The sequence below is a fragment of the Candoia aspera genome, chromosome 15, assembly GCF_035149785.1.
Source record: "Candoia aspera isolate rCanAsp1 chromosome 15, rCanAsp1.hap2, whole genome shotgun sequence".
Lineage (NCBI taxonomy): Eukaryota > Metazoa > Chordata > Lepidosauria > Squamata > Boidae > Candoia > Candoia aspera.
The window spans coordinates 16,523,151-16,656,997 of record NC_086167.1 but is presented as its reverse complement, the minus strand read 5'-3'; the positions used below and the strand labels follow the sequence as shown (position 1 = coordinate 16,656,997).

Below are 133,847 nucleotides of genomic sequence, written 5' to 3'. Positions count from 1 at the left end.
CATGGAGGTCCCCAAAGGGACGGCCACGGAGCCAAGATGGCGGGAGAGATGCCTGAAACCTTCTGACGCCCCATGTCCTCCGAGGGCTTCGCTTTGCTTCGCTGCCCCCGTCCACGAGGCCTTCCCAGAAACAGAAGCTTCACCAATAGGACCACGGTGGGTTTTCTTGCCTATTTCCGCTCCTCCCCAAAATACTCGGAAACGTTCGTTTCAAGTTGGAGAGTATTTTAAACTAAGTGCCGTAACGATACAGCCAGACATCTGCAACCATCTCCTACGTAAGTGGATGCTGTTTTGGCCGGGGGGCAGGGAGCCACTCAAGGCTTCCCCTTGGAAGAGCAAGCCTCACTTTGGTGGGAAAACCAAAGAACACCCCTTAACTATCTTTAAACTATGATGGTATGACTCTAAAGTGGAAGCCTGGATAGTGCCAGCATTCCAGCTGGCCAGGAGGAAATCAGGACCAACTTCCGCTCTGGATGCTGAAAGCAGAAGCTCCAAGGTCTTCCTGTGGGCCCAGAGAACGCGAACCCTCGGGCTTGCCTCCATCCCTAGTACCAGGTGAGCCAGCCAGGCCGCTATGGTTAATCCCCTCGGCACAGGAAGCTGGGCACAGCTCATCTTCTCCTCACGTAAGAGAACTCCCCACCCTCTCCCTGGGTGGCTGAACGCTCCTCTCACTGGCTGCTGCGGCACCCGCGTTGCTATGGATCCTGCGGCGGCTCAGAGGCTCCTGGTGAGGCATTTCAGAGCATCCTGCCAGGGCTCGGAGCACCAAGGATCAATAGGCAGGTTGCCATTTTTGAAAAAGAACCAGCAGATGAATCTGAGGGAGGAACAGTTTCTTCCTGCCACACAGGCCTGCTTCGGCAGAGTGGCATCCTAGGCATAAAAGGAGAACTGGTGCACCCAGAAGCAAAATATACCGACATCCCAAAACGCTAGCGTCTCATAATGCCAAGGCAGGACGGCCTGGCTCAAGCATCGGGATGATTTCAGCATCCACAGAAGTGCTGCTGAAGCAGCCGGGGAGAAGTCGCTAGTGAGGAGGAGGGTCGGGGTAGAGGCCCCTGGGATCTGCCCACAACCGCTGAGGTCCTGGAGCAGGAGCAAAGGAGGGGTGAGCGGAGAAAGCAGGAGGCCAGCGGGCCTAGGAAATGACCACAAGGAGGCCAGGGAGAGGCTTCATTCGGCTGCTCAACAGCAGCCAAGCAAGGTGTTCAGAAATCCCGGCAAAACGTGCCTCCAAAAGTGGCTTTCCTGAGAAGGCTGCAGCTCCATATTCCGGCTTGAAAAAAGGCCACGTCACCCACAGGGTGATGCAACTGCCAAGAGGAATGTTTTCTTTTGGATCGGGAGATGTCATCAGAGGTACTAAGCCAAGAGGGGGCAGAGCAGCACACCTAAAATAAGGTGGCCTTCTTCATGTGCTCTCCATGGGCACTGCACAGGTGGGGCTCAAACTAACCTCAGCTGGGCGCCGTTCAGAAATAAATAATTCAATTGCTCCAACGCGACGTCTGCAGGAAAACCCTGTTTATCACCAGGCACCGTCTGCAACCATTTTCTGGAGACGGGCTTCAAATTGCTGGCGTCTCCTGGACCTGCGAGGAGCATCCGCCATTTGGGATAAAGATGCACTGCCTTCAAGCCACTAAATCCAGGGTGCGCTGATGGGCGAGTGGTCACGTCCTCCCTGCCCAAGCCTCTTCCGAAGCAATCTGCCACATTTCTAGTGCCAGGCAGTTTCCCTCAGGGAACCATTTGGTCCCTCCAGGCTGTCTGCTGGGGCACAGCAACCCACCCACCATCCCGCCCCGCCTCCTGCTCTCTGGATAGTTCAGGAGAAAGGGCCGGCAGGTGGGGAGAGGTGCCCGTCACCAGCCTCAGCTATAATGTGTTAGACATCATGGGCCTTGATTCCCATCACTCCCAGCCAGCCTCTCCAGGCGCGAGAGAGAAGGGCGAAAGCAACAGCCAACTTGCTGGGCCCAGCCAGGCCCCGAGTCCCGCATTCACAGGACTACGTAAAGCACTGACTCTCCCTCGGACAGAGGGGAGAAAGGGGGTACGTGCACCGCCTATCCCAGCAATAAAAGCAGAGCCTTGGGGCCCAAATCCCCTCCCCCAGAGGCTGAAAAGAGCTGCTGGGAGACCAGCTGAGACCCAGAGCCACTTCCACCACCTCCCCCGGCAGCCAAAGGGAACTGTTGTTCAACGGATCTGGACCACACCAGGCTAGAGGTGGTGGCCCTGAATCCTGCAATGTCCCACCACGGTCAACCAACCTAGCTCTGGAGGGGTCATCCTGGCTTTAAGACCACAATGAAAGAATGGTTTGGCCTGGACTGAAAGGAAGAGAGGAGCCACGCCCGGAGCCAGATGAAGCAGGAGTCAGGGTCACGGAAGAAGACAAGGGCAACACGAGCCCAAGGTAAGGCTCAAATCCCGCCATCAGGTCCACTCCCTGTGGCCACAGCCCAGCTTCCGGTGGCCCACAGGAGCAACTTCACATCCCACTGCCCGTACAGTCTGCCTCAGCCTTTGGGAAGGGCGAGACCCCACAGTTATCCCTACACAGGCTTGGAAAAGAGTTCTGGGGAGACAGAGCTACCCTATAGCAAGGTGACCAACAGTATGATTTTGGGAAGGCAGTCCCAGCATCTCTTCATACCTTAATGTAATTTTGTAAACCACCGTTCTGGGGTAAACTTCCATGCCTCCCCAAGCAACCCAACACAAGAGGTGCAAAGTTCCCACCCGCTGAGGCATGGTATCGCCGAAGGACTGCACTTGTGAGTAGTGTCCATTTATTTCAGGGGCCTGGCAGAGTGGCCTGACAGCCCTGAGAACTTTGGCCTAAAACTGACCTAGGGCCAACTGAGAGCATCAACCATGCCAGGCTTGTCTGGCAGGTCATGTGTTCGCAGTATCGCCTGGTTAAAGTCCTCCGTGTGGACTGATATTTGCAGAAGTGAATCAAAACAAGGCTTGAATTGCTGGTGCCAGGGCAAGAAGCCACCTGGTTTGCACAGCTGGGGGCGAGAAGTTTCTCCTTCTTTGACTGATTTCCACCCAGGGGAAGCATGCACAAAACTGACCCCCCCCCACCAGCGCCCAGGTTACCAACCGCAGGCAACTCTTCCGACCAGGGACCTTTTGGGGTCCAGTTTCGGCCTCTGGTCCAAGGCGCACCATGGCCCATTCCCTTGGGAGCTGCTCTGATCTCTGCCTTTGCCTGCTTGTCACACAAAGACACCTTTCAGGCGGGGCCACGCAAGGAGCAAGTTTTCACCTGCCTGAAAGCACCACATGCGAAGGCACAAGGAAGCTCCTGGGTGAAAAAACACCAGGCACAACGGGTGCATGAAACCCTGAGGCGAGACTGTCGGGCCCCTGGACGGGTAGGGCTAGAAGGGTAGACGCCGGGGACACATTTCAGTCCAGGCAGAGCAGAAGGCAGCTCTCCGGCCCCAAAGGGAACCTGAAAAAAGCAGGCTCTCGTCCTGTCGGGGACCCTAAAAGGTCAAGACGCCGAACTGTCAGCTCCTGCCCTGCCCAAACACTGGGCACCATGTTTAATTTCAAAAGTGTCCGTTGCTCCAAGGCTGGGGCTATTTCCTGGATGGTGCTGATCTGTTCTTTGAGAAGCAACAGCTTTCACAAGTTTTCAAGCATGCAGTAAGTTTTTACATTTCCAAGAAAAAAAGAACCAACAACTTCGAAATCTAGAACAGAGCATCAAGAGCAGTGTTTCCCAACCTCAGCCACTTTAAGACGTGTGGACTTCAACTCCCAGAATGCCCCAACCAGCACGGTCACTGCTAAGAATTCTAGGAGTTGAAGTCCGCAGGTCCTAAAGCAGCCAAGGTTGGGAAAGATGGATTTAGAGGAAGAAGAACAGAGCGACCACCACCTTCCTTCTCCAGCAAATTCTCCTTCAGTTTGGCCGAGGATGGCGAGAGGCCTTTCGGTTGGCTAGAGTTCCTCTGTTGACACCAGATAAGCTAACTTTTGCCTGGTCCCTTCTCTGGAAAACGCAAGGCCAGAGGACAAGTTCCTGCTGTGACCTCATAGGCCAAAGATAAACTGCCACAAAAGGCAAACCCATCCAAACATCCTCAACTGCTTATAAACTGCTTCATTACAGGACATCTGCTCTGCCCAAAGAAGAAAAGTCCCCCCCACCCGAATGAACGAAGCCTCGCACCGTCCTGCCATCCAGTCCAAGCCAGCTTTCTCCAGGGAAGACCCGGCTCAGCTTCCGAGGGGCCGGCTGGAGAGGGATTCCGCTCTCTGGACAGGCTTGGCCTTAGAGCCCAAAGGGGCTTCTGTGCCCTTCTGACCGCCCTGCTCCCCCCCCCACTCCCCTGCCCCACGTGCCTCCAAGCAGCAGGTGACTCTCAATGCCTGACCCACCAGCTCTGCTTGGTACACAGGGTCAGCACGATGCCTTTGGTCTCCTGCCAGCCAGATCATGGGCAGGACTACCAGCCTTCCCTCCGAGGGAGACTGCAGGGGTTGCCCATCCTGGAGCCCTGCTGGACCCCTCCCCTCCGGACCCTACTTACGCTTGGTCTGGACTGAGCCAGGGCCCAAGGTTCACAGCCCTCGCGCTCCGGGCTGGTCAACGCAGGGCCGCCCTCGCCTATGGGGAAGGACGCTGAGCCCGGCAGGGTTGGGCAGGGGCTCCCCTCGCCCAGGGACAGGGCCGGGGCGCTGGCCTGGGAGCCAAGGGATTCTGAGGCTGACCATCTGCCCCGTCCCGCCTGCTCGCCCCCCCCCGCCTCTTTAGGGCAGGAGCTCCCTGTCTCTCACTCCGCTCTGACTGAGGCCTAGTCCAAGCCCGGCAGGCCAGGCACCTGGGCAGAGGCCAGCGGGGGGGGGGGGTCTTCCAGGGGGCTTTCGTCCGGCCCTCCCGCCCCTCCTTACGAGGTCAGGCGGCGGCTGCTCTGCACCGGCGGGCCGCTTCCGGAGAGAGGAGAGCCCGCGCTGGCTGCGCAGGGAGAACTGCCGGAGGGACTCCCTGCTCCGCGAGGCGAGGTGCCTGAAGGAGGCCGTGCGCTTGAAGGGGGCCCGGCCCGGCCCCTCGCCCGCCGGCCGCTCGGGGGCCACGGCCGCGGTGACCAGGTTCAGGGCCTCGTGGAGGGAGCGGCGCATCGAGCCCACCCAGTGGCTCACGTGGCTCTGGGCCCCCGCCAGCTTGTCCCCCAGGTAGTCCATGGCTGCGCGGCGGCTCCGCAGCCCGGTGGCGCCGCCGGGACGCACGACGGACGACGCAGCCGCCCTCCTTCCCCGAGCGCAGGTACCGCCGGCCCCGCTCCGGGCGGGAGAGGGAGGGGCTGGGGATCGGAGGGGGCGCTCAAGACGTCCCTCTCCTCAGCTGCCGCCGCCGGTTAACCCCTTCGGGCGAGAAAGCTCTGGAGGGGCCAGAGCAGCCTCCTCGTGCCCGGCGGGCTCCCACGCAGGAAGGTCCTTTTCTGGCCAGGAGCATCCCGGAAGAGCCGCGGGGCCGCCCCCCACAGCCCCATTTGCTGTCGAGGGGCTGGTGGCTGGAGTCCCGCTGAAAGCCTCTTTTAGCCTCTCCCCTCAGCGGTCACTGACCCCAGGAGAGCGGGCGGGGGGAGGCAGCGCACACCCGGCTGGGCTGGCACTGAGCTGGCTGGCAACTCTTGAGCTTGCGGGGGAGGGGGGGGCAGGCAGGCGGGCCGCCCTCCTCCTCCTCCTCCTCCGAGTCTGCACCATGCAACGCCTCTCTGCCAGTGCAGCGGCGCCAGCCTTTGAGGGCACGGGCAGCTCCCTCCCGGGGACGAGGCCTTGCTCCTGCTCGGCCGGGTCGGGCGCGCGGGTGAGGTCGCCATGGCAACCAGCGAGGAACAGCATCCGCCGGGCGACTCAGGCGCATCCATCCATCCGCACGATGCGGCTTGCACGCCGCCACCGCGTCACAAGCGGCCCAGCCACCCTGCATTAACCCTCTCCTGCAAGCCGCCCTCTGTCCTCCCTTTCGCTCAAGAGGTGCATGCCACGCCCACGCCCCAGCCCTGCCCACGAATGCCCCTGCCCTCTGCCAAGGATGGCTTCCCCCGTCCTGTCCCCCCACCCTGGTAAGCTGACCATTGGTTTTCCCCCACAACCAGGATGGTAAATGCGGACAGTCTCTGGATTTCTGAACAGCCCCCGGGGCCCAGGAACGCTGCAGAAGGGGAGGCATCCTCTAACGGGGGAGGGGGCTCTCTCCCCTGCAACTGCCAGGTACCTACAGTCAGGCCCCTGGGCACTTCACTGCTCCAGAGGGAGGGATGAAATTTTGCCTGGAAAGTCATGGATGCCACCACGTGATAGCCAGCTAGATGGGTAAATGGGTAGAACAACAATCCAGTGGTAGCCAGTTCCAATGGCCAATCCCCCAAACATGGGGAAGAACAAACCCTGGGCGGGGGCTGAGCTCTCCACACGACAACAGATGTAAGGAAAAGGGAGAGACAGCCACACAATCTGCTCCCTCTTCAGCCACTTCTCTTCCTAGAAGAACGAGGGAGGGAAAACCACTGCTTGGTTCTTCTTTCAGGAGAAGCCAGCCCCAAAGCTGGTGTGCCTGCTGCCTCGCGAGAGCTGGTTCTGTTCATGTGTGGCTGGACTGGGAGAGGCGCACTCAGAAGAGCGCCTGAAGGTGGACTGCGAGGATGGATGGGCTGGGGGGTTTCTGGTGCCGAGGGCCAGATCAGCACCCTGGAATCCTCCTTGTGGCCAGTGGGCACAGAAGCGAGGGCCAGGCGGGACTTTTGTGGGAACAACCAGGGTGGGGGGCGAAGTAACCGAGGCCCCCCGAGCAGCCCGTCTCCTGCCCAGCTGGGCCACTGTCAGCAGACCCCATCCAGGGCCTGCATTTCCCAGGTCCCTCCTCCCATCCGCCTCCCTTCATCGCGTGCCTCTTTTTACGGCGGCTCCGGGACAAGGGCTGCCCCCCTTCTGTTATTCGGGGAGCCATTCAGATGAAGGGGCAATAGCTTAAGCAGACACCCCACTTCTCATTGCTGAGGGGAATCCAAAATGCTGCCTTCACAGCGGCAAAGCTGGATGTGACTGATAAGAGGGAATTTGGAAAAGGGGAGAGGTGAAGGGGCTTCCGGCCTGGGGGGATCGAGACTCAGAGTTGTGGGGCCACGGCCGAAGGGGCCTCCCTGGGGTCTCCTCCAGCTGCTTCCTGGCCTCCGTCCCTCTAGGCGCGCTTCCCTTTCCTCTCCTAAGGGGACAATGACCCTGCCTTCCCCGCTACGGTGGCTGCTGCCCTTTGGCCAGATGACTTCACTTAAGCCGGCTGGTCTTGCCCAGGCCCTCCAAAAATAGCAGGCCGGGGAGGGAGAACAGGTGCTTGGAAGCACCCACCTCTTCCTGCATCAACAGGAGTCACACGCCGCCTTCCATACTTTCCTGCTTCTGCCACTGCCCTAAAGGCAGGCTGAAAATATTATTAAAAATAACTGGCAACTCCACTGATCTGAAATCCAATGGCAGAAGGTATTTGGAACGGCTCTTCCTTTTGCCCGCTCGTTCCGCAGCCACTCCACCCCAATAACGTTTCTTAGGAGAGGAAGAGCTGGCCAAATGCAGGGATTTAATAGTCAAGCAGCATCAGCCTTTGGGCAGAATCACATCAAAGGCCTACCCCTGTGAAGGCAACTACGTTTTTAATTTACAACACCCCAAAATCCTTCACTCCTGACTGAGCTGGCTGGGGCTAATGGGAGTCGAAACCCTCTTTTGCCCAGCAGTGGCCAACCTGAAATTAAAAGGCAGAAAAAATATTTTTTTCCTGGTAGTTCCACAGCATCTGGACTGGCCAGGGATCCCCTGGTTAACTTGTCATATTACCATCCTTTTTGCCCATCCCGCACGGAGCACCGTTCATTCTGGGTCCTGCCACCAGCACTGCACAAAGCAGAGCGGGAATCACTCCGCCCACCCACTTTCTCCATGGCCATCCAGTGCTTTGGCTGGGTTCGCACTGCTTGGTGGGATAGGAAAAAGTGGGGTTAGGCAGCCCATGATTCAGCATGATGTAGGAACCCAACCATTTCCCAGCAGGCCTGACCTTAAGCCAGAATAGGCTTCTTCCCTGCCACAGCAACGGTACTTTGCTCGGGTCAGGTCCAGCCTGTCGGGGGAACCCAGGCCGCATCTGCCCACACCGTGTCTCCCGCTTGGTCCCATTTACCCGTTTTGGCAAGCGACTGGGAGCCCTCAGTCTCTCGAGCCCTACGCACCAGGAGGCATCTAAGCAGTCGGGCAAGAAAACAGTCATTTGCCCATCTTGCAAAGTCTCCAAAAACCACTGGCTCAGACACTCCTTGGTTGGACCTCCTCCAAGCAGCAGAGCAGAAAGGGTGCAAGAAGGCCTGTGTGGGCTCTGAGGATTTTGAGGCCTCAGCCAATATTTCAGTCAGGGGGTGCCTGGGAAAAGGCCAGGTTCCCATGCCCACCGCAGAGGCAGTCCCTCGTGTTCAGAGGGGCCTGCCTGCCTGCCAATCCCATGCTTGGCCTGGCCGAATGCCTTAATGCTACCTGCTAACATCCATTTGCAAGAGGGCTTTATTTCAGTCTGTCAAAAAGGCTCCCTCACGGGGGTGAGCTGTTGAGAAAATGATACACGGCCCCCAGGAAATGCCTCTTAGCACCATGCCCTGATCTCTCACAATCTTGGATCGTTAGAAGCAGGCCACCCAAAGGGAAACGAAGGAAACCAGACAACGACATTGTTCTCTCTGTGACTGAGAACAGCTTAGGAAGTCTTCTGTTTTGCAGCTGTCTCCCTTATCCAGCAGTTTTTGACAGCAACCATCGCACCGTACAGTCAGGGAGGGAACGGTACCAAAAGGCAACCTTTGCACAATGTAAAGTGACTGTGTCTGAAGAAGTGTAGAAGATGCTGTCTCAGAAAACCAAAGCTTTGGCGACTGCCGTCACGCAGAACTGTTGCTCGATGAGAATCCCCTTTAAAACGGTGTACTTTAAGTGGTGCATCTGGCAGGACAGCTTCCGGCTGTGCCTCTGGGCCATTTGCAGAATTGCAAGGAGGGGCAAATCAAGCTCCCTTCTGCTTCCCAGGCCACACCCACTTGCTGCTAGTCAGGGGGGGGGGCGCATGGCCAGCAGGGGAAACACTTAACTGGGGCCAGAGGAGCACAGTGCATCTCCGGAGATGCAGCACGCGAGTCCCAGGTGGCTGCTGGGACTGTATTTCTCGTCCTTATTTAGAAGCACACAGACGTGTGCGGAGTGACTCACTGGAAGGGAACATGCCAAGGGACTCATGAAGTTATAAATATCTTACGTGCAATTCTACATCATCATCATCATACAGGAGAAGACGACGCCTCACCCGAAGTCTGGCATTCCAGCTGGGTGCGCGCATAACGTTGGGCCACACTGGGGTCTGCTCCGCCACAGCTTGTTCCAGGCAGCAAGGCTTAAAACCCCTGGCTTACCACTGTCTGTGAATCAAGCCTTGCAGGGCAGAAACACAGAGCGGGCTGCAGAAGAGCCTTGTTTTAGAAAGGGGCAAAGCAAAATGCCGAGAAAGGGTGCCCTCCACCCGCCAGGCGGGAAGGACGGAGGCGGCGGGGTTTACACCCCAGGCACAGCCTTGGGATTACAAGCCTTGGGCTCTCACCATCCAAGAGGCCAGAGTGCAAGCAGTCAGGTGTGGGGCTGGAGTCAAGGGCTTGGCGTCACCTCGTTCCAGAAGGAAGCATATCTGCTGGGAGGGAGGGAGGGAGGGAGGACCCTGCCATCCAAAAAGGGTTGTCCCTGGGAAGCTGGCAGGATGGGCAGGCCTTCCCTCTGCCACCCTCCCTTCTCAGGCCAGAAGACAGCCCTGAGCATGGGCTGCTGCTTCCCGGCTCCTTCCACAAATCCAGGGCTATCCAGGGGTCTCCTGGAAGGCTCTCCTCTCCTTCCGCCCAGCTGGAACATGCAAGAGGGGCAGCCAGCCAGGCAGAGAGCCAGGTACAACCTGGGGAAGGCACGGAGGCCCCCTCCTCTGCGAAATTTGGACTCCCCCCTCCTCCCCCCCAACAGACAGCCACCTTGGCGGGCAGCGCTCATCCTCCACCTTCACTCCGTGCATCTTCAAAGGCACTTTGGAAAGACAAGCAACCCGCCTTCTTGTCCCTCTATTAAGAGGGCCCTAGCCGCCAGGCCAAGGGCTGGACTGTGTGGGTCTCTCCAGAAGAGCAGCGCCTAAGAAGGGGAAGGGTCCCCTGCAAACAGAAGGAGAGCCGGGCTCCAAGCACCCCCCCAACGTACACCCACTTCCAATCTGGGGGCTGCTCTGAACAAGCCCCCTCTTGTGGCCAGGCCATGGGATTGCTCTAGGAAAGAGCTGCTGGGATTTGATGAAAAATCCAGAGTCACTGGAACCCTGTCCACACACTCCCCAGTTCCCGAGAGGGAGAGGCAACCCATGGGTGCCTCATGAGCTAGACGTGGGCTTCCTGCCGCAAGCGGTCCCATCACCTCAGTCCCACAACACGCCCTCTGAGCCTCAAGGCGAACGCCCCCCACCCCCAACTGGCCGCCTGAACGGCCAGGTCCCTGTCCCTGCTGGGGCTGAGCCCTCACCCGCCTCGAGGGCACAGGCGGCAGAGACAGGCCCACCGGGAGAAGCTGGTCCAGCAGCATCCGCTCCGCCAGAGTTCTCCGAGCTTCAGAACTACCAATTATTTTTCTCAAAGGGCCGTTACCGGGACTGACAGATACCTCTGCCATTAAGCGCTCTGTTTTGTGCTGCGGTTTCATCTGCTTATCGCAGTTTTATGATACGCAGTGAGCAGAAACACAGGGGAGGGGTCACAAACGCATCCACCTTCCACTTGTCCCTGAAAGGAGCAGCTTCCCACTCCCCCCCCCAAAAGCCAGAGCCAAACACGTTGGGGTGCCTGGAATACGGACACCCGCAGCCCCACTGCCACCTCCCACCCATGGGCCGCTTTGCTCTGACTGCAACCGAAAGGTAAGGCCAGTTCCCGGCCAGGCCTTTTCCTTTGCTTTCCTTACACTTCGCTCTTGGGACACAAAATGACTCGTTCCCACCACGCGTTTACCCAGCTCCAAAGGCAGTCCTGTCTGGAAATGCCAGCAGCCCCTCCAAAGCACCCTGTACCCCTCCCCTGGGAAGAGAGGCCCTTCGCCACATTCTTGCTCAAACGCCCCTCGTAGCTGGGCAACCAGTGCACTCCGGGCAGCTCAGAATCAGTACAGCTGGAGGGTTTGCAAACCACGCACCTTGGAAACCAGCTGTATCCAGAACTACCATGCGGGGCGGGGGGGAGGGCGCTTTTTTTGGCAGGGCTGCCACCACCCTCGTGTCGCATGCCCTGCAAGTGCCGCCAGAGGCAAGCAAGGAGAGGCGCGGAAGGCACTTCAGAAAGCTCTCCAGCAGGCCCATAAAGGCATGAAAGGAAAAGGCGAGGAGGAAGGAAGAGGAAAAGCACAGCCAGCAGCCTGGCCTCAGCTTTACCCAGCATAGCAAAGTAACGAAAGCAGGAAACTCTGCTGAGCAAGGGGTCACTGTGCAGATCTGGTCTCCTCCTAGATGCCGGGGGAACAAGAAGGGCTCTACAGCATGACAGTCCATTTGCTCCTCACTGTGCAGTCTGGAGTTACCTTTGCCCTGACCCCACCCCTGCTAAGAAACTGAGCACCACCACCCCCTTCCATGTGCCAGAGAGCCCTCGGAGCACAAGGCAAGGCAGGAGAAAGGCTTTTACTCACCCAGAGGCTGCACAGGGACCTCCAGCAATTGGGGCAGTAATAAAACTCCATATCCCGAGTCAGACCGCTCCCCACCCTGTTTCTCTCAGCTCTCACAGGAAGTTCGAGCAGGCCGAGCCAATTCAAGGGAGCGTGAATAATTCAGAGCCCGGCTCCCCAGGACGGAAGCAGCAGAGGCGCGGGGCAGGGGGGGGGCTCCAGGTGGGAGCAGCCCCAGAGGAGCTGCGAGGACCAGGCAACTCTCTGCCTGCCACAAGGCCAAGGGGTGCCCATTTCCGTAAACCGTGGGGCCGGCAGCTTATTTCCCACCTCCCCGGGGACCAAACTGCACCAAAACCTGTGTTAAGGGGAGAGAGGCTGCAGCACAGGGTCACCACACTGGCTTTGTGGCCAGTGACCTCATTTCCCCCTTCAGCTGCTACAGGAGAGGAAAAAGAAGCTTAATGTTTTTGTTAAAGCTGCTTTTTAAAAATTAAATGGGAGGATAAAGTCCTTCCACGGCAAGCAATTGTTCAGAGCTCTCCCATCTCCGGAGCGTCTGAAATGCAGAACCAGCAGAGAACCTGCAAATTATTTATCAGCATCTCCCTCAGATCCTCACCACGTGGCTTATCGAACAGTGAAAGGCTGGTGGGGAGAGAGATGTTCTCTGAATTGGCAGGCTGCACACCTGAACATTTACCCATGAGTAAGATGTATCTCTCTGCATGTTATGCATTTATAGAGGCGTGTATGCCACTCCACTCAAGAACAATTCTGAGTGCCTTACAACTCCAGAGGAGAACCGATCATAGCAAGCCAGCCAGCCAGGCTTTTCAGCACAACCCCGAGACAAGGCTGCAGGTTCTCCTGGCCTCACCGCCTGCACCAGGAAAAGGAACTCAGAGGCCTGCATCCGCCACACTCTGAACCCCTTAAGTCAAGGCCTTAAAGATGGTGCCCACCAGATGCCCGAAAGCGTGGCACTTCCCACGCCAGCTTAGGGAAGGGCAAGTTAACATCACCTGGAGAGGAGGGTGCCACAGCAGCTGATGGTTAGGAGCCACCTAACCATGGACATTTGCAAGTCTTCTCATGTCCTCCTCTTTGAAATCAGAGGAGTGGCTGCAAAGGAAATTCAAGGTAGAGCTGTGGGGGAGGTCATGCTCAGACTATGTTTCCATAAGGAAATCTAAAATCCTCATCTCCTGTAGCACCCCCAGCATTGCTCGTGATGCACCCTGGATAAATGAAGTGCCTTCTCTCCCTCCCTCCCTCCCTCGCTCAGTGCCTTAGGTGCCTATTAGGGAGGCTGAAAATATACGTAAGTGAGACGTACCCTTGCTTGTTCCTCTCAGTCCTAAAGAAACATGTGGCATGTGGTAATTAAGCAGATCTGAAGAGCCTGGGAACTGGCTAGTGTTTGCAGGGATGGGCTCAGGCGATTGTTTCAAGGCCGGGACCTTTCCTTCCCCCAAGACTGCTGCACACACCTGATAAGCTTCCAGGGAGGAAGCAGGGAAAAATCTCTCCTCAACACAGCACAGCTACTGTTTAGGGTCAGCCCAAAGGGTTCCCACACACAGAGCATGGCGTGACACCCCTGCCATTATGCTGCAATCGGGCCACTGTGGCTTTCTCACACCTCAGGGACAAGCACACGCTGGGTGAACCCGGCCTCTCCTGGCTGATTCGTCCAACTGGGGTCCTGGAGCTGTTCTGAGGGTCGCAGAGGTGTGGAGGAGACCACCTGCCAGCCAGCTGCAATTTACTCGATTGATTAATTGATTAGACATATATGGCCGCCCAGCTCACTCATGCTGACTCCAGGTGGCTTACAAAAATAAAAGCCCAAATACAAAGCCCACTACGCCCCCACCCTGCTCGGCACAGGAGCCCTGCTGGATCACGAGGCAGCATCAGAGAAGGCGAAGGCTCCCCAATACCAGGAGGCCTCCCGTGCCAACCGAGGCCCCACCTGTCTTCAGGCAGGCAGGGAAAGGGGCTCAGCGGACCTGCTGTGGAAGCAGTTCTTCTGAAGTCAGGGAGTGTGACCCTGGGGAGGCTGGACGCTGCTGGAGAAGCCCCCAAGCCTTCCCAGGCCAGTGGGGGCGGGGGGGCTGTTAGATATCCAGAGGGTCAGTAGGCCGGGATTCAGGCCCCCTTCTGGAGTTGCCACCTGGATGCCAGAGCCACACCCAGGACCTGGCAATCAATAACTCCCTCTCCAGGAGCTTCCGGGAAAGAGCCAAGGACAAGGCAAGCCAGTGGTTTTTATTGCAGATACGCAAAGAGCTAATCAGGCAGAAGAAGAAAGGCCGTAGCATCCTGTAATCTCTGTTTACCATGCCCGGAAGGGCTTAACCCTTGTGGTCCCCCACCCTCTGCCTTCTCTGGCAACGGACTCCTTGCTGCTCGTTCCTTGGCTCTGGCAGGGGTGGCACCAGCACCAGGTTTGGATGGCAGCCTTGCCTGCTCTCGGCCCTTTGTCTCGGTCCTGCTGCATCGGCCCTCACCGGAAGCAACGGTCTCCCAGCAATAAATTAAAATGCCAGGTGCGACCTTTAGTCAAGGCTGGGAAGGGTAAGTTGCGCCCAACTCCACCCCGGTGGCGCCTGTTCACCTTGCAAGGTGAACCCAACATAAAATTCGGAGGCCAACAGAAGCAAATGCCGCCCCACCCAGGAAGGTTCAGGACAACATAAACCAGGTCCTTCCATTATGCTAAGGCGACAAGGTTTCTTGAACAATCCACAACCCACTGAGTTCAACCAAAACGCTAAGCCGTAAACCACGATAGCCGGGCTCACCCCCTGCTAAGCCGCAGATGAGCAGACCAGCCAGTTGAGAGCAACACTGCAACCACCACCACCAAAGATCAAGACACTCAATGCCACAGACTACAATCCCTTCCCGTTACAAGGCCTCGGGAGAGCTGTGAGGACGTCTCGCCCCCAGACCCGTTCCAGGCCACACGCTCGGGGGGGGGGGCTGCTGCCGGAAGGGGCCGACTGGACTCCCCTCTCAGAAGGAATTCTGCAGGAAAATCAGCTGCAAGAAGGAGAAGGGCCACGGCAGCAATATTTCAGGAACCATCTTGAAAGGCTGGCCTGTCAATTCCACTTTGAGAGCCCCTTACAAGTCAGAGACTATAAAGCTCTTTGTGCTAAAATAAACCAGAGAGGACGATCGAGAGCCAGGAGCCCTGCCTGGATTCTGGTTTTCCCCCACGGACAGAGCCTGGCGTGGACCTTTCCGCTGTTTCAGCTCTCCAGAGTTTCCTAAACATTCCAAGTGCAAACCAGCCAGTTGCACAATTCGGACGCCCCCCTGCCCCTTTCAATCAGCTCCTTGGAGGTTGATCGGGAAGAGAGGCGGGAAAGTGAGTCAGCCGGGATGGTGTGACTGACCACAGCACTCTTTCATCACGATCAGGAAGAACACAGTTCCAAGCGGATCTCTCCAGCAGACGGCAGGCGATTAAGGCATTGTTTTATGAGAGGCCGAAGGCCCTCTCCTTCCACCTCCCCTGGAGGACCCCTCTGCTGAGCAGTAAACGGGCTGGATCCCCTCCTAATCTTGTTCTGCATTCCACTGGCTTCCCCATCACTCAGGGGTCCCCAGCAAGCCTCGGGGTCTTTTTGCACAGTGGCATGCAAGCAGCCAGCCATAACGCAACACGAAGCCTTGGAGTTCTCCCAAACCAAAACAGGGTCCCAAGTGGAGGCTAACCGTGGCCCACTCCTTGGGACAATCAGCCACTGACCCACGGAAGCCCAGGGAGACCTTCCACAGGCCAAAGACAGCAGGCAGCCCCTCACAAAAAGGCTGCTGTGTGCATAGCCAACTCCAAGGGATGCTCAGGAGCGGTCTGGCAGACCGGACAAGAGTAGAGAGGAGGCTGCAGGCACTCACCCCCAGCCAGTGATCAGTCCTCCTTTCTCTGTAGAAACTGTGGCTCCGCCGCTGTGTTAGGAGGTAGGGAGAATGCCTGGCTTCATCGCGGTCCTCTTGGAGGCTCTCTTTTTCGAGGTCCTGTTAGAAGGAGAAAGAGCCCCCCTTGTGTTCATCCCCACATCGGTGGGCCAGATCACAACTCCCAAGGCAGCCAGACCCCCGCCTGCCCCGCCCCTCTCCCTGCCTCCTCCTTTCCACCTACCCTTTCCCCTTCATGGGAGCAGCAGTCCCTCAGAGATGGGCCTCCCCTGCTCAGCAAGGCCCCGGGCCTTTCGGGAGGGAAGCTCCGGCAGATACGGTGCTGGTCCAGCCTTGCTCTCAAAGGTATGCCGGGCCTTGCGTGGGCCTGATGAGCCTTTTCCGAGGAACACTTGAAGTCCGGCGCGGCGCTGCTCCGTTCCATCCCCATCTGCGCTGCAGGAGAGTCGTCCTCCCAGATTCCAGCCTGGCTGTCAGCTTTCCTCCCAATGTTGCCACCTGAGTCACCGCTGGGGCACCATCCCCCAGCTGGGGCCAGGACTGCCCACTGCTTCGGGCTCGCTTCCTTCCACAACGCTCCCAAGTCCATGCGGACAGGGCGGGGACCGGGACTGGCATCCTTGGCACTCGGGGGGCCTGGCCTGGTGCCCTCTCCTTGCTCCTTGCCATCAAAAAAGGACATCTCTGTCCTTGGGCCCACAGGCTCCACAGACCGCTTAGTTTTTTCTAGGTCCAGCCTGCCCCAGTGGGGAGGGTTGCATTTCCCATCTCTGGCCCTGAAAGGACTGGACTCCTGGGTGCGGACATCCAGTGGATCGCTCCCACACACCCGGCCGTTCTCACAACTGCTGGCATCCATGCCTGTCCTCCTGCTGCCTGAGGAGAGCTCCACCCTTGCCATCTCTCTCTGCTCAGAGCTGCAAGGAAGGTTCCCTGTAAAACTCCTTCTGGACGGCAATTTCTCCCAAGGAAATAAGCTGCTGTCTTTCTGGTCCTCCACCCCACAAACCTTCGGAGACTCCCCCCCATATTCCGCCATCAGCTCATCAATATCAACCACTCTCGATCTGTAGTGATCAGCTGCCTTCTCCTCAGCTCCACCAAGACCAGCTGCGCCGTATCTCTTTTGCAGGACCGGCCGGCTGTCCCGCTGGAGAGGCCCCAAGCAGGAAGGAGACCGTGCCACAGGGCAGAGGGACAGACTGGCTCCAGCCAGATGCCTTTCAGCCTCCTCCAGCTGCCTCTGGAGCTGCTCCCGGGCCTGCTCACTTGCCTCGGCCAGTGGACACTCAGAAACCCCTTTCTCCAGAAGGTCCGAGGCCCCCCCCTCTCCCCTGCGCTTGCTAAGAGGCCTGTCCGGGGGGCTCGCTGTCTCTAAGAGGCACTCCCCGTGCTGGTAATTGGAGGGATCAGCTCTTCTGGAGCTGCTCCAACGAGGAGCCACAGCCGCATCTCTTCCGGGCTTGTTATTGATTTCCTCCAAAATCTGGCAAGTAACTGCAAAATACGTGGCCTTGGGCGCTGACGTGGAGAGCTGCTTCTGAAGGCGGCTGGGAGAGGTGACCTCCGCCTGCCTCGGATCCGTTCTGTATTGGGTCTGGGGGCTTCTCTCTGCAATTGAGCAATCCAGAAGATGCAAGGCATCCCTTCTACTTGCTAATTCCATCGTGCTGTGAGAGGGCTCCTTGATGTCCTCAAACCCGGCAGTGCTGTGGGGCAGAGTTTTCCTTCGCCACCGGTCTGAAACTTTCGGGGCAGAAACGTTACGGAAGCTGCTCTGCCACCTCACTTCTGTGTCAGGCTGCTGCAAGCGGTCTCCTTCTGTTACGCCGTCCAACCTTCCTGAGGCTCCCCAGGGGGCCAAGCGCATCTTTTGTCCTTTGGGCTCCTCCGGCTCATAAGGTGGCTTCAGGTCCAGGCTTGAGAGGAGCCCTGGGCAGCTGACCCTCTGCCACCGGCTGGTCCCGGGCGGAGAAACCGGGCTGTTGTGCCCACCAGCAAGGGAGGGAGGGGTCTTCTGGCGGAGCACGCCAGCCCTGCTTTCGCAGCCATCTGCCTCGCGCGCCCCAGTTCCAGCCCCCTCAGGGAAGCGGGCCAGCGCTGCAGATCCCTCCACCGCACCAGCAGGAGCGAGCTTCTTCTCTTTTGCGGTTTCTAATGACGGCGCAAAGACACCGTCATCCTTCGTCCTGCTGGTGAACAGCGCTGCCTTCTCAGAGGCCAGCTGCTGTCCAGCCTGATATCTGTCCAGCCCAGTCCCTCCTCTGTGGAAAGGACGCTGGGTCCAGGAGGCAGGAAGGTCTTTCCACAGCTTGGTTCCCAGGGCAGGGCCTTCTGGTTGCGGATCCCCTGTCCAGCCATCGCTCTTACCCTCGGCATCCCCGCTGGCTCGCCAGCTCTCCTTCAGAGACCTCTCACGGTGGAGAGCAAGGGCCTTCCCTTTGGGGATAGCCGTAACAGCCTTGCTTTGTACCCTTTCCCCCACCTTCTGCAGAATTTCATACCTGGGCTCGATCCTTTGGTACAGCAGAGGATCCTCCACTTTGCCCTTTGAAGCAGGTTTCTCGCACTGCTCCTTCACGGAGCCTTCTGCCCATGCTACGGCCAGAGAGCCGCGATCCTTGGTTAAAGGTCTGGGATCTTTGGGTGTTCCAGCATCCCCTGATGCTTCAGCCTCCTGGGTGGGGCCTTTCGTAGACTGCCCAACGCCCAACACTCTCTCCTTCCAGAGTTCCTGACCATGGGAGAGCGACTCTCCAAAGGACTCCGTCAGTGACAGCAATGAGGGTTCAGCTCTCAGGTGGTTGGCAACCACACTGTGTCTTTGCACATGATGTTCAAACATGGTGGCTCTGACTGTTTTAAGGCAGGCATCTTCGGCGGGAGAGTCGAGGACTGTTTTTGTCTTCGGACTGAAGACCAGGCCAGGACATTCTCCTGGCAAAGAGACATTCTGCCCGCCTTTGGCAAAGCTGCCCTCTCCCCCTGGGGGTCCTTCCATGGACAGTGTTTTGGCCAGCAGTGAGGGCCTCCATGGACTGCCAACCACAGTGGCTTCACTAGAATCTGTTCCACGCACAGGCAGTGTCTCGTCCTGAAACAAGCAGAAATACACAACCATTAAGAAGGTGTTGTGGGCCCCTCTAAATTGACATCGGCCATATCAAGTCTTTCTTTGCAATAAGAGCCAAAAAATTCAGGAACACAGTGTTGCAGCATCTCTCTTTTATTTAAATAGTTCAAAGAAGTATATTAATTTAAAACAAAGCAGAAAACAATACAAAGTACGTTGTACTCCACTATCCATCCAATAGTGTGCATGGGTGTTTGCCTGTTAGTTTTAAACCACATCTTTAAATTTCAAGCACTGGTTTGGTCAAAAGCATGTTCCACCTCATCAAAACCAGCTTTTTCTCATGTTAAGGGGACTGCACTAGATTTCACAGCAAATATATGTATTTGAGAGCTTTGGAAAAATGTATAAAATCATGGCAAACACTTATTAAACTGGTTACTCCTACCAGCAAAACTATCACATTCATCTTACGCATATCTACAGACCTACACCCTCACTTGCATGGATGTCAGCTGGGAACCTCATGGAATACAGCCAGTTAACCAGCACAACTCTTTGACAGATCAACGAATCACAATGAGGAAATGTTCTAGAAAGGGCTGGGAAGAACACGAAGGTATCGTGTGGCCATCATGCTGCTCAGAGAGAGCTGAACAAGGGCATCATACTTTCCTTAATCTTGGTCCTACAGCTAGGCTGGGACTTCAACTCCCATAATCCTCAAGCTGGCTGGGGGATTATGGGAGTTGAACTCTATCAAAGTTTGGGAACATGGCATAACAATTAGAACACAATATAATTTACTGGGAAAAGGAGAATGGTAAGGGACAAACCCACAGCATATGATGAACCTGGAGAGGTGCTTAAAGCATTCCTATGCACATGTTGCTAGAAAAAATGTGATTTTCTGTGCTATCCGAAAAGGCAGAGAAGGCATCAGCAGATGAAGCTTTTAAGGATCATGCCATGCTTAAAGTGCCCATTCCCTCAAGAGTTGTACAGGCCATGTCTTATTTTGGTTTCCCTCTGAGAGAAATGGATTTTGGGTTTTTTTCCTTACCTCCTGAGTGTCTTGTATTTCGCCAACAGACTTCCTGTTCCATTCATGCTGCCTCTTGGGCTTCATATCACTCACTGTCACAGGGCCAGAAAACCTGTTTGCAAAGATTCCATACCATTAAAGAGGAAAAACTCAAGAAGGGCATGCAAATATGCTCCAACTTTTATATCTGAAATGCAAGTAATCAGCATATTATTTTCACACACTACCAAAAACTTAGCATTGGAAAAGATTTCTACCTCTCCCCTAGAATCAGTCTGCCCACATGTAACAATGCATCCTTGGATTCAACCCAGCCTCATGTTCGTCCTAGATCCAAGCTTATTGAAGACCAGACCCTGCTGAAGATTTTTTCACCATTCAGATCCAGACAGAACTAGTAAAGTTATCCATATCCTTCCTGGACCTCAATTTGTGCTTGTTCAAAATTAAAATGGAGTTTTATTCTTTCTTGCATTCTTCCTTATCAGGACAATTACCAGCTTCAAAGCCCAGAGGATGCTTCCCTGATACCTTTCCCAGCTTGATATCATCCAGATGTGCTGGATTTCCACTCCCATAACCCCTCAGGAAGCCCAGGGTTGTGGGAGCAAAACCCAATACATCTGCATAGGGTACCCCACTTCACGCAAATTTTTCCCATCACTTACACCTTTGTCAAATCCGTGGAAAGAGGCCGTGACCGGAAGGAGCGGCGCAAATTTTCTGGCTTGAAATCGGTATTCTCTGCTGTCAGTTCTTTAATTCTCTGTTGGATATTCAATATCCGGTTCTCTTTTCCATGGCAGTCTAGGAGAGAGTCGGTCTCAACAGGAGTCCAACCGTTTGCCGATGTGTCTAGAAGCGCGAAAGTCTTTTTAACGCAGCCTCTGTTAAAGGTATCAGGAGGGCGGGCATTCCTTAAGCCAGTCTCCTTGGCAGTGGGCTCCACCCTCTCCGCCAAAGCCTGGCCTTGGCTAGCATCACACTGCCCCACACTGGGTTTCCCCTGGCTTTCGAGCCCCCACGGATCCTTCCTGTCCTGGGCAGAGATCTCCCACGAGTCTTCCAGAGTGGTCTGGCCGAGGGGAGCTGCTCTGCCCGCAGTGGGCAAATGGCTTTGGGTAGAGACTTTGCCTCTCGCACACAGAGACTCCGCCGGCTGACCGGCACCCTCCACTCTGGGTCGAGGGTCAGCTATGCTTAAGCCTGCTGCTTCTCTCTGTGCTCCCATGGGCCCCAGGGGCCGGCCGCTGGCTGCAACAAAGCTCTTCTCTCCACTTTCGGCCAGATAAAGTTTCTTCTGCAAGGAAAGCTCTCGGTTTTCAAATCTGCCCGTGAGATCTGTGGAGAGCGTCCTTGGTTTTTGGACCCATAACCTGGAAGCAGCCTCAGGAGGAGCCGGCTGCATGTGTTCCTGGTACAATTCCAGAAAGATAGACGACGATGCTGGCCTCCCGTATGCCCGAGAGTGCATCTCAGCGGCCAGACGAGGGCGCTGCTGCTGCAGTCCAACGCTGCCAGCTGAACCCTTAGGGGCACCCAAAAAGGTCTCCTGCCTCTCCAGAGATCTGTGAGGGCTCCAGGAGACTGGCCTGGGATTCGAGGGGAGCAAGGGCTGCCTTCTGAACCCCCTCTCTGCTGGGGAGGATAGAAGCTGCCCCTCCTGGGCCTTCAAAGGACTTTCTTCGTCTTCAGGCCTCTCCCTCTCAGGGCTCCTGCCTTCAAAGAGGATGACGGTGTTGGCCTGGGGACTCAAGTAAAAGGGCACGCTGGCAACGAGCTCCCCACGGCTTTTGCTCTCCAGCGATTTCTGATCGAGCAGCAGTGGGATGTTTCCAGCTAATCCCTTAGTGGCACCTTCGGAGGTCTGGGCAAAGGTGGGGGGCTCTGGAGTGACGCCGCCGCTGGGCTCGAGTCCCAGGACAGGTGGCTTCACCGCAGCGAAAGTGTCGGAAGACGTCTCCCGGGAGAAGGGCTTGGGGGTCAAGCGCAGCCTTGACGGGACGGAGGGCATGGTAGCGGGCCTTGTGGGACCCCCCAGCTTGTTCCCGCCCTCCAGAATCGGCAGGGCCAGGGAACCGGGGTCCTCCCTGGGCTTCTGGCTTGTGTTGCACAGCGAGCTGAGAAAGGGGTGCCGGAGCGTCACTTCATTCCTCGGCTCGCTTATCCCGGCCAGGGAGGTCAGGGCGGAGCTGACCTCAACCTGCATGGCCATTTCTCTTCTTACAGGCCTGGTGGAAGTGGGATGATGAGGGTACTGCGAGGAGGAACGCCCTGTGGAAAATGGAAATATGGGCATTAATATGTGAGCAGAAGCAACGGCCTGACGCTGAAGGGCTGTTCCGGCTCCCGTATTCCTACAGAAATATTGCAGATAGGGCAATAGCAGCAGCTGCTTTCATGCCCACAGAAATGATTTCCACCTGGGCTCCTGAATCTCTGCTTTCCCCAAAAGGCGTTTTATGCACCTGCACAAGTGATCTTGCCCCGTGCTGCTCATTTTCTCTTCAGCCCTAATACACGTACACATGCGTGCAAGCATGCACACTCACTCCTCATTGCCCCACTCCCAAGGAGTACATTTTGCGTAACAACTAGTTAGCCTCCCAACACTGATCCAGCCCCAAGTTCCATTCCCAAGAAGACCCTTCACACAACCTGAGTTTCCTGGGCCATTTCATAACGATGCCGCTGGAGGAGGGAGCTGACTCTGGCAAGGATAACTTTGGAGCAGACCTTCTCAAGGCTTCTCACAAGAACAGCTGAAGAGAAAACAAGCCTCGAGGGTTCGGTGGGGTGCAGCTCCTGTGAATTAAAAAAAGAAAAGATGCTCGGTGGCCAAGGAAGGTCCAGGCTGCCTACAGACGCCTGCTCCACTACCTCCGGGCTGCTCAAGCTGGCTGAGACGCAACCCCCCCCCCACCGCTGCCAATACAACCAGATGCAGGACAGGTCCTTTTTCCGTCTTAAGAGGTCCTATGGAATTCTTGCCTCCTACCCCAGGACTGACAACTTGGGCCCACAACCAGTTCCCTCCCCGCTTTTGCTCTTCCCTTGTCCCCTCTGATTTCTGGAATTCTCCTTGGCTGAGTCCAAGTCCAGGACAGTTGGCTGTTGGGTATCCTCTCAGCTCCGCTCCTCCAAGGGAAGAGACAGACAGGAGCCAGTTCTCTGTCTGGCAAGCACAGAGCCTCCTCCCTGGGAAGAGGACAGACTTTAATTGGCCTTTTTACAAAAACTCCGCCTCCAATTAAAAACAGCTAATTGACATTTGCACGCTAAGTGTTTCATTCCAAAACAAACAGCTGATTCACACCTAGCTATCAACCCCGATTTATGGAGATGCAAATAGCTGGAGTGGCACTTGAGGGCAGCTGAAGGGAATCCTTAAGGCCGGCTCTTAGCTGGGGGAAAGAGGAGGTCAAATATTTTGCCCAAACAACTTCCCAAGCAATTACATTCCCAGAGCAGGAACAGGATGTGGCTCTGCTTTAGCATTTCTTCCAGCATTTGTTTTTCACTACAAAAAAAACCCAAATACCCCTGAGCTGTGAGTCCAAACAAAGGCAAAGCAGTTCTCACATGCAGGTTATCTTCCCTTCTCCTGGATTCTCTCCGCACATCTGAATAATCCAAAGGAAAGCAGTTGCCTTTTAACTGAACTGAGTTGCAACTCCAAGGAAACTCTCACAAATAGCCAGAGAAGAGTGAACGAAGGTGGGGGGGAGGCACTTTACAGGATTCAGGGCTGTACCGGACAGCCCAGGAAGCCCCCCCTCTTGGCGCCTGCTGCATCCAGAAATGGGGCAGGGGGGGGAACCTAGCAGCCTTTTCTGGAACATTTCCTGGTAATGATTCATTGATCTGTCAAGGGCTCACTTCATTTTCAGCCATGCCCGTTTCGCCCACAGAGGGATTTAGAGTCGCCTTGGTCCCTGCCCGTGAGCCAGCAGACTGGGTCAGCCCAGCAGGGCTCAGCAACTCGCCGCCTTGCTCTGGGCGTGCTCAGAATCTGCTATTCTGGGTTCTGCATCTCAGACAGCTCCCGTGCGTGCCCAGCCTGAGACAGAAGCAGGCCTGCTGGTCTGAGACTTCACACGGCAAACACACACCACAACTGAGTCACTCTCAGCCACAACTCGGCAGAGGAGGAAGTGAGATGTGCATTTGTTTAAAGGGGAGGGAAATCTGGGGCACAGGTGCTGCCATGGAAGTCGGCTGGCTTGTTCGTGGCTGGCTGGTCGTGGAGAGAAGGGAACCCATTCCCTCGGGCAGGTTTCAGGAGAAGCGCACAGGACGGATCCAAATCAAACTCTCTCCAGGAAGGAAAACCTAATCCTGACAGAGGTGGAGGACTCCGACCAACGATCCAAAGCTCTTGGGGGAGGGGGCTAGGTTGGGGGCACAAGCACTGCCTGCAGGGTGACACACTAAGAGGGAGTGGCCTTGCTGCTCTCTCCAGACCGCTGCAAAGGCCCTCGGCCGCTAAAGCGAGGGACTGATTTGGCTTCGCCTCTGTGGGCCCAGGTGAGATCAGCAGTACATCATACCCAGCACCTGCTCTGCTGTGCTGGGCAACTGAAGGCCCCTCTGTGCCACAGGCCACACACGCAGCCAGCAACTGTGGAGAAAGCCGATCCTGCCTTGCCAGCGATGAGGGCGCATCCAATGGGGCGCGCCCTCCACCGTATCTTCGCCTGAGTTTGGGGCAAGTGCTAGGCACTGCCTGTGCACGATGCTGGCATCAGAGAGGCTTCTCTGGTGGGGAAGAGGGCCCTGGGCTAGAAGGCACCCACAACAGAAGCAGGGCTGGTCCTGCCCCCCCCCCCCTTGCACAAGGGGAGAGAGAGCTCCTTGCAAAATACCGCTTTGGGTAGGTCAGCAGAGGAAGAGACCTGTTCTTTGGCCCCATGGGAACAGAAATGCCGGGCCTGGAGCTTGTTTGTTGGCTTAGACAGGAAACACACATTTTTCAAATCTTTAACAGAAACGCAGCAGTGGCTTGTGGAGTTTATTACAAGGCGACGCGTCTCTATAATCAGGGAGACTTGTGGCCTGGGCCCTGAAATTACGGCAGGGCCTGGGCAATTAGCGAGCTCCCTTGGCTCCAGCCATCCCAAGCTCTGCAGGAGGCCGGACGGCAGACCTTAACAGCCCGCGGGGGCACGCTGAAACCACACAGCGGAGAATGAAGGCCAGGGCCATTCACTTGGAAGCAGGAAAGCAGGACTTGACAGAACCTACCACAAAATATGGGGGGGGGAGAAGAAAGGGCTGCCGTGGACCTAGCTGGACACCCTGCTCTCCAGTGCCTGTACCAAAGGAACTGGGGCCTGTCTTTTCCCCTCAGCAGAAAAGAAAGCCGTCTGCACCTAGAAAGCCGAAAAGGAGCAGTGGGGGCTGTTTGGGCAGAATTGATTTGGAAAAAATTGTTCTTCCAGATCCCTGGCCTCCTGCAGCCTGGCCAAAGCCATCCAACCCTGCAGCCACCTTCAGTTCCACCAACTCTGTCCTGCTCACACCATCAAAGGAGGAATCATGGTTAGTTGAGAGAGCCAACCTTGGGGGCAAGGCTCTTGGACCCACTGTTCAGTCAGGGATAAATAAGCCCATGGTCCACAGCAGGGCTGAAGCCTCACCTGGAAACTTCCTCATTGCACCTTGCAGGCCCTGGTGGTCCTCAAAGGCCTCTGGGTGGCCAAATGCCTATTGACCCCCAACCCCCCCCCTGCACTGCTGCATCGTGGCAATGGGAACTCCCAGGGATAACCCACCATGCCACAGGGCACCCCTCCAGCCAAGGGCTCCTTCCACCCTTCCCTGTGCACTGGAAGCATCTGCGTGTGCACATGTGAGTGCCTTATACATGCGTTGTGTGATCTCTAAATCCGTTAGGCCCCTGATTCACTCAAACCCTCCTGCTTCCCAAGACCCCGTCAAGCTCGACTTTAAAGCCAGTGCCTCACCATTAAGCAGCGATGCCCTGGCTCTCCTCAGCTGGCAGCAGGGGCCGTTTCCCGTGGCAGCACCCGCGGGCGGCTCTTCCCTGCTCCCCCAAAAGTCTTCTTTGTGCAGACCCGGCCCAAGGAAATGCCAAACCCTCGCTTCTGGCTGCTCTTCCCGAAGGGCACAATGGTCTCAGGGGAAGGCACCCCGGGCCAAGGCACAGAGCAGGAGCAGAGGGCGTTGAGAGCTCTTTTCGTCAGGAAACAAAGGGCAAAGTCTTTGTCAAGCCTTGCACTAGTAGATGGGCAGGGAGCATGGGAACAGCCTTCCCAATGCAGTGGTTTGTGGTTAATTTGCCCCACCAAAGCAGCCTCTGAAGGGGAACAACGTTCACTCCGGAGCGCCTTTTGACCTTCTGAGGCTAAAAGCCCCTTCAAAAAGGGGCCCTGGAGAGCTCTCTCTGCACTGGAACTAACTCTGCTGAAGACCAACTGTGGAGGACACAGGGCTGGGAGGTCCAGCTGCCTGGTTTCAGCTCTTTCCTTGCATGGGTCTGAGGGCGTTTGCTGCCCGCTTCAAATTTCCAAGCCCCAGCAATCGTTCCAAGAGCCAGAGCTAAACAGAAACTCCTAACGCAAATGCACAAACAGCACGGGAAGAATTGTTGTGATGAAGCTGCAACCTCACAAGCAGAAGCGTGATGAAGGGGCGACGGCATCTTGTTCACCCCAGAAAGATCCCTCTGACAAAGCAGCTGCTTTGCGCCAATTCCACGGAGACCAAAGAGCAGCCACCGGACAGCAGGGCCCCAACGAGACGGGCCTGTTTCTGGGTTCGGCCGGGGGTCTTCTCTCAGGGGCAAGGCCGGCCCTCCTGCCAAGGCCCGTCCCTGGAGACCTGCTGCTCCTCTCCGCCCACGCTGGAGATGCTCCGGGGCAGAACTGCACCCCTTTTGGCTTACTAACAAAGCGACGAACACAAAGGGCAACGTTTGCAGCTTGCACACGCATGCCCGCGCAACGAGGAGACAAGACGGGGCACTCTGTGCTTTGCAATGGAACACCCTCCCAAATTCATGGTAAAGAGCCCTGTAAAAGCAATTCCACGGTGGCACAACTGCACTTCACGCTCCCTCAGAAGAGGGGGGCTGGCAACCAGCAGAGCCAGGAAGCAGGGCCGTCCCGCCTTCAGCGTCAGGGCCAGCCAGCAGGGCAGGGCAGGGAAGGGGCGCTCGGGTCTTTTAAGCACACTGCCCAAGAGGACTTGCAGCACCAGCCACTTCCCAGGCTGCTTGTTCCAACGTGGAGCCGCAAGCAGGGAGGGGAAAGCAAGCTGGCACAGGATGGGCTGCACCTCTGGGCAGCCGAACAAAGGGCTCTGGCACGCAGCCCACAATCCCTGGCACCCAGCACATGGGAGAGCTGGGAGAGCTGCAGGCAGCTGCCACTGGCCTGGTGAGCCCCAGGTTCCTTGAGGCCCCACACCCAGGAAAGCCGGGCTCTTTCCCCAGGGAGTCCTGAATGGCCAAAACTAGTGGCTCACTTGTCAACCTTCCCCCACCTGGTGCCCACCAATGCAGGCAGCAACTCAGCAAAAGTGGTCAAGACAAATGGGTCAACCTCCTGTCCTGCTTAGAGGTCTGACCACTAGAACCAAGGGGCAGCCACAACCACTGAGCAGCAAGGGTTCATCCTCCCCCGCCCCCAGCCAGTTATCAGCGGTGTTAATGGAGCAGCTGGTTAGTTTCCCGATCGAGCCCTAATCCGTTTACTGCCCTCAGAGTCCACCGTATGCACACGATCCCAGGTTCCAATTCCTTCCACCAAAAATGCAAGCACTTTCTTATATCCACAGGCACTGGCTCACTTCTAGCTGCAGTTCATCTGCTTCACCGGCACTCCTCAAAGGAATCTGCACAGTAAAAGCCCTCCTTCTGCACAAGCAGCCCGCAGCCCCCACGGTCACACCTGCGGAAACCTTTGCACGCTGCCCATCTAAGGACAGGATGCTCCCCCTGAGTTGCCCATCAGCCTTCCTTGGAAGCAGCCAGCCCCGCTTCAGGCAAGCTACCCCATTGCCAGGGGCTGCCAAACTCCCGTGCCCCATTCATGAGACTGGCGGCCCCTTTGAAATTCAGTGCGAGGTGGGGTACAGCCACCTTCAAAATGTTGACAGAGGGAAAAAAGAAAGGAACTGCCAAATACAGTAAGGTAGAGGAGATGGATGGCAGAAAGGCTTTCCCGTTGCTTTAGAGCCATCAGCCAAGAATGAGAGGTGAATCTCAAAGAGGCATCACCTGGTGGGATCCCTGAGAAAGAGGAACACAAAATTCCTATCAAAAGCACAAAACCTGTTGAAACCGCTGAAGCATCTTTTTTTGAAGCTGCAACAGCAGCAACTGCTTCTAAAGCTGCCTATAAGATGAACTGGCTGCCGAGTATTGAGGGCACCTCTCAGAGTTGGGGGGATGGTCTCCTTGCAGATAAACAACCAGCAGTAGCATGTTGAAGTTACCTTCAAAAAGATTATCTCAGAAACAGAGAGGAGCCAAATGCCACGTTGCACTACAGAGGTCTTTGCTGGCAACAAGGACTGGGAAATGCAGTGAAAATGAACAAAGAGTTTTCTTTCTTAAGTACACCTTGCATGATGGCACATACAGAAGAAGAGAGGCAGGTAGGCCTCTGCCCTGACTGCAGATGGGGCTGTCTGTCTGCCTCTGAATCCCAGGTGCTGGGAAGCGGGGTGGGAGGGGTCCTGGGCCCTGCTCCTTCCCTCAGCATCTTCCCAGGCCTTCCCCCGTTGCCACTCAATCCCACTGCTCTCCCCCCACCCCCCTCTGCTCAATTCTAGCTCAACCGTTCTGCAGGGCAAGGACCTGACTTCTATGGTGACCAATATAGACTCTGCACAAGGACGTTATCCTCCTCATTTAGTAACCGTGCCCAGAGGACATGCTCCAACAAAGACGGTAAGCAGTGCCACCACTGCAAAGGACTGGCAGCGGCCTGCCCAGACCTGTTCCACTGCTCCTTGCCTGGCATGCTATTATGACCTTCGGCCCGAGATTCTGCCAAGGGCTGGTTTTCCTCAGAGCCTTCTGAAGCCTGGCACCGGCCCCTTCATATGGCAACGGGACCAAACCCCTACAGCAGCCTCCCCACCCACTAAAATGGACCGCGGGACCAGGCAGGACGAGGATGAGGACCTCCTGCTCCAGCCACCAGCTTCACTGGTCACACGTTTTGCTAGTTATGCTTCTCTCCCCAGGTTTCAGTCCCCACAGCAGAGAAACCTAATCTCTCCTGGCTGTCTGTATAAAATGGAACCCTTTCTCCTGAAAAGCAGGGGTGGCTTCCACGCCTATTAACTTACAGCTCGTACTAATAAGCTAATAAATCTGCATTGAGAATGCCTGGCCCCCAGCCACTAAGGCGGGCTTTCATCAACTTCAATTAACTTAAATCGACCCCCCCACCATTGTGGGGTTCACGTTTCTATGAAAAGACTAATTCAAGAAAGAAGCAGGAGACATTGTATTGAAGCCCCAAAAGCTTGGGGGGAAAGAGGAGAGCAGGAACTGTCAAGTTCATCTAGCTGCAAATGCTTCAGAACAGATGCAGTAAAACAAATTATAAAATAAATTAGTGTGTCTCCCACACTGAGAGATGCTCCTGTCTGAATGGACAGGCACAGAGGCAATAAGCAAAGTAGGCATTAATTTATAAGCTACACTTTGTAACTATTACGTTAATGTTCTATTATTATGAACATCATAACCACTTCCCATTTAAATACTGCAAATGTTTTTACTGAAAGAGTTACTTCGTGTTAAATAAAGTAAGGATAACCTGTTAGCCACACAGCTTAGGAACTGGCTCCATCAAATACAGCGGAGGAAGCTGCTTGGTATTTCAAGGGTCAACATGCTTCATTCTCCCCTGCCTTCTCCCCCATTTCCCTCTGCCTTAAAGGTTCTATAAACCACAATCAAACGCTCTTCTAGTAAATCTTAAGCTGTGGTGTTGCCATTTCATTTTTATTTTGCCAAACACAATGCTGCCCATGGCTGCCGTTGCGCTCCGGGATCCGTAAGATGTAGCTGGCTGGTCATTTTCTCCACCAAAATCAACAGAACTTTCCCCTTCTAAGTTTCAGCCACGGTCTGAGAAGATGCACAGAACGGATGAGAGGTGTTCCATGCCTATGCCTGGATGCCTGCAAACTCACTCACTGGTTGGACAGGTTGGCCCGGCCTGTGCATTCCTTCTGAGCTCAGTCCACGAGGCTTACTGGGCGATTTAACTCCTGCTCTGATGAGTGAGCAACTATTTACGCAGCACCATCCAGGTACACGGTGCTTGGCAGGAAGACCTAGGCTCAAGTTTAAGGCAATTAGGTGACGGGCATGGCTTGAAGACTTGCATGGATGGGCCAAGCAATCAGAACAAGGCCGGGGGGACTCTGCTCTTCCTGCATCGCAGGATGTGGTGTCATGTTCCAAAAGTCTTCCACCAGAGCAAGTCACCCAGCCTTGGAAGAGCTAAGCACAATTTCTTTAATCAGTACAGCCCAGGGGAACCCATGTGCACAAGTATTTAAGCTATTAAAGCATTCTTTCTCAAGAAGCATTAATCATTTGCCAGCAAAACCTAACAGAAATTGAAATAAACAGGGATGCAGAGATCTTTCTGATCAGCTGCTCTATTTCCTGCCATGAATGAGAAGAATTTCAGGATTTCTCTTCCTGAAACAAACTACAGAAATATACTCACAAGAATTAAAGAAAAACAGCTTCCCTACAAAGCAAAGGCAACGTAGATTACCCTTTTTTCCACATATGAGTTCTTGGAGTGTTTTCAACAACCCAATGTTTGGTGTGGTTTTAGTAGACGTTGTTCCTTTTCCACCCAATAAACCAGCCTCCCACAACTTGGGGTCTGCCTGAAAATCCTACAGTAGGTAAGGGATGTTCCTGCTAGGCAATCCAGCCAGGAAAGGTTGCTTGGCCAAAGACAAGAGGAGCCACGCTCACCATCTTCCACAGCAAAGCTATTTCCACAAGGCCCTCTGGGCCCTGCATGAGGAACAAATATTCCCAGGATTGCCCACAAAGTTGAGAATTCAGCAACCCTTTCCCAGGACTTCTCCTAACTAAGTCAGGGTTTAACCAGGACTACAATCTCACCTTGCAGATCACCTGACTGGCTGGCCTGTTCATTTTGTGTCTGGGATGCCAAGGGAGGGCCTGGAAGCAGTGCATCTCCACTGGGGCCCCAACTCTATGGAATGAGCCCCCCCCAATCCCAAGGACACTTATCAGCTTTAGGAAGATAGCCAAGTTTGGCTCTTCTGGCCAGCTTCCCAGAGGAAAGGCATTTTCACCATCACCTTTGTTTACACTCGTTGTTTAAAGCCGCTTAAGAAACTCTATTCATAAGTATTATTATGTGGGCACACCTCTCAGCTTGCAGACATCCCATGGAAAGAACTCCTGGGCACACAATTCAAATTGCAGCACAATTCCTTGGAGCAGAAAAACTTTCTCAATCAGATTGTATTTGTCCACGTGTGTTAATATACACATCTTTTTGATTAACATTGCCAGCAGCAGCTAAAATATTTTACAGTTACCTGGAAACATTCCCCCCTTTTATATATTTTTTTCTTGTCATGAGACTTCCTTATAATTGTCCCTGAAAAAAAAAATTATGACCCATCAAACAACCATATGCTGCAATCCCATAATGGCAATTCCAGTTTAACTTAATTATTATGTTCCACAGACAATCTTGAACAGATTTGAAATGTTTAAAATGCCTGGGGGGGGAGCACCCAAGAACCCCTACAGCCATTTTTCATATTCAAAGACGTAGCAGTGGAAAATTAAATCTGAAGGAATTAGACTTGGATGCAACCGTCTGGTTACCTTGAGTACTGCCATCTGCCAAGGACTAGCTAATCCTACTTTAAAAGCTGAAAATACAACTCTTTTGACATACCAAGTGTTGAGAGAGCACCCACCCTTTTAGAATAAACTGCTCTAGCTCTGTTTATTACACAATGGACAGGTGTTCTCCACCGTGATTTGCCAAAGCGGTTTGTGGCTACAACGGAACGCAGCAAGCAAACACAGGAGGAGAGATGCCACTGAGGGAGCCAAAGTGAAATATTTAACTTGCAAATCAAAGATACTTTACTGTAGCACCTTCCAGCCAGCACAAAACACTCTCTTGTTGTTTCGAACTGGACGAACCACAAAGGTTCCTGCAAGGGGTGCTCAAAACCAGCCCACAAAGATCAGGCGACCTTGGCTGGCCTCAGCTGGATAGGAGGCTAAGAGGAAATCCCAGAAGAAGACAAAGGGAAATCACCTCCCCTTCCACGACCAACAGCGGCATAAATCAGCTCAGGGACCTGACTGTCTTTTTTCCCACAGGAGCAGCTCGCTGTGCAGAGCCCCACCTGTAAAACGCGCGAGGAACCCCACAACTTTAACAGCTGGGGAGCGGGGCTGACTCGCCCCTCTCTTCTCAAGGGCACACGCGCCTTTTCGGAGCCCGCAAGGAGGATGAGCGGGGCATCCGCCGACCGGGCAGCCCGAGGAGGGCGACAGGGCGCCCCCCGGCTTCCACCCCGACTCGCCCACCGGCGGGGGACCGCCCGCCCGCCCGGAGACACGCCCTGCCCGCGGAAGGGAAGCCGGGGCCCGCGCTGCCGTCGACCGCCGGGCAGAGCGAGCGGGAGGTCGGGCGCGCTGGGCCACCCCGCGCCTTCCGGGTCCGCTGCGTGCCGAGGCCGGGGGGCACGAGGGCCACCCGAGCCCACCCCGCCCGCCCCCCCCTTCCCCGCGCCGGGCCGGGCGCCCCGATCGCGCGGAACGCCAACCCCCATCGTCGCCCGCCAGCACCTGCGAGGCCCGCGGGGAGCGGCCCGGGGCTGGGGGGCGGGGACCCCGCAAGGCTCTCGATGCCCTCCCGGGGGCGGGGCGGGGGCTCGCGGGTGGGGAGGGGCCCTCCAGGCGGGGCTCAACAGGGACGCCTCCCCCCGCCCCGCTCCGGCCGCAGTCCTCACCTGCGTCCAGCGGCAGCCGCCCCCCCCCCGACGCCCAAACGCGCCCTCTCCTCCGCTGTGCAGCCGAGCCCGCCGCCGCGAGGGGGCGTGGCCTCAGCCGCGCGGGCGGGCGGGGCCGCGCAGCCTAACCTGCTCGTGGCCCCAAGCGTTGCGCGAGGGAAGCACCTCCGTCGCCAGGGCGACGCCACGTGCTCAGCGGGCGGGGCGAGGACCCCGGGGGCGGAGCTTCGGCCGCGGGGGAGGGAGGCCTCCCGGCCGCCGGTTCGATACGCGGCCGCGGGTGCCCGCCCCGGCCGGCCCTCTCTTCGCCCGGCTGGCCCTGCGGCCTCGCCCGCTGGGCGGCCCGGGGACGAAGTCCTGCAAGGCGGCCTTTAAAGACCATTCAAACTGCAGCAGCCTGGTGTCAGGCAGTGTCCGCTGGTGCAGTACTCCAGCGCTGCGGGTCCCGCCCAGCCGGGGTGCCGCGTTCAGACGACCCCGGGGCAGCGGCGCTGGAATGCGCGCCCGAGGACCCGGGTGAGACGCGGCCTCCTTTGGCCGCGGCTGCCGCAGCCCCAAGAAGGCCCCTCCCCGCCGGATTCGACCCGGGTCGCCTGCCTTCTGCAGCTCCGGGCCGGGGCGGGTTCCGACGAGCCCGAGCCCGGCCGCGCCTCGAGGAGCGTCGCTGCAGGGACGGCCCCGCTCTCCCCCAAGCCTGACTGTGGGCATCGGTCATCCTGGGTCCCCAGGAGAGGCAGGCTCCCCCCCGCCCTCCTGCGGATAGCCAAGGGGCCGCCACCCAGGATTTCGGTGGCGCCCACAACGGCTGCAGCGCGGTGATCCAGGCAGGCCGCGATTCACAACCCCGGCTCATAAAAGGGTTAGGTTCCGACCGTGCAGGCTGCTTGCTAGACGGGGACCCACGGGCCACACAGCCTGTCCCTCGGCACGAGTCACTGCACCCCAACCCAAAGCAAGCCGAAAACTCCCATGCAGAAGTCGTTCAGGGCAGCGTCGGCGGGCCAGTTCCACAGGGTCCATCTTGCTGGGCAGGTGGGGGTGCCTGAGCTCCACGGAGGAGGAACTGGAGTCGGGCCCGTCTGGAGGCCAAGCCGGAAAGGCTGGTGGGGCAGAGTTACCCCACCGCGCCTGCTCAGCGCCCTCTTTCTGGTCTCATCCTGGCTCCCATGGCCCGGGCAGAGTTCTCTTCAAAGGCCTGCAGAACGCAACTGCCGCACCAAACAACCACTTCTTTGCTTTTTGTTTTTTACTATTGATTTGAAAATACATAGAACCATAAAGAATATATAACTTTCCCCTTTTTTTTTTCTTTCTGGCCCCACAGACACAAATCACAGTCAGCATTAACAAAATTTCAAAGCATGATTCAGTTAAGGACAACCAAGGAACAAGGGCAAAATTTAAACAAGTTTTTAAAAAAATCTTCAGCAGCATTTTTTTTAAACCGACAAACATGAACCATAAAAGCTATGATGCCAGGAGGCACTTCTAGATGAAATAAGCCCACACGCACACCATACACACACAAGTAGCAGCCACTTTGTGTTGGGCAGCAGTCACTACACATTCACAGCTCTTCCTCTTGCTTCCAGAAAATTTCCTGGCATTGCTGGGTGCTCTGGGTGCTGGAGAAGTCAAAAGCCCCCCCAACCTGCATATCAACTTCCAGAATGGGGGGGTCCAGCTGCAATTGAGCCCCCTGCCCCACAATTTCAGGACATAACCCCTGATTTAATCTTTAGAAACCCCCTGCCAAAGAAGTCAATGCTAGTCAGCAGGGCAAGATCCAGAATGCAAACAGGCTCCTCACCCCCATTCCTCCCAAGGACACACAGCAATTACGCAGGGTGGCCTTTTCTGCCCACGCGGAAAGAAGTGGGGCAGGTCCAATACAGGGGAGATCTGTGTGTGTGCTAATGCAGTTCTCTGTGAGGTGAAAATCCAGGATCCGAGCCTTGTCCGCTTTAAACCTTGGATCTCTAAACCCCCATAGTGGGAAGTTGTTTTTGCACACCCAGGTCCACAGTCACAAGAAATCCATGTTGCTGAAAGAGCAGTTTTCAGATGCTCCAACTGGCTAATCCACATCACCCAAAAGTGTGCTCAATACAAGGATACAACAGCAAGCAAGGATGAAACTGAAATTGCTTGCTCAAGACTTACCGGCCTCGCTGTTAAAAAGGTGCGGGTGCCCACCACTGTCTTGCCTCCCTGCTTTTTTCCCCTAGGAATTTCCAGTCCTGCCCATCAACCCTACAGGTTGTAAATTGGATTAGTTTTATTTTAAGGCAAATGTAGAAAAAGGGGTCAGGGATCACAAGGCTGAGCCAAGGCAATCCCTATCCGAGAGAGAGCAGCACCTCTCCCTGCCCTGCAAGTCAAGCATGCAGCCCCCAAGGCCTAATTATTTGGATGCCCGAGGTACAAGAAGCCAGCACACGCTTCTCCCCGGGAGTAAAAATACAAGAGCACATTAAATAAATCTGTGCCCCTTTCAGGCCAGCAAAGGAAAGGGAGTGGCTGCCTCCCTCTCCTGAACAGCCAGGCTGACCTGACAGGTGGTTATTTATCGTGGGGCAAAAGGCTGCTCAGAACATGGAAACCACCTCCCGGTGACACTGATGCTGCACAACTTGTAAATTGTTCCAGGATATTTTGCGGGGAGTAGTGTATCACCTCGTATAAAAACAAACAGTAATGTTATAAGCTGGGGAAGCTTTCCTCAAATCACTTTCTTCTGCAGACCCTGAAGCAAGCCAGGAAAATACCAATTTCGCTCACCCCCCCAACACACACATGAGGGAGGGATGTCCCCAAGATCACCCAAAGGTCTTAGAGGCAAAGCTCTCACAGTGCCCTGCTTAATCAGAGGCATCTTTTTTATGCATGCATCTATGCGTGTGTGTATGCCTAGGCGTGTACACCCTGCTGACACAGGCACACACGTATATAGGCATGAGCTAGTCATCTGTTTAATATAAAGCTATATACAAGACAATTTCCTGCTAAAATGTTTACAATATACATTTTGAAACAGTGACAAAAAATACGCCTGTTTGCGTAAGGCTCCATGCACACAGACTTCAGGATGCAGAATTAATGAACACATACAAGTAAGGTCTCCCTTGCATGTATAACTGTGTCCCTTAAATGCACGCACACACGGGTCCCACTCTCAAAGGGCCGCAGTACACTCTCTGGCCATGTGGGCAGCGAGGACCAGGCACGTCTCCTCAGCTGGCTTTTGAAACGAAAGAAACCATTAGGGAGAGACTGTAGTTCTATAAAAGAGTCATTCCAAAGGCCAGGAGCTTCTCAACTGACCTCATTCTGTGAACACACCCAGGCACCCACAAGTGAAGCATGGGAAATAACCCGGTGCTAATCCCACACCAGGAACCGTGCTGAGGGCCCTTTATAAACAGCTCACCTGCCGCCTTACCGACTGAGGGGGGCAGGCACCCAAGATTCACAGCTGGCCTCTACTTTGGCATCACGTCCAGCCTAAAAAAACCTCATCCCCATTGGCCAGAGGGCACCATCCTCAAGCAGCCTCATTTACGAAAGGGACCTCACTCCCGGCTGAATTCTCTTGTTCGAGAGCGACAAGATTTACCTTTCAGGAACAGATTGCTCACTCAGGATTGTGCTTTTAAGAAAGAAGGATCACTACAGCAATATCCCAAGCCCAGCACAATTAAAATGCACATTTACACACATGCACATTCACACGTGTATCTTTTGGGTCTCCAAATGATTATTTAAAATCTGTTTGCCCACCCATATCCCAGAAAAAAGGCACAGGGAAAGTTTTTTAAAAGATGAACTGGTTTCAGATCTGGGAATCTTGGTTTCTAAATGCTCCCTTTTCTGTACAAGTGGGGTGGGGAGAATCAAAGGGCAAAAGGTCACCCAGAATGGACCGTGTAGCCTGGACAGGATTTTCTTGTGTTTTCGCCCAGGCTGCGCCTCCACCTCCTACTGAGATGGTCTCGCTGCTCTAAGGACCACAAGAAACATCAAGTGTTTTACTGAGGAAGTTTATGGAAGTCCAAACGGAGGCTAATTTGGCAAGAGACGCTGCCTCCTGCCCCCATCATTAGCCCAAAGACGTTTACCTGGGAGAACATTTCTGCAACTTAATGAGTAATTTCCTCCCTGGGCTATTCAGTTTGGAGGTCATCAGGAAGAGCCACTTCCATTCTCTGAACTAAAATTCCCTGGGATTGGCAGAAGGAAGCCAGTTAAATGTTTGCAGCAGTTCCAGAAATGGCAACGAGAGGTGGACCTACCCTCACTCCCTTCGAAGTCCAGCAAACATTTTGCCAGGACGTCGCCAACGCCAGAATGTTCTGCCTAGGTTTGACAGACAATGCCAAACACGCACCCAGAAGCACACAAACACACACACAAGCCAAGAGAGACGGGGAGCAGCTCTTGAGAGTTCCTTTTTTCGTTATTTGTCCCTCCCCAAAATGGAGTGGGGAGATAAGAAGCCAACGCAGAACTGCAGCACTGTTAAGGGAGTGGTCCTTCGGAAGGAAGGGAGGGAGGGAGTCGGGGAATAGCTATGGCTGAGCATTTTCTGGCTTGCAGGAAGCCTTTTCACAGCAAAAATGAAGGTCCTTGCTTAACCCAAATGGATGCTTTTTCTGGCAGATTCTGATCCAGCCGCCTCGCTTGGGGCGGAGAGGGGAGTAGTTCCACACAGGGATAGCTGGTATCTTAGACCGCTCCTCCCACATACGGGCTGTATCGGATTCTTCTGCCACTTGGACTTCATTCTTATTTTCACTCTTATTTTTATATTTATTTATTAAGAGTAATGATATATTTATATGTCATATTTATACTGTATGTTCGTTGTTTTATTATTTTATTGTAAACAGCCCAGAGTCCCCCAATGGGAGGAGATGGGCAGGGACAAATTAAATTAATAAAAATTAAAAATTAAAAAAAACCCAAAAGCAAAAGCTTCTCACGCCTCCCTTTAAAAACACCTGAGTTTAAAACAAAAACAAGCCATCCACGATTCATCCCTCCCCCCACCGAAAGGAAGCCAACTGGCGACTCTGGAGCCGGCCAGGAAGACAAGGCCGAGGCAGGGCTCCGGCAGGACCCAGGGGGCTGCTCTCCCCACCATGGAATAAGCAAGGGCTTCAAAGGGCAACAGAGAGGCTGGACTCTGCTCAGAAAGTGACGTTGAAGCGGAATTGGGGCGGATTCTGATGGACGCGGCCCCACGGCCACCACAGACAGAGAAGATGAAGTTCCTCTGGCTGGAGAAATGGTTCTCGCGCGCTCTTCCTCAGAAAGACGGGGAGGGGACCAGGGCAGAAGGTCTCGGCTAAGAGCAGGAGACCCCGAGAGGCCCCCAGTCCCCAAGCAGCCTTCCTGCGGAAGGAAAAGGCCCGGGAATCTGCCAGAGCAGCACCGGAGGAGCCAAGTCCACAAGCAGAGCAAGCCCATTGGTCCGTACGGTAGCAGGAGTTTGGCACACGCCCCCCCTAAAAGGTGCAGGGAAGCAGCAGACTCTGAGAGAAGCTCTCAGGCCGAGACAGCCCCAGACAGCGGCCCAGTCCCAAAGGCGGAGAAGTCCCCCCGCCCCAAAGGGCTGCCTTGGCCCAAGGTCTCCCCCGAGCGCTGCAAGAGCCCGCAGTCAACCGGGCATTCTCCGCTGGGGTGGGGCAGGATCGGCGGGGGGGGAAGTCCTTTGCTTGGCAAAAAGTGGCCCCAACCCACGCGCGCAGTAGGGAGATCTGAAAGGGGAGGAAGACAAGGACCAGTCAGTTCCTGTCACCATTCCAAAGCCCCCGTCCCCTCCTCCGAAAGAAGGTTTGCACCAGGTCAAAGCCCTCCCCACCTGGCCACGGAGGGACAGAAGGGCCAAGTTCTTTGGTTAAGTGCCAGGATTGGCTCCCAGGCAGATGGGTGAGGCCAGGCGGTCTGCTGCCTTTCCGGAGGGCAGGGGGACCCTGAGGAAGACTCTTCCAGGACCCAGGGCATCCTATCCCCGCGGCCCCCCCTTCAGCCTCCATGTGCCAGTGAGTGAAGGTGGTCTTCCTCCTCGGAGGACAGGGCAGGGCAGGGCAGGGCCTCCCGAATCACTTGTTCTCAATGAGCGTCTGGACTTTGGACACGAGTTCCCGTGCCAGCTGCAGGATCTGCTTGGTGTGGTGCCGCTCAGCCATTTCTGAAAGGAGGGGGAAGCGGGAGGAAAAGGTGGGAGAAGGTCCTGAGGAGAAGGCAACCGGGCTTCTCTCCTGCCCGCGGGCCCGTCATGCCAGCCTCAGCAAAGCCCCACTCTCTCCCTTTCCAGGTCAGGTCTGGAAGCCCCTCAGCACCCACCTCTGGAAAGCCCCTCCCCTCAAGACTCCCGGTTTTCCACCAGCACCGCTACTGGTGCCGATGGCCTGGGGCTTGGCAGGGAGCTATGGATCGCGCCCTGCGACGCAACCCAGCACCCCTTCTTTGAGGCCAGGGCTGCCCTTCACCCAGCCCGCAAACGTGATGCAAGCCCACTCTGGGTCCACAGCCAAGGGCGTGTGTTGAGCTCCCAACCGGGCCCCGCTTGCTGGCTCGCTCTGGGGCCTCTTACGCTGCACCAGATCCCAGCCTGGCTAAGCCGAAATGGGGCCGCCCCTCTCTCTGCCGACAGGCAGAGGGTCTCCTGGTGAGCAGGGGCCCTCAGCCCAGAGCAGACCCAAGCCAAGAAGCCCCTGAGGCGGCAGCATGCCTGGGGGCCCCTGGGGATGCTGGAGGGCGGCATCCTCCGCAGGCTCTGCAGACCCCCGGGTCCGTACCGTTGAAGAACTTGATGATGTCCGTGAAGTCCATGTTGTTCTCCAGGATGATGTCCCGATACACCTCCACCAAGGCGAGCGCAACGAAGAGGACGTAGCAGGAGGAGGAGACCTGCGCTGCGGCCCAGATCGTCTCCCAGACCGCGAAGACGTCCTCGTATGCCAGCTCTGGGGGGGAGCGGCAGCCGTGGGGGTCGGCGGGCCCTGTGCCTGTCCCAGGAGCCGCCCCCCCGACCCCCAACCCCAGGCTTGGCTGCCGAGCGCACAGGACACAACACCCCCCTCAGGGGGACACGGGGCAGCTGCTGTGCCCACGGGATAAGCCATGCCGAGCCGAGCCAGCGGCCTCGCAGCTTCAGGTGGCAGCCCAGGCTCTGCCGCTGCAGCCACGCCGGGTCCCCAACCTGCCCACCCCTGGCCCGCTTCCAGCGCCCTCCCCTGAGCTGGCCCCGAACGGACCTCTGCCCCAATTCCTGGCATGCCGTCTGCCCTGGTGCCCCTCACCTCGCTTGAAGTCCAAGAGGAACCAGCGATAGCAGAAGTAGAAGTGGGTGTAATCCCCGTTTTGGTGCATCAGCTCAAAGAGCTCCGAGTCCAAAATCTGCCAGAAAAGCACGTTCCTCTTTCAGGGTCTGGGGGGAGAGGGCAGCAAGGCCCGCAGCCCCCCCCAAGACGCAACCACAAGCCCTCTTCCCCCCAGACTCTCCCGCTGGGATGCCCAGCAGGGACCGAAGCCCCTCCTCTCTCCCGCCTGGGGCAGCTCACAGGGCGCCCTTCCCACCAGAAGCTTCTCCTGTTGAACAGCTGCCTGTTTCAGACACACAGGCGCCCTGCCCCTTAAAGCCAGGCCAGGCCAGGCCAGGCCAGGCAGGGCCTCTGGTGAGAAACAGCCCCCTCTCCGCCCGCACCTGGATGAGGGACCGCATGTTGGCGAAGTGGGTGTCCATGGCTCCTCCGTGGGGGAAATTCTGACTCATCCTCTTCATGAGCTCCGTGAAGCAGCTGAAGGCCAAGGCCTCTGTGAAAGCAGCCGAAAGGAGGATAGTCCAGGGTCTCCTCCCACCACCCCATTTCCCTGCTGCTGGCACAGAGCCCCGGCCCCAGCCCACCACCCCGGATGCCAGAGGGGTCTTGCTTTCCCCGGACACCAGAGCCTGCTGAACCGCACAGAGGCTCTCCTCTCCTCACGCCTGTCCCAGGTCCAAGGACCCCAAAGTCATTCCTTTTTGGTCATTTCTCCTACTCATTCTACAGGTACTCCTCGCTTAACGACAGTTCGTTTAAGGACAGTCCAAAGTTACGATGGCCTCGGAAAAAGTGCTTTACGACCTGTATTCACACTTACAATTCTCACAAAATGTCACACCACCCCCAGAGTCACGTGATCGCAATTTGGGCACTTGGCAGCCGGCTTGCATTTACAACCAGTTTCAGCATCCTGAAGTCACGTGATCGCGATTTGCAACCTTTTTTGCCATTTTATGGCAAAAAACATCCACTGGGGAAGCTGGATTCACTTAACGACTGTCATAAAAATTGTCATAAAAGCAAGTGTGGTCACGTGGTGACTCACTTAATGACTGCACCACTTAACCAGTTTTCCAGTCCCTACTGTGGTCATTAAGTGAGGACTTCCTGTACTGCTGTCTAAGGAAGCCTCCTGACTGTTTACTGGAGCCCTTCTGATCCCAAATGGATAACTGTTCACCGCGGGTGGACCTCTCCAGCCCCCAGGCCACCGAGGGAACCCAGCCGAAAGACGCAAACCAACTCACCCTCATCCAGGATGACAAGCAGCGGAGCCAGCAAGTCGCACATCCCCTGGACATAGCCCACATCGATATGGTGCCAGATGTAACTGCAGGAAGGAAGGAGACGCTGTGAGGGACCTGCCACAAGATCAGGCAGGGCGAGTATTGGAGTCTCATCAGGGGGGAGGGAGGGAGGGAGGGTTAGGTTCTGTGCTGGAGACCCCCAATTCTGCACCTCCACTTCCCTCTCAAAGCATGCTCCTTTGGACTCTAGCATTTTGGGCTCCAGTTCCTAGCGCCCCTGAATCAGGGTGCTGCAGAGCTGTGTCGTTTGCTTAGAAAACTGACACCCCCCTTAAAAAAAGGAATTCGAGACAGCTCCCAAGTTAAAACTTCCCAAAGGAAAACAGCATAATATCAAGTAACAATCCAACACAAGCAGTTTCCTGAAGAACCGACCATATTACTAGACCAATCCAGAGGAAAACAAAACAATACAATGAATTTTAAAAAGAAAAAAAAACCCAAGATGGAGGCTAGTACAGAAAAGATGCTGCTTCTGATATCTCCAGACCAGGGGAGCCTGCAAGAGGGAATCTATCAGAACAGGAGCCTCAGGTAGCTAACCATGCTTTCTTTAAAACAAAACAAAAAAAAGGATTAAATCAAAACATGTCTCTGACCCACTTGGCAGATGTTGAAATAATAATAGCTATTATCATTATTGATCGTCAACTTCTAACTATTTCAGGCACCAATTTAGAAAAGGTGTCCCCCTCTTCTGCTGGAGAGAGTGAAGCGTCTAAAAACCTCTGCATTTCTCCGCTTTTAGGATCGCTTTATGTGCTCATGCCTTCCTCTGATCAAGCCCCTGCCGGCGGCCAGCTTTGCAGAGAGTACCAGAACCCCTCGAGAGGAGCCTGGGGCAGCCCCAGGTGAGCCTCACCTGCACATCACGTTCCGCAGCTTCTCCAGGTTGGCCTGGGAGAAGTACCAGTAGTTCCGGTCGCACCTCTGCACGTCCTTCTCGATACGGTGCAGGTTGACGGTGTACAGGTCCAGCAGCTCTGGCTACGGAGTCACAGGGGGGGAGATGCACTGACAGGGGGCACGGTGGCACCCGGTGAGCGTCGCTGGTGTGGACTGTGCAAAGACCAACCCTGGGCGCTACCGAGGTGACCTGGCTTCCAGTATCGCTCCCTCTCCGGGAACTCTGGCAGGCGGGGAGGGCAACGGTCCTCTCAAGGACCATTCATGGTGCTAAAATAACTTTTTTCCAGAGCACCAGGGTCATCACCAAAGCTGCAGCCTGAACACGCTGCGTTGGCACTACTTAAATCACAGTGTCGTGGTTTCCAGGGGACAAGGAAGGCCCACGGGAAGGCCCTGTGGCTGGAAAGACCAGAAGCATATAAAGCAACCACAGAATATCCAATACCTCCCCAAAGAAATGCAACACAGCCCTAAGGTGCTCAACTCACAGAGTAAGTAACCCCAGACGAGGAGACGGGGGAAACTTCGCTCAAGGTGAGGTCGGTGATGGCCAGCGAGTGGGAATCCAGTGGCGGGTAGAGGCTTTCCATCTCAGGCTCTTCTGAGAGGTCGTCTTCGCTGCCCATTGAGCTTGGCTGCTCTGCGCTGTGGTTGACCCAGCGGTCAGCCATGGGGAGGGAGCCCCCCTCCTTCCCCGGCAGTGCCTCACCCATCCGGATGAATGCGTCCAAGTTCCGGGAAGCAGAGAAGTCCCCCTCGAGACGGCCCTGCAGGCCCTCCCCTGCCCCCTTGCCCTCCAGGAGGGTGCTCTCCACGGCAGGGGGGCCACCTTCCCCACTTGTCTGGGCTGCCCCCCCTTTCGCCCCCTCCAGCCCGCCATCCTCGGCACTGAAGCTCCGCTCCGAATAGGCCGAGGTGACTGAGAAATTCTGGGAGGAAGGATGGCCGGAGTCGGGGGAGGAGGACCCAGCCTCAGGGACCCCTCCGTTGGAAAGGGTCACTCGTTGGCCGGCATCCAGCTTGACATCTGCTTCCGTGTGCTCCGACTCGTCCACAGATTCGAATACCTGGCAAAACAGGAGCGAAGCCAGAACACGGCCAGCTTGGTGCTTCCTTTCCAAAGAGAGAACGGGCTTGCAAACAGGGACGCTGCTCTTCAGTTCCCAGCTCTGCTCTGGGGTGGAACAGGAGGCTGCCCCGGCCTGTCAAGAGCCTCAGGCCAGTGGGATGATTAATTCCCTCTTAAAGAGCCCGTCCCCCTCAGTAAGGGAAGCCGGGGCTGGAACTGTTTGGCCGGCGGTGCTCCGCAGCTCCCACAAGAGGCACTGCCGCCCCCCCAGCTCACCCTAGGAAGGAGGGGTCCCTCCCTCACCTGGGTGCTGCTGCTGGAGTCACTCTGCAGCCGGCTGAGGTTCTGCGGGCCAGAACTGAAGCTCTGAGAGGACTGCAAGGGAGGAGGGAGCAGCGGACATTAGCCTGGACACGCCCAAGGGCTACCCCACGATGGGCGGAGGGGACCAGGGCGGGGGAGGAGGCTCCAGCAGGACATCTGGCCCCAGCTGGCACATTTTCAGACATGGGCAAGATAAGGAAATGGGCAGCACCACAGCCAAAACCCGATTGTTGCGTTCAGTTAACTACGCAAAGCCTCTCTTGGTGGAAACATCTGGAGATGCTCACCCCGTTGCTGATGGTGGAACTGCGGTGCCTCGGGGACTCCCCGTGAGAGTCCAGGCTGGCCCCCGAGGAGCACTTGGCCAGGGCTGCTGCGTGCGACTCCTTCTCCCGCTGCCGGACGATGGCCTCGCAGCCCAGCCATTCAGCCATGGTTTGCTCATAGTAGGCCCGAGTCTGGAGGTCCACCTGCCGGCAACAGGGACGGGCGAATAGCACGCCAAGACCCCCAAGCAACCCCAGAAGGAGAACCAAGAAGAAGAACGGTTCTTGGAGCTGAGGAGGAGGATTCGAGTCCGAGCCCTTTCCTCTGGATCTTAGGTAAGGGTTACTAGGGTGGGGAGAGCGGTCACTTATTTCACTTTTAGAAACAACTTGGAGCCGTCAACATTTTGGGCTGGGCTCACCTCTTTCCTCTCTGCTTCCGGCATCCCAAACCGATAGTGGCCCAGGAGGAAAGGCCAGACGGATCTCCGAATCTCATGCTGGACTCCTCCGAAGTAGACCAACCGTAGAAGTTCCTTCTCCTCGTAGCTCTGCACAGAAAGTTCAACTTAAACATGCTGGAAGGGGAAGCAGAATTTAATTTCCGTGCTGTCTGTAACACAGCGTATCTGAGCAGGGGACTAGAATACGGAACATTTTAAAAAACATGGAGAATAAAAGACAATAATAACATGCATAACATGACAGCCCTCAAAGTCTGCCTGGGGCATCAAGGACGAAAGCCCAGGATGGTGACTGCAACTGCCAAGAGATCCCGTGGGCCCACGGGGACGTCCATGCACAGACGACCACCCAAACATTAAAGCCAGTCAGCCGGCTTAACAGACACCACCTTCAGCAACACGGAGGAGAGGAGATCCCAGTGTGGGGTGACATTTCCACACCCCAAACAAGACCTGCGTTGAGAGTCAACCTGGGAGGGAGGAGGGACCACAAAGGAGACAGGGCTGTACCGTGCTGTCCTGGAGAAATTTCTCCCAGATCTCCGCTGTCAGCCCCAAGCTGGCATTGCAGGGCACGTCGGGAGACACGATGTCATGGTTCACCAGCGCCGAGAGGTGTGTCCGGACGGTAGAAAGGTGTCGGCAGTAGGCGAGCCCTGGAACACAGGAAGCCGGGAGGAGGAAGAGAGGGCTCCCCAAAACATAAACAGCTCCCCCCAGAGACTCTCGTTAGTGGCCACAAAGGACAGGAAGAAGAAGAGGACATCGGATGCCGCAAATTATACCCACAGATGGATTTTCATCCCTGAGGGATCAGGAGGGAAAACAGCAGCTTGGCCTTGGACGGTTTTGCCCTGGGGAATACTCACAGCCATAAAATGCTCGAGAGACGATTTGGTACTTCATGTTGTCACACAGCAGCTTCAGTGGGGCTCTGCGGAGAGAGAGGGGAAGGCTGGCAGGGAAATCTGACTTGATGCCCCTTTCTTTTAACCAGCTTCTTAGCACTGAAGAGTGAGTAAAGTTGGAGCAAAGTGTGGTTTATTCTTTCTCCCCACCACATCCCTTTTTTAAAAAAAAGAGGCGCTCAATAGTGGTTCCATAAAAACTTATATTCTCATGGTGTGCACATGCTCCTCACCCAGGGCTACTGTAAGCCTCAACAGGCCTACACTGTCTACGGTTTACAGTTGTGTCTGGCTTCCTCAAAAGCAAAAGACCAGCATGCTGCCCCACAGGGGTGGAAAAGTTGCATCTTCCTTGTTGCAGGGAAAGGGGACGCTCGCTATGCCCCATCATGCCGGGCAGACCCTTGGTCTTTGTGGCCCATTTTTGGCTTCCTTCAGTCACAGAACCTCCCTGCTGTCATCCTTGAGGCACCTTCACGCTCCTGTACCTTTCGTGGTTGCAGCCATTGGACAGGCCGCTCTCCATGGACCCACCCTGGGTGCAAGAGGAGCAGGAGGACTTGCGGGTGCTTGGCTGCCACATGGAAGGCAGGGCATTCCCCGGGGTGTCCATCAGATCCTGGGCAGCTGGAAGAGCCAGAAACGGGCCGTTAGTATCGCACGAGGGGGAACAAGCAGCTCAATTGCAAGAGCAGAGAGAGGAAACCAGGAAAAAGCATCATTGGAAAGATTGGGACGTTCATTTCATGGACAGCGTCACGTCAATTATTTGATCATCGCCCAATCATCTCTGCAAGGCTTTGGAGGTAACATCAGGAAGGGAGGACCGATAGGAAACACATCCACCAAGCTCGGAGACACCGTTAGAAATACCACACAGGAGGCAGAGCACAAGATTCTCTTTTACAGGGGAGCCAGAAACGTCCCGTGAGCCTTCTCAGCTGGAACCAGGAACAGGGTAAGAGTGTGCCTCTTTGAGCCCTACTGCGTCGGAAGGGGCTGCCGAGACAGCCAACTCGGAGCCCCTGGCCCTTGGATTCCCTGGAGCTGGCCAGCCATTCCGGTTCCCTTCAGCGGGTGCTTCACCTCTTGCAATGTGTGCAAACCAATCAGGAGCCAGAGATAAACTGAGTTGGGGATGACACTATCCAAGATTAAACCATACCATCCTTTTGGTGTAAGGAAAGACACCACTGTTGTTTGCTTTCCTTCGTTTGTCCTCTCAAGCCTGTTTTGAGAATGTTGTTTCCCTGATGCATTCTTATTGGTCTGTTATACTGCACAGCTGAACTTTTAAACACAGGTAGTCCTCAACTTATGACTACAATGGGGACCAGAACTTCCATCGCTAAGCATGGCGGTCATTAAGTGAGTCACACCCGATTTTATGAACTCTTTTGCTGGGGTTGTTAAGTGAATCTGGCTTCCCCCATTGACTATGCCTTTTGGAAGCCAGTTGGGAAGGTTGCAGATGGCGATCACATGACCCCAGGACACTGCAACCATCGTAAATACATGCTGGTTGCCAAGCGCCCAAATTTTGATCATGTGACTGCAGGATGCTGCAGTGGTCATAAGTGCAAGGACCAGTCATAAGTCACATTTTTCAGTGCTGTTCTAACCTTGAATAGTCACTAAACAAATGGTCATTAAGTCGAGGACTACCTGCCCTTGGTAAACCACTATGGATACCTATGGGGAAAAATACCTTCAACAATAATATAACTGATATAAACAGTTGCTGGATTTCTAGACTTCATGGTAAAGCTCCTTGGGAGCCAACTGAGCACTCAGGGTGAGCTAAGGGGGGCTAACTTGTGCTGATTTCCAGGACTGTGAAATGAAGCTGAGCCCTTTTGTTACATAGCAATGGTTCCAGACATCAAGGCCTCAACCAGGCTCATGATCAGATGGCAATCACCCAACCAGGGCCAGAGAATTCAGCCCAGCATCGCTTCACCATGCCGAAATATGGTGTCCTGAATCACCCAGCAGTATCTCTTCCCAAGGGAGCTAACTGCAAAAGCAGCAGCCATATTTTTGACAGCACGGGAATGGCAGCAGGTTTGTCTTACCAGCCAGAGTTGAGGGCCCAAGAAAACAGAACCATTGTGTTTGAGGAACAAGGAAGGGGAATGCGAAAGTCAGGAAAAGACTGACAGGGATCAAAGAAGGAAAGTTTGCAAAGTCAAGAGCTTGGCCCATGGTGGCATCTGAAATGGACGAGGGAGGCACTCCGAAGGTCTTCTTTCCCTGAGCCCAGTGCTTTCCCCTCCTCCATCCATCCTCCACCTTCGTGCCTCAATTTGCAAATGAGAATATATAAGGATAGCGTGGTATTCATTCCATCTGATGGGCTGATCAAACGAATCCATTTAGGTGTGCAACAAGTATAATCTTTTTATTTTTCTTAATTCTGTTTAAGGTATCTGTATCTGAGAAACGTTTTTGTTTGGGGTTGTTTTAGTCAAATGCAAATCAAGTCAGTCAACTGAATTAGACCCCATACAATTAATTCAATCAATTTCTTCCATGGTGGGATCACTCTAATTGCAATATTGCCAGGAGTGGAAGGCCCAGCTCTGCCTCTTCTTCCCTCACTAGGCTTTTGTGCCTCTAAGCAGGAAGGGTGGGCCAGGGATGACCCCAAGGGGATGGAGAGATGGGTCCCTGCGTGACCAAGTCACGGATGCCAACACGGAAGCCAAGCCGCCAAGCTAAGTGCCCCCAGTGGGCGAACAGCAGCATTACAGTAGTGCTGTCTGGACTCCAAGGTGATGGGAGAAGGGAGAGTCACCCCGGGAAGGCTCGGGGGCCATTTGGGGATCACGACGACTTTGCCAGGCATCCGCGTCATCCAAACCGTCTCTTCCCCAGAAGCACCAGCGTTGGGGGGAAGACAAGGGCCATTAACAAAAGCTGAAGAAGCAGAAAAGGGGACACATAAAGATGGACCCCAACCCACTCGGTAAAAAAAAAGCCACCCACAAAGGATTTGAACATTTCTGTAAGTAAAAATTCCTTCTTCTCTTCAGCAGGCTGATGTGGGGGGGAAGAGACAAACTTCTTTGAATTACTAAGGTTTTCCCCAAAGAAAGGGTCAGAAAGGGGACTGAGCCCACCTCTCTGATCCTCCCCGCTCTTCTGCAGAGACTGTGACCTTCTCCAAGCAGAAGCTCACAGCCTCTATATTATTAATGCTGTCCTCTTTTGCAAGGGAGCGTAAATTGACAGGCTGGGTTGAATCAGTGAAATGCTTCCATGCTTCTTTGCCACAAGTGATCCTTCTCTCCCCCAACATGTGTGCAGACGATGCCTTGTTCTCCTGCTCTAGCAAGCATTCAAGGCAGCTAACCAGATTAAGCCAATTCCAGAAATATTTCACATTAGAATAATAGTAAAATGGATTACGCTTCTGAAATGTGTAGCTGTATCTTATCTTAACATGCAGAAAACAAACCATTGGGGTGGAAATTTCTGCTCTTCCTCAGGAGCAGAATGGTTTCCCCTGTTCCTCCCGAGCAAGGCCTTACCGAAGTCGGACGGCATGCCTGGATAGAGGATCCGGAACACGTAATCTGTTGCCTCCTCCTCTTCTCTCTCTGAAGACTCAGAGGGGCCCTGGAGGTTGCGTTTTTTCAGTCTTGGAAACACTTTCCCCTTTTGGAAGCAAAACAGAGAAGTGGGAACCTATCAGCTCAACCTGTGGATCTTCACCAGCCCAGTAAGAGCTAGAAAAGATGCTGCAGCTGATTCAAAGGCTAAGCTGTGCTGCAGCTGGTCATGCTAGTTCTCAGCCCTCCACCCTCAGCTCTTCCTTGGAGACAGCTGGAAATCATCGGTGGTGGCTGGTCCACCTAGCTCAGCATTGCCGACCCTGACCCGGTTCATCCATTACGCAAAGCCAGTTTATTTTAACCATCGTTTACAGAATAGACCAAAATTAGCTGAGCTCACACAGCACGCTAAGCCAAAGAAACCACCTGAGAAAATTTAGAAATCTGTAATCTCAGCACTGCAGAGGGCAATCAATGGTTTTGTGTAAGGCCTCGTTCTTGACTACAGTGAAGATTCAAATATGTCCGACTCTTCTTCCAATTCAAGGCAAGAAGCTGAACTAAGGGTGGATCATCTTGAGATTAGTGATTTACTGCCAAGATCTGATGTGAAGCCTGATGCGTGGACCAGCTCCCAGAATTCCCCAGCCAGCACAGCCATTGCTGAGAGTTCTGGGAACTGAAATCCACCCAGCTGGAAGTTCTGGATGTAAAGCAAATGCTCTGCCTTTAACCTGTGATTTTTTCCTGCCTCCTGCATTCAGGCAACACGTAAAAGGCTTCAGCTTCTGGACCTGCATCTTGGATAGCAGGCAGGGGAGCACATTCAGACAAGAACGCTCCGTCTGCCCACGCCCAGCTCCCAGCATGCAGATCCCCCCCAGCAGAGTCAAACTCACATTCTCACCTTCCCCCTCTGCGACCAGAGAGGTGGATCCAGCTGGCCGTGGGGCAGCAGGCCATTTTCTAGGCAGGAGAGGAACTGGAGGAGATGCCCCCCCTTCGGGAACCTCAGGGGAGGGCGCTGGATGCCATCTTGGCTCACCAGGACAACGGTCCCCCCACTGTCTACTATTGGCAAGATGGAGGAGAAGACAAGGAAGCGCACAGGGCGAGAGCAGAGGTGAGGGGCAGGCTTGGCCAGTGGAGGCAACGGAGACGGGCTGCCTAAAGCAGGCCACGGCCTCTCCCCACAACTGGCTCGGACGCACCCAAATGAAGACAGGAGCAGGTACAGCACTTCCCCCTCTTTGCCCGGGCAAGAGAGGAAAGTCTGGTTCCATCCCGCTGGCACGGCCTTGGAGCTCAAGTCCGGATTTCAGAGAGTCCCCGAGGGCCTCCTGGGGAGGCTTGGCTGCTCTGGTTCCTGGCCCGAGTGCTCTCTGGGGCTTTCTCCCTGGCGCACCCCACGGCTGAGCTGGGAAGGTGACTAAAATGACCAAGAGTCTGAGAAAGGCTGAGCTCGCTCTCCTTGCAGGTTCATGCTGGGGATTGTTTTCAGAGAGGAGGAAATGGACTGAAGGCCCCCAACAAAGTTAATTTATGCTGGGAACTGAGTTATGCTTCTGGGATCCCAGGACACTTTGGGGGGGCTTCCCCTAGAAGGCCAGAAAATGAAAACTGGAGCATGGCCATCATTCCACAAGCAAAGCCCAGCTCTAAGTTCTTCTGAACTTCAATGCTTCTTTAATGCATTTAATCCAGTCCTGGCAATGACCATTTCCCCGCCGCTGCCAGGACTGGAAACTGCAGATGGGCTACTGGGTTGGCTGGCCATGGGCATGTTCAGCCCACGGCCTGGGGCAGGCTTTGGATCTGCACCACGGACATCAGAGGCTTTGACGTTGCTGGGTGCAGACGCAAGAGCCCTTGCAAGGCGAGCATCTGTGCACTGGGGACTCACTCCCTCTTAGGATGGCCGGCCGGTCAGAGCCTGGGATTCTGCAGAGGGCCTGCCACAACCAGGACAGAAGAGGCACGCAGCAGCTGCTCCCTTACCCTGCTGATGGCAGTGAAGGTAGACAATCTCTTCCAGGCGAATGGTCATGGCATAGTCCCAGTAAACACTGCAAAGGGAAAAACCAACATCTGGCATGGGTGGGGGGAGCCACCTTAACAGTGATTCCCCCCCTCCAGATCGCTGAAGGATTCAAAGAGCCCCCCAGGCATCTGGCAAGCAACCCTATTAATCCAGAAAGGAAGTACAAGCCAGATTCACTTGACATGTGAATTCTTTTCACAGCCAAAGCTTGAAGAGGTTTTCGCTGTGCTGTAACACGGCCTGTCTTGCACCCACGCGAAAGAGCACACAGTACAAGAGTGTTCACCTTCTCTCATAGTCCAGGTCGCCCACAGAGCCGTTCATCAGCTGATTTGGGGTCCACTTCAGCGTCATGACATCCGCGGTCTGATGAAGAGATAAATAGCCCGGGATGGCTTCCATGTCATCTCGCTATCAGGAGAGAGAAAACAGGAAACGGGACCAACTTTTGATGTTGTTTCTCTATTGCTGCTTGCACAAATTTTCAGCATCTCACACCCTTTTCCACATTACACAACCACCACAAGATCCTAGCAGTTTAGGAAGCCTGCAGCGTTGCTTGGAAAAAGGATGTTCACCATTATACCACAAGGCATCAGAGGGGCTTTATGTCACTTTGGGAAGAGTGTCCGCGATGCCTGGTTTTAGCTCACTGCAACAGGCCCTGCTTCCTGGCTTCTCACCGGCTGCACCAGGACGTTGTTTTTGCCGTACAAGAGCGTAGCCCTGGAGTTCTGGTGCAGTGACTCCACGTAATCTCTGGCTGAGAGGGAGGGTCGGTCATCCATGCTGCCGCTGGAGTGCCTTTTCTGGATCTAGAAGCCAAAAAAAAGGAAAAGAAAAAAAAATGCTAAGCCCATGCAAAATTATTTTTCCAAATGGATTGGACAATTCTGTTTGGATGCCCAGATCTAAGCAGATTGACGTTCCCAACTGAATTGGACCGGCAATTTGAGTTTTGCCACATTCCATCTCTATCACTTTCTTTGCACTTTTGAATCCCAAGGGGTCTTGCCAGGATCCCCCCTCTTCCCCCCAGAGCTGCCTGGGTCAGAAATGCAGCCAGCCCTGCTGACCATCAGCTCCCAGCCCTGCCCTCCTCCTCTTGACCGCCCCTCTGGGACCTACGCAGAGCGCAGGGCGCTTGGTGGGTGAGTCTTGCCGGCAGTGGGAGCTGTGGATCCGATGTCGCTGGACCAGCTCGTCTGCTGAGGGGTCAGTCCAGAAGTGATCAGCCGTCTTCATCTTGGTGTACTCCAGGGCGCAAGGGCCCACTGCAGGTGCAGAAAAAGGGAGGAGGACCAATTCCCGAGAGAGCTGCATTGGGTCGTACGTGCCCCCAGACTCACGTCCCCCTTGATCTTCCCTGGCCCTGCCGCCAGCCAGCTCCCCCCACGTCAACACCCTCCAACATCAGGATGCCCAGCCAGCCCCCAGCTCCTACCCAGCAAAGAAGCCAGGATTGGTCCATCGACAGGATCTACGAGTAAAGCCTCCTTCTCGTAGTATTTGCTGCACGTGGGAGAAAAGGGCAGGAGAGGGTTACCACTGGGGAGACATGGGAAGAAGAGGCAATGCTCCCCAGTTCTAACTTTCTGATCCCGTATTTAACAGATTGCAGAATGCTGTGCTGCTGCCAGAGCATGGCTGGCCCAGATCACGCGCCGTCCACAAGGCCCAATGGCTCTGGAGGGCAGCAGCCCCCAGGATTGCCAGCAGCTGGGCCAACAGCAGCAGGAGGTGGGACAGGGGATCCCCACCTGCTGTTTTCCACCAAGTAGTGCACAATTTTGTCCAGGACCTTCTCAAAAAGTGCTGTCCGGATCCAGAGGTGTTTGACGGCTTGTGGGGACAGGCCAGGCGGCTTCTGAGCTTTGCGAGCGCCCTCCTGCATGCCAGGCCCCTGGTTTCGCCTTGGAGGAGACAGAGAAAACCATCATTGTGGGCTTACACAGCATCCAAAGTCAGTGTCTTTATCTCTTTTTTTAACCTATTTCTTTACATGTTTTACCTGGCGCTCTCTCTCTCTCTCTCTCTCTCTCTCACACACACACACACACACACACACACACACACAGGACAAATCTAAACAGAGCCAGATTTGGATGGAAAGCCACTAGGAGACCTCAACCTGCAGGAAAGACTGGGAATTCGAAACCAGATCCCAGAGGCTTATGATGGAAAACCACTTCCACACAGGACAGCAGAGTGCCTGAACCCAAACCCTGGTTCCCCCGACACGTTTCCAGAATGCAGCCACGACTTACGCGCTCTCAACAAGCTGCTCCAGATCTTGCACTTTCCGGGAGAGCTCCTCAGCGGGTGGGAAACTCTTCCCCACCTTCATGAACAGGGCGGCGATTTTATTGCTCCGCAGAAAACCCGCTGCCCGGCGCTTGAGCCCGTGAAGGACACAGGCTTCGACAGCGGCTGGAAGGAGAAGCCCCAAAAGCTGAGAGGGGACCCCCAGGAGCAGGAGGAACCTAGCTGAGGAACATCCCTTTGGGGGATTACACTCTGCAAAGCTCAGTCCGGAATGGCCCCTTCCACACCACGCTCAGCCAGTCCCCCGGTGATTGCCTTTCCCTCTGGACAGTCTGGAGACTTGGGCCCCAGCCCCTCAAAGAAGACCTGCCACCCCCTCCATGGAGGCTGTGCTCTGCAGATTGTTTTCATCTTCTTTCAAAGAAGACCAAGACCTTGGCAGTCCTTCTGATCACAACAACATCTCTTAAGGCCTTGGAAGACACCCCTGCCGTCCAAGGCCGCAAAATGCAGCTCTGTGTCAGCTTCTCAGCACTTGGGCAATCTGCAAAGATGCCTCTCTTCAGCCAGACGTTTTGCCGTTCAATGAGTTTAGTCCTTACTCTTAATTTTAACAGTAACTGAATAAGCTGTTGTTTTTAGGTTCTGCTAGCTGTCTTGAGGGCTCACCGCAGGTGGGGTGTAAATTACACAAATCAATCAATAAACAGGGGTTGCTTTTTTGTGCTTTCCCTTGGTGGCCAGGGACTGTACAGAAACAGCCAACGCCATGACCTCGGGGGACAGCTAGTGCCCACCTACCAGGTGGAAAACCCCCAATGCTTCTTGATGGGGCTCTTGCTGGGAAGGGCAGAAGAGGTCTGGATCTATCCAGCTTACCGCAAAAAGAAATGATATGACTGCTGTCCTCGTGCACAAATTTCCTTGTGACCGCTTCCTCCATTATTTGCTTCACCTGCAAAAAACAATGTTCAGATAAAATCTCCCTGATAAATGAAAAGAGATTCTCTGCTAAACCAAATTTAAGACCAACATTTGAGAGGAAAAACAGTCACTAGAGAGGCAAGAACCAAGGTGCCTCTAGATATTCATACAGGCTTCCCTCAACCCCACTTTCCCAATCTGTCATTCTAACCAGAGAAAAACAGCAGTTTTTTGCCCCAGCCAAGGTGAAGCAACAGCAGTGAAGAAAACATAATTTTCATGTGGTTCAGGAAACTCCTGATTTGAATTAAGGACTTTAGAAACCAGGGAAATCTATCATTTACTATCCAACCCTCTTTAGTGCTTTGTGAAAAAACGCCAGCAGAGAGAGACTGCAAGCAAGCCCCACCGTAGCCAAGCTCACATACTACACCAAGCCATGGTTGACCAAAGGAATCACAGCTGCTACATCCAGACCCACAGGGTGCAAATGATGTTACCGTACAGTGCAATGGGTGACCTCAGCGAAACTCTCTCTCCAGTATCTTTCAGAACGGCATCAAATATAGTCCTTCCAAAAGAGGGGAAGGATGAAAACAAAAGCTGCCAATGGGCCAGAAGCAGAACCCGATGTTCATCTTTTGTGGGTGAGGGACAAAGGGTAGGTGGCCTCCCAGATGGCAGGGACTTCAACATACCTCAAAACCACCTGTGTTTTGAGACGGTCTGCAGTATGCGGTGGTATGGGAACGTGAGGGATGTAAAGCCAGCCCATTAAGCAGCAGAAAGGGAGATGAAAGAGTCAGCCAACCCCTCCTTCCTTTGGCAGCCTCAAGTCCCAATCCTACGAAGAGCCACCTGAGCTGTACCTGGGCACTTTGGGCCTGGTTTCTGCAGCATCCAGGCAAGCCCCATGGAGCCACTCCGCAGCACGTGAAAACCAACGCAGGGGAGGGGGGGAAACATCCGGCCATCCCTTACACAGTGAAACCTGATGGGCTGGCTCTGAATGACGCTGAAGGACAAAGCCAGGAGTCCAAACAGCAGTTTCGCTGCAGGCCTGAGTTGAGTTAAATCCATTCACAAAGGTTTCGCAACCTCACCCCTTTAAAAATCACTGGCCATTTATTCCAGGGACAGCATCCCTTCATGTTGCCATGGCAACCGTAGTGCAAAAAGGAAGAGCGAGCGCATCCCAAGGCATCCCATGGCCTTAGAGCTTCCCCAGCAGCCCCTCCCTGAGGCCAAGGCCCTGATTTTCCCCATCAGGCCGAATTCTTCCTTCCGTCTGGAAAGCTCGAAAGAGGCAGCACAGGAGAGAGGAGGGTGTTGTCAAAACAACCCTGAGGGAAAGGCAGCAGGCAGGAAGCGGAACTGGTGACCAGGCCCAGGGTTTCCAGGTCAGGCACGAGGGGCCAGCAATGGCTTCTCCAGCCCTTCCCAGCAGCAAGTATCTCACAAGCCACATGAAGGAACCAGGCTGTTGGACCAGACAGGGATCCACCAGGAGGCCCAGGCTCTTGGTTCCAAACGTCAGACACCTGCCAGCCTCAGGCCAGCCTGATCACTTTCCCCATGGGGTGGGTCTTGCAGCCGGGATTGTGTCACTTCCAGCCAAAGGTCAGTGGCTGCTATGCAGAGAGAACGCACTGAGAGCTGGGATTTTTCCAGCTTCATTAACAGAAACGCAGGCTGCCTCCACAGAGACCTTCCCTGCAGAAAACCCGCACGGTGCCCTTCAGCAGCAGCACAACTGTTTTGCAGACACGAGGTGCTTCCCTCCAAGAAAACTGCAACCCCAGTTATGACCTTTGTTAGCCTCACCTTAAAAAAATATTTTTATAAGTATTTAATACAATACATCAGCACCTCTCCCAAGCCTGGTGCACCTCAGCTAGGACAGGTGGGTGCTGGCTTGTCCATCCCACAGAACGGCTTCTCTGTTCTGCCAAAAGCACCTTGAACCTCGCCAGAGAGGTTTTGCCACATTCCTCAGCTGGCTCTGCTATGGATTAACTGACACCTGAACAAGGTTGCTAGATACTGGTTTTGGCATTCCAAAAGTAACAGTTCCGGTTACTTTCTGCCCTTAAAAAGGAAACACAACCCTGAGGGAGGTGGCCTGGTTGGGGCCAGGACCCCACATTGCCAGATATCCTGGGTTTTTTCTGCACCATCTCTGCCTACTGGACCCCTCAGGCAGGGCCGCAGCTAGGGTCTGTGTCACCCGGGGCAAACATGGATTCTGCACCCATTTTGGCGCCCCACCAGTGTGGCGCCTGGGGCACATGCCCTGGTTGCCCCCCCCCAGTTGTGGCCCTGATGGCCCCCAGTTGTGGCCCTGTGATCAGTCAGGGCAGATCAGGCATGCCAACACTGTAGCCCGGGGGCACCAGCAGCCACCAGCAAATGCTTGAGCCCCTCTTTCTGCACTTTGGGGGGACTGGGGCAATTTGAAAAGCCAACCTGGGTTCTACACAGGCTCTCTATTTTCAGAAGCCACGATCCCTTCTGAAGAGAGCAGCAAGAGGAAGTGCTCCTGGCTTTTCTGTGACTCCGGCTAAACCTACCCGAGACCCAGATTGGCTGCAGTCGAAGCACACAATGTTGGGTCAGGAAAGGTGCTGTTAGACAGAGCAAATGCAACTGAACATGCGAGTTCTACATCCTGGGCTCACAGGGCAGCAGGGCCAGGCTTAGCGTTTTAAAGTCAGCCAGACTCACGCTGGCGCGTCCTTGGCCTAGCCAGCCTGCAAAGGCTGATTTTCAATGGGCATTTCTCCCAGCCTTTTGCTGTCCTGATTAACAAATGGCGTGCATGTGAAGTCCCACTTCAAATCTATCCATAAGCTGTCAGCCACCTGTAACTCCAATATCCTGCAGAGGCGAGCCTAAAAGCTACCCTGCAGATGAACTAATGAGATCCTTTTAATCAAAAAAAAAAAAGGAAAGAAAGGAAGTGAATGCCACCTGCAATATTCCCGCCATTGAGTCACTGTTTGCTCTGCATTATGCAGACGATAACCCCACTGTGGAACAAACGAAGCTGGTTCTCCACCTTCTCTCAAGGAGACACCTAAGGACAGACGCTCCCATTTCCAACAGAGCTAAACTCGCAAGACCATTAATGGTCTGGGGGGGGAGTACTGAGGTCCCAAGTTCTGCATTAAAGGGCTGCTCAGAGCCTAAAGGCGAGGCTTTAAGCACTTGTCGCACAAGCTGTAAGGGAGGAGAAGCAGCTGTCCAGGGTCTCAAGCCTCCACACATCCACCAACCCCTGTATTTCCTTGGCACACATGGAAAGCGGGATTGGTGCAAGAGGGGCTGGCAAGTAAATAGCTTGGCGTGCTAGAGCCAATTCTCAACGCCCCTTGGAATCACAGAATTTTCAACATGCATGGAGAGTGGTGACGCACGGCTCCAGATCCTCTCCCACTCCTAGCGTCGCACTTGCCGGCACTCCAGGGCCGCGGATCCTTTCGTACACTGGTGCTGACTCATTAGAAAGCAGCTGTTGCCGTGGAAACAGGCCGACATGATCAAACCCAGAGTCCACATGCCTGGATGGGAAAAGCATGACTCCAACCGGGGATATGGACCTTTCCCCAAAATGCTTTTAGGCACCACACTGGGGAAGAAGAGACCTTTCTGTCTGGCACAGCGTCCTCCTGCAGGCTCGTTCAGCAAAAGTCGCAGCCGTCATCTTCAAAAAAGACGAAAGGGCACCAGACGCTGTTTCAACTTCACAGAAGCCCTCAGAGCCTTTGGTTTCTTTCCAAAGCTGTTCTCACAATCTCTTAGTCTTCTGGGCTTGGTTAATAATCAAAGCCGTGCAGACTCACCAGCCTCTTCTCATCCCCACTGGATCCAGGAGCCTCATTTGCTTCTCCATCCAAGGGAAACAGAGCTCATTGTACAGTAAATAGCCCACAGGACAAGGAAATTCTCCATGTTAAACTGGACTACAGTTCCGATAGGTCACCTCCAAAGCCGCCCTGGATCTTTTGGAAAACAGCGTGGCACATAAGGACGCTATAAATTGGTGGCAAAGATGCAATCCTGTAAGAATGAGCTTTTGTCTCCTGCTGAAGGAGGATTATCTGAAGAGAGGCTGTGGCCAGATTCTAATAGGGCTTACCCCCTGCAGGTTCAGAAGAACTAAAAACATAAATTGGGCTAGAAACTGGGAGACGGTGGGTTCTAGTCCTGCCTTGGGCACAAAGCCAGCTGGGTGACCTTGGGCCAGTCCCTCTCTCTCAGCCCTAGGAAGGAGGCCATGGCCAACCACTTCTGAAAAATCTTGCCAAGAAAACTGCAGGGACTTGTCCAGGCAGTCTCCGAGAATCGGACACGATTGAACAGATTAAAAATAAATGAATGTGTGTAACCTGGTATCCAGCTAAAACTGTAGTGAGTTAAATGATCATTTCATCAATCACTCAAACCAACTGACTAAAACATTGCAGACCCAGTACTACATAGCTTTACGCTGGGTTCACCAACAATTCCCTGAAGCTCGACTGGCAGCCCACGCAACGCGAGCTTGGCAGCCAGCGAGCTGGAGGGGCTGCGGTGGCAATTAATCCCCATCCGCCAACCCCTCCACCAGCCTCAAGCCCACAATTCAAGCAGGTGGACGGACATTATCGATGGCTGCAGACCAACTTCCTGGCAATCAATAACGCCCCAGAAAAGGGAAGCCAAGAATAGGCCTTCAGAGCAGGCACAATGTGCCTGGTTCATCATGAATGAATAAAAATAGTGCAGGCTCATAGCTGGCAGGCCAGTGAATTAAAAGGCATTTAAAACTAGGCGGCAGAGGCAGCATGGCAAGCGCTGTGTCAAAGCCCCGTGGAGACCACAAGACTGCCAGCCGGGCATTTCGGGCTCAGCCTAGAGCGAAGCAGCCGCCATCCCCCTCATAACCAGGGTAGAGCTGCCATGGCAACTGAGGGAGCTTCTTCCTGGTCTGGTTTCTTCTGTGCCAACTTGGCCCGGAACAAAATGGTTGCAGTCCCGCAAAAGCACGGAAGCAAAGGGGGTGCTGAGAGATGCTGCATCCAGAGTAGACGGAACTTCAAGTTTAGGTGCTAAGAAGCCACGGTTCATCCTGGCTTGCCAGCCTGAGCACATTTAACCTTCAGGGTCAAATGATACCCATCAGCATGCGCTTCAATGCCTGTCCATTTTACACAACCCCCTTTTAAAAAAAATTTTTAAACTAGTATATATCAGTGCCAGGTTACAATTCCAAGTCACCCACGCTCTTCCCCATTGATTGCTTCAAAATCATATCACCCGCCTGGAGAGATGCTGTCAGGACCTTAGCCCCACTCCTCCTCCTCCTCCTCCTCCTCCTCCTCCTCCTCCTCCTCCTCCACAGAGGCAGTCTATCACCCAGAGGATTGCAGGCAGGCAACCGTGGCACCTGCCTCGGCCAGCCTGCCAGTTAGGCTACTATCTGAAGTATGCTTTGATTTGGTAGAATAGAGTCACGGAGCCTGGCGGGCCTTTGAGCAGTAGTCCAACCTCAACGGGAATCCATAGTAAAGCCCCCGCCCCCGGCCAGCCTGAACTCCCGTGCCAGGCGTGAGCTCCGCAGACCCACTGCCCTGTTCCTCGGGTGCAATCAGAATCGGTCTTCCTTTAACTTAAGGCCCGCCGCCCCAGCCCCACACACCCCCGGCCGCCCCTTTCCCCGGGGAAGAACTGCCTGCCTGACCGCCACCAGGCATAGCGCGGGAGAGCCAAGTTCGCCGCCGGTCTTTGCTCCTGGCCAGCCGCAGTCCACCCAGAGTGCTGCGCCCAGCTCCGAGGGCGGCGGGCAAGGCCGGGCAGCCCAAGCTGCAGGAGCGTCGCGGGAGCCCCTCTCCCGGTCACCGGCCAGCAGGTGGCTCTGCTCGCGCGGCCGGCAGCCCGGGCCGGGAGGCGGTCAGCTCTGCCGGCGGAGACACCGCGGCGGCTTATGCAACGAGCCGCGGCGGCAGCCTGCTCCCTCCGCCCGCGCCGCCCGCCAGCCGCGAGGAGCAGGTCCGGCAAGCAGGCAGGCCCCAAGCCAGGGAAGTCCCGGGCCGGCCGGGCCAGGGCCGCAGCACGCCGCAAGCACCTGCAGCAGCGGGCCTGGCGCTCCCGAGGTGCGGGCTGGGCAGCGGCGGCGAGGGGCCCTCGGAGGAGCCCCGCTTCGACCTGCCGTGCCTCCCTCTCCGCCAGGCCCCTCGCAACCCCGGGCTGGGGGCACCGGAGGCCCGTTCGGGGTCGGGGGGAGGAAGGGGTCTGGGCACGAGAGGAGAGCAGCCCCGGCCAGGGCAAGGACGGGAGGCTGCTCGGGGGCCCTGCGCCCGCCGCCTCTCCCGCCCGCCGGGGCCTCCCCGCGCCGCCCGCCCGCCGGGCTGCTCCGGTGGGGGAGCGGCGAGGTGGCCTCTCGCGCGCGCGCGCGCGCGGGGCCGCCCGGACTCACCTCCTTCTTGGCTGTGCGCAGGAGGCGCTGCCGGGTCTCGGCCTCGGCGGGCAGCAGCAGCAGCGAGGCGGGAGCCAGGGCGCGCAGGGCAGACGAACCCCCGGACGTCGCGCCTGGAGCCCGCCGCCCCGACCCGGGGGCTGGGGCAGCCGGAGCCGGGGCCGCCGCCATCCTGCTAGTCCGCCCGCCCGTCCGCTGGCCGGCTCGCCCGTTGGTGCGCAGTCAGGAGGCGGGCCGAGGCGAGGCAGAGTAAGGCAACGCCCCGCCGGCCGGCCGCCGCTACGCGCACGGGGCTCGGGGAGGCGGCGGCTGGAGCTGCGCGGCCGCCACCCCTCCCTCCCTCCCTCCCTCTTAGTCGCCCGCCCAGCCGCCCGCCTTCGGGCCGAGTTCCTGCGGGCCCCCGGAGGCGGATGCCGGGGAGCGGCTCCTTCTAGCCCGCAGGGGCCGGAAATGCCCCCTCCTCGGTGCTCATCCAGGGCCGGCTCCCCCCGCCGCGGGAAGAGGGGCCCATCGGGTGGCCCTTATGGTGGAACAGAAGGAGGGGGGCTCCACCTCCCCTCCTCCTCTCTTCATAACGACCCTATGAGGTTGGTTAGGTAAGAGGAAAGTCACGAGACCACGGAGAACTGAACCTGGATTTCTTCGGTCCCTGCCCCACACTAAGGGGAACCGTAAGCCACCGTGAGTCTCTTCATGAATCATACGAAGCCATAAGCCCAGCACAACTAAGTCGAACCCAAAGCTGGGTGGGCTAACCCTTGTTTATTGGAGAAGATGCCAGTCTGGGCTTTCGTGCCCTTTGCCCTTCTCAGCTTGTGTTGCTCAGCACCCCCACCCCCCCAGTCCTCCCAGGGAAATGAGCATCGGCTTGGCCACACCTGTCAATCCCATCGCTTTGCATGCAGGAAGCCTCTGCCGTGCGGGGCAGGTTGGGCCTGAAAGGGCATACCGGACCCTCTTCAGGCAGGTGCATGGCTCCACTCTGCAAAGGTTTTTGGACTCTAAAGCTGCTCCTTCCCTTCCCTGACCTGGGGTAGGGTGGGGGAAAGGCCACGGCTTGGGCTCAGGCCAGCCAGTGCAGAGCAGTCTGGGGGCTGCCTGGGGCTTCATGCTCAATTGAATCACTCTCACACTAGCGGGGGGTGGGGGGGAAGAGGTGTGCCTTGCCCCAGGATCTCAGCCCCCACCCGCTGCTCCCCTGACTGATGTTTTCAGAAATGGGAGCTGTCAAGGCTGAAGGAGATTTGCACATCCAGCTGACAGGTGGCAGAGGAGAGCCTGAAAGCACCTGCCCAGGCATGGCTGAACAGCTCAGGGCAGCAGCTGCTGGCCGGGCATGAGAAGGCGCTGCGTGGCCCGTGGCAGGGAGCCCTCGGCTTGGCAGGAACCGACCGACCGCATCTCTGTAGAACCCTCCTCTTCCCTCTGCTGGTCTCAGTCTGTAAGAAGAAAAGGTCTCTCTGTCTCCTGGGAGTGGCCCTTGGTCTGGAGGAGCGGGGTCTGGAAAAACGATGTCCTTGCCCTGGCAGCCTCCAGATCCATCCTTTATTTATTTGTTTGTTTATTTTCTACCCCACCTTTATCATTTTTATGAATAACTCAGGGCGGCGAACATACCAAATACTCCTTCCTTGTCCTGACAAGCAGGAACCATGCCGAGACGAGGAATAGGTCTCTAGTGTTTTATTACTGCTACAGTAGACAGAAGATCCTAACAAACTGAAAAAGGTGGGAAAACCCAGACAGATAAACCCCAAAAGTCAGGGCGGGTCTGTTCTGTGTGTCTCTGAATGGCTGCTCAAACTCTCTCTACTATGCATGCGTTTTCCCCCCTGGATAGGGGCCCCCTCCTGCTCACCCTCAGTGCTCATGACATTCCTCCTCCTATTTTCCCCACAACAACAACCCTGTGAGGTGGGCTGGACTGAGAGGAAGGGACTGGCCCAAGGTCACCCAGCTGGCTTCCATGCCTAAACCGGAACTAGAACTCACGGACTCCTGGTTTCTAGCCCGTTGCCTTAACCACTAGACCAAACTGGCTCTCTTTGGCTGCTGTAACCTCCAGGTGCCCTCACATGCAAGCCCAGGGCAGCTCTTCTCATCCAGCCACTGAGGCCTACCTGTCAAGGTGGTTGTGCAGGAGAAAATCTCCTGAAGTCAGCAAACGTGAAAGAGGAAATAATCCAGGCATCCTGGGAGCCCAACATCCAAAATCCTTCAGTCCTGCCAACCAGAGAAAGAGAAAGGAAGCTCCCCTCCCTGCCAGTGTTTCCACGTTCTCCTTCTGGCAATTCCTGGGTCTCCTGTTGAGCCCAGGATGGGGCCCAGTCCCAGGTTGTGTGTGGCAAAGGATGACCAATTCTGCCTCCCAGTGTGGCTGACCATCGTTCACTGGCTCCTGCAGCACAGCTACTGTATGTCTAGGTGGGCCGAGAAGGCTGGACCCTCCCAGCAAAGAGGCCTTCGGCTGGTGGAGGTGCTCAGGCATTGCCCCTCTTCTGTGGGGCCGAAGTGAAACCCTTGCTGGGCAGGCCGCAAAGTTCCACCATGTGTGGGGCTACAGCCACCCACCCTGACTTGGGGCTGGAACACGCAGAAGGGGCACATCATTTGTCACTGGACCTGGGCAGAGGCTGTGCAACTGGGGGGCTGGGCAGGCCTCCTGTCGTGCATCCTCTGGGATGCAGGCCGGACCCCACCCACATCTTGCCTGCTGCTGGAGCCACACGAGAACATGTGGTGGGGGGGCTCCTCCTCCCCCTCCTCCCCCTCCCTCCTCTCTTTGAAGTGAGGCGAACCTTTCCAGAGCCTGCTGTGCTGACCCTCCTCCTGGGTGTGCCTCTCCTTCGCCAACTTCTTCAGTCCAGACCCTGCTGGGGCTCTGGGGAAGCCACAGGAGGGCAGATGTCTGCTAGGCCAGCCGGCTCGATGACCCCCCGGGCCGCCTCTCTCCTCAGCCAGAGAGATGGCAGGGACACCTGGGGCAAAAAGGTGGATTTCCTTCTGTCCGTGGTAGGATTTGCGGTCGATCTGGGCAACGTCTGGCGCTTTCCCTACATCTGCTACCAGAATGGAGGTGGTAAGGAACCGGGTCATGAGCTGGGCACCGATTTGGGGCAGAGATGACGTTCCACCCCAACCAGGGACCCACTTCTCCTTCCCCTTCCCTTGCAGCCCACTGTTCTGCTCCTCAGGGGGTCATAATGCTGGGTGGAATTTTGTGAGATTCCCCTCCACTTCCTGGAAATCAGCTGCTTCCCCACCAGTGCAGTTTCGGAGGCTGGATTTTAGAAGATGGAAGAAATGACCCAGAAGGACAGGGAGTCCCGTTTAAATCCCAAACATCAAAGTGTCGACGTAGCCTGTCAGTTGATAGGAGACATTTGCTATTGTAGGGATGCTGTTCCAATTTTCTTTGGCTCTAAAACTACTGTGCAGACCCCCATAAGATTTCAGTCTCTGGATAATGTACGAATAGCTATCATTAAGGTTTTCTCTCTGTTTTGGGGTGGGGAACTGTCCATGGTATTTCTTTTCAGCATCACTGAAATGTATTACACAGACAAAAAAATGTTGCTAGGCAAAAAGGCATCTCTTTGGGCCCATTGGATATTCTAAAATCTGAAACGTGGCACTGCTTTAATGCAGATCAACCAAAACATGATAAAATTGCAAACAGGTTTTACCCTTACTTTGTGCCATTATGGCTTTAACTTAAAACACCTAAACTTAGCAATCTGCAAGTTACTGCTTTCTTTTGCCTCTAATTTAAAATTGGTTGTGTAATTGTTACTACCCTATTTACCATGTTTTCAAAGTAAGTAAATATGCAAATAATCACAAGAAAACTACTTAAAAAGGGAACATAAGTAAACAAATAAAGTCGATCAAGGCAGAAACAAATGAATCAGACACTGACTGAACCTCTGTATCCGAATTACTAAATGTTTACTTTAGATTTGTAATGAATTTCTGTGATATTAAAGAAAGGCATAAGAAAAGTGACAGAATATCCTCCTTAAACAAGCAAGGAAAAGAAGCCTGAATCGCAAACCTCCAGTTCACTTCGGTGGCTTGGTGGGAACACCATTTAAGGTCAGTTTGATTCCAGCATTTCAGAGCGAGGCAGGTGCATGCACACCCAGGGTCTGCCCCAGAGACCTTTACTTCTTCAAATGCTTTCCCAGCAAACAGCAGCTATTAACATTGCTCACTGCTGCCTGTGCCTGTGTGTTTCAGACAGGGAAAGCTGCAAGCCGGCAGGCTTGTTCTTATTCATTTAGCTTGCGTTGTGTTATCTGCTTCACCTTGGACATTTTTGCTGTGCTATAACAATATGTGCCCCTGTCATGCCTGTTTCTAGGCCACATGAATGCAGAGAAATCTGAGGATGGCATGGACCTCTTCACTTTTGTGCAAGCAGCTGCTGGGGGGGGCCTTTAAGAAAAGTGGGGTTCAGGAGGAGCTGGTGGGGAGCAAGCAATGTCACCGGTCACCGCCTCATTTAAAATACACAGATGGGATTTGATGTATGCATAGATTCATTATGCCTTTTTCTGACATCCACCCTCTGAAGCTGGAATTCCCAAACTCCAATCATTGAAACCGGCTTTCCTCAAGACAGACCTCATGGGGGGAGGGGGGAAGTGAGCATGCAAGTCAGCTCTTTCCCCACAGCCAGAGAGAGAGAAAGAAAACAGTGGAGGATGCTATATACTCATCCGTAGCTCCTGAAGCTTCTGCCCTTTGCCGTTCACCATAGGAGCATTTCTCCTCCCCTACCTGCTGATGGCTGTCCTTGGAGGGGTGCCCCTTTTCTACATGGAGCTGGCTCTGGGGCAATTCCACCGGGTTGGAGCCATCCCCATCTGGAAGAACATCTGCCCCATCTTTAAAGGTAACAAGCCAGCAAGATGGAGCAGAAATTTTCCCCAAAGGACAAAGGGTGGTGCGCATGGGCACGTGTGCACATGTGTCTAAAAGTTAAGGAAGTGGGGCCTTTAGGAGTTTCAGGGCTCCCCCCCCACCCTTTTAATGAGAGGCGTTTTAAATGCTTTCCTGGAATTTCAGATCTTTATCTTAATCTTTCCCTTGCATTCTGAAATGATCTCCCCAAAAGTAGGACTGTCACCTGCTTCTGATTCTTGGAGTGGGCGCTGAACCCTACACCCAACCTCGGCTCCCAGACCCAATTTGATACCCAGGAGGCATCCCAGCCCAATCTCCAGCAGGCTGAAAGAAAGCTTTTAGCCTGCAAGACCCTCCTCGGGCAACTACAGCCTGCCAGAAATTCCGGCCTTGCCAGCAGCAACAGTTTGCAGCTGAGGTCCTCAATGCCACCGCACTCCAATGGGTGGCACAGATTAATGTATCGGTTATCATTGATGGTTGTTGTCATTTGTACATTAGTCAGTTATTTGCTGCTTTCTTTTACGCATGGATCTGGTCCGTTGGACACTACAGCAAAATGGAGCTTTGGGATCCAAAGTACTTTACCTTTGAATAGGTGCTCGGGAGCCACGGAGGTTAAGTGGGCTCTGGGTCCTTCAGTGGTTTGCAAGAGGCCTCTGGAAACGAGGGGCTGGATGAGAGTCTAGGGGCCACCTCTGCCCGGCCGTCTTCTCCTTTTGCAGGCGTCGGTTTCGCCATCTGCATTATCAACCTGTATGTGGCGTTCCACTACAACACCATCATCGCTTGGGCCCTCTGCTATTTCTACTCCTCCTTCACACCCACCCTGCCCTGGGCCAGCTGCAGCAACCCCTGGAACACCCCCAGCTGCGTCAGCTACTTTGATGCCAGCAACGTGTCCTGGACGAACCACTCCAAGTCACCCGCTGAGGAGTTTTACATGTAAGGGGGGGCACACGGAGGGGCTTAGAAGCACTGAAAGTGGCCAGCTGATCATGGGAGGCTGACTTTGCGTCATGGAGCCAGGGCTGGTGAATTAGGTGGCACTCCTGGAACAGCATGAGCCAAAGACAGAGAGTTCCTGGCATCCATGTAGAATTATCCACATTGGCATATACAATATTTCCTCCCTGACTGAGCGGCTTCCCTTTGCTGTAGGAGGCAGGTCCTGCAGGTGCAGGGTTCACGTGGTCTGTCTGACGTGGGCAAGATCCGTTGGCAGCTGCTGCTCTGCCTGTTCCTCATCTTCACCATTGTCTACTTCAGCCTCTGGAAGGGGGTCAAGACTTCTGGGAAGGTACAGGCTGTCTGGGTGCCTTTGCCTGCACAGAGGAGGCCCCATTATAGCCCCTGCCGGGGCCCAGATGCCTCCTCAAGGAGAGCCCGGGGTCCAAATTCCTTTCCGCACAGCTGTAGAGGCGGGCAGAGGGCACCGACCCTTGAGGTGTTCTGCAGGAAGGAGGGCAGTGGAAAATCCAAGAATGGGAAGCAACACCCTTCCTGGGATCTGGAGGCGGGTGGTGCTGGTGAAGGAGCATGGCCAAAATCCTGCAGCCCGTCACAGCCCAGCTGTCTCTCCAGGTGGTTTGGGTGACGGCCACTCTGCCGTACGTCGTCTTGTTCATCCTGCTGATCCGTGGCGCAACGCTCCCAGGGGCTTGGAGAGGAATTGTCTTCTACCTGCGACCCGACTGGGAGAAGCTCGGGAGCGTGGCCGTATGTTTCTGCATGTAGCTATGTGATGGCAGTGCTTGGAGACCAGGCTCTTCTGCCTTGAGCAGGCACAGCTCAGGCTGAAGTTCAACAGGAGCTAGAGAATGGAGCAAAGCTACTCAGGATCTAGAGGCAGAGAGGGGCTTGCTCCTCCTCCCCATGTAGTGCTTGCTAAAGATTTCCACCCAGGCATTACTCAGGGACAGACCCACCAAGGACCCCCACATTTCACTGCTGTGGAGTTGTGGCTTTTCCCTGCAGGATTCAATGAGCAAGCCATCTGGGCCGGGTTCAGAAGCAGACACAGAAAAACGGTCCGCCCTGCTGCTTCGTTCGGCTGGCTGGGCATGTGGGCGTCCTCCTCCAATTCCAAAGCAATCCAAACTCTTCTGAGATCTATTGGATCCCAGATCCTCTGCCTTTCCCGGAGCATTCACCGCTTTAACTCCACACCGCTCAGGGGTCTCCCCGAACAGAGGAAGTGCCTTGCTGGGGAGGTGCCATGGCCCTTCGCGGGAAGGGCAGCTCATTTAAAGGGCCGCGTGTTCTGGCTTTGCCACCCCACTCTTCCCTCTTCTGCAGACCCACAAGAAAGAGGCCCTGATCTGGCAACCCCCCAGAGAAGATCAGAAAACCAGTTGGGAGGGAGGGACACGTTCTTCCCCTTGTTATTCTTTGGTACCCTTGGAAATGCAAATCATGAACTGAATCACACATCTCATTTGCCATCTGTGGGGAATGGATTGGGGTGGCCTGCTTTCACCCAGCCTTTGCAGAGCCACACTGACAATGCACTTCCTGCCCGTAATTACCTCTCCCGATGCATTGATGAATTTTAATCAAAGCTAGTCAGGGGCCGGGGTGTGGGGTGGGGAGAAGAATTGACCAGAAGCTACAAGCCGATTCCTTCCTGTGGTCCTGGAGGCTCGCGGGCTCCCTTCCTGCAGTGAAGACAATAGTGAGGGTGCTGTTCCCAGTTGGGTGCTCAATCCGAGGACTGGCCTGGCATCTGCCCAGCTCCCTTCCTGAGCCCTTCCTGGGAGGTCCTTCACCCATCACAGCTGTGCCTCTCTCTGTTCAGGTGTGGGTCGATGCAGCTGCCCAGATCTTCTTCTCCCTGGGGCCCGGATTTGGAGTCCTCCTTGCGTTAGCCAGTTACAACCCGTTCAACAACAACTGTTACCGGTGAGGGCTCAAGGCCGAGCAGCTCGCTGTCCACAGACCCACACTCTTCCTTATTCCCTTAATTGCTCCATTGCGGGGCAGACCTAACATTAAGAAGGTGGGTAGCTGGCGCTGGGAGGGTGTCAGCCTAACCAGGCATTCCGATTTGCATGGGGCACTGTTTTGCACATGCGCCACGTAGAAGCACCACTGTTGCTGGGGTTGGGAGCAAACGGTAGTGCCGGATTTAGGCACTGCTGTTTGCTCCCAACCCCAGCAACAGGGCAGGTACAGATGCCAAGGGGCAATGAATGAGTGGACCCCAGCTATCAACCAGCTGCCACCTTTATCTAGGAGGATGGCATGGTCTTTTTCTTCTCAACACCAGATGGCCAGACCCCTTGGCCTGCTCTGGGGAGGAGGCTAAGCTTTTGAATGCTTTCGACTGCACCAGTGAAGTAGCCAGTGCCCCTGCTTCTCCCGGCTTTCAAATATTTTATTTTATTTATTTGTCAAATTTTTATCACCGCCCATCTCCCCCATAAGGAGGGACTCTGGATGGTTATATAAATATGCCTAGGGAATTCATGGGTTTGTTGTGCCTTTCCAGAGATGCCATCCTAACCAGCCTGGCCAACTGCTTCACCAGCTTCCTCTCGGGATTTGTCATTTTCACCGTCCTGGGCTATATGGCTGAAATGCGGGACATGGAAGTCGCAGATGTAGCAAAAGACAAAGGTTTGTGACCGTCTCTCGTCGGCATCAGCGGTTCCCCCACACAGGGAGCCAAAGGTGGCTGCCAAGGGCTGTGGAGTTTGTAACAGCTTCCTCCATTGGTGAGAACCAAGAATAGCCCTCAGCTGGCATCTGAGGGCTGCATAGGCAATGCCTCCTCACCCTTTAGAAGATGGACCTACCATCCCCTAATGGCGTTCTTCTCAGGAGAGGCTTGCCTGCGATTAACCAAACCAAGGTTTGTTGAATTAACTTGATTCTCTGGATTCAAGGAACACAGCACGCTCAGCTAAAACGTGGCTGGCTTACGGGTGGCTCTCTACTCCGGGGGAAGCCACCCAAAGAATTCTAAGGAAGTGCCCTTCAACCAGACAGACTGCAGTCCTGTTCACACCACATGCAGTCCCCACACTGCACCTACCCAAGTGGGAGGGGAAGCAGACGAGCGCTTTTTTGGGGGTGGGCCGGCACAAGTCAGGGAAGGCTGCGGTGAGCTCTCATGAGAATGCCACCCACGCCTGTCCTGGCGCAACCTCCCTTTGGCCTGTTGGCTGCATGCGGGATCCAGCCTGTGGAGTTGAGGGGTGGTAACAGCACAAGGGTCTCTTCCAGGGCCCAGCCTCCTCTTCATCACTTACCCAGAAGCCCTTGCCAACATGACCGGATCCTCCTTTTTTGCCATCCTCTTCTTCCTCATGATGATTATGCTGGGACTGGACAGCACTGTAAGGCGAGTTTCATTTTGCACTGAAGAGACACCCTCAGCGGCTGTCGGTCGGCAGGGACAGCGCTTTAAGAAACGTGTGTTCGTAGGTACCTTACCGTGGTACTCACTCTTTTTTGGCTCAAAAAAGAAATGATGCCCAGCGTGGAAATATTTCCAAGGGCAGAAATTGGGGGAAAACAACCTGCACTTCCCAATTTGTTTTCCAAACAATATGTTGTTATTCCTGTTCAAGGTTTAACAGTTTAAACCTCTCCACAAACTTTTCAATGGGTAGAATTGCTCTGAATTTGACCGAGCAGCCCTGTGCTCCCCAACACTCCCCGGCAAAGTCTCCAGATTCTGCCGCTCACTCAGACCGAGTTCTTGGGGGGGGGGGGGCTGTTTGCAGTTCGGGGGCCTGGAAGCTGTGATCACAGCCCTGATGGACGAATATCCCCGAGCCCTGGGTGAGCACCGTCAGCTGTTCGTGCTCGGACTCACCGCCGTCTGCTTCCTGGGCTCCCTCGCCACGCTGACCAATGTGAGTTATGGGGGCATCGGGCATTTCTCGACCCTTTGATCGCAGGGCTAGGCAGCACTTCCCTGGTGAATGCGAGAGAAAGGCCCGCTGGAGTACTGGAGGACGCTGAGACAGGCTGAAAACGACCCTTGCCCTGTAGGTATTTCCAGGAAAGGGAGTATCTTGTTGAGGTACTTGCCCCGCAAGGTAGAGTGTTTTATTTTGCTCCTATTGTGGGGGTGTGGTGAGCAAGAGGGGAGCCCCCAAGCGGGCTAATCATGGGACTTCCCCCTACTAGAATCCACCACGAGATGGCAGAGTGATACCTTAAAGGCCGACCACCGCGTTGTGGTGTTGCCCACCTTCAAGGGGGGCCAAGACTGCTACCAGCCCAGCTCCTCCTGGGGGCCTGTAGCCTAGGCGGAGCCCCCTGCGTCCCTCCCAGTTTCACAGCAGGCTCTTCACTGGTGTCCCCATCCAGGGAGGCCCCTACATTGTGAAACTCCTGGAAGAGTTTGGTGCTGGTTGCTCCATCGTAGCTGTGGTGCTCCTGGAAGCCGTTGCCGTCTCCTGGTTCTATGATAAGGAGAGACATGCTGTGGCCCCGCTGGTGGGGTGGGGGGAGCCTCCAGAGGGCCCTCGGTGCCATCCTCCAAAAGCTAGCCGGATGCGCCTTTTCCGAGAATGGGTGGAGTGACGGTTCCTTTGTGGGTCTCCTTCAGGGAAAAACTTTGCAGAAAAGAGACCCCACAGACAGAGCCTTTTCCCACCATCTCTGCAAACCTTCCTGCACCTTTCTGATTTCAAAATCAGTCTCCGTCTTGGCTCTGAGCAGTTGTCCCCCAGAATGACCAGGGAGAGGCCCCAGCCCCTTGAAGACCCCTCCTCAAGGCTTAAAAGGGTGGGCTTTGCCCGAACTGATGGTGCCGAGTCAAAGATGAATGGCTTGGCTCTTTCTTCCTAGGAATGCAGCAGTTCTGCAGTGACGTGAAGGCCATGCTCGGTTTTCGGCCAGGGATGTACTGGCAAGTGTGTTGGAGAGTTGTCAGCCCAGCCACCTTAGCAGTGCGTAACACATTTCCTCCATCACCGTTTTTACGTCCCCATCAGCCAGACTAAGGTTGCAATAGGGACAAAGGGGCTATTCACTGCCCCCAAATGCTTTTAGCTGAAGATGCCAAAAAAATGGGGAAACCCCAGAGGAACGTGGGGATGAGCGGGGGAGGAGGAGGAAAGGCGTGGCTATGGATAAGCCGGGTTGCCCCATAAATTAGAAATCAAAGCGTGCCCCCTAAAGGAATATTCTTTGCATCTCCGTTAAGGGCCTCGCTCAGCTTTTAAGCCCTTCCCAAAGCTCTAGAGGAACTGGGCCAGTCAGACTAAACCATGATGGAATGAGAAATGGAATTCTGGGAGTTGAAGTCCACAGTCTTCAAGCTGCTGAGGTTGAGAAAGGCTGCTCTAGGGTGAACAGCACCTTGCTTACTGTTTGGTATAAGTGTCCCTTTGTGGGTGGAAGGGATGAATTTTGTGGCAGGGGGCACTTGTAAAATGGACAGGACAGGGCAATAGTGGCAGCTGGGTGTTTTCCCAGAACTGGTTTTCTCCTTACCCCTTGCCCCTGCCCCAGTTCATTCTCATCAGCTCCCTCCTGGACCAGCCGCCCCTTGTGCTGTTTGGCTATGAGTATCCTGCGTGGAGCATCAGGCTGGGACACCTGATTGGAATGTCATCTTTCCTTTGCATTCCTGCCTACATGGTGTACAAGCTTGTCTGGACCCCTGGATCGCTGAAGCAGGTCAGGGAAACACGATCCTAACAACTCTGCCTGGGGGAGCCCCACAGCCCTCTCCTCCTGCAGATCCGCTGCCTAAAGGGTGATTCCCTGGCCAAGAGACTGTGCTGTGAGTAGGCAGAGTCTCGATCCAGTCTCAGTTCTGCTATTAACCAAGTCAAAGGCAATTGATCTGAAGCAGGTTCTACCTGCAGGGTTTTTGAAAAACAAAAAAAAGTGGGGGAGGAGGGAAGGTGCATTTATGTTACTATGCTTGGGCCATCCTCTGCGAAACTGAAAATGTTGACTTGGATGCAGATGATTAGGAAAGGAGTTGGAAGTATAAATGCTCATATTTTAACACCTTGAGCATTAGATCTGGAGAGGAACCGTGCATGGAATGCCACAGAGCTTGGGTTGCTGTGCCTCAAGAAGTTCTTGGGCAGCTGGACGAGGCAGCCCTGCCTCACCCTCTCTCTCTCTTCTCTCTCTCTCTGCCTCGGCCACCCAGCGCCTCGCCCTGTGCCTTCGGCCAGAGAAGATTGCACGGGAGCTGTCCCTGGAGATGGTGGATGTGCCAGCCTCCCTTTAATTCCCTTGACCGACAGACAGCTTCTCCTGCCTACCCCAGAAACCCAGGCCGTTCTTTGCTGACCCCCCCCCCAACAGAAGAGCACCTGGCCTGAGGCAGCAACCGAGTGGACGCCCAAGCCCAGTTGGGTGGGCTGGCCATCGTCCCCCGAGCCAACTCTCCAGCACCCCCTTCTCCTGGAATTGCTGCCCCCACATCTCATGCCTCCTGCCCACAGCCCAGCTTCTGATCCTGGGATGCCTGACTGAAACGTGGGAGGTGTCTCAGAACGGCTTAGAGAGGACAGCAGGGCAGGACGCCGCCCTTCTGTGGTGCCTCAGGACCCGCCCCTGCTCCGCCCCCCTTGGGGTGCTGGGCGTTCGCAGCCGACCATGTCCCAGCCTCAGCAGAAGGGCCCCAGCAGGGACTTCTAATACAGCTTTCTCTGGCCTAGGGGGGGGGGGGGGTTAGCCTCTGCCTATCTGCCAGCCCCAGCGCTGGCAGGAGCGACGATAGACACAAAGATCAAAGATTGGCCAAACTGCTGCCAGCTCCGGGCTTCTGTTGAGATAAAGATCGCTGGTGCGTGGAATCCCTGGCCCCGGCTGGCACGCTGCATTTTTCAGTTCACCATCCTATCGCTTATTATGGGGGGGGGGTGTCAATCGCGGGGTAGGAAGGAACGCTGAAGACGCTTCTCCCGAGGCGGGGCTACCTGGCGGCTCTTCGCCGCTTTCCAAGAAGGTCCCCGGACCGGCCGGGCGGCGCCCCCGGACACGCCGCTCCTCTCCCGGGGCGATAAGACCAGCTTCTGGGGAACGGCGTTCTCTCGCTTCGGAGTCGCCCGGGAGCTGCCGTCGTTCAGCCCGTTTACGTGGCGCTACGCTCGGAATCCGCCCCAGCCGTTCTCCCCGGGAAGCCGGGGACAAGAAAGGAGGTCCGCTTGATGCATCACACTAAGCCGCGGTTTGTCCAATAAGCCACCACCGGCTGCGTCCGGGGACCAGGCCGAGCCTGCGGTTACCGCTTCCATCGCGCAAGGTTGCAAACCGGGACCGGCTGACGGGGGAAATGGGGGGTCGCGCGGCAGCCCCGCCCCTTCCGCGCCGGACGAGCGGGCGGGGCGCTCTGCACGTGTCCAGAGGCGCGCTTGGGCCAAGGGCTGCGACGAGCGCCTCCCTCTGCTCTGCGCTGGCGCGAGGATGCCGCGGAGCTGCTGCCGGGGAGCCGCCCTGCTGCCGCTGCTGCTGCTGCCGCCGGTCGCCCTGGGAGAGGCCGGGGAAGACGCGGCGGCAACCGGGCAGCGGCGGCCCTTCGCCGTCCTCCGGAGGCAGAACCTGGGTGAGGAGCGGCGGGGCGCCCGGAGTCCCCTCCCCCTCCCTCGAGCGCCGGCTGGCCCGCGGGGCGGGGGCGGGGGGTCTCCGGGGCTTCCCCAGCTTGGCCGCGCCTCTCGGCCGGACCTGCGGGCAGCGGGGCTTGAGCGCGGCCACCGCCCTGCCGCAGAGGGTCTCCCCGCGGCCCCTGCCCTGCCCACTGACCGGCGGCCGCCTCTTCTCTCCCGGAAGCTCTGCTGGGAAGCGTCTTCGGCCTCCTGCTGGTCGCCACCGTCCTGCTGGCCGTGTGCGTGTATTGGCTGCTCCGCCGGCGCTAGCCCGGGAGCGCGAGAGCCGGCGCCGGAAGACCGAGGCTCCCTCCACCCGCGGACCGGCTCGGCTCGGCTCCCTCCGGTGTGACCCGTCCGCCCCGCGCTCCCGCCGGTGGGCCGGAAGAGGGCGGACCGGACCGCAGCGGCTTGCCTGAGCTGAACCTTCTCTCTTTCTTGAGATGCTGGGCTTAAACCGGCAGATCGATTCTCTGCTGCTGCCCTCCCTCTTTGGAAAGGTAAATATTTGCAGATAATCCTAATAACGTCTCTGAATTATTTGGGGTGCTTGGGAAGATCATCTTTCCTACAGAGCCAAATTCTGTAGGATAAGGCGACAGCTTGAAGCTGCCTGCGATTGTCGCCTATAGATTGGTGGTTTGAGTTTAACAAAACCAATGAACTAGCCAGGATTAAGAAGGCTGCAGGACCTGCTGATCCCAAGGGATTGCATCCCTGTTTGGAAAGGCCAGCAGCAAAGCCACCAAAGACTAGTAGAATCCTGTTTTTCATATGCCAGGGTTGGCCTGATGCAAAACGGATCATCAGCCCTAAAGTGTTTGCAAATCTATCCTGATGGCGAGATGGGAGGCTGCCTGAGACGGGGGAGGGACCGCTGTTCTGGGCCAGAGCCTGCAATCCAGAGGACGTTCATGTGCACCGGTTCATGGGCTGCACAGAAAGCGATCCTCACCTTTAGCTTTCTAATTGCCAACAGAGACCCCCCCATTCCTGGGATTCTGATGACAATCTTTCGCAGGGAATGCGCACCGAAAGTATTCACACTACAATTTGCCCAAGTTGCTGCTAACACTTCTTAGAAAGTTCTGCACTTTTGTTTTTACATCCCAATAGGATTCTCCTGATGTATGTTAGCGACTTTGGGATATATAATAAAACAGTTGTCACCGTGCAATTTTGCTTAGCTGGTCTACATCTCAGCGACCCTTTGGGGTGGGCTCAGCAAGGGCCTGGCTTTATTTCAGCCAGCAGGACAGCCACGATGCAGCAGTGCATGGCTTTCGCTCTCAGCAAGGCATGCTCTGATCCTGTGATCAGATTAGGCTGTAATGAAACAGCAGCATGGCAGAACGCGTTCCAGGCTCTTGCAGTTTTTCCGTGCTAGCTTCACAGAACTGCGAGGGCTTTTTGTAACTGGCCCCGTTGGAACGCTTCTCAAAGGTAGCCTTTTGCTTAACATAAAGAGCTCACAGCACCCCACTCACCTCTTTTCTGGCAAGGAATTCAGCCAATAGAGGAGGTTGCCCCCGCTTTATTTAAAAACACAACCCCCCCAGCAAGTGGAAGATTTGCTTGGGGGGGGCAGAAGAGGGAAACGCTTGGGAAGGCTACAGAGGGGTGAAGCATTTGGGGGGGGGTTCCAAAGAGAAAGGAAAAGCACTCTGATGTAGGCAGACTGTGGGGGAGGCTTGTAGGGTGATAAAAAGGCCCCCGACAGCCACTGAAATCTTTGGTAGGCGAGGCAGAACCCCCCACTGCGGCTCAGGTCCCCCCCACCGCCCCTCTTCGAGGCTGGCAAGAGTCCACTGGCCCCGTCAGAACAGCCTTTGGCAAAGGTAGCTCGGGGTACCCCCCTTCAGTGCAACAGCTTAGCGCAGAGGAAGACGGGCAGATCTTTGGGCTCAAAGCTTTGGCGAGAAAACGGAAGAGCCCCATCCCTGCTAAAGATGCCCCCCCCCCGCAGTTCCCAGGCTGGAAGGGGCCCAGGGCGTCTGGCGCTTGCTCCCACAGGCGTCGTGCTGCTACTTCTCCAGCAGGGAGCGCTGCAGAGCCTCCCGCAGCTCCGCCTCCTCCTCGGCCTGCCTCCGCTGCTCCCGTTCTTGCTCCTCCTGGACGGAGAGCGCCATGGCCAGCTGCAAATCCCGGTCAAACGTGGAAGAACCGCGCAGGGGCGGGTGGCTCCCGCCATTTGCCAGGAGGCTCTCCTGCAGCACCCTGTGCGGGGGAGAAAAGTGTTTTCTGGCAGGCGGGTGCAGATGCCCACCGCGAGTTCTGCTACAGATGGCTGCTTCCCAGACCGTGCCTGGAGGCCCAGTGAGCCCCAGTCCTGGGCCTCGGCTTCGGGGGGGGGGTCCCCCTCCTGTACCTCCCAAGTGCGGATGTTCGTAGGGGTGGGCCAGCCCCTTCCCAAAGCAGACAAGGCAGCCGCCAAGAGGGCTCTGCAGGGTGGCGGAAGGAGGCACACTGAGTCAGAGCCGCAAGGAGCGTGGGTCCTGCCTGGAGACGGGTCTCAGCCCCCCCAGAGGCTGTTCTGAGGCCGCTGCCCTCCCGCAGGCCAGCCTGCGTGTGCTCCTGGGGAACCAGCAGGGAGGCGCGCAGGACGTTCAGCCCCAACCACAGGGGCCCAAGCGCTCCCGGTCCTGCGGCATCCTTGGGCTCTCGGCCTTACCTCTGATACTGGAGGCCGAGGTCCTGCGAGAAAGACACGTCCCCATTCAAGTGTGGCTCCAAAGGCTCCTGGGGGGACACCAGGCAGTTACAGACCCACTCCCCAGCGGGAGGACCAGGCCCCCTCCTGCCTGCAGGTGCAAACGCTGAAGGAAGCTCATATCACTCAGAGGCATGCACTCCACGGTGGGCCACGTCCAGAGGACCACGTGGAAGGCCGAGGACAACCCACAAATGCACACGGATAAAACCGCAGAACTAAAATGTCGTCCTTGGTTGGAACGTAAAGTGCAACTTGGGGGCCCCAAACCGACAGAAAGGCCCAAGAGGAGCCCAGTGGGCAACGCTCTCGACGGCTCCCCGAGAGAGGCCCGTGGAGGACCGGGGTGGGAACTCACCAGGTTCTGGCCGGACTCCATCAGGCTCTGCCGGATGGCGAACTGCATGATCTCGTTGTCCTCGTCTTGCACGTGCAAGTCCCGGCCATCGTCCTGAACACGGTAGGATTCGGGGATCTCGAAGACGGAGGGGTCGACCGCGAAGGCAGGGGCTGGAGTGGCTGGGGACAGGGAGAGGAGAGCTGTGATCGGGACGGCCGCCAGCAGGCCTGGGAGGTGGACTCAGGCCCAGACGGGCCGTGCTCTCCCGTTGGCTTCTGACACTCTTCAGGCCCCGCCCCCCGAGCAGCCTCCTCACCGGCCGCCCCTGAGGGTGAAGCTCCTTCCAGGGTGCTGCAGCTGTTCACGCTGCCAAAGGTAATCCTTGCGTTCAGGATGTGGAACAAGGGGATTTCTGCAGGGGGGAGAAAGGGCAGACTGAGGAGCCAGGCTGCGGGCGACCTCTGCCACCATGCTCGGCCTGGAAGGCGCTCCGGATGAGAAGCGCAGGATGAAAAAGCCTTACCGATTTTAACAGGGAACCCAGGAGGGAAGTCCAGCATGATGAAGTCCTTCAGCCGGGCAAAGTGGGCGCTGGTCCTGGCCATCAGGTCCACAATGGGGGAGACCTGCTCCACGAGGGAGAGCGGGAACTCTTCGGACATCCACAAGTTGGCTTTGAACCTGTGTGAGAGAGGTGGGGTGGCCATGCGGGTGGGGGCGAGCGGGGGACACAATCCTGCCCGGGGGCCTTTTCCCGGCTGGCTCAGGGCCTCCCCCCAGAGCCAGAGTGCGGTGGGGGATTTAGGAAAGGAGAGCTGCTCGTCCTCAATGTGGGGAAAGGAATGGGGGCTGCTGCACCCGGCCCAGGATGCCCCCTCTGGCCCAGCGGGTGCCGGGCTCTTCCCAAGGGAACGGGGGGGGGGGGACAACCCCAAAGAGAACTGGGAGAACCGGCGGCTTTACTTCTGAGTCCGGACAGTCACTTCCTTGGGCCGGCCGATATCTCTGTCCTTCAGGTCAAACTGAGGGTCGAAATATTCCTCTGGTGTGAGAGCTGTCGGGTTGTTGGCCGAGGCAAATTCTGTGGTGAGGTCCTGGGGGAAAGGGAAAGGTGACGCCCTCAGGGGCTGCTGTCTCCCCCAGAAGGACCACCCCCACCCCTAGCGGAGGGCAGGAGGGGCAAGTGGGGCGTGCAAGGCCGGGGCTCGGCGGGCGCCGGAAGACTCACCTGCTGGGCCCCATATTCATGCTCGATGGTGCCCAGGAAGGACTCCAGGGGGCTTCGGTCAGCTAGGAGGAAGGGGAAAGCAGACGGTCAGTTCCCAGCCGCTGCCCACCTCTGGGCCTTTCCACCAAGCCGCTCAGGCTCAGCTCACAAGCACAGAGGGAAGAGGAGGCCTTGCAGTGGGAGGAGATGGGTGTTAGTTTCTCTGCTTTCTGAGCACTCCCCTCCCCTGGCCTTAAAAGAGCCACACGGTACGAAGTGCCAGTTTACACTGGGGCCCTGGATACCAGCATCTCCAGAGGCTGTTGCCGGTGGCTGGTCGCACGGGCGTGGTGCGCTTTCACACAATCCTTTTACCTCAAGGAACAGTTGGGTGTGTGGGCTCTTCAAGGAACTAGAAGGAAGCCAGGCTGGAAGCTGAAGGCAACAGGGATGCCAGTCCCCGAGGATCGAAGTGTGAGCGCAGCATGCGGTGAGACTACTTTAGGGTTTTAATTTCATTGGGCCTTCAGCCACGGAACCTGGTCCCACCTCTGGCCACCAGCTCAGCTGCTAGGAGAGCCTTGGCCAGCAGTTGGAGGCGGCCTCCGTCTGTCAGCAAGACATTACCTTTGTATCTTCTCTTCTCCTCTTCGGTCAAGTGCTCCGTCCGGATCTTGGTCACCACGTTCACATGGTTGGCTGTGAAGACCTCGAGAAAGGAGGGAGAAGCTCCAGATCTGCCCAAAGTGCCAGACCCAGACAGCCTGGGTGCCCCCAGAGATGCTGCCCCTTCTCTGACCCTCCTGAGGCTCAAGTGGCCAAACTCGAAGGACTTTTCTGTTGGCAAGCACCAGACCTCTGCTGCTGTGCCACAGTCCAGGCCACCCAGTGGGCTGCAGCTTCCATCATCCTTGCCAGTGAGGGAGAGTTGTCTATGGGGTGATGGGAGCCACAGTCCACCCCTTACAGTAGGCCATAGGCAGGGAACCTTCAGGAGACCTCCGGCCTGCATAACGTGCCGCAAGTTTTCCCCGAGCCATGCAAAGAAGAGCCCTCCATGTGGTCCTCCCACTGCTGCAACAGGTTTGACGCTCCTGAGCTCGTCATTCCATTCTCTGAGCGCTGCCGGTCAGGCCCTGCTTGAAGCCATAAAGCTAAGCAACCCACACCTGTTCTTCGCCCCCAGCCTCCGATTCTCAAACGCTGCAGCATTTCTGGCGGCCAGATGGACCTTTTACAGACTCGCTTTCTAGGTAAACCCCTCTCCATAAATCCTGGTGCTTTCTTGAGTTGAGAAAACTCAATGTGCTCGCCCGAGACCATTTGTGGGTTAACGACAGCCAAACGCCCCCTTGCTCCGACCAGAAGAGAGGCCTTCACGCTGCTCGCAGACGTCCTGAGCGCTGCAGAATGCAGCTCCATGGCTGTTTGTCCTGCCAGGGGCGTGCAGCTGGCAGGGAAAGGGAGGCCTCTGTGCCAGAGTCCAGGCAGCTTACCTTTGCTTCGTAGTCGTTGACCACTTCGCTCCTCTCAGTTTTCCAGACCCAGAAGCCGGAGGTATTCCTGCGAGGCAAATACCCATTTCCAGAGCCTCTGTGCTTCTGCCGTTCCTAAGCCCAGGGGTGACTCAGTGTTCCTCAGGCTTTCTCAACCCTCTTGGGGGTTGCGTGTGGTCAGTTCCCCACAAGGGTCTTGTCGCGGGAAAACTACAGGGGACGGGGACAAGGGTTCCACGACGGAGATGCCCACCCTACCGTTCGAATGCAATATTCCTGGTATCCAGAGAGGTGTTGATGATGGCAGAGGTCAGCCGTCGCTCCACCTCCTTGTTCTTGGGGACCGTGGAGTCCAAGGTCAGCCGCTTGATTTGCTGGGTGATCTCGAAACGCTCGGCCGCCACCACTTTCTCATCGTGGTTGACCTCAATCAGCTCAGCCCAGTGCCCAGTATCTGGAAAGCCAAGCAGGAAGTGCTGAGCTGAGTCGGGACAGGGCTTGTAAGATCAGCAGGGAGCCGAGGGCCAAGCCCGCTGCATGTAGCTGAACCAGCCAAAGTCAGAATCCCAGCAAAACTTAGCAATTCGGGAACAAAGAATGTGTTCTGGCCATAGAGAAAATCCCAGCCCTTTCTGAAAGTAAATTAGTGGGAAATCCATATTTAGGACAGCAGCCAGTTCAGGAAATTCATTTCTGGAAACTGAGCAGCCCGCAGAACAGTGCCATCCAGGGGGAGATGGAGCCTGCCCCTGAATTTTGCACATCCCTAAAAAACTCAACGCCTAAAGCTGGGGTGTTTTACTGAATGCTTCCAAAACTCTGCTCTAGCAAAGGTTTAAGCCTTGACTCCTAGACTTATGCCACATGCTGCTAGATATGTATATTAGGCGCCCCTGATGTTGCTCAAGAGCAGCACCTACATCCAGACTGTACCGAGATTTTTGTTAACTCTGCAGGTCCACTTTTTTGGGCAGTGAAACTAAAGCAAGACAGAGACTGCCTTTTGTGCATGCCGTCATGGCAAGGGTTAGCGATGCTGGCAGAGAAACAGAAAGAAGGGGCTGGAGTTTGTGAAGGCAAAGCCCAGCAGGCTGTATGCCCGCTTGGCCTCTCCCACGCTTGTGACTTGATCTTTATCAAAACTTTTACGGGGTGAAGTACATCCCACAGGATGTTAGTACTGATTCATCTCCTGGGTCTCTCCAGTTGGGGGGGCACGTACTCTTCCAGCCAACCCCACCGTCTCCAACAGCGACCCCTGTAGCCCTTCCTCCCCCAGGCATGGAACTCTGGCGCTTCTCACCTTCCCCTCTGAAAATCAGGCTGCGCCTCCCTCGTTCCCAACTCATGTTTTCAAAGCCCAGTAGTGTGATATCCACGCGGAGCTTTGCGCCGCTCTTCCAGATGCGGCAAACATCACTGGGGCAAACTCTGGACACCAGCGGGACTGTTGGGAGACGCAGAGAGAGCAGAAGAGCTAACGTCCCTTCTTTTTTGGGAGGGTGGATGGACAATACGCTTGAGAATCCCCGCCCAGCATCCCCTTCATTAGACCCCTTGGCCAGGCTCAGCCAGAGACTTCTGAGATGCCACCGAGGAGACGGGAGTCCAGTTCCCACATCGTGTTTTGTTTGCCCATTATTTGCTGAATAAACCTCAGTTGTGTTCGCACGCCAAGTAAACCACGCTGTAATAGTTCAGCTCGTACAAGGCGCTAACCTAACACAAAGCAAAGGCTTAACGTGATGTGCAAATCAAATCCCTGCCTAAGAACACACAGGTTTTCTTTTCCTTGTGTGCAAAATCCCTCCTGCTGCATGAATTTGCCTCTTTTTAAAACCTCAAACTCTGAGCCATGTTTTCTGGCAGAAAATCTGCCTACCTTAAGGCTGCTCTGTGCAAAAAGGCCTCTCCATCTACACAACCAGAAGAGCCCCAACTCTAACGATAGCTGACCAGGCAGAAAAAATGGGATTCGAGAATGTCAAGCCCCACAGCTTACGCTTTATCACCACCACCACCACCACGTTTTTGTAGCGTTACACAGAAGAAAGGTGAAGCGTGCATCATGCATGCAAAGAGGAATGTATTTTGCATCTTGAAAGATTCAAAATGTATGGTTTGAAAACAAAAGGTGATTAAAGGGCAGGCAGTACTTCAGAGTGGCAGAAAAGATGCCGGTTGGTCACAGGAATACCGTGAAACACAATTTAATCCAAAATAAGTATCAGCTTCCCAGGCTGAGTTGGATCAGTGTTTCCTCAGTACAAGAGGATAGATAAACCTCCAAGAAGCGGCAGCTTGATTCAGACTTACCCCAGCTGGTGAATTCCCACTTCATTTCCACATAAAAATCTGGAGTCTATGGGGAAAAATGAAGGAATGAGGCTGAGGCGTGATTTGGCTTGCAGTGGGCCCTACAGTGTGAGCCTGTGGCATTAAGGAACAAGGAATCAACGCCCTGCATTCAGAAATGCCATTCAGCTGGTGGTGCAATCCGGAACGTGTTTACCCTGAAGAAGCCCAGTTAGGCTGACTCTCAGCTAAGTAAAAGCCTAACGGGTTTTCAGGAGAAATTTAAGCCAACCTGGAGAAGGGCCAATCTGTGTTCAGGCTGTGGACTATAGACGTGGGGTAACGGAAGGCCCCCCAGTTTTTCACCCAGGTTGTTTCATCATTTGGGGAAAAGCTTCATGAGCCCTACCATGGAAGAATACAACTAGCCAAGAAGAGCAACTGTTACGTCAAAACAAAACAAAGCAAGATGAAGTTTAAAATGGATGCTTCTAAACTAACAGCCTGTTGTAGTGCAACCCACCCACACGAACCCCTGGTTTCACCCATCCTTGGAAGGAGGAGAGGAGGGGAAAGGGGGGCCTCTAACCCACCCAGGAGACTTTGGTTGAGTCTCTTTTCAAGCTCAGCAATCAGAAATTATCCTCAAAATTCACTTCTTGGCCTGGAACCATTCCTCTCCTGCTCTAACCAGCAGCAGCTCTCAGCACTGCGGGTTCTTTTCCCCTGACTGGGCAGTTGATTTCTTAGTGAGAGATTGTACCCAGGGTCTCCAGCACAGACCCCCCAAAGTTGGGAGGAAGGAGACTGACAGAAGCCAAACCAAGAGGCAGCTTCCGCAACAAAACCACACCGCCCTGGAGCCAGTTTTCTGGATATGCCGATTCCCGCTTGACAGATCCCTCGTGCCATTAACGCTCAGACGGTAAATCACAGGAGGGAAAGGACAAGATCTCCCTCGCAGCCCTTCCCCACCTGAGCTTCAGAGAAGGCGATGGATGACACGTCCCATCGCCCCAACCCTCAGGCATGTCTGTTGAAAGTGGGAGACGGAGTCCAGCGCACAGGACACAGCGTGTCCTGCTCCTGGCTCCTCCATTTACCTCACTGATCTTCTGAAGCAATTCAGGGACGCCGCCAAGGGTGGTGGACGTCTGCTGGTAGTCACGGTGCTGAAGGACCATGTGGACTATTTCCGGATCCCCGGTGCTGATGGCCTCGTGCAAGACTGGAGGGAAGACAAACAGAGCTAAGACTGCAGGAGGGGGCAGTGCCGGCATCAGAGCCTCCCAGCCAGGAGGAGAGTAGCCCCAGCCATACGGAGACGTAGCCTTTAGCGCCGGTCTTCCAAACCTTCGTTTCTGGGACAGCAGCAACAGCAGCAGCAGCCTCACCCTCCCCGCCTCCACCGGGTCCTTGGTCCCCACCCTCTCCCAGGGCTCACCTGTCCAGCCCTGAGCGTTCTCTTTCATGACATCTGCCTTGTGCCGCAACAGGACTCGGGCGGACTCGACGTACCCCAAGGACACTGCCAGGTGCAACAAGCTTCGCCCGCGGGGATCCTGCTGGTCGACATCCTGGTGAAAGATCAAGAGGGAGGCCTCTTCTGAGCCACCAGGACCCACGGGACTCACCACGGACCCGGGCAGGACTTTGGCCCTTTTTCAGACACGCCACAAACTCTACGGAAGCAGCTGCAGCTCTGCGACTGCGTTGCTTCGCTGGGACACAGACAGGCAAGCTCAGAAATGAGACAGCGACCCTGTGGGACACCCCCCCTTCCTCTCCTCTCCTTCCCCCAGCCAAGAGAAGCCCCTCCTTGAGGGGCCACTGATGAGGAGACTCTTCCCCCCTGTCCTAATCATGCCCCAGTGAATTTGGGGAGCGGAAAGGGGAAGCCGACTTCCCCAGCCAGACCTTCCGCCTCCTGAACCTGGCGCTGCCTCCTGAGACCAGCGGCAGTTCTCCTAGGTGTCACCAAAGAGAAATCCCTGGCACGGGTGGCACCGTCCCTGGCCTGGGGCTCTGGGCACACCAGGGCACTCCAGCCCTGCCCTCGGTCGTTGCACTGAGGTGAAAAAGGTCTCCTTTGGGCGCCTCTCCCTTCGGCTAGAGTCAAGGGGCGGCGGAGCCCGTTGCTCTGCAGGGGAGCCCCGCTTTGCGGGTGGGCTGGCCAGGGCGGGCTGGCTGGCCGGGGATGATGGGAGCGGGTCTGCAGCACCCAGGAGGGCGCTGGCGGGGGTCTGCCGGCCCTAAAGGAGTGGACCCTCGGGCGGAGAGGGAGCTGCTGCTGCTTGAAGGTGCCCGGGGGGCGCCCGGCGGTGCCAGGCGAGGCGGCGGCGGCGGCGGATGGGATGCGCACAGAGACAATGAGCGTCCGGACGGCACGGGATGCGAGCGCGGGCCGGCATGCATGGCCCCGCGCCCCTTACCTCCGCCTCCGGCCAGCCCGGGCGAGCTGAAAGAGAAGAGCACCTGCGGCTGAGGCGGGCGGGCGTATGGGGGCGGCCTCGGGACCGCGCCGGCCGAGCCCCGGCGCCCGCGGCAGTCTACCTGGGAGGAGCCCCCGCCTCCCCCGCGCGGTACCTGGCCCTGCAGGGCGGCCTCCAGCTGCCGGAAGTCGTTCCTCCAGACCAGGAGGTGCAGCGGGAACCGGGCGGCGGCGCTCATGCTGCGGCCCCGAGGCTCCTACGCTGCCCAGCCCGCGCCCCGGCGCGCCATGGCCCGGCCGGGCTCGCACGGACCCTACGCTGCCCTCCGCCCGGCCCCGCTCGCCGCCGGGCCCGGAAGGAGGGAGCTCCGCCCTGCGGCGTCGGGGCTCGGCGCTTCCCCGCGACGCCAGGCACGCCATCTTGGGGGAGGGCAGCGGCGGCCCGGCTCCTTGCACAGCCGCCATGTTGACGAAGGGCGTCGTCGGCCGCCACGCCCTCGGGCCTCTCGGGAAAGACGCGCGTATCGTCGACCGCCATGACAGCTAAGGGGACGCTTCCGCTTCCTTCGCCGCCATGTTGAGAGAGGGCAACCTTTGCAGTTCCCCCCAGAAACGGATCCTAAGCAGATGTGCAAAGGGGTGCTTCTTTGGAGAGCAGTCTGCGTAATGTCTTCCGGTTTCAAAAAGAATGCGGTGAAACCGCAACTGCGAATAATTTCTCTCAACCGCTCTTAGAGGGGGCACCGTGAAAGCGGCCGTTCTGCCAGCTCTGAAGATGGCCGCAACTGCCTCCCTTCGCCAGGAGCGGACATGGCGGCCGCAGCGGCGCGCCCCCTCCCCCAGCCTCGCGAGGGCGGTCCACGCGACGTGCGGAAGCGTCTTGGCGAATGGCGCCGCTTGCGCAGCGAGGCGCGCCGGCGGCGTGCGCGTGCGCGGCGAGCCTCCTCCGTGACTGGCGGGGCTGAGGGCGACCTGCGAGCGGCGGCGACCCCCGGCCCTGCCCGCCATGTCCAAGCGGCTGCGGAGCAGCGACGTCTGCGCGGATTGCAGTGCTGCGGGTAGGCGGCGGCGGGGAAGCAGGGGAAGGAAGGGGACCCGCCCGGGAAGCGGGAGGCCCACCCGCGCCGGCTGCTGGGGACCGGGGCGCCTGAGCGTGTGCAGAGCGCCCCGGGGCCCGGCCGGAGGGGGCGTCGCGGCTTCTTGGGAGCCCGGAAGGCGGAGCGCCGCCCCTCCCGGAGGACCGCAGCTCCCATGGTCCTCGGCCGGCCGGGGGGCCGGGCGGGATGTTTGGGGCGGGGCCCGGGGTTGAAGCCGCCCCCCGCCGGACCGGCCCTAACCCGAGCGGGGCAGCCCGGCCGCACCCCCCCCGCCGCCGCCCAGCCGGGGGGCGCGACCCCCAGCGCCGCCCCTCCTTGCCCTCCCGTCTCCCGGGTTGCCCCGGCGGGACGGGCCCCTGCGGCGGGGGGGCTGCCCGCGTCCCCGGCTTTGCCCCTCCGGCGACCCCGGGGGGCGCGGGGGCTCCGGCGGCTGCCCTTCGCCCGGCCGCCGACTTCCTGCTGCGGGGGGCGGCCGCCGCCTCGCTCGCCTGACCGGCCCTCCCGCCCCCGCTTCCCCTGCAGAGCCGAGCTGGGCCTCCGTGAACCGGGGCGTCCTCCTGTGCGATGAGTGCTGCAGCGTCCACCGCAGCCTGGGCCGCCACATCTCCCAGGTCCGGCACCTGAAGCACACGCCCTGGCCCGCCACGCTGCTGCAGGTACCGAGGGCCCGGGGCGCGGCGGGGGCCCCGGGTCGGGAGGAGTCTCTGCGGCCGGGCGGAGGGCCCCTGGGCGAGCCTGGCACACCCGGGGAAGCCTGTTGCGGCTGGCGGAGGGGCGCCCCCGTTTTCAACCTCGCGGACTTTAAGAGGCTGGCCGGGGAATTCCGGGACTTGAAGTCCACCCCTCTGAGAGTCGCCGGGGTTGAGAAACGCTGCTTGAGAGCATCTCCTGCTGCAGGGTGCATCCCCAGGTGCGTGCAGAGGGAAGCCCGCGTTGGGGCTCAGCCAGGAGGAGGAAGGAGCAGTGGGTAGGTGTGCTGCCTTGAGCGATTTATGAAAATCTTAGAGGTGGGATAAAAACAAATAAAAAAAAAACACAGCGCGGGAAATGCCTTTTCATCTGCTGCAGACTAGGACCTCCTCAGCTGAGGGCTTGTTACCTGATGGCTTTAGATCCCCAGGTGTCTCCGCTGATTTGCCTCTAAGGGCAGTAGCTCTGTGTAGCTCATCCTGAACTCAGGATAAAGATTGAAGAGATGGAAGTCTGTCTGCTTAGCCCAGCTCCTTAACGTGGGGATGCCTCCTTTGCAGCAGGCTGTTGGGTCTGTAGAATTGTGACTAAAAAAACGCCAAATAAGAGTGCTAAGGTTTTTGGCCCTGGTAGCCTTCTTAGATCTGGATTCAGAAGATGCCTCGGACAAGTCCTGAGCTAACTAAATACTAGATGGTTTGATTTCTGAAAGTTTTCTTTATTTAGTTTTCTGTCTTTCATGGAGAGTTCTTTAAATCACTAGCTCCTCACTAATTTTGGAGGGGGGATGTAAATGGGGAGGGAAATGCAGAAAGACTTTGATCATTTTGGAACAGATGTTTGATTTGGGAATAGCTGCAGCTAGGAATTGAAAGAAGCTCAGGTCCTGGTTGTGTTGCCTTTTTTGTTGTTGTTGTTGCTAAATCACAACTGAGACTCTGATCTTTATTCTGAAGGTCAAGCATAAAATACAACAAAGCCTTGGAAAGGGTTAGCCGCGCCAAACCTTGAAATATGTTATTGGTGGTAGTATTTTTTTATTTGATGTTAAAAGGTTATTATAATTAGCAATAGCAGCTTTATTTATTACGTGCGTATAACTAAAGGCTGTTTTGCAGATGGTGGAGACCTTGTACAATAATGGCGCTAACTCCATCTGGGAGCACTCGCTGCTGGACCCAGCATCGGTCACGAGCGGCAGGCGCAAAGCAAGCCCTCAGGACAAAGTGCAGTAAGTGGAAACAGGGTTGGAACCGGCCTGTTCCTCAAGCAGCAGCGACGCTTGATGGGCAAGGGCAACCGCAGGTGCCAGTGGACTTTGCCCCCCCCCCCGCATTGTCAACGGGAGAGGATCCATGGGAACAAAGCGCAGAAACCCTTCTTTATCCAGGGAGCTTTCTGGAAGGGGGAGGGGAGAGGGAGGTGCACCCCAAGTAGCAGCAGCGGTGTGAGCCCAGGAGCAGAACTTGCGAAGCTTTGGCTGGGCCGGGGGCACTGAGGCTGAGCAGGACTGGGCTCTTTCTGTAAGCGGGTGTGCCACATTCAGCCTTTTGCTCTCCTGAAAGGACGTGTCTGAAAACTCTGCTTTCAGTGCTTGAGCGTCCAGCAGACGGTATCTTCGCTGGCGGCGAGAATAGCTAGCTGGATCTCGTTTGCGTAACCCTTTGAGCCTCTGATGAAATAGTTTTTGGGGACACGCAACGTGCAAACCGATGCCTTTTGCTGGAGCATTTATGATTTGTCCACGCACTTAGAAATCCAGGTTGCAATCCTGCCCACACTGTGGAAATAATAAACGCGCTGAGGATTAAGGGCATGGCCAGCAATACACAGGTTGTTCCTGGGTTGACCGCAACTCAGCAAGCGGATCTCTCCTGTTTGTTTCTGCCCCCCCCCGCGCTGCCCCCTCCCCTGCTGCTTTTGTCCTGAGCAGGGAAGCCCCTTCTGGAGTCCTCGGGTTACAACCTTTTCCTCTCTCACCTCCTGCAGCCCCAACAAAGCGGAATTCATTAAGGCAAAATATCAGATGCTGGCCTTCGTTCATCGCTTGCCATGCCGGGATGACGACAGCGTGACCGCCAAGGACCTTAGCAAGGTAGGGGCTGCCCTCGGGCAGGTGGCAGGGGCACCTGAGGGATCCAGCCCATCTGGACGCCACCGTGTGCGGCTTCAGCTGGGCCGGATGGCAGCTGTGTCAGCCCGCTGGGCCTCTCCCGAGACGGCTCGGCAGGCAACTCCGCTGGCTCTCACGGCGGACCGGGAGGCCTCTGGAAACAGCCCTGAGGCCTCCCCTGCCTTCACTTCCAGCAACTGCACTCCAGCGTCAGGACGGGCAACCTGGAGACCTGTTTGAGGCTTCTCTCCCTGGGAGCACAGGCCAATTTCTTCCACCCGGTGAGAGAAAACAGCTGTTCTTTCTTTAGCCTCAAACGGGTTTAGAGAGGAGGACTTGCAGCTGAGCAAGCATCTCTCGGCCCTTTTGTAGGAGAAAGGGAACACCCCACTTCATGTCGCTGCCAAGACCGGGCAGATTTTACAAGCCGAGCTGCTGGCTGTGTACGGAGCTGATCCTGGCACCCCAGACTCCTGTGGGAAGACGCCCGTGGACTATGCAAGGTGGGCCCTTGTTTGCCAGTGGGGGGGCCATTTCGGTAGCTGGAATCAGGTTGTGTGACTCTTCTGGGCTTTAAGGGTGAAGGCCACCCCGGCCCCCAGAGCAGAGCTCCCTTCTTCACCGGGTCCCAGGAAGAGCGGAAGGGGCTCCAGTTAAAAGCATAGCTGGATGGGACACCCACCCCCCGCTCTCTCCTCAGAGCCTCACGTCAACGAATTCTGAGTGCGTCTCTACCCCTTTTTCCTGGTTAGGCAAGGAGGCCATCACGAGCTGGCAGAGCGCCTGGTGGAAATACAGTACGAGCTCACTGATCGGCTGGCCTTCTACCTCTGCGGCAGGAAACCGGGTAATGGGGTGTTTTGTGTGGGCAGGGCCCCGTTCTTCCTCTCTGCCTGAACAGAGCCTGTTCCCACTCCACCCCTTTTCTCTGCCCCTCGGTTGAGGCCAGCCGGCCATGTGGGCAGTGAACCGATCAGCCCTGGTCCGTTAATCCGCTAGGCTGCCCAAGGCCAGCATAGGCGTGGGAGCAGAAGAGTGGGGGGAACCAGGGTCCTGCTCCCTCGTAGGGTTTGCTGCAGTCTCATCTCTGCTCTGGGGCATCTGTAGGCCCACCCTGGCTAGTAGTTGTGAGCCCTTCTCGTCTTTCCCCAGTGGTGGTGTGAGCTGGGGGTCACTGGCCATCTGCCAGCAGTGGATTCCTTAATTCCTTACCCTAGTAGTTATCTCCTGCTCTGTCTCCCGCACGCAGACCTTTCCAGCAGCTTGGCCGCAGTCATACTTGGCCTTCGCTCTCCTACCCTGAGATAGTCTGGGAGAGCAGCTGAACCCGTCCCAGGGCTCGTTTCCCAACACGCAGGAGAATGCGGGGGCAGCCCTTTGCAGACTGGCTGGTTCCAGGCTCTGCCTCCACGGACGCAGCGGCACTTTGTGGGGAGTGCGAGTGGTGCTCTCCTGCTGGCCCTGCCCAGGAACAGCCCCTGCTGTCCAGCAGCCCACAGCTTTGGTAGCTGTGCAGTCGGAGAACGCCAGCCCCTTCCCCGGCCCTGACGCTCTTTTGAAATGTTTGTTTCAGATCACAAAGGCAGGCAGCATTTTATTATACCTCAGATGGCAGACAGGTAAGAATTTGGATTGTGACCCCAAGAACTTTCAGCAAAGCTGTTTCCAAGAGCAACGCCCCAAACATTTTGTCTTTTGGTTTTCATACTGCGCCTCCCACTTGCGTTCGGTTGGCTGCTGAAAATGAAGCTGAGTCAGGTGCCTGCTTAGTCTGTCAGTCACAAGCCCATCATCTTTAGCTGGCATAAGCAGCAGCATCAGACTGGCAGGGCTGTTGTAGTCCTGTAGGCTGGGTGGAACAAGCATAGCATTGCTGACAAACACGGTTTAGAACGATAGCCAGTAGTAATAACGACACAGTATTTTCCCTGTTGTCACTGAATCCTGAGTCTTGGGAGCTAAGGCAGCTGTAAGCATATCTTTTAGATTGCCTCCTGCTGCTTGTGCAATTTTATTTGTGTTGGCGGTATTAACCTCCAGCGGGAGCAGCCTGCTCAACAGCCAGAGGAGACCAGACAGATAGAAAGATAAAATGTCTCAGCTCATTCAAATTAACGGCCTAGCAGTACAAAATCGAAAGCTGCTTTCCGTTGTGTGCCTGCTGGGGCCGCTTCCAAAGTCTCCCAGGCGATTAGTGTCTGTGCTGGGGCATCGGGGGGGGTGGGGGGGTTGGAATGGAAGCACTTCTTCGGATTTTCCCCAGACAGCATCTTCCTTTTTGCCCTGTCTCCACTCTCCTCTCGTGACTCAGTAGAGCAGCTTTTCAGTGGAAACAAGCCTGGGGAAGGTGTGAAACTGGACGGTTGGCGGTTCTGCTTTTGAGCACAGAGGACAACCATTCTGGGCCTTTTCCCAGCGAGTTGAGGGTGGACGGATAAGGCTCACCGCAGAAGCTTCTCCCCAGCAAAGCAGGGGGTGAGGGGTGGGGGTAGGGGGAGGCTGTACGCAGAGAGACTCGTATTGTGAAGCATTCTGAGGTGCTTTGAGAACAGAGCAGTTGAAAAGCAGGATGTGAATTTCAAGAAAGGAAGAGCACCTGTGCCTGCGCACCATATTCACACACATGCACGGACGCACTTTCTTAGTTACCCTTGCGTAGCTCTGCTTCTGAGATTGAGGTCTTCAAAGGAAAAAGGGTCAAAGTTCTGATGGGCTCCTTGTTTCCGTAGCAGCTTGGACATTTCGGCGCTGGCCAAAGCAGCCAAGAGGAAGCTTCAGTTGGTGAGCTTGCTTCCTTCTTCACTCTGGCCCCGAAGGCAAGGAAAGCCCGCTTTCTGGAGGAAGAGCTGCGTTTCCTGGCTCCTCTCCATCCGCCTGAGGCCCCCGCCCCACCTTCTGCCCTGGGAAAGAAAGGCAGTCCAGCGCCCCAACCCACCTGCCCCCCAGATTTTGCCAAGAGGAGGGGGTGGCTGCTCCTCCTGGCCTGTTCACGCCACCAGCCAATGACCGCCAGGGCCGATCCTGCATCGGTCTCCAGTTGCTCCGGCAAGGCCAGCTTCACCATTTGGTCTTTGCCTCCCTCTTTAGCTGAGCAATCACCTGTTTGAAGAGCTCGCCATGGACGTCTACGACGAGGTGGACCGGCGGGAGACAGACGCAGGTGCTTTCCTCTGGCAGGGCTGCCCCACAGACTTAGACTTAGTGAGGCAGCTGCAGGCAAGGCTCCAGCTCTCGGGATCCCTGCCCCCTCTTGGTGTGGCTGTGCTGGGGTTTAACTACTCCCATCATTGGCTGCCCTTAAGGGGCCACGCGATTGTGAGGAGATAAAAGTTAAGCTGGATGGCACATTAGCAATGAGGAAGGGCACACTCTGTTGGTGAGGAGCAAGGGCGGGGCTGGGGGAAGGGCGGCTGGGCGCAGAGACTGAGCCCACGTGCCCACGACCTCGCCCTCTTCTTGCATGAACAGTGTGGCTCGCGACACAGAATCATAGCACGCTGGTCACTGAGACGACCGTGGTCCCTTTCCTTCCTGTCAACCCAGAGTACTCTTCAACAAGAAACCAGGTACAATTCTCCTGTAGTTTTTCTGGGCTCTGACAATTGCAGGGAAAGAAACGAACACCCATTCCCAGTCTTTTGGACAGTGGTGTTTTCTCCCAGCGCTGCTGAAATGCAGCAGCCAACATCTATTTGGGCCCTGAATTGCAGATCTGCAGATCAACTTCAGCCCCATCTGGTTGGGTTGGACTTCCAGGGCCAAGCGTCCCATGCTGAGATGCCATGGTTAGCACTTAGAAACAGGGTCAGCTTCTGGATTTGAAAAAGGAGGAGTGGGAGAATGCATCTACCACCAGAAGAGGCTAGTTTGGGAAGCCTTGGATCTCTGCGCAAAACAGCTGCACTCTGTGTGTGGGGAGGAACGTTGCCCTGCATGCACGTTGGCCTCAGTCTGCCCCAAATGCCTCTGAAACGCTGCGCTCCTTCATGTTTCCAGGGAAGGCAGAAGCTGGCCCGCTTTAACGCCCACGAGTTTGCGACACTTGTCATCGACATCCTGGGGGATGCCAAGCGAAGGCAGCATGGGAATCCTGTCCCGAGCGCCACAGGTGAGCCCATGGGGTTGCCGCCTTGGCTCCCTCGAACGCCTCGAGAGCCATAGCCCAGTTCTTGGGACTGTATTCCCTGGACAGCAAACATGCCCCCTCCCACCCTTACAACGTAAGGCAGGTGGGTCAGGGGGCTGTGGGGGTCAATGCAGTGGCCTAGAGGCCAGGGGAAGGGGGGTGACAAAGGGGTAGTGAGGACTGCAAGGGAGGGGGATTGTGAGAGTGACCCTGGAGAAAACAGGCCTGAGGGTCCCCTGCTCAAACCATCAGTCCCAGGAGTAAATGCGCAGGGACCCTTGGATTCAGGCAGGTGCTTGGAGAAAAATACTCCGTTGGCCTTAAGAGAAAAGCTGGAAGTCTCTTCTGCTTCACATTGACACCTTGGAGCCGGGAGAGGCCAGAGGATCTGAGTCCCTGTGGATGCAGGGAGCGTCTGTGGATGTGGGGAAGAAATGTGGCCTCCCCATGGCTGGGCTCTGGTGCCCAGCCAAGCAGTTGCCACCTTAGGGAAGAGAGACAAGGCAAAGGGCACCTGGTCTGAGGGGAAGGAACCAGAAAGGGCCTTGAGGGGAGAGTGATACCCCCAGGAGAAAGCGTGAGGTGCCCCCTTTGCCAAGGCCTCCACGGGGTTTCCCCCTTCTTGGCCCACTTGGAGAGGACCTTCCAGCATTTGCTGCCGTCCACGTGGATTTCTCTCTTGGTTTTCAGAAAACGTGGAACTGATCCTGAAGGCGGTCACCAGTCAGCACGGTCTGGGGAGTCACGAGGCTGACCAACCCGACTACGACAGCGTTGCCTCCGACGAAGACGGCGACCTGGAAGCAGGTTCGGGGAAGGCCCCTCGGCAGAAGGTGGGTGGAAGATGATGGCAGCTTTTGGGAGGGCCTGCTGCTCCCCACGCTGGCATCCCCACACAGACACTCTGGGCGTGGCCTGTTGTGGGACTGGGCACCTCCTGCTCTGTGTGAAGTCTTGTCATTTGCAAAGTTCCCCTTGCGACCCTGGAGCTTCTTGGAGTGAATCCCCGTCATTTTAATTAGAGACGGGTGGTTGGTATACTTCAGGACCTTTTGGGATCATGAAAGGCCTCAGTGTGGGAGGAGCTGGTGGCATAATCTCAGCAGCCTCCTCTCTATTTCAGAGAACAGAGAGGTGGTACTTCATGGGGCTCCTCCCCTGTCCCCAAAAGAGTCCTGCGGAGTCTTCAGGAGGACTTGAAACGGTCCGTCCCTGGAGCAGGCGGACTCCACCCCCAGGGTTCTGAATTGCAGCCGTCTTCCTTGGGTTATAGTGAAGGTCCTCTCTGGGGTCTCTGGATCGTGCTGAACTGAACGCTGCCTATGAACGCTGCCTAGCATCTTTCAAAGCTTTCTTTGTTTGGGGCATGTCCCTCTGGGTGGGTGCGAGTGAGTGAGCGAGGGAAAGAGCGCGAATGTGTAAAAAAGGCGTGGGCTTTTTGCAGAGCCTGGACTCTGACTTGTCTGACGGCCCCATCACCGCCCAGGAGTACCTGCAGGTGAAAAACGCCCTGCTGGCTTCGGAGGCAAAAATCCAGCAGCTTTTGAAGGTGAACGTCAACTTGAGCGATGAGCTGAGGACCATGCAGAAGAAGGTAGCACTGCATTCCAAACCCTGCCTGCCCCGCAGGGTTGCGCCTGTCCAGCCACAGGCCGGTTGAGCGGAATGATCAGGGTTCTGGTGCAGTGAAAAGCGCTGTGTGTGTAGAGCGGTGTTCCCCCCCCCCGCATGCCTCCAGGCGGGCTGAAGTTGAACTCCCACCACCCCGTTGGTGCAGTCATGAGCTCTGCAGACTGGGGATGATAGGGAGTGAAGTACCACACATCTGGAGGGGGCCCCAATGGCAAGAAGAGGTCTCAGATGGCTGTTGAGAGGTTTGGCGAGAGATTTGGCTTGGAACTGGAGGATCTGAGTCCAAAATTTCACACGAGGGCAGTTGGGCCGTGAGCGTTCTCTCTGCTGCTGCTGCTGCTGCTGCTGCTCCTCAGCTGTCCGCCTCTTTGGCACGCTACTCCCTCCCCTCCTCTGAAAAAGTCAACGAAGCGTTACCGCTCTCCCTTCCTCCTCCAGCTGACAGGTTGTGGTTTCTATTTCTGGGAGCCGCATGGCCCTCTAGGGGGTTGAACCCAGACCTCCCCAGCTGCAATCCCGCTCTCGGCCCACTTCGCAGACTGTGCAGGGCAATGAGCAGATGGCCCCTTGTCTCGCCAGGGCAGGGCCACTCTCAGTCGCAAAGTGCTGCGCAGATTCCTGTGCTACAGAAAAAGAGGAAGCGTTGCAGCCCTCTGTGTAACGTGCCTGGTCCCAGCTGAGACGGGGAACTTGAGGAAGTGCGTTTGGGGCCCTCCAGTGTCTTTCCTCAGGCAGTCTGAGAGACTGGATGTCCTCCTTGCTGCCCCCGGCAGGCTTTCCCCATCATTTTGCCAGAGGGAATACAAGTGCACCTTAGCCATGCTTCGGTATGTTAGTTTACATATTCCAGATGTGCAGAGGGGTTTGAGGTTCAGATCCAAGCAAGAATCAGCCTTCCAGAGCAACACAAAATAGGGTTCCAGTGTCCTTTCCAGAGGGGGAGGAAATCCCCCGATGCACCCTTGGCCTGAGCTTCCTTGCTTGGCTCTGCATCTCAGTCCTCTGCAGGGTTATTTCTTTTTCTCCTGCGATGTTGGTGGCCACACCTCAGTGCCAGTTGCTGTGGGCAGCTTCCTTCTTTAAAAGGTCCCCCAACACTGAACCTTCATAATTTGCATGCAAACTTAATGGGGAAGGGCAGGGCCTTCTTGCCAGATGGAAGCTGCAGCCGGTGGGCATTTGTCTGGGACCTTCTGCTCGAAGACGTTACAGGAAGTGGATCATGCGCCAGCCTCTTTGTGCCTCTGTTGCTTTTGCCAGTTGCTTTTGCCTCACTTCCTCTTCCACCGTGGCTGCAGCGTTGGCATTTCCACACTTCCCCTCCTGGCTTGGAGCTTGCCCTTTGCTGTTCCCCACAAGCATCCTCCACTCAAGAAACGTTGCTCAAGCCGCGGCCTCTTTGGAGTTCCATGTGAGGGCTGCCCTGCCCTGCCCTGGCCTGGCCTAGAAAGGCAGCCCCCGAGTCACCCCTTGCTTTGGTTCTGAGGCCTTAACGTGGCCGTCCTTAAAACTAAAACGAAGTGCGTGGGACGATTCCACATTTCCTTCCAGCTTCAGACCCTGCAGAGCGAAAACACGAGCCTTCGGCGGCAGGCCACGACCAGCCCCCACCAAACTCTGGCTGGCTCTGAGTACGCAGAAGTGCCCTCCATTCGGCGCCCATCCTTGCGCAGCAGCCGGCCCATGTCAATGTACGAGACGGGGTCCGCTCAGAAGCCCTACCTGCCCCTAGCTGAGGCCTCTTACCCTGAGGAGCAGCACGTCATGCCACGGCTCCAGCTGTTCCCTCCCCACGTAAGTAACACAGCTGCCCTGTCGCCTTTCCGCTCGCCTCCTGCCCTCTTGCGCAGCAGCTGCCTGAAGCCCTTTGCTTGGCGCGGCATGTAGCTGTTGGCTTCTGCTGGGCCAAATTGCTTGGACTCCAAGGTTTTTGAAGAGCTGAGAGCAGGCAGGAGCCCTCGGGCTGAGCAGTGCAGTCCTTGGCTGGTTGCCAGCAGAGGAGAGCGGGGTTTCTGCTTGTCTGCATCTTCAGGGGAAAGACCGTCCCGGTTTGGACTCGGCAGGGCCTGGCATGTCCTGAGCAGCGCTGCCCATGGAGGGAATTAGGCCGCCATCCTGAGACTGGGCAGCCCTGCAAACCAGCTCTGCAGAAGGAAAGAAGGGTGTTGGGGAGCGTCCGCGGCCAAGCGCTGCAGCCCCTCGGATGCCGGCAGAGAGCTGCAAGCCCCTTTCAACTTTGGTCTGTGCTTGGAAGAGAATCCCAGGGACGGAACTTTTAGGACGTGTGTAGAAAGACATTGCTTCCACCCCAGTTTAGACTGCTAGATTATTAAACTTTGGTTTAATTGTATTCGTGTTGCTTGTTTGCATTTGGCGTCCTCTGTTGTTGGGGGCCCCCTTGGCAGCTGAAAGGCACAACTGCCTTAAATAATTAAAACAAGTCTTAATTTGAAGTGGATGCAGAGAAGCAGCCTTCGCTCCGTCTCAGGGAGAGCCCTCCCATTCTTCCCAGCTGCCTGATCTCCCAGGCCCTCTGCAGCATTGGGCGGGGAGGCTGCGCGTCCAGCCCCCCAGCCCCGCAAAATCCAGGGGTCTCTGAGGCCTTTGGTTGACGATTTCCCGTTCACCTGAACAAGCTGAATGGGAGGACCAGGGGGCTGAGAGCCAGGCAAGCATCAGAATGCTTGGCAGGGAGGTGGGACTGGCTGCCTGTTTCCCGTGCCAGTTGGGAAGGAGAGCTTGGCTGCATCTGGCTCAGTTGTGGCTCCTCCGTTAATGGGGAATTTTCTCCTCCTGTGCTCTTGTTTTCCTTCCAGGCATCCCGGTTGGAAAAGCAGAGCAGCTTGCCCGAGGGGGATTACGACAATGCCGTCCCTGCTCTGGAGCTGGATGAGACGGGGTAAGCGCTGATGGTTGGGTGTCTGGGATGAGGAGGCATGCAATTCCTGGGCTGCACCTGCAGGGCTCCCTGGCAGCCACTCATTTCCCTTTGCGTGCTGGCATGAGCCAAGGAGAGGTGGCCTTGCCCTCGGCCCCCCTCGGGTGGAGGGAGGCTCCAGCAAGGGGCCCGGGAGCCAGTCTGGGGCTGCAGCACATGCCTTTTGGCAGGCTCATCCGGAAGGCCAGGCAGCGGAGTGGTCCCGGGCCAGAGGGCAAGGAGCCCGAGGCCCACCCCGGCGCCACCTTCCCCAGCACGGAGGATGTTATTCGGAAGACAGAGCAGATCACCAAGAACATCCAGGAGCTGCTGCGGGCAGCTCAGGAGAGCAAGCATGAGAGGTGAGCTGGGGCGGGGGGTGGGATGCTGGGAGGCATGGTGGCTGGAGCTCAGCTCCCGCTTTGAGGGCAGGAGGGTGCTGCCAGCAGTCAGTCCCTTGCAGGGGGACTCGACACCTCGAAGGAAAAAGCACCTGCTGCTTGCTGGGACATGGGATTCTTTTTCTCCTCTTTCAACCCATGTCCCAGCAAGCAGCAGGTGCTTTTTCCTTCGAGGTGTCGAGTTCAGCTTCTCCGCTTCAGCTGGGAAGCCCGGCCTCATCTGCCAGTGGCAGGGACCCCTGTGGCCTGTGCCCTCCTAAGGAATGGCTAAATATTCATCCATTGTTCTTCCCCCTGTGCCTTTCTAGGGCAGCCTGGGAGCCTCAGGCAAGCCAAGATGGCCCAGCAAGGCAACGTTTATCTGTTGCAGGGATGGGACCTTGCAGAGCCTCCCCCCGACTCGGGGGGTGGGGGCGTGCAGAACCCCTTTTTTGGAGCAGGCTGCCATTTTCCAGAAGGGTAGCTGGGCTTGCCTCCTGCTGTGCCAAAGCCAACAGGGTTAAAGCGAAAAGGATTCCTCAGGGCACCGGCTTTTGTGGACTGGCGTTTTCTGAGATTGTCTGTGGAGCCCCTTGTCTGTTGCTGGGTAGGAGAGGAAGGCACTGTTGCCCCCTTCCCTGCACTGGGTGAAGCTTCGTAATGAGGTCTAGTGCGATGAAGCTCTCTCTCAGAGCTCTCCCCTTCCTGGTGCCCTCCAGACAGACCAGGTCTCGGCTCCCGTTGTCCCTTCCCACAGTCTGCGCACCCCACAAGCCCAGTCAGGGCTTGCTCCCAGAGCTGGACCTCTGCCAGCACCGCATGGCTTCCTCCCTTGCAACGTGCCTTACGTGGATGAGGAAGGCCTGTGTGCACAGAGCCTGCATCTTAACTGGTGGCTCCCGAGCAACTGCCTTCACCACTTCTGGGCTGGGAAGAAGACCCCTCTTCCTTTGCAGACTCACCTGCTTTCTCTTCTCCTCGCAGCTATATCCCCTGCTCGGAGAGGATCCGCCTGGCCGTCACTGAGATGGCAGCCCTCTTTCCGAAAGTGAGTGGCTCTCGTCTGGTAAGAGGGGAGGGGGGCCAGGGTGGAGTACTCGGTCTCTGGGCACAGGTGAGAAAATCTGGGGAAGACTGTGACAAACTCACGAGTGTTCCAGCAAGAGCAGGTTGGTGTCAGGTCTGACAGGTGGCACCCCTGAAGTTTGCGCAGACCATCAGAGGACAGGTGAGCGTGTGATCAGGTGTAAAGCAGGCAACACCCAGAAAGAGCCCTAGAATCTTGGGCAGGGAAGTCTTGCACAGAGGTCAAACCTCCCTGGTCCCCACGTAGCTGGAGGCACAAGGTTGGGGAAAGCTGATGGCAGATGCATCTGGCAGCTGAACCCTTGGCATCCCCTTCCTCATGTGACAAGAGGCCACCAGGCGTCTTTGCCTTCAACCGCATCCATAAGTTACCCTTTTGGAGACCACATTGGCCCCTCTGGGCAGAAGAAAAAATGCCCAGAGTTCCCCACTCTTTCCCCAGAAGCCGCAATCGGAGCTGGTGCGCACCCCACTGCGGCTGCTGACCTCCAGCGCCTTCCGCCTGCATTCTGAGTGCACGAAGGCCCTCCCGCCCGAGTCCTGCTCCACGGCCGACGTCCAGCTGGTCACCCAGCAGGTCATCCAGTGCGCCTACGACATTGCCAAGGCTGCCAAGCAGCTGGTCACCATCACAACCAAAGAGAACGCCAACTGAGTGGGCTCCATCACAGGGTTCGCCGCAGTCTTGGAAACTGTGTCAAGGTTTTCAGGGGATGGTCTTTTTTTACAGGAATATTTAAAGCGGTGCGTTACCATTTTTTTAAAGGAACCTCAGTATTAAATTTTTTGCATGTTTTTTTTCTAAGAAGACTTTTTCCCAGGATCACTATAATCTGCTGCCTTATTTGGTGCTCTGTATTTGCTGGCATAGAGTGCGCCTGCTGGAAGTGTGTCTTGAGCCAACCATCACATCACCAGCTTAGAGAACTTTTCTGCCATGGCAGGGAGGAAGTTTGAATCCTGTGCTCGTAGCGCCCGTTGCGAACGCAGACGCACCTATCCGAATCCAGGGCGCCTCTCCCGGAATCCACTGGGCAGCTGCTTGGCACGCTTTAGCCACTAAGTAGCACACACCGTGGCCTCTTGAGTTACAGGGGATGCTCAAAAGGGCACCCCAGTTCCCTGCTTGGTGCCCTGGTCCCCAACCATGAAAAAGCACAGAGCACTCATGGCTCCGCTTGGAAGAAGGAAGCACCCCGCCCCTCTGCTGGGGCCAGGGGGCAGCCCCTCCCACCCTCCAAGTTCCCAAGGCCAGTGGCTGAGAAAGGCCAAGCGAGGCAGGCCTGCGGCTGCTCCTTGTACCCAGTTTCCTGGAGGCTCTGGAAAGCACTTCTGCAAAGTAACTGCGCAGGGAGGCGTTGGCCTTCCCCAGTACAGAAAACTGCATCCGGTGTCCTCTCTCTCTCTCTCGGGAATCCCTTGCCCTGCCGATACGGACACGTGAGGATCTTTCGGGAATGCAAGGAGAGGGCCCTGGCCATGAAAGGGAGGGAGATGAAGCTAAGCGTGATTCACTGCACATCGGCCAACCCTGCTGCTTCCAGTTGGGGGCGTGTTGGGGAGGGGGAGCTGTTTCAGCTTTCCTGTTCCTCCTGCAAATGCTCCGCGTCACACCGGCCCCGTCTCTTGCAGCACAGCCGGCCTCTGTGCACAAAGTACGAAGAAAGCGTGCAGCAGAGGCACAACGGCCGATCATGCAGAAAACAAACTTGGTGGGGGGGGGTAGTGGCTTCGGAAGGTTGAGGGAGTTGGTCACTCCCCTGTGAGAGTTGGTTGGAGTTGGAAGCTTCCACGTACATGCGGCCACTTGGCCTGCCATGACATTTGGTGGCTTTTGAAGGTAACTTGGATTGTGGGCAAATACCTCGTCCCAAGGAACCCGACTCCCCACACCGCTTCCCTTTCTACACAGTGCAGATCTGCACAGCCTCACAACCAAGCAGAGGGGGGCAGCCTAGCTGAGGGGGGGTAGTGTTAGCACGGTATGGATCTTTCAGGGGGCAGCAGGCAAGAGTAGCAGCCAGAGGTTGTCTTGGCTGCTACTTTGAGAAAGCTGCACAGCCCACAGCATTTCTGGCTAGTGATTCTTGATTCTTCCCCCAAAATACCACTTTGCTGCTTCGCAATTTAGACAAGTCTGACTACAGGAAGTGAGCTGCTTTTGCAACAGGTGAAAAAGTGAACAGCTTTGCAGCTGAATTGTCAGTTCAACCAAATCACTTTGTGGCTTCTTGATTGCTAGGGTGCATTAGCCCAAGGGCACTGTCCTGTGCTGACCTTCATGGAACCCCCCACGCTGTGTCTCCAGTCTGTCCCTGTATGGCAGGTGATAGCCTCCCAGCTCCCGTCCAAAGCCAAGGGACTTCTAGCAATCCATGACAGGCACTCAAATGATGGGACAAATGAGGTGAGGTGGCAGTGACCTGAGGCTGGTCTTTCCTTGAGGCCTCTGTCCTTTGGACCTGCCTGCCACTTGCCCCCACCAGGACTCGCCTGCAGCCAGAGAGCAGCAATCAGCTGCCCCAGGGACATTCCTGGCTTGCTCAGGATGCCCTGCAGGGCTGGGAGCACTAGTTGCTTTGTGGCTATAGAGACAGACCACCCCCCTTGCAATTTTAAAGCCACAATTAAGTGAACGCTCCTGGGGAGGGAGGGAGGGAGAGTGTGTGTGTGTGTGTGTGAAATATCCTGCTAGCATGTGTGTATGTAAATCTTATACATATAAAAAAGTGCCATAATATTTTGAATGTGTTGTACTATTTCGGTGTTAAAAATAGGTAGAACGGTCCTCTGACTGCCTTCCCCTGTGTCTGTCTGCCCATCTCTTGCCATCATTTCTGGTTAGCACTAGGCCAGAGGGAAATCAGTTAAAAAAGGAAAACAGCACTTTATTGATCCCTTAAGCATCCCACTGATCTTCATCGCCACCCTTCCTTCCTTCGCAGAGGCGACAGCGACCAGGTAATGGCTGCTGCTCTGGAGAAGGCAGGAAGGAGGACTGAGTGACCTGGGAATGCTCCTCCTGCTTCTGGGGTGAGCCAGTCCACCACCCTCTGAGCCTCTCCCGGGGAGCCACCGTTCCTGTGACCCTCTCACAGCAAAGGACCCGCACCATCCTGCCAGCTCCAAGTAGGCTGTCAGTGCCCGGGTGGTTTCGCTCTGGCAAGAAGCAGCGGGCAGGTGGGTTTCAGCCACCCAGGCCGGGAGCACAGGCTGTCCCTCTCTCGCCGCCTTAGGTCCAGGCGCTTTTGGGGCGGCCTTGGCTCTAGAAAAAGGGGAGATGGATGATGCTGGCCAAGAGTTCTTCTGACCCATGAGCAGCCAGGTCCTCCCCCTGGGGAATCAGACCGCAAGGGGGTCTCCGCACTGGGATGACAGCCATGACCCCACGATACACCCTCCCAGAGCAGCCCCCCCCTGAGGGTCATCAGCCTGGAGAGAACCAAGGCCCCGGCCAGCGGCAGTGCTAGGGTGGGGGTCCCCTGGAGGCAGCAGCTCTTACCTGGCTGTGATAACCCGCCTCTGCCATGCGCCTGGCCTCCAGCGCCTCCAGCCGCTCGTTGTGCTGCGCCTGCAGCTGGGCCTCTGCCGCCACATCCCGCTGGTGCTGCCGTTCTTCCTCCTCCCGCAGCTGCCGCTCCGTGAGCTGAGGGGGCAAGGAGGTGGTCAGGGCTGCGCAGGGCAGGAACAGCTCCCCTACATGGCCCTGGCCCAGGCCAGGGGACTCTGGCAGGCCCGCCCTGTGAGGAAGCACCACCTGGGCCTGCAGCTCCTGCTTGCGGGCAGTCTTCTGCTCAGCCACCTCCTCCTGCTCTTGCTGTGTCAGCCGCTTGGCCTCCTCGAGTTCCTGGATCAGCTGTTCCCGGAGCATCACGGACTCCTGCTGGGCCTGCCTGTTCTGCTCCACCTTCTCCTGGATCTGCTGGGCCCTCTCGGCCAGGACCTGTGCGGGGCAGGAGGGCGGGACGGCTGAGTGGAGACCCGCCCCCCCCCCGCTGCTTCGGAACAGCAGCCCCGCAGCAGAACCCCACTCTCACCTCTGCCATGAGCCTGTCCCGGGCCTTCCGCTCGCTCTCCCACTCCTCCTCTCGCCTCTCCCACACCTGCTTGGCCTCCTCCCTGGGGTGGGGAGAAAGGGCGGGTGGGTGGCCTCAATCCAGCAACAGGCAAGATGGAGCACCCGGTCCTCGCCCACCCCTTCGCTGCAGCTGAGGAGGCGCTCCTGGACGTGCGAGGTGCTTGGGTGCCCAGGCCTCCGCCCCGCTGCCCACAGAGGCCCCGGGAGGTGCCTACTTGACCCTCAGCTCCGGCTCTTCCCGCAGCCCTGCTTCAGTCGCCCCACCTGAAGACGGTCTCCAGCTCAGCCTCCCGCTCCCGCTCCAGCTGCAGCTGCTGCTCAACGACCGCCCTCATCCAGGCCGCTGTGGCCATGGCTTCCTCCTGCCGCACAGACTGCAGGCGCTGGTCCTCGTTGTCCTTCTCAGACAGGGCCAGGAGGATCCGCCTGTCCTTCTCCTGGAAAAGGATGACTCCAGGAAGCCATTGCGCCGCAGGGGGGCAGCGAACAGCCCTTCCAGCCGCTGCGGCCCCAGATCTCCGGAGGGGCGACTGCTGCAGACGGTGCCCTCCAGTCGGCTGGGAGGCTCAACAGGGCTTCGAGAGCCAGTGACCGAACCGCAGCCTGCCTCCCGCTCGGGACCAGCTTACCAGCTCTTCCTGGACCTGCTGAGCCCGCCTCCTCAGCTGGGCATGGTACTGATGCTTCAGGAAGCACCTGTGGGAAGACGGGAAGAGGCCAGAGGCCAGCAGACGGCCCCGTAAGCGATCTGGGCCGGCAGCCCCGAGGGGTGTGTGAACTTCCTGGCTCTCTCCATTTATCCATGCCCTGGAAGTGGAGCCTCCACCCTGGATGCGAGCGCAGGACTCCGCCACAGTGCTGCTGGCCGGGGCCTTGGTTCTCTCCACGGCATGAGGCCCAGCAATGGCCTCGATTGCAGAACGCCCTCCCTGGGAGAAGAGGCCCTGGGGCCAAGGGGCTCCCTCCACCCCTGCCCCGGTGTCCTCACCGCAGCCTCCTAGTGCTCCCATGCTCTTCTGAGAAGCACCACATCCAGGCAGACACATCCCGCAGCCAGACGACCTGCCTCACGGAGAACACGCCCCCCTCCTCCGCTTACTTCCACAATGCCGCCACCTCCCCCTCCTCCATGTGCCTCTGGAGAGAAGCTGCCCCTCCTGGGGCGACGTACCCAAGCTCCACCTTCCTCCGGCGCTCATCCTCGAGCTTCCGCTCCGCTTTCAGCGCCTGCAGCTCCCAGCGCTGCTTCAGCAGGTTCTCCTCCTCCTCCTTCAGCTTGGTGGCCTGACAGGCAGGGAGAGGTGAGGGCCGGCCAGGCACTCTGCCTCCACCCAGGGTCGCCTGGGGCCTCCCTGTCTCCTCCCCCCCACCCAGCAATGGGCCAGAGGAGGGTAAGACGGGGGACCCTAACGCAGCCGAGGGGAGGGGCTGGTGGTCTGCAGAAGGTGGACGGGCTGCCCTCCGCTGGTTCTCCTGTGGCCCAGAGCGCCCAGCCAGCCGAGGGCCCATCTGTTGCAGCACTTTCTGACCAGGCATGCCCCCCCACAGATGAGACTGCTGCCCTGGGCACTCAGCGCATCTGCCCTTCACACACCTCCACCTCCCGCAGCTGCAGTGCTTCCATCTGCTGCAGCAGGAACTCTGCCTGCTTCTCCTCCTCCTGCTTCCTCCGCTTTTCCTCCTGCTTCAGCCTCTCCAGTGCTTCTTGGCGGGCCCTCTCGTACCGGTTCTCGGAGCGGAGTTTCTCTTCCCGGTCCGCCGCTTCAAGCTCAATTGGGAGCAAACAGAAGCGAAGTCAGCCTCCGGCCGCCCTTCCTCCAGTCAGGTGCAGAAGGGGGAAGGCAGGCCTACCTGTTGCTTGTGCGCCAGCTGGTCCCCCCAGGCCTCCACCAGGTGCTTCTTGTGCAGCTCGGAGCTCACCTGAGTTTGGCAGAAATACCGGATTCCGAGTCTGGGCAGGAGACCCATCGGGGCTGGCACTGCTGGGGAGCTCTTCCCCGCCCCCGATTCTCAGTGCGCCCCTTTGTTTCTGCGGCCCGCTCAGCAGCCCGGCCCACTGGCCCGCCACCCAGCCACGCCCGGACAGCCGGCAGCCAGAGGGCGTCCCACCTCTCGGAGCTTCGCGCTGCTGTTCTTCCAGCACTCGTAGAGACGCTCCTCCGCGACCTGCGGGCGAAGCCGAAGGAGGGGTCTTCCTGGGGGAGCCCGTGCAACTCAACCGCGCCGCGGCCCTCGGGGGCTTCCCGGCAGTTTCAGCGCGCGGGTCGCGGGGGGACAGCCGCCGCCCGCGGGCCCGCCCAGCGCCCCCCCACCACGCGCGGGCCCGCCCCGAGGACCTGCTTCCGCCGCTCCTCCCGGGCCGAGCGCAGCTCCTCGCCGCGCCGCCGCTGCTCCTCCAGGCCGGCCCCCCCGCCGGGCCGCAGCGCCCTCAGCTCGGCCGCCAGCCCCTCGCGCTCGCGGAAGAGCAGCTCCCGCAGCTGCCGGCGCCTCCGCTCCAGGCCGGCCGCCTTCTCCGCCTTCAGCCGCTCCCGGCCGTGCGCCTCCATGCTGCGGGCAGAGAGGGAGGCGGGCGGGAGGCGGGGCCGCTGCCGCCGCCCCCCCGCCGCCAGCCGCCCCCCCCGCGCGCCGGGGCCTCACCTCTGCTGGAAGGAGCGGCGCGAGCTCCACTCGGCCTGCTTGCGGCTGCGGAGCCCGGCCTGCCGGAAGGAGAGGCTGTGCAGCTCCCACTGCCGGCGCAGGCGGGCCTCCTGCTCCCGCTGGCGCACGATCTGCCGCTCGAGGGCGCGGCTGCGGCTGCCCCAGAACGGCGGGGCGGCGGGCAGGGCCATCCTCGCGCCGCTCGGCGGCCGCTGCGAGCGGGGAGCCTGCCCGGTGCGGCGCAGTCTACCCGCGGAAGCCCGCGCGCCGGCCCGCGGGGAGCCGCTCCGAACACGGTGACGTCACGCAGCGGCCCAGTCGCGCGCCCTGACGTCACCCCGCCCGCCCGACGCCCGCCTATTGTTACGAGGCGGCGGAATAGTTCTGGCCCTCCGAAACCACACTCGCCCGCTCTCGATGCGTGGCCCGGAGTCGCACACAATCGCGTCGCCGCCTCCCCGAAAATGCCCAACGGTTCAGCTCCTTCCGGAACAGCCAGGCGTTTCCATGGCAGCGTTTCCGGTCTCCCTACAGGGGCCGCCGAGGGACAAGCGGACCCGTATCACCCAAGGGAGAGGAGCCAGTTGGGGCTCGTGGAGTTCCCACAGAACTAAGGAAATGGAGCGGGGGGCTCAGGATCTCGGCGCGGGCGGCTTCCGGGTGCGCTCGCCGCACTTCAGTCTCCTGCCCCGAGGCAGACGCAGATGCTGCTGCTGCTTGTTAAAGAAGAACCGCCTCCGAGGCGCAGCAGCGACGCCCGGCCGCGGGACCCTCTCCAACGGGTGGGCTTTCCATTTCCTTTTGAAGCGATCTGTAGCACCAAGTCTGTAGCAAATCCGAGAAAGGTTCACAACAGCCTTGCAGGGTAGTACAGGCTCAACTTTACCCCAAGCCCCCAAGGCAGTCCGATGTTACCGGGCCGCCAGCTGCACTTCCCTGCCTGGGAGCGAGCGCAAACCCGGCTGGGGGCTGGAGGCGGGAAAGGGGGGGCCGCCAGCGCCGCTTTCCTCCTGGGAACGCCCGCTCGCTCGCTCGCCCGGAGCTGTCCGGCGCGGGCGCGGGCGCGGCCAGGACGGGGCGAGGAGGCGCTGCTCCTTCCCGCGCCGTGGCCCGGCCGGACAGCTCCGCCGCGCCGAGCTGCCAAGCGGGGTCTTCACAGCGGCGAGCCGGACTGCGGCACCCATCATGCCCAGCCGGGCTTGGAGAACCCGAGTCGGCCCGTACTCTTCAGAAAGGGTGGCTGGCGCCGGGCTGGCAACCCCGAAGCCTTGGCCCGTCGAGGCGGGGGAGCGCAAAGGCCTTCCGTACGTGGGCAGAGGCGGTCCGCCCCGTCCCCGCTTGCTGCTCCTCCGAGGCCAGGCTCCACCGCAAATCTGGGCGCCGCGCCCCCGCCTTTCGCCCAGGGAGAGCCAAGCCCGGAGCGGAGCCGCGGCCGGCGCGCTTCCCAGCCCGTCAAGCACGACTCGGCCTCGCCGGATCCGGGGCTGCAGCCGCTCCGCTACCTGGCAGCGCCAGCTGAACGGACGGCGGCCCAGCCAGCGCCCTGTCCGAAGGGGCCCCCTGTCAGCCCCGCCCTCCCCGGCTGAGTTCCTCCGCGGGGCCGGACTCCCCTCCGCCGCAGTAGACTGCCCCGCGCCAGGTGGCTCGCCTCCCTTCCGCCCCGGGCCGCGGGAGGAGGCTCGCCGGCGCCCCGCCTCCCTCGGGGCCGGCGATGCCGGGCTCCACCCCGGCGACGGGGTTTCTTCTGCCTGACTCGCCCGGTGAGCCGGCTGGTCCCGCCATGGCGCTGCTGCTGGAATACGAGTTCCGGACGCTGCCGGCCGACAAGCAGATCGACACGGAGCCCTTCCTGGAGGTCGTGACGCACCTGCCGCCCTTCTTTGGTGAGTCGCGGCGGCGCCCCTTGACTTCGGGGAAGCGCACCGGCCGGGCCGGCTCGCGGGCTTCCCGGGCAGGAAAGGGGAGGGACGCTCGCAAAGTTTCCCGTCGCAACAATAGCCCTGCAGGGAAGGGCATCCTTGTCCAGCGATCGCGGCTGCGCGAGGGGGGAGCCTTGGGGTTCCCGCTTCCTTGGGGCTCCGCGAAGGGGCGGCTGAGAACGGGAGGAAGCCTCGAGGATACCCCATCCTCCTACTGCCTCCTGAGACTGCTCCTGCTCTAGATGGCTGTGGAGGATGGGGTTTACAGTCCAGGTTTTTGGAGGCTAAAGACGCCTCCCATTTTCATCCTCAGCTGGAGGGTGGGGTGGGGGGAAGAGCAGGAGCTGCGCCTGTGCAGAGTTGGAGTGCCTGGGCAGGTGCTGAGGTGGGAAGTCGGGGGCCATTTCTAGACAGGCCCTTTGGATCCCATTGGGGTTCTCTGCCCCACACTGCTTCCGGGGCTTCCTCTGAAATCCTGGGGTCGGGCTGGCCGGCCCTTCTCCCTTGGCCTCACTTTCCCCAGCAGAGGCCCAGGCCACCTGTCAGGGCTTTGCAAAGCGGCAGATCTTTCTAGGTGTCCCAGTGGACAAAAGGTTGCAGAGGTTGCCAGACTGGCTTGAGGGATACAAAGCCTTTGCAGAGAATGTGAAACTGAGACTTTAATTCTTAAATAAACTGAATGACAGAGATACCAGACATCAGGGATCCACTTTTTCCATTCAGGTTTTGTTTTCCTTTGTTCTTTTGGGGGTGGGTGGAACTATGTTGTTGCTACGTAACTTAAATTGGGCCTGGTCTTTCATTAATGTCTGTGTCTTGGGGCATGTGCAGAGGGCCCTTTGGCTGCCTTGAGCATGGTCTTCCCTGCACCAGAGGCTATCACACCCCTGGGGAGGCCTTTTCATCCAGCTCCTGCCATTCCCCTGCACTGGCTTTCTTTGGCCGCGCCTGGTCTCTTGCCTTCCCCTGCCAGTGCTTTGCCTTGGGAGGGAGGCCAGCAGGCCCCTTGGATGGGCGTCTGGCTCCTTGACAGACTGGACACAAGCAAGCGGAGATATTAAGTTAGCAGTGGAGCTGGGCCTCTCTCTCAAGATGCCCCTAGAAATGAGATCTCTGGGCCTCAGATAAGGAGCCCGCTTTCGTAATGGATGAAACTGATGCTCCTAAAAATTCAGCCTGCCCTCTTTCATCCTTCTCTGCTTTATGGAAAGCAAAGGCCTGGGAAGGCCAAGCCAAGCAACTGAGAAGGCACTTTCTTTTGGGGGGGGCACATTCCAAGGTGGCCTCAGAAACAGATGAGGCTCGAGGCCTCCAAGCACGAGCAGGGCATGCCAGCAGGTGGGGGAGTTCAGGTGGGGGGGTCAGCGGAGCCTTTCCAAGAGTTAAGTTAGTTCAGGGAGGGAAAGAAGCGCCTTCCTTTGAAAAGGGACAAGGGGAAGGTGGGAGGCCAGCAGCTCTTTCTGAGGCTTGTCTGAGCTAGGAGCTGAGAGAGCAAGTGGGATTTCTCCCTTCAGTGCAAGGCTCATGGTAGAAAAATGGAAATTCCATAGATAGGGGCAGTCTACTGGGGAATACCAGGTGCTGCTACTAGACAATGCTGTCTCATTCAGGGGCTTCCTAGATTGGCCCATGAACTTGAAGGCTCCTTTAAGGCATTTCTGGAGGTTCCGGTGGCCCTGCGAGGGAGCAAGAATCAGTTCTGTCCCCCTGGTTATTAAGAAGCCAGCCTGCCTTCTGCATAACCAACAAACAACTTGTTGGAAACGTCATTCTCGGCCTTGGGCTTAGCAAGCTTCTTCTGAATGCTTTTGGACTTGGTTAACTCCCCCCCGCCCCGCCACGCCCCGCCCCGCCCCAAGGTGCACTAGTGCGGCTGGAGGGCAGGTTGCTCCCTTCAACTTGTTCTTGAAATGCTGTGCTGGGGTGGCTTGCGCCACCTGCTAATGGTGGTGCAGTGTTGGAACCAGCTTTCGTTTTGCGCTGGGGACCTTGAGATGGGCTTCCCCAGCCAGCTGTGCTCCTATCTGCGCACTGCCTGCTGCCACTGCCTGGCAGCCTGGCCCGTCTCTCTCGCCCTCACCGATGGGAAAAGCAGGAAACCTGTGTGAAGCCTCCCGGGTGCGCCGGCCTCTCCCTTCCCTCTTGTGCAACCCTTGGAGGTCGGATTGCGCCACTCAGACACCTTAGCCAGCTGCTCCCCCCCCCCCCGCCCGCTGGATGCTGCGCAGGCCCCGGCCTCTTCTCTGATCCAGGTGGCCCTGGGTCCGAGGGTTCAGCCAGCCGGTCCCGGCACCCAGACCGGAGGGGGCCTCCCGGGTGTGGAAAGGGAACCTTGCCTTCGTCTGCAGACGGGCGCTGGGCGGCTGCTGGGAGACCTAGCTATCCGGCGCTCCAGGAAGCCGCCGGGAACAAGAAGAACGGGAAAGTCTGGGCTGCTGTGGAGTCTGGAGGAGGAATCTCGCCCGGAGGGCTGCGTGGTGAAACAGGCAGCCCCGGAGCCCCCTCCCTTGGAAAATTGCGGGGCGGGTCTCCTGGCTGCCAATCAGGGGCAGATTTGGGGCAAGCGCGGCTCCGACCCGAAGAAGCCCCGGGTTCCTCGAACGGCCAGGTGGGAGGGAGCCTGCTGGACCCAGGTGATTCCCCGCGCGAGGTCAGGCCGCTCCCCGGGCCCCTCCCTCATCTCCTCCCCGACTCCTCCGGGAGGCTGCGGAAAGCGCTCCGGCCGCAGATCCACGAAGGGAGCCCGCTCGGCGGTGGCTGCCGGGCGGCGTTGGGTCCCTCCAAAAGAGGACGGGGCATCAAGAGCGGGGTGTGTGTGTGTGCTCGCGGGCCCCGGGAGGCCTTCCTGGCGCCGACCGTCCCACTCCGTCAGATGCGGTCGAGTACCGCCGAGCAGGGGGTTCAAACAAGGACCAGGTGCAGCCCTGCCCTCCCCCGCCATATTCAAGGTGGCAAAGCGGGGAGCGAGAAGGGTCCGCCTGCTCTTGCCCGCCCCCCCCGGCTTCCCCCGGTGGCAAAGACCACCACTGCCCCCCTCCCCCCTGGAGGGACCCCCTCCCCCCCGCATCCCATCAGGCCAGCCAGTGTTTTCAGGAAACAATGGGTGAGCCTCTTCTGCCTCAGCGCATACAATATTGGTCATTCTGTGACCGACGTACAAAGCCCGCTTTGAAAATCTGATGGCTTCTTGCTGGCAAGTTGGTCCACTTGGCATTCAGAGAAGCCCTTCTGTCCCCCCCCCCCCCCGACTTCTACCAGTAGTTCCATAAAGTGCTGCAAGTTGCAAAATGTCTAAGGAACCTCCTTGGGAGCCAAGACTCACCCAGAGGATCCATTTATTTGTTTATTTCAACTATTTGTGTGGCCCCTCTATCGCATCATAGTGACTCTGGGTGGCTAACAATTCAGGAAAGCCTGCCAGCAACAGACGATAATGCAAAGTTGAAACAATCATTTAAAATCTATAGAAAAAAAAACACGCATTAATGATACAATGTTTCTGTGCCTGGGAAACCATCTGAAAGAGGGAAAAAACCTCACACACAGACCAGGTTCTACTCACATTCCGGGCCAAAGCTTGAGGGGCCCACATGACTGGGGGGTGCTTCTTTGGGCTGCCCAAAGCCCCCCAGCATTGCAGAGGAGGGGCCAGCCAGAGCAGGGCGTGTGTTGCCTGTGCAAGGCTGAAAGGGACCTGTTTCTAACTTCCTTCCAGTGGCTCAGTCCACACAGGTACAATTCTCCTCTCCCTGTCCCTGCAGTGTGGGTTATACTGGGGGAATAGGATCCAGGTAAAAGGACTGGAATCAGGGAGATGGCAAGGTTGAGGGAGGAGTCCTTGAAGGCCATCTAATCCACCCCCAGCTCCCGCTGCCCGAGCAACAGTTCGCCAGTCTCTTCCTGAAGGTGCTCAGCTGCTCCCCCCCCCCCCCCCCGCTACCATGAAATGGCTTCCTGGTGTAAAATTAAATTTCCCCGTCAGCTGGGACTAATTGCTGACAGCATCTTATAGCTGTCTGAACACACTCCCTTCATCAGCAGGGCTGATGGGGGGCTGGGGGGGTTCTGCTTGCAACAGCGCCCTGTTCCCCATCCCATCAAGTCACCCTGGGTTCAAAGGCATCCCTCAGCCACGGCAGGTTGGGTCAGGAGCCCCACTGCTACCGGTGTCTCCTCTGGGGAAACAAGTGGCCCCCCGACCTTTGCTCTCTCCCCCACAGACTGCCTGGGCGCCCCGATTGTCTATGCCCCAGTGAAGGCGGACCTCTCTGGGAACATTAAGGTAAGGGAGGCCCCAATCCTGGGAAAGTGAGGGGCCCGGGAGGCTCTGGGGAAAGGGGCTGGCTGATGGGCACTGGGATTAGGCCCAGCTGGCAGCAAGCTGCCATGTCGTTGTTTTGGGTGTGGTTTGTGGCTGTTGTGGCTTGCAAATGAGGGCACCGGATGAAGAAACGGTGGGTCAGCATAACAGGAAGGAAGCTCCTTTTCCGAGTCTCTGGGTGAGGCCAAGGCCACCAGCAGGGGTGCAGGAAGAGGCAGCTTCAGCCTCATTTGGAGCAGGGTTAAGTGGGCTGCTGATCCAAACGCGTGCCCACCCACCACCTCTTCCACTGGCTGCATTTGTCAGTGGGACCCACACGCCCCGTGGGTGGCCTTCACGAGTCTCTTCTGCTTCGATTTCAGAAAATACGTGCGGTTTATGAATCGAACCCGGCCAAGTTCAAAACCCTTCAGAACATCTTGGAAGCAGAGAAGGAAATGCACGGGTCGGCATGGCCCAAAGTGGGGGCCACCTTGGCCCTCATGTGGCTGAAGAGGTGAGGGAGTGACCACGAAGCCACTCCTGCCCTTTAGGGGCGGCCAGGAGACCTCCTGGGGCCCCGCCTTGCAGGGGGGACCCTGGCAGCCTCTCAGAGGGGCTCTCTCCCCCTTTTCCTCACAGAGGGCTCCGGTTCATCCAGGTCCTGCTGCAGAGCCTTTGCGATGGTGAGCAGGATAAGGAGAACCCGAACCTGATCCGCATGAACGCCATCAAGGCCTACGAGCTGGCTCTGCGGAAGTACCACGGCTGGGTGCTGCAGAAGCTCTTTCTGGTGAGCGTTGCCTCATCCTGAGTCCCCGAGTGGGCAGGATCAAAAGGGGCCCCTGGCTGAGACCTGGCCTGCCTCTAGGGGGGGTGAAGGCAACACCCCTGGACCTCCCCTCCAAAGGCTTTGGGGGGTCTCTGGGGTGGAACAATTCCAGCTCTCATGCTCTGGCTCTGTGGGTGCGGGGGGGGGGCAGGTTTTTGCAAGGCTGGGGAAAGCCAAGGCGGCCCCATGATTCCTCCTCATCCCCAGAAAAACAGTAGCACTTTCTGGAACCCAGAGTGAAACCCCACACTGGAACATCAGGCGGAAAAGCAGAAGCCCTTTGCTCCCTCTGGAGGAGCGAAGGGGTTGCCCGTCCGTCCGTCTGTCTGTCCCCTGACTTGCCTTCCTCCCCAGGGCTCCGTCTACGCTCTCCCCTACAAGTCAGATTTGTTGAAGGCTCTGGAGAAAGGCCAGGAGGTCAAGGAGGAAGAGACCATGGAGAAGATCCACCAGTTCTTAATGAAAGCAACGCCCATCCTTGACACAATCTACGAGATGTACACAAAAATGGATGCTGAGCTGAGTTGCAAAGCTTGACCAGGCCCTCACCAGCCTGGGCCCTGTTCCTTTGCCTTCCCCCTCCTTCCCCCTGCCCCCCTACCCCCGCTGCTCTGCAGCCCAGCAGGTGCCTTCCGGCCTCTGGAGGCCACCTAGACAGAAGATCTGCAGCGGCTGCCGCAGACATGTTTCTCCTCCCTGTCCTGAGCTGGGGCTTAGATGTTCTTCTGTGGCCTTGCTCTAGTGGACTTACTCCTTTTGGGGAAATGAGGGGGGGCAGTACCCCCCCCCTTTGCTCACTGGGGCTGCCTGCCAGTGAGAACCTGTTTTCCTCTGAGCTTCAGACAGCCGGTTGCCTCGGTAGAGCCGAATGCACCTGAGAGATACTGGTCGTGCACTGGGACGGGCTCCTGTGGAATGTCCCACAAGCTGTGCCAGGAGTGTATGTGAAGGAGGAAAGCCTCTTTTGAGTGAGCTCCACTCCTGGGGATGCAGCTTTCTGGCAGTGGGGCAGAAGTGGATGTCCTTTGCCGCCTTCTGGGGTGGTTGTTCAACTCTTCAGTCTCACCCTGGCATCCTAGCCCAGTGTTTCTCAACTGTGGCAACTTTAAAGATATGTGGACTTCAAGTCCCAGAATTCCCCAGCCAGCCATGCTTGCTGGGGAATTCTGGGACTTGAAGTCCACATATCTTAAAGATGCCAAGGTTGAGAAATGCTGTCCCTGCCTGACCCCACAAAGATTTCTTGAGATCTTGAAAACCAGCCAGCTAACACCAGCCAGCCTTCAGTGACTGTTCTGAGTGACTCTTGGGGTGAACGTCAAGAGTCTTCTTTGCACAACGGATGTCTTCAGGGAACTGGCTCCAGCTTAAAACTTGCTGTCATTTTCTGGGGCCCAAGAACCATGCGAGGGCTTATCGGTGTTACTACTGCTTGATGCCTTCTGTATACAGGTTTAGGGAAACCAACCCGTTCAAATAAAATGTAATGAAGGAGATGTGTCACTTCCTGTTGCCTTGGTTTGCCCAAGGAAGACTCGGTGGGAGGGACAGAACCCTGCAAAAACCACACTGGCCAGGGATTATGGAGTGCATAGCCTTTTCTGCTAGAGGCAGACACAGAATTTGGGAGCTTTAAGATACCTGCTTGGGTCATATGTAGATAGATGTGTCTAATTAATGTGCTAAAACTATTTTGAAAACACCTTTGAGGGCAACGTCCCTCTGGTAGCACATGTGTTTATTTGTCTGCCAAACTTCTAGGCCACCCAACTCCAAAGCGACTCCAGATGTGTGAATCTGAAATTGAAGCCGACAACGCCCCCCCCCCCAGCTGGTCCTGTTGCACCTGGTACATGGTGGACAACATGGGAAGGGGCAGAGGGCTTTGCCCATCATGCTTGCCTTATCAGGGGTCCCCAGCAAATCTGGACTGCCTCTGGATTCCCAGCCAACTAGGAGAGATGACCATTTTTCAGCAGCTGGAATTTGCTGCATCACACCAGCAGGGGGCACCCTTCTCTCACAGATGGACTCTCAGCCAGTGGCGGGGGGGGGGGGGGGGGGACTCCTGCAGCACCAGGAAGGAAGGGGTCAGCAGATGCAGACCTCTAAGTTTTGCAGAAGGAGAAAAAGTCATGAAGGACTGAAAGAATCTCTTTGGGGCTGAGTGGCCATAAGGGTGTTGAGTCCCTGGACACAGAATGATCCTACGACAGGTTCCCCTCTGCCCGCAGTGCCAGTCAGTCCAACCCACTGAGGTCTGGGGGATTTAGTCTCAAGTGCTTACTGGGCTGCAGCCCCCCTCCCCGGTTTTTAATTCATGCCCCCCCCCCCCGCCCGCCGCCAGTCAGCCCAGGGCTCAGTGTGACCAGGCTGGGAGCCAGCTCCACCAGGCACCTTGGCAGTCCAGCTTTCCTTGGGGCAGAGGTGGAAACCAGGCCTGTCCAGGCTGGCCAGAAAATTCCTCCCTCTGGCACAGACATAAGCCCTTGTCTGATCCCAACTGAAGCTGTCAGCCTGGCCGGAGGGAGGGGGGATGAGCAGGGAGGCCCCCGAGATTCAGATTCCAGGGCGGGCCAGGCAAGGGAGGTGGCCCTCCCAAGGAGACCCAAGGACTTGCGGCCCCCTCAGAGAAGGCAGATGGATTGCAGCCCCCCACGTCCCTCTTGGCCTTTGGGGGCATGGTGGTCATAGTCCTGCCCAGCAGTCGAGGGGGCTAGGAAGATGCGCCCCCCAGATGGGGGGCTTATGGCCTTCACAAGCAGCTGCCTTGGGAAACCAAGGGCCCTCCATTGAGCCCAGCCTTGCCTGCAGTTTCATCTCTTCAAGCCAACCTCTTGCGGCAGGGAGTTCCACAGTTCTCCTGTCCTTGGATGATCCGGGTGGATTCTACCTCTGCAAGGATTCTTGTTCTCTAATTGCTCTAACCCTAGAGTGCCATTTTAAAGACCCATCTCCTTTTTTCCCCACTCAGTGTTGCAACTTTTACTCCTTGGGCATTCCTCCAGCGTCAAGACCCCTCAGGCCACTTCTCTGCCCACCTGGCTTCTACTGAAAAGGGGGAAGAAACTCATCCTTTGGTTGACTAGAGAGAGAGAGAGAAAGCTATTAAAAGAAGCTTTTTAGCCTCACCTGAACTCCATCCCTGGCAATTGTTTTGGCCAGGCCGTTATGGGCTGGGTGCCTGCACAAAGACTTTTAAAAACATTTAAAGAAAGGAGATAGTCTCATTCCACCCCTTGCTCCTTTTTCCACCCGCGGGGGGTCATTTCTGAGGCAGCCAGGAAGAGTTTGGTTTGGTTTTCTGGGGGTGGGGTCCCCTCTTTATTTCCTTTGTTTACAGCCCCCTCCCTCGCAGAATGGGAGACTCTCATCTGGCTCTGGGCTCTGTGCTGAGGTCGAAGGTTTCAGAGGGCGGTTGGGGCCAGGAGGGGGCCTGGGAAAGCCGGGGGGAGGGCGTCTTGGTCTTGAGAACACCTGGAGCACCAGGGAAAGCGTTTCCTCCCGGAGGACATTCCAAGGGTGGGTGGTGTCTGACGAGGTGAGGTCTCCACCGGGGCGGGCAGGTTATCTCGGAGGTTCCAGCAACTTCGCTCCGCGGGGAGCGGCCCGCCTGGCGGAGCGGGGGAGGGGGCGGGAGAGCGCGGGGTGGGCGTTTCTTCTGTGGGGGGCGGCCGGCCGGCCAGGCGCCAGAAGCAGCGGCAGCGGCAGCCGTGGTGGTCTGGAGTTGGTGCATCCGCGCGGAGCCGGGGAAGGAGAGCCGCTCGCGGGGCGCCCGGCGATCCTCGGCGGGTGCAGTTCCAGGCGGGGCGCTGAGGTGAGCAAGGGCGCGTCTGGCGGGGGGGGGGTGGGGGGGTCGGGAGGGGAGGGGAGGGGAGGGGTGGCCGCACGCACCCTCGGCTCCCGCTCGGCTTTCCAGGGAAGACGGCTCCAGAAAGAGGGCCGTTCGGCGGCTGCTTCTGGTTGGCAGGCCCTGACCTCACCCCACAGCTGCCCGGGAGTGAAGCACCCATCATCCCCAGCTGGGACAGCCAGAGAGGGGTGGGGCAAGGATTCGCGCTCTGGGACTCAGGCGCCCCAGGCGGCTAGCTCTCTGCCCCGGAGCCCGACCGGGGCGGCGGGGACGGAGCTGCGACGGGCGGGCCGAGCGCCTCCCCTCCCGCGAGGTCCGAGGAAGCGGGGCTGCAGCTGTGCCCTTCGGCCGGGCGCAGCTCTGGGTCCTCGCGAGGTCTCCTTTCTGGGCCAGCCACCGAAGCCACCCTGGGGGGATCCGCTGGCCGCGTGTCGCAGCGAGAGCTGTTCGGGCAGCTCCGGACAGGGAGCAAAGGCTTTCGCCCCCGGTCAAGCAGGCGGCGGGACTGAGCGGGCTTCACCCCTGCGCCGCCCTCCCGCAGGCCGGGCGCCCAGAGCGAGTGCGGGGGGGCGGCGGCGGATGCTGCGAGGAGGAGAAGCACCCCCGGCTTGGAATCTGCTCCCGCCAACGTGGCCGCCTGCTGGTTCCCTGGCTAGCGACTGTCCGGCAATAGGAGCGTGAGTTCGGGGTCAGCTCCGTCCAGTCTCGGCTCTGGTTCAGGCAAGCCACCGACTCTCTGCCCCGCTGGGGGACCATTGCTCTGCCCTGCGGGGTTGTCGTCAAGAGCTACAGGAAGCCCTTCGGTGGCTGTTGGGCCTTGGAGCAACTCAGCCCCTTCCGCCAGGCTGGGGCTAAGGAGTTAGAGCGGAGCTGGCCTGGCCCTGGGGGAGCACTTTTCTCCTGCCCCACAAGGAGGGTGGAGGGTCAGCATTCCCACCCACCCCCCGCGTTTTCCACACTTACTGGATGGTGTTGAATCCAGAACAGAAACTCTTGCAGAGCTCCACAGCTTCCCTCAGGGGTCTACTTTTTGGTGTGAGCAAATGCTCCAGTTTTGCTGGCTGGAAAAAGCCTGTGTGAACAGCAGCACCTCGGAATGCCGAAAGACCAGTGAATCATACATGGGTGCAACAGCTGCCCTCCTCCAAGGCCTCTCCTTCTTTAAAGCAGGTGCCTTTCTTGGCTTGCCCAGCCCCCACCCCCTCGGAATCTGAAGGCAGCCAGTCTTGGGGCCCAAACAGAGCCCAGGCTTGGGCATGTGGATTAATCTGAGCTGTGAAATTCTCCAAACTGCTTAAAGCTGCAGGATAGTTGAGGGGGGGGAGGTGATGGAGGGGGAGGCCAAGAGGCGCTCAGTGCTCAGGCATCAGGTCAACTGGTCCAGCAATCCACCATCCTTGCCCCACGGCCACCTGGCCACAGTTGGAAGCCTGCCGGATGCGAAAGGTCCCTGAAGGGGTGCAGGTGGGGAGAAGAGGGGTTGTTAAGCTACCTAAGTGACTAGAAATGAAGGCCTTTCACACCTTATTGGCTCGCTTCCTCCCCTGCCCCCCCCCCAACCTCTCCATACATAGCCTGTGTCCAAGCGCTTCCTCAGAGCTAGGAATAAATAGGGAGAAAAAAGGGTCTGTTGGGGTGTGTTTTAACTGTCCCAGAGCATTTTGATGTGACTGTTTTCCTGTGCACTACTATTTTCACAATGTGGCCTCACGGCCATTGTTTATTTGGTGATACTTATTTGTTTGCAATTTTATATTAGCTGTCTTGAATTCTATCTGTCCTGCTTTACATTTTGCAAGAAAGGCTTGGCAGGTGAGCCCCGTGAATATGTATGCGCTTGTTTCAGTTCATATCCGCCCAAGGCGGTGAAATTGTGCCATGAAATAATAAGGGCGGGAATTCAGAGACGTGTGATTCAGAGTGATGGAATGGGCGCAAGTTTAGAAACTCTGCTGGCTGAGGACGATGGGAGTTGCCCCGCAATGGGTCTGGAGGCCCCCCCAGCTGGGAAGGCTGGTTTGGCTGTTGGCAAAGCCTTGTGAGAAATGGGGAGACTTTGGAGCAGGGCCCCTGTGCTGGGGAGAAGGTCTTTTGTGGCAGTTTGCTCTGTCGATGCAAAGTCAGCCCAGGTGATGTTTTCTGGGTGTGCAGGGGGGAGCTTTGCAATGCTAACATGGGACAGAACTCAGTGAACAGGCAAAGAAGTCCTTTGGCATCAAAGCTGCTCAGTGCCGTGGCGTGTGCTCCTGGTTCAGAGGGTGTCCCTTCAGTTTTTGAAATCTGGGCCGAGCCAGAAAGCGCTTTTCTTCTGGTGCTCGAAGGAGGAAGTTTGGCTGCTCTCGTTCCCCAAGTGCTTCACGTGGATTCTCTTCCTGGGGGCTGATGCAGGTCTGCAGGATCAGGGAAGGCTTCCTGCTGTGTTTTGCTTAGGCCTGGCTCAGCCCATTGATTTGGGAGCTCTCCAACTGCTTCTGAAATTCAGGTCTGTTTAGCAGCTTTCCAGCATCAATGGAGCACAGAGCTGCCCTGCCCCTTGGCCTCCCCTGCCCCTTGGCCTCAGCCCCTCCAGACAGAAAAACAGCCGGGTGTGTCTGGATTCTGTGGACTCCCTGGCAGGGTGGCGGAGAGCCCCAGTGCTGCCAGCGACAGGAGCCACATCAGAGGAGACAAACTGTGCCCTCCGGCCAAGCTGGGAGAGTGCTCTTCCCTCTGTCCCCAGCCTGGTTGTCCCCAGGGCACTTCTGGGGTTGCAGGCCTGGACTGGGGGGGACAGCTGGCCCCTCTGCCCGGAGATGCAGGGATTCCAAACCGGAGCCCCCTCCCCTCCCACGCTTGGTGGGTGGCAAAGCCTCCGATAAGAAAGTGGTGCCTGTTTTGGGGGGAGGTGCCCATCCCCTCTGAGCAAGCAAGCGCAGCCTCTCTCCCGGCTTGCAGCTTGGCTGGCAAGGAAGCTCCTTGCGGTGATCCGCGAATGGAAGCTTTGAAAAGCTTTGGTGGGGTGGCTAAATCTGTTTCCCAAAATAGGGCTGGGGGGAGGGGAGGGGAGGGATGGGCAGAATCAGGATGCCTCTCTTGCACACTGCTGCTTTTGGGGGCAGCCTTAATGACGCAACATGGGGTGAGCTCTGCAGGACCTCTGTTCCACAGGAGCAAACCAGATTCCTTTAAGAAGCCCACAAATGGGACATGAGAAAACTCCCCCCCCCCCCATGGTTGCTCCTTGGTGGCCGCTCTTCCGTGTGGGACAAGAGGCTTCCTTTAACCGGGCCACTTCTTTTCTATGAACTGAGCCCATCATCCTTTTTTCCAACCATTGCCACATATTGTGGTGGGGAGTTCCACCATTTAATTATGTTGTCAGCCAACAAGCTGCCGGGGGAAGAAGCGATGGCCAGAGAGCAGAGGGCTGCCGAAGGAGGCCACACGTCTCCTGTTTGTCAAGCTGCTGATTTGGAGTCCTTTGATCATGGAGGCGGAGAGCTCCCTGCTCCCACCCTGCAGGTTCTTGCTGTTGGCCTTTGAACAGCTCACACAGGTTAGAGATCTACGTTGCCCTGAACCCTGTGCAGCTCCCGACTTATGGGGCAGCGAGGAGCTGGCAAACCCCACTGGGGCTCTTGAGTCCCACCACAATGTTGGATTCCTCCTCTCCCAGTGTCCGCCCCCCCCCCGCCTTCCTTTCCCAATTGCTCTGGAACTGCCAGTTCCTATTTTATTCCTGCAAAACTGCTCCAAACCTCCATGCAATCTTGGCCCTGTCTATTAGGAAGAAGCCGAACAGGCTGGAAGCCCATTTCTGCAAAGAACAATAGAGGATTGCTTTGTGCCCAATGTTGCTGGGTGCTGCGCCCATGCTCCTGGGCGCGGGGCACAAGGCCAGACTCCTCCCTGCTTAAGGACACGGTGGCTTACCCAAATCCAGGGCTTTTGGTGGCCCCAGCTTCTGCGCGTGGAAGAAGGGGGAATCTCCTGAGGGTAAAGGCTTGGGAGGGGCTGGCTAGTGGCCGAGACACTAGCACAGGGAGTGCAGCGGAGAGGTGGGTGCTTGCCTGGTGGCTGGTGGAAAATGGTCAAGTGACTTCCCAAGTGCTTTGTAGCACTTTTCTCAGTTGCAGTGGGAGCTTTGTGGTAGATTGGGCCCCTCCTGGTTTTTAGATGAGATGCTTGGATTCAGCATTTGGGCAGCCAAATCTCTGGGGCTGGCATGCGAGTAACCGAGGGCAGATGCCTTCTGAGCCCCCGCAGACTGTTCCCCTTCTTGCTCTCATTCTGAATTCTCCTTTTGCAGCTCACTCCCCCTGCCCGGCATCATGGGGGGCCAGTCTGGGCTGAGTCTCTTGCACTTCCTGGCCCTTGGCCAATAACAAACACTGTGATTATGAACACGCCCAGAAGTGCTGGCGGGTCTCCCCCCTGCCCCCATTTGCAAGTGCCAATAGTTTGGGGTGCTTCGCTGGGTGGCATCCGGGGAGGCTGCTGCTGCTGCTTTTGGCTAAGCCTTGCCAATTTGGGGGAAGGGGCTGAGTTGGTACCCAGAGGCGGGCGGGTGCCATAAGTCCAGCAGCAAAGAAGGCTGTTGTAGGACCAGCACCATCCTGCCTCCCCTTCAGGAGTCCAAGGCAGCCCCATGCGAGGTGTTCTTTGCTCGGTTTATCCTCCCAAGAACCCTGCAAGGTGGGCTGACTGTGAGACCATAATTTGTCCATAACTCCAGGGAGGCTGAGCTGGGTGGCCCTGGTTCCTTGGCCCCCACACATGCTGGGGCTCAGCCACAAGAATTAACTGGAGCCTTAGGGTCCATTGGCCCTTTTGCGCACCCCACCGTTCGCCACTTTGCATGAATCGGGACTCCAGGCCTGGCTCATCTGGAAAATCCGTGCTTCTCCCCATTCCTGTTTTGGCCTGGGGAAAATCCTCAGGATTCAGCTTGAGAATTCCAGGGCTGGGGACGCGATGCAGCTTTTGTCTGACACCTTCCAAGCATGCCAGAGCATCTTGGCCTCTGAGCCAGAAGCTGGACTAAATAATTCTGCCTCGGCTTTCTTTGGCATGCCTTCGTCAACCTGGTGCCCTCCGGGTGGGAATTCTGGGATTTGCAGAATCCCCTCCCCGGCCCCCCACAAAGGAGGGTATTGGGTTGGTGGAGAAAGGGCACTGCCAGAGAGAGGCATTTCCGATCAAGGCGGGTGGAGCATGTGGTCTGACTCTTGGGCACGACTTCTTCCCTTATGAGGCTGGTGTTGTGCCCAAGAGGCTGGTGGCTGGCGGGGCCCCTCCAGGAGTGCCGCATCTTGCCCCCGCCTGTCTGGATTTTGGGTGGGGTCTGAGTGACGTTTCCAGGAGCTGTGAAAGCACTCCTTGTTCCCTGCCCTGCTGGCGCCAGAGCCTGAAGTGAGCTGCAGGCTGGTGGCCAGTCGCACCGTCTCTCAGAGGCCTCTCTGAGAAGCAGGCAGGCTGTGCCCGTGGGAGGGAGGGGCCAGTTGGGTCAGGCAGGGCAGCCCCCCGCCTTCCTTTCCCAGCCAGAACATCCGCATCGGGGCACACTTGGCATGTGCCGTTGGTGCCCTATCTGCCCCGGAGGAAGAGCCACGCAGCCTTGAGCTGCTGGGCCTTGCTGAGCCAGAGAGCAGAGGTGGGTGGTCTCGGGCCCCTTGCTGCAGGGGGAGGGGTTTGGGCCTGGGCAAGGGGCCCCCTCCTCAGCTTCCATCGAGAAGGGAAACAGAACTCCCGCCAAGTCCTTGGTCCCCTTTGCTCTGGGGGCACAAACAAAACAGCACAGTTTGTTCTCTAGGCTGGGGGAGGGCTTGACGATGGTCCTGCTGTCCTCCTTTTCTTCCCAAAGTATTGATCACCACTAACTGCTTTCAAAAGGTAGTTTAATTTAAGCAGATGAAGGGGCATTCTTTCCTAATGACCTAAGGAATGACGGTCTCTCTCATACCCTGGAGTTCCTGTGGCCAACGTGGTTTGTGATCCTTTTCTAACTGAGACAGAACATTTCGGAACATCTGGAACTTCACACTCTCCAGAGCTGCTAACCAGGACCTTGCCGGGGGGGGGGGTGTCTCTGTGGGGCTGGACGAGGTGACGTCGAGGCCAACAGCCTCTGATCATCGGCGGCAGCAGCAGCAGCAACGGCTCTTTGCCACCGGCCCCGAGCATTGCAAGGCTGTGCACGCCAAGGGCAGCTCTTCTTGCACCAGCGAAGCCACCTGCCCAGTCTCTGACCCACAGTTCCTTTTCCCCCAGGCCGCCCATGCTGTGCACGCCATGGCTGAGCCAGAGGACGCCCCCCAGACCAGCCCCAGCGAGGCTGCCGAGAGCCCGGCCGAGGAGACCTCCCCGCAGGGTGATGCCTTCCCGCTCTCATCCCTGGCCAACCTGTTTGAGGGCGAGGATGGCTCCGGGCCGGGGGAGGCCCCCTGCAGCCCCCCAAGCTCGGGGGACAGCAAGCAGAACCTGCGGATGAAGTTCCATGGTGCCTTCCGCAAGGGTGTCCCCAACCCCGTGGGCCTGCTGGAGTCCACCATCTACGAGTCCTCCGTGGTGCCGGGGCCCAAGAAGGCCCCCATGGACTCCCTCTTTGACTATGGCACCTACCGGCACCTCCCCAGCGACAACAAGCGGAGGCGCAAGCGGGTCCTGGAGTGAGTAGGGGGCCCGCCTGAATGCAGCAGCGCAGCTTGCTGTGGGGGGAATGTCGAGCCCCCCCCCCCGCTGCTTCTCTCCAGCCATGCTGAGCCTGTCTTCTCTCGTGGCCCCTTCCTAGGAGGAAGCGCCCCAGCACCAAGGGGCCCGCCCCCTGCCCCCCGCCCATCCTCAAGGTCTTCAACCGGCCCATCCTCTTTGACATCGTCTCCCGGGGGTCCACAGCTGGGCTGGATGGCCTCCTGCCCTTCCTGCTGAGCCACAAGAAGCGCCTGACCGACGAGGAGTTTCGAGGTGGGCCAGGCTGGGGGCCCAGGGTGTGTGTGGGTCTTTGTGGGGAGGGAGAAAGGAGAGGGGCGTGCCCTGGCCAAGAGACTGGCAACCAGGGCAACAGCTACAGATGCCGCTTGGCGCTTTAGCATTGCTTTGTCTCAGGCTTTGGGGCTCCTGGTCCACCCCCAGGAAAAACAGCATCGACCCATGAAATCAGAACAGATTAAATAGAAAGTTGCCTGTTACGTCTCTGCCCCATTAAAAAATTTGCTCCCGTCCAGATCTCTTAGAGATCTGAATTATTGCAGGTTTTTCTTGGTAGACAGGAATGCTAGAAAGCGCTTTTAGAAGGAAGCAGCTACCCTCTGGAGCAGGGGCAAGCATCTGCCGCAGATGTCCTGGAAATGCCAGGGGGTGTGCCAGCTGGGGGAGCAAAGGCGGGTGGGGCATGGTGGCTGGGCATTCAGTTCGGTTGTCAGCCAGTGGTGGAGCAAAGCAGACTGGGGGCCCGACGGGGCAGAGGAGACCCACTGTCAGGCCCCTGGGTGAGGAGTTGCTGATGATCTTAAGACTGCCTCCCCTTCTTGGCCTAGCCTACCTCACAGAGTTGTTGTGAGGATGAAAGAGGGAGAGCCTCGAGTTCCCAGGAGGAAAGGGGAGGTATCAGTGTAATAAAGGTGCCATCTTGTGCCAATTTTCCCCGGTTCCAGAGCTCTCCACCGGCAAGACATGCCTCCCCAAGGCCCTGCTGAACCTTAACAATGGCCAGAATGACACCATCCCATTCCTGCTGGACATCGCTGAGAAAACGGGCAACATGCGGGAATTCATCAACGCGCCCTTCCGAGACGTCTATTACCGAGGTGAAGGCCCTTCTCTGCTGGTCCCCGGGCAGGGCAATTACTTACACAAGGAGACTCAGTCAGTTCCGGTATCACGATGCCTGGCTGTGCTTACTGAAGTTGCTTGCACCATCCTTGCTGCACAGAATCCCATACATGAAATAAATGGTGTTGTGATTTTGAGCCACGCTGTATGGTGCAGGGACTGTCCGAAAGATCAGTGCCTGGAAAGTAGCTTTGGGACGGTGAGTTGGACCGGGTACCATTTGTTCATTACAGTCAGGATCAAGTGACGCAGTAAGATGCCCATTTGGGCCTTCGGGAGGACCAATTTGAGAGAGTTTTCAAAATGGAAATTAAGGTTTGCAGAGTGCTGAGCCACACCGCATCAGGCACGTGTTTCATGCACGTGGAACTCAGCAGGGGATGCCCGGAGGACCCCAGCCTTTGGGGCAACAAGGGGGGAAGGTGAAACGAGGCTCTCAGCAAATGGTTCTGCTTCTTTAGGCCAGACTGCCCTGCACATTGCGATCGAGCGACGGTGCAAGCACTATGTGGAGCTGCTGGTGGAGAAGGGGGCCGACGTGCATGCCCAGGCGCGCGGCCGTTTCTTCCAACCCAAGGACGAGGGGGGCTACTTCTACTTTGGTGAGTGAAGGAGGCGCTCCTGGACTCTGCAAATGGCTGCTGGTCTCTCGTGAATGTCCTTCTTCTCTAGACCGGGCCATGGATGTCCAAGGAACTCGGTAGGTCTCTGTTTGCAGGGAACTACAGTCTACATGTGGACCGTGATGGAGACGAAGGGAAGAGGGAAACCACGGGAGGGGAGGATGAAGGGAAGCCAAGCGAGCTGCCCTGCCTGGGGCAGGAAGGATGCTGAATGGATGGAAATTTGGGGGATCAAGTCGCGGAAGGGCACCTTTTCAGATCTGGGGGCCAACAAGGGGCAGAAGGGAGGGCACATTTCAATCGCTCAGAATGTTAAATTGGGCCTCGTAACAGCTGGAAACCAGTGGATCTTCTAGCGGTTCACTGGGCATTACCCATGCTGGTTTGGGGGTGTCGTAGATGGCGGAGCTGTCTGTCTTTGGGAAGTTGGCACACGCCCCTTCTCCACCCCTGCGCAGGGGAGCTGCCCCTCTCTTTGGCCGCCTGTACCAACCAGCCGCACATCGTCCAGTACCTGACAGAGAACGCCCACAAGCAGGCTGACCTCCGGCGGCAGGACTCCCGGGGCAACACAGTGCTCCACGCCTTGGTGGCCATCGCAGACAACACCCGCGAGAACACCAAGTTTGTCACCAAAATGTATGACCTGCTGCTCATCAAGTGCGCCAAGCTCTTCCCGGACACCAACCTAGAGGCCGTGCTGAACAACGATGGCCTCTCGCCTCTCATGATGGCGGCCAAGACCGGAAAGATAGGGGTGAGATGGGGGGTGGGCTGGGGGAGCAGCAGGAAACAGCCCAAACCTTTGCAGCCTCGCAGAGTAGTTGAGCAGCTCCCAGAGAGCTGAATCCCCCCAGCTGGAATCAGTGGAGTGGTCTGTAAAGTACTGCCGATTCCAACTGCTTGAAAAGGTGGGCTGAGTCCCAGCTCTGGAACGGACTAATCTCCACCCCAGGGGCGCCAAGTCAGCTTGAGAAAGTGCCGGCCTGAAACGGGTTGGCAGAGAGCCTGCCTGGCATGCATTCGGGGCTGGGTACCTGTCACTGGCCCCTTGGTTGCCTGGGCAAAGCCACCCCCCCCCCCAATTCCTCAGGCCGCTTTGCACCCCCTGCCCATTCCACCTGCAGATCTTCCAGCATATCATCCGCCGGGAGGTCAAGGACGAGGCCGCGCGGCACCTCTCCCGCAAATTCAGAGACTGGGCCTACGGGCCGGTCTGCTCCTCCCTCTACGACCTGTCCTCGCTGGACACCTGTGGGGAGGAGGTGTCAGTGCTGGAGATCTTGGTCTACAACAGCAAAATCGAGGTGAGGTCAGCAGGAGACTCAGACAGGGGCGCCTTCTCTCGGGAGCCCGGGCTCTTCCGGCGGGAAGACTCTGCCCTGGCTCCTGGCATTCCTCACGGTGCCCTTGCCACCTCCCATCCAGAACCGCCATGAGATGTTGGCTGTGGAGCCCATCAACGAGCTGTTGCGAGACAAGTGGCGCAAATTTGGGGCCGCCTCGTTCTACATCAGCGTGGTCTCCTACCTCTGTGCCATGGTCATCTTCACCTTGGTGGCCTACTACCGCCCCCTGGAGGGCACAGTGAGTACACCACCTGTTGCCCCCTTCCAGGGAAGGCTGGGCAGACGGGGGCAGGCACAGCAGCTCTGTGGTGGGCCAGGTGGGGCCTTTGCCTCCAACGGAGCCCCACCCTGGTGCATCGTGGAAATGAAAGGGTGACGTTCAGACGGGCCCTCCCTCCCACCAGATGCTCTCCTTGCATTTTCCAAGGTTGGGGGCACCTCTCAGTGCCACTTCTCTCCTTCCCCAGCCCCCATACCCATATGCGACCACCCCTGACTACCTTCGCCTGGCCGGAGAGATCGTCACCCTCTTCACAGGCGTCCTCTTTTTCTTCACCAATGTGAGTGGGGATGGGTGTCTTCTTGCCTGGGGGGGTCCCCGTCTTGCTCCTCCTCCAATTCCCCTTAGCGCCTCTCCTTCCTTCCCCTGCATGCTGAAAGTTTGTGGATCTCCCTTCCCTACCTAAGGGAGGCCCTTCCCTGTCTCCTTTCAGAGCCCCCTACAAATCGTCCCTGCTGCTTCTGCATCTTACCCCTCCCCAGCCTTTCCAGCTCCTGTCTGGGCATTTTGGCTGTGTCCTCGTTTCCGGCTTGAACAGTTTTTTCCCTCTCCTTCCCCAGATCAAAGATCTGTTCATGAAGAAATGCCCAGGAGTCAATTCCTTCTTCATTGATGGTTCCTTTCAATTACTCTAGTGAGTGGAAGAGAGGAAGTCAGCTCTGTGTGTGTCTTGGGGGGGAGGCTTTAATAGCGACCCCCAAGCCATAAACTTTCTAGTTGAATGGCAGTTGCCATGAAATCGGGGTTTAAGCCTATCGGCAGCTGTTACCAGCAGGGACCACGAGGACCATCCTTGCCCAGAGGCTGGGGCGGGGGGGGGGGGGCTCTGCTCTTCTAATCCTAAATGTGAGTGGAAGGACAATAATCCCTGTTTCTGGTGCTCCTCGGGGAACTTTGGACTGGCCGCTGCAGGAGTCAGAATTCTGGTTTTTTTCCGTTTTCCTTAGCAAGCTTGTCCATGTGTAGTTCCAAAACAAAGGAAGTGTTCCCACCCTACTGGGTGCAGCCGAAAAACCACGGGGCATATTTAAAGAAAAGAAGCCTCACCTGCTTCTGGTGCCCTCCAGATTCCCACCTTCTTGGGGGTTGTCATAGCAAACCTGTGGGACAGGTGGGGTCATGTGGGTGTCCCCCATGCCAGGCATTCAGAAACTGGGCTGCCTGGGTACCCACCTCAATCTTTCCTCCCCTCCAGCTTCATCTATTCTGTCCTGGTCCTGGTTGCAGCGGCCCTCTACCTGGCTGGCATCGAGGCCTACCTGGCGGTTATGGTCTTCGCCCTGGTGCTGGGCTGGATGAACGCCCTCTACTTCACCCGCGGCCTCAAGCTGACGGGCACCTACAGCATCATGATCCAGAAGGTGAGGGAGAACAGGGCCCCTTCCCTTCGGCTGGCCCGGGGTGTGAGACCAGCCGCGGGGGCTGCTGCAGCCTGGCTCAGGGCGCAGCGTGTGAACTCAGCCTCCCTGTGCCATTCTATCTCCGACTACAGATCCTGTTCAAAGACCTTTTCCGCTTCCTCCTGGTTTATGTCCTGTTCATGATCGGCTATGCCTCAGGTAAGGCTGTGCTCAGCAAAGCCTGGCGCCCGCTCTGCTCAATCAGCATTGTGCCTTTATTTCCAGCCAGGCCTCTTCTGCTCAGTTTGGGTTGGGGGTCCTTTCAAAATCCTGAAGTGAAATATGTTCTTTCAGTTCCAGTAACATTTTCAAATTCCCAGTTCTGTTGTTTCATGAAGTTTTCAGATCCTGCCAGCAGGAAGCAATGCGCTCTGAGTCATAAGATTATCCCCAAGTACTTAGTAGCAAAACTGTTAAAGAACACCAGAACTTAAAAAAGCAAACAATAAATTGACACAATTGTGACCATTTTAGAAATACAAAACAGAACCTAGATCATCGGGGAAGTAGGTTCCCCACCCATCCTGCAAGTCTTCCCACAATGGCTGAGTTGAGTTGGAAAAGGGTCTGCCGGAAGCCTTTCTTTTGGATTTCTAAAACTGCCGTAAAATGTTGCATGCTCCAAACAGTGAAGCTTTGCAGTTGCAATGACATAGATGTCCAAGCTGGACTGAATGCCCTTTCCGCTTTTGGGTCGGTTGTCTTAAGCAATAACATGCTGGCACAACATTCCACACCTTAGGATTTGCAGAGTTTCAGCTCCAAGAGAATGGGATGCTTTTCCATAAAGATATGTGAACAAGGGAAACCTCCCTTTGCCAAGGGCAGGGGCTACAAGAGGCCTCCACCAGCACAACGGGAAGCAGCCAAAGGCAGCAGTTAAATTGGAGGAGTGGGCATCCGAACCCTTCTCACCGTTGCCCTGCCTCACGCTGATTTTCCTTCCCAGCAAAGAAAAAGATGCAAGGTCATAAAAGGGGAGGAGGGCAGGGGAACAGTCCCCTTTGCCTTTCAGGGGACATTTTTGACAAGAACACAGTAAGTTTTCTTGCAGAAAGAAAAGGAAAGGCTTTATTCCCCCACTCCCCGCCTGCCATCATTGGCACGTCTCTGTCAACCCTTCCAGGACCCCCCCCCCCATGATGGAATGTGTGTAGGGCGCTTGACTGACAGCTCCCCGGTCCCTTGCAGCGCTGGTGTCCCTGCTGAACCCCTGCCCCAGCGCCGAGTCCTGCCACAAGGGCCGCTCCAACTGCACGGTGCCTGCCTACCCCTCCTGTCGGGACAGCAAGACCTTCAGCACCTTCCTGCTGGACCTCTTCAAGCTGACCATTGGCATGGGGGACCTGGAGATGATCGAGAACGCCAAGTACCCTGCGGTCTTTGTCATCCTCCTGGTCACCTATATCATCCTCACCTTCGTCCTCCTGCTCAACATGTTGATCGCCCTCATGGGGGAGACGGTGGGGCAGGTGTCCAAGGAAAGCAAGAAGATCTGGAAGCTCCAGGTACGTGCCACCATGGGCACCAGTGGGAAGGAGGCTGGCTGGAGGCTTCGTAGCCTCAGAGGGGATCCTGGGAAAGCCCTCTGTTCAGAGGAGCGCCTTGTTGGAGAAGCACACCCTCGGCAGGGAAAAGAAGGAGATGCACCATGGCCTGGTTCTTAAGGCATGAAGTTCTTGAATAAACTATGGTTGTGTTCCACACCATGCTAAACCATAGATGAAACCAACCATCTTAAGGCTTAATGCAGCAAGGGAACCCATCCTCAAGGCTTTCAGTGCAGAAATTATTTTATCATATAACGGAAAAGAAAATCTATTTGTGGGTTGCAATCTGTATAATCAAGGATAGACTTGCAGAACGCATCCTCCTTTCTACTCTCTATTCTGAGCTACACGTTAAAAAGGCTCTGGGGTCGATTCCCAGGACAGAGTGGTCTAACGCACCTTTTGCGGCATCAAGTTGGAGACCCCGAGGAGTTTTGCAAAGCCACTGATGCCCTTTAAGTGAAAAATGGGAAGTGGTTTTTCCTTCACCCATTCCTGGGTTGCTCTGGGGGCCTACAGAGGAACAAGGGCATGGTGGACATGGCTGCATCTCAGCCAGGGGGAGGGACGGCATGGCTGACCCTTCCCATCTGCTCCCCTCCTAGTGGGCCACCACCATCCTGGACATTGAGCGCTCCTTCCCTGTGTTTGTCCGGAAAGCCTTCCGCTCAGGAGAGATGGTCACTGTGGGGAAGTCCTTGGATGGGACGCCTGACCGAAGGTGGTGCTTCAGGTAGAGGGACACTCCCCCACCCCAAGGTTTCTGGGCCACAATAGTCAACCCCATCGGATGGTGAATATGGAATTGGACCGCTGATTCAGCTGCGTGGAATCCGCCCACATTTGTTCTCCTTGGTCCTCCCCTGGCTTTTGGAGAAGCTGCAGGTGGTCATGGAAGGCTCTCTGAGCCCTCCTCTCCATATCTGGAGGTCATCCAGCTGCCCTCCAAAGTCTAGGAAATCTCTTTGCAGGTTTGCCCTTTCTCTTCAGATCCGAAAGGACCAAGAGCGCGTGGGACTCGGGAAGTGGCTGGCTGCTTTCGTTGATTCTTCCCACATTTTCCTAAATTGCAGAAGGGTGCAGAGCCCCCACCTTGAGCCCCAACAAGGGTTCACAGCCTGTTCTCCAAAACTGGCATTTATTTTGGGGCCTGGGTAAGCCCTGGGCAAGCAAGTGTTAGTTAAAGTCCCCTCTGAGCCACTTCTTTTCTGCAGAGACTCAGCAAGGGGGAGAAGGTGCCCGCCTGTGCGCCCACAGCCTGATCCATTGGTCCTCCTGGTTCAGGGGGAGCACCTCCCCTGGCATTTCCCCCTCCAAAGGTAGGGCCTCTTCCTTCGCAGAGTGGACGAGCTGAACTGGTCTCACTGGAATCAGAACCTGGGCATCATCAACGAGGACCCTGGCAAGAACGACACCTACCAGTATTACGGCTTCTCCCACACCGTGGGGCGGCTGCGCAGAGGTGAGGGGGGCGGCTGGGCGGCTTTTCCAGCCCCAGCAGAAATGGCAGGGTGGCAGGCTGTGTGGGGGTGCTCATAAAAAAGGGGTGGGGCTTCAATTGCACAGTCCAGCCACTACCTGGATTATTCGACCCCCTCCCAACACCCCTAGGGTCTATGATCAGCTTCTGCACCAAGCAGAAAAGTTTGCGCTCCCTGATGCAGCTCACTTACTGTAAGGGGAAAGAACCCAACTCCTTCAGGGAAGGTGCCGGGAGTGAGGGGAACACTAAAGGGCACTGTGCTGTGAGTCACAGCAGCCCAGCTGCTGTGAGGCATGCTGGGAGTTGTAGGCCAGCAACATCTGGATTGCTGTGGGTCACTAGGACCCAAAGCTCTGCCAGTGGGGCTACAGAAGAGCCCATCCTGGCCTAGCACTCTCTCCCTCCCGAGCAGAAGCCTCTGGACTGCTCGCACGTAAGAGACAGAGGTAGGAAGGTCTCCCCACATTGTGACACTGCAGCACTACCCCCAACTCGGAGGGAACACTGCATCACATTCAAGACAAATGGCCCTTGATGGACCTGTCCACAAATGCATCTAATTAGTGGCCCTCACCAGGTCTTGCGGCAACGAATGCCACAGATTCTTCCTCTCTCCCCCTCCCCAATTCCAGGGGTATAGGGCCCCCTCCCCTCAGCTCAATGCCACTCTGCTTTTGGCCAAGCCGTTCAGTTCCCCCCACTATAGGGAGAGAGGGACAAGGCTTACCTCGCCGATCCCCGAACCAACGAGAACACTCTCTCTCTCCTGCATGGCGCAGATCGCTGGTCCACCGTGGTGCCCCGTGTGGTGGAGCTGAACAAGAATTCTCAACCGGATGAGGTGGTAGTGCCCCTGGACAGCATGCACTTGTCTGGAGCTAATGCGCAGAAGCCCAGCTACCCTCAGAGCTGGAGGAAGGAAGATGCTCATGTCTAACTGCACAAGCAAGTTTTTTTTTGCCTGACCTCACCCTTTCGGACTCAGATCAGATCTTGATGGAGCTGCTTTCAGTCCTACAGCCTGAAAGAACAGGGTGCCTTCCCTGAACCTGACTTTGGATGGGACAAGAGAGGCCCAGCCTCTTGCATTTTCAACCAAACATTGCTTTTAAAAATCACCCAAAAGAAAGAGAACGTTTTTAGATTGCCAAAATGTGCATCGCATAACCAATTGCATCATTGCACAGAAGTTAGATAGCTCAGGATCTGAGAACTTTGTCCTTCAGGGAGGTTCAACGTGCTGAGGCTAATGCCAGAGGAGTCCAGAAGTGCCATGTTAAAGAAGACATCAGGTGGTCTTCTAGAGGGTCCCCTTTGAAAATACGCACATTCCTAGTTTTGTGTGAATTCCCTCCAGGACAAAAATCCACAAGCATCAGGTGTTCACTGCCTGGGGATTCTGACTCTCCTCCGATAGTATTATTTTGCACAAGGTTTTATTGAATTATTTATTTAGTAATAAAAGCCAAAGCATCTCTATTGTACTTTATGCTTTGGAGGGTTTTTTTTTGGGGGGGGGGGGTTGTAGTACCTGCTGATGTGGAGGAGAAAGGAGGGGTAGTGTTAACTGTGGAGCAAAGTGATTCATCCAGACAACAAGCTTCTCGGCCTTTTGGCTAAGACCAAGTGTAGTATCATCTAGACAGAATTTGTTCCACTTTTGTGTCAAGAGTGGATGGGTGTCCATGGCTGCTTAAGAAGCCATTATTTTATTCATATATATATATATATATATATATGCGCTTAATTTCCTCCCTTATATTTTATTTGGCACCACCCAGCTGGTCGACTGATTACAGAAAAGCTATGGAAGTTGGTCCTGGGGAGGATGCTCCCCTCCCCACAATGGCCCCCACCTCCTTCCTTCCTGGAAACCCAGTTCCCTGCCTGCAGGTTGGGATTTACGCCACAAGAGGGCAGCAAACTCCACCGGATCACCTGAATTTTGCGGACAGATTTTCTTCCCGTCTTCCAGGTCAGGGACAGGCAGGCATTCAACAGATGATGCATCACTGAATGTATTGCTAGACCTTTTGTGAAGCCCAATATATTAAGGGCCAGAAGCCCCGCCTGCGGAAAAAAAAAGGGGGGACCTTTTCCCCTCTGAGCAGGTGCAAAATATTTCTCCTTAGAAACCGCACGGCGTTTCTAGAAAGGGGGCTGCCTAGTTTGAGCAAATGCAGAATGGGCCCTCCCGCCCCCAAGTGCACCCAATCTACGGAGAGGAGGCGCATACTCGGCGTTTTCCAAGTGAACCCAGTTTTAGGGAGGGCGGGTGGTGGGTCAGGCCCTCGCGGGGCAGGGCAGAAAGGAGGCGGGGGAGGCCCGGCGGGGGTCCGGCGGGCGAGGGCAGGAGGTGAGGGCCGCGGGCTGCCTCGTGCACCAGGGAAGCCCCTGGCCTGCTCCGCCGCGCGGCAGGTGCGGGAACGATGGACGGCTGCAGAAACCGCAGGCCTCCGGGGAGGCTGCTCGCGAGGAGCCGAGCGAGCGACACGAAATCACGGAGTACTATTCTGAGGAGGAGCTTTTTTTTCTTCCTTGGGAAGCACTTAACTAACCCTCAGCACGGGGGGGGGGGAGAGACGGGGGCGGGGGCGACCCTTACCAGCAGCATCGCTGCAGCTCCAGCATTAATCTCATTTTTGACATTTGATGAGAATTTTCTTGGCGGCTGCCTGGCAGATTGCTCAGGAAAGGTTGTCAGTCAGCCTGTGTGTAACAAAACTGGGCCGCGGCTAAAGTTTAATGTGCCGATGCAGAAGCGCGCGCGCACACACTCACACGCACACGCTCGTTGCTTTCTGAATGACAGCGCGGCCCCGCGGAGCAACTAAAAAGGCCAAACGATTCTGCCTGCCAAACAATGCAGTGGGACTCGGAAGCTCGCACACTTGTCAATCAACCCGCCCAGCAAAGGTGGCGACAAGCCCTTTGGTGGCTTCAGAGCACCCATCTTGAAAAGCAGGGCACTGAGGCACGTGGGGGTGGGGGGGGGGGGGCGGGGAGATGGCCTTCAGGCCTGGCTAAGCCTGAGCGTGTGAAGGACCGAGCCACGATTTTTCCACTGTCCGTTTGGAAGCTGGCAGCGG

The 133,847-nt window shown here is 56.8% G+C and overlaps 8 protein-coding genes and 1 pseudogene across 15 annotated transcripts in view; 5 read left to right on the top strand and 4 right to left on the bottom strand.

Moving 5' to 3' along the window:
- KIAA1671 (KIAA1671 ortholog) overlaps nt 1-22,579 on the bottom strand; it is a 30,607-nt gene extending 8,028 nt beyond the window's left edge. For all 3 annotated transcript variants that reach the window (XM_063315680.1, XM_063315681.1, XM_063315682.1), the window contains exons 1-5: nt 22,467-22,579; nt 20,477-22,082; nt 19,827-19,920; nt 15,914-18,784; nt 15,670-15,789 (exon numbers count right to left, since the gene is read on the bottom strand). In XM_063315680.1, the coding sequence (XP_063171750.1) occupies nt 15,670-15,789; nt 15,914-18,784; nt 19,827-19,920; nt 20,477-22,023 (4,632 nt within the window). In that variant the 5' untranslated portion in view covers nt 22,024-22,082; nt 22,467-22,579. The remainder of the gene's footprint in view (nt 1-15,669; nt 15,790-15,913; nt 18,785-19,826; nt 19,921-20,476; nt 22,083-22,466) is intronic.
- An 11,477-nt stretch (nt 22,580-34,056) lies between these two features.
- Nucleotides 34,057-60,873, bottom strand: SGSM1 (small G protein signaling modulator 1). 2 transcript variants are annotated; one of them, XM_063315923.1, is made up of 24 exons: nt 60,651-60,873; nt 54,149-54,224; nt 53,272-53,434; nt 52,765-52,917; nt 52,449-52,516; nt 52,133-52,278; nt 51,688-51,819; nt 51,291-51,415; nt 50,962-51,029; nt 49,871-50,031; nt 48,940-49,066; nt 45,895-46,033; nt 45,368-45,432; nt 45,009-45,154; nt 44,457-44,585; nt 44,056-44,238; nt 43,748-43,819; nt 42,864-43,442; nt 42,329-42,453; nt 41,407-41,489; nt 40,540-40,649; nt 40,136-40,232; nt 39,632-39,799; nt 34,057-39,021 (listed from the first exon to the last, which is right to left on the bottom strand). In XM_063315923.1, exons 1-24 carry the CDS (start codon nt 60,819-60,821, stop codon nt 38,933-38,935), a joined length of 3,375 nt encoding a protein of 1,124 aa, XP_063171993.1. In that variant the 5' UTR covers nt 60,822-60,873; the 3' UTR covers nt 34,057-38,932. The 2 variants fall into 2 exon arrangements, with proteins under 2 accessions (XP_063171993.1, XP_063171992.1); XM_063315922.1 differs by having other exon boundaries at nt 49,871-50,034; nt 60,651-60,872.
- Nucleotides 60,874-63,578: 2,705 nt separating this feature from the next.
- LOC134505643 (sodium-dependent serotonin transporter-like) lies at nt 63,579-72,765 on the top strand. Its single transcript, XM_063315467.1, has 13 exons — nt 63,579-63,729; nt 65,413-65,547; nt 66,284-66,503; nt 66,720-66,858; nt 67,143-67,277; nt 68,356-68,459; nt 69,049-69,176; nt 69,786-69,898; nt 70,289-70,420; nt 70,881-70,997; nt 71,375-71,464; nt 72,030-72,197; nt 72,685-72,765. Exons 1-13 carry the CDS (start codon nt 63,579-63,581, stop codon nt 72,763-72,765), a joined length of 1,713 nt encoding a protein of 570 aa, XP_063171537.1.
- Nucleotides 72,766-75,641: 2,876 nt separating this feature from the next.
- On the bottom strand, nt 75,642-84,946 carry ANKRD13A (ankyrin repeat domain 13A). The gene is made up of 15 exons (XM_063315651.1): nt 84,760-84,946; nt 83,618-83,750; nt 83,277-83,401; nt 82,195-82,240; nt 81,182-81,325; nt 80,137-80,332; nt 79,879-79,945; nt 79,010-79,091; nt 78,404-78,465; nt 78,139-78,269; nt 77,699-77,856; nt 77,456-77,587; nt 77,194-77,354; nt 76,797-76,864; nt 75,642-76,342 (listed from the first exon to the last, which is right to left on the bottom strand). Exons 1-15 carry the CDS (start codon nt 84,841-84,843, stop codon nt 76,150-76,152), a joined length of 1,782 nt encoding a protein of 593 aa, XP_063171721.1. The 5' UTR covers nt 84,844-84,946; the 3' UTR covers nt 75,642-76,149.
- Nucleotides 84,947-85,518: 572 nt separating this feature from the next.
- Nucleotides 85,519-99,477, top strand: GIT2 (GIT ArfGAP 2). 3 transcript variants are annotated; one of them, XM_063315644.1, is made up of 19 exons: nt 85,519-85,662; nt 86,224-86,357; nt 87,510-87,622; nt 88,381-88,486; nt 88,699-88,785; nt 88,877-89,007; nt 89,257-89,351; nt 90,078-90,123; nt 91,237-91,285; nt 91,592-91,664; nt 91,973-92,070; nt 92,501-92,612; nt 93,321-93,463; nt 94,075-94,224; nt 95,814-96,056; nt 97,079-97,161; nt 97,371-97,541; nt 98,544-98,607; nt 99,088-99,477. In XM_063315644.1, exons 1-19 carry the CDS (start codon nt 85,611-85,613, stop codon nt 99,298-99,300), a joined length of 2,163 nt encoding a protein of 720 aa, XP_063171714.1. In that variant the 5' UTR covers nt 85,519-85,610; the 3' UTR covers nt 99,301-99,477. The 3 variants fall into 3 exon arrangements, with proteins under 3 accessions (XP_063171714.1, XP_063171715.1, XP_063171713.1); XM_063315645.1 differs by having other exon boundaries at nt 91,234-91,285; nt 94,075-94,179; XM_063315643.1 differs by having other exon boundaries at nt 91,234-91,285.
- A 1,906-nt stretch (nt 99,478-101,383) lies between these two features.
- Nucleotides 101,384-105,610, bottom strand: TCHP (trichoplein keratin filament binding). Of its 3 annotated transcripts, none has more exons than XM_063315647.1 (12): nt 105,361-105,610; nt 105,060-105,270; nt 104,833-104,889; nt 104,575-104,643; nt 104,318-104,491; nt 103,895-104,007; nt 103,353-103,419; nt 102,988-103,157; nt 102,683-102,764; nt 102,403-102,588; nt 102,148-102,291; nt 101,384-101,910 (listed from the first exon to the last, which is right to left on the bottom strand). In XM_063315647.1, the coding sequence occupies exons 1-12, from the start codon at nt 105,549-105,551 to the stop codon at nt 101,878-101,880; spliced, it is 1,497 nt and encodes a 498-aa protein (XP_063171717.1). In that variant the 5' UTR covers nt 105,552-105,610; the 3' UTR covers nt 101,384-101,877. The 3 variants fall into 3 exon arrangements, with proteins under 3 accessions (XP_063171717.1, XP_063171716.1, XP_063171718.1); XM_063315646.1 differs by having other exon boundaries at nt 102,988-103,160; nt 105,361-105,609; XM_063315648.1 differs by lacking the exon at nt 104,575-104,643 and having other exon boundaries at nt 102,988-103,160.
- Nucleotides 105,611-107,051: 1,441 nt separating this feature from the next.
- GLTP (glycolipid transfer protein) lies at nt 107,052-113,907 on the top strand. Its single transcript, XM_063315650.1, has 5 exons — nt 107,052-107,243; nt 111,500-111,561; nt 111,963-112,096; nt 112,222-112,372; nt 112,766-113,907. The coding sequence occupies exons 1-5, from the start codon at nt 107,072-107,074 to the stop codon at nt 112,946-112,948; spliced, it is 702 nt and encodes a 233-aa protein (XP_063171720.1). The 5' UTR covers nt 107,052-107,071; the 3' UTR covers nt 112,949-113,907.
- An 8,627-nt stretch (nt 113,908-122,534) lies between these two features.
- Nucleotides 122,535-132,051, top strand: TRPV4 (transient receptor potential cation channel subfamily V member 4). Its single transcript, XM_063315613.1, has 15 exons — nt 122,535-122,911; nt 123,034-123,206; nt 123,896-124,048; nt 124,535-124,675; nt 125,155-125,453; nt 125,824-126,003; nt 126,125-126,283; nt 126,513-126,605; nt 126,886-126,959; nt 127,521-127,686; nt 127,818-127,884; nt 128,917-129,233; nt 129,881-130,008; nt 130,616-130,737; nt 131,538-132,051. Exons 1-15 carry the CDS (start codon nt 122,535-122,537, stop codon nt 131,693-131,695), a joined length of 2,607 nt encoding a protein of 868 aa, XP_063171683.1. The 3' UTR covers nt 131,696-132,051.
- Nucleotides 132,052-132,354: 303 nt separating this feature from the next.
- On the top strand, nt 132,355-132,504 carry LOC134505998 (U2 spliceosomal RNA; annotated as a pseudogene).
- The last annotated feature ends 1,343 nt before the right edge of the window (nt 132,505-133,847 follow it).

Coding starts and splice junctions, on each gene's coding strand:
- SGSM1 (XM_063315922.1), bottom strand. CDS start 60,821: ATGGCGGCGGCCCCGGCTCCGGCTGCCCCAGCCCCCGGGTCGGGGCGG. Junction 49,067..49,870: donor TCTGGTCGCAGAGGGGGAAG/GTGAGAATGTGA, acceptor TGCTTCCAAAAG/GGGAAAGTGTTTCCAAGACT. Junction 43,820..44,055: donor GTTCCACCATCAGCAACGGG/GTGAGCATCTCC, acceptor CCTCCCTTGCAG/TCCTCTCAGAGCTTCAGTTC.
- LOC134505643 (XM_063315467.1), top strand. CDS start 63,579: ATGACCCCCCGGGCCGCCTCTCTCCTCAGCCAGAGAGATGGCAGGGAC. Junction 67,278..68,355: donor AGAAGCTCGGGAGCGTGGCC/GTATGTTTCTGC, acceptor CTCTCTGTTCAG/GTGTGGGTCGATGCAGCTGC. Junction 69,177..69,785: donor AGATGTAGCAAAAGACAAAG/GTTTGTGACCGT, acceptor GGTCTCTTCCAG/GGCCCAGCCTCCTCTTCATC.
- ANKRD13A (XM_063315651.1), bottom strand. CDS start 84,843: ATGAGCGCCGCCGCCCGGTTCCCGCTGCACCTCCTGGTCTGGAGGAAC. Junction 79,092..79,878: donor TCAACGACTACGAAGCAAAG/GTAAGCTGCCTG, acceptor TCCTTTCTCGAG/GTCTTCACAGCCAACCATGT. Junction 77,588..77,698: donor TGGGTTCCCTGTTAAAATCG/GTAAGGCTTTTT, acceptor TCCCCCCTGCAG/AAATCCCCTTGTTCCACATC.
- GIT2 (XM_063315643.1), top strand. CDS start 85,611: ATGTCCAAGCGGCTGCGGAGCAGCGACGTCTGCGCGGATTGCAGTGCT. Junction 92,613..93,320: donor TCCTGTCCCGAGCGCCACAG/GTGAGCCCATGG, acceptor CTTGGTTTTCAG/AAAACGTGGAACTGATCCTG. Junction 97,162..97,370: donor CTGGAGCTGGATGAGACGGG/GTAAGCGCTGAT, acceptor GCCTTTTGGCAG/GCTCATCCGGAAGGCCAGGC.
- TCHP (XM_063315646.1), bottom strand. CDS start 105,551: ATGGCCCTGCCCGCCGCCCCGCCGTTCTGGGGCAGCCGCAGCCGCGCC. Junction 105,271..105,360: donor CGCCGCTCCTTCCAGCAGAG/GTGAGGCCCCGG, acceptor CTCTGCCCGCAG/CATGGAGGCGCACGGCCGGG. Junction 104,008..104,317: donor TGCAGCTGCGGGAGGTGGAG/GTGTGTGAAGGG, acceptor CCTGCCTGTCAG/GCCACCAAGCTGAAGGAGGA.
- GLTP (XM_063315650.1), top strand. CDS start 107,072: ATGCCGGGCTCCACCCCGGCGACGGGGTTTCTTCTGCCTGACTCGCCC. Junction 112,097..112,221: donor GCCCTCATGTGGCTGAAGAG/GTGAGGGAGTGA, acceptor TTTTCCTCACAG/AGGGCTCCGGTTCATCCAGG. Junction 112,373..112,765: donor TGCTGCAGAAGCTCTTTCTG/GTGAGCGTTGCC, acceptor CTTCCTCCCCAG/GGCTCCGTCTACGCTCTCCC.
- TRPV4 (XM_063315613.1), top strand. CDS start 122,535: ATGGCTGAGCCAGAGGACGCCCCCCAGACCAGCCCCAGCGAGGCTGCC. Junction 126,004..126,124: donor TCTACAACAGCAAAATCGAG/GTGAGGTCAGCA, acceptor CCTCCCATCCAG/AACCGCCATGAGATGTTGGC. Junction 127,687..127,817: donor ACAGCATCATGATCCAGAAG/GTGAGGGAGAAC, acceptor CTCCGACTACAG/ATCCTGTTCAAAGACCTTTT.